The following is a 101,490-nucleotide window of genomic DNA, read 5'->3' on the forward strand; positions in this document are numbered from 1 at the left end:
AAAGACCCTGTTGATTTCCTAGAAGTTCTCAGAGAGCTGTTGCCCAGCCTGGCATTAAAATCCCCCAGATTTACTATCCTCAGTGACCTTATATTCTACATAAATAATGCCAAGAATACATTAGCATCCAATCCTCTACTCCACATGGAAACCATAGGTTTCACACAGACCATCTCTGGACCCACACACTCAGATAGGCACACACTGGATCTGATCTTCAGCCTAGAAGCAGACCCTGGGGACATAATCGACTGTCCGACCTTGTGGTCCAACCACCCTCCATCCAGATGAAGATCAGGGCCATCCCTCCATCTAACCCAGGTTAGGGACTGCCAAAGCTGTTTTACCACACCAACTTTTAAATCCTTTCCATTTTAACATCCCTGTAACAGGTTAGCAGTGTTTGCCTGAAACATTTGTCCTAGATCAGCAAATGTTAATATTGCTAGGAATGTTCAGGAGGTTCTGCTGACTCACTGAAGTGGGCAGCTTGTCGCCCCATTCCTTGTTATAAAAGAAGTGGGAGTGGCTGGAGAGAGAGAGAGAGGACCCAAGATGCCAGTTGAGCAGCCCCAGGGAACTCCAGGAGCAGCTAAACCTAGGAAGAAGTCTGAGATGAACTATGTTGTTTTATGGTTAATTTCTTTGTTAATAAAAATCAAACCCCAAGAAGAAGATGAATTTAGACTTTACATGTTTGAAAGTAGGATGGCAAAAGCTTCTGCTCACAATTCCTTTGTGGCAAAACCACCCACCCCCAGGACAGTGGGGATGTGTAACTGCCTTCACCAGAAGTGCCTCACACAGATCCATCTGGCCTCCCCTCTTCAACATTAACCCAAGACCACTGGGAAGTTGGTGAGATGCCATAGGCAGCACTGCCAATGATATGCCAATGTCAGTGCTCTCGACATGTCATTTTCCACAGTTGAGACCAGCATCACCACGGAGATGGCACCTACAAGAGGTCAGCTCCTGAATGGCAGCTGGCTCCCACTCAAACCTGGCAAGGCCCAAGTTGTGCTGGTTAGGAGGAGAAAAACATTCTTTTCTCTCTTTCAATCAAATGGATCCTTCCCCACCCTCCATTTGTCAGTGGTGCAAGGCTTCTGGGTCCTGTTCGACTCATCCCTTAGCTGAGATGCTCCACTGTGAAAACAGCCTTTCTCCACCTCCAGACTGCTAGAAAGTTCCACCTTTCCCTCCTGGATAAGGATCTGGCCACTGTGACACACGCATGTGATAACAGTTACCGCAATCTAGTCTGAAGGTAGCTGGAACTGAATGTGGATGAGATGCCATGAACACACCTCTTCTGTGCTCTAGTCCTCCGCTGCCCTCCCCAGTCCACTTCTATGGTCTGTTCAAGACTTTGCTCCTGGTCTTAGAAAGTTTAAGGATGCACCTGAGTCAGTGAGAACCTCATCATGTGGCTCATCTAGCCAGTTGCAATCCAGGCTTACAATACAACTTTAAAAGCCCCAGGTGAAGGAAGTGAAAGAAAGATAAAACATTCCGTACTGAAGGGCATTAGAATTACCTTCCAGAGGCAGTCAGGCCATCCTAATCTGACCTTGGGTAAGGCATGTTGCAAGACCTTCTTGTCTGACAAAGCATTTCCCCAATAAATGGCAGAATGACGATTTAAAAAAAAAAAAATTCCCCAAGAAGAACTGCCGTGCCCAAGAAGGGAAAAGAGCAGAAAACTTGCTGAAGTTCCCTAGAAAGGTGCAACTTTAACTTACCTGGGAAATGCATAAATATTATGGTAATGGACAGTATAAAAACCCTAAGATACGCCTCCAGTATGAAATAGAGCTATTTCAGTTTAGCTCAACCAATGCTCAATATGGGTTAGCTGTCAGTGTAAATCCAAACAAAGAGAGGCTAACAATGGATCAGCAACCAGGGTTAAGCCCTTGCTGAGGATAAACAGGTCAAAGGGGTTGGTGTGTCCTCTTTTTCAGGGCCTTTAAAAATCTCACCTGCATATGGCCATTTCATTGTTAATCTGGTCCTTAATTTTGCTCCTTCATTGAGAAATGACCTGTTATGTCTTCATCTTTTTCCCCCACCCTGAAATGAGGGTTTTGTATCAGAGTTACACAGAACAGCTGCTTGGACCATGGATAGGCCAGTTTACATTATGCTGGTTTTTCTTGAGAAAGTCACAGTTTAAACAAATGGTTGTGTCTATTTTAATCATTTTTGTCCTCTTTTGAAGTGTTTTTTCAAACATTAGCTTTTTTCCTTCGGAATCAAGTTTAGCTTTACAAATTAGTCTGCTCTGCCATGTCCCCTTTAAACACAGCTGTTACTACAATGTAAACAGTTTTAAAAATGTAGATAAACAGTTACAAGAGAAAGGACTTCAAGTGTTTTTAACACATGGGCAGCTTTTGCTTACTTGGTTTTCCGTGGTTTAAAATTAGAATTCAAAATACACTCTGTATTGCACAGATGTCAGCCCGTCAGTAATAACACTTACATAGCACTTTGCATTTTCAAAGGGCTGAACAGACATTAACTAATAATCCTCACAGCACCCCTGCAAAATAGGAGAGAATTATTATTTTATAGCTGGCAAAGCTGAGATACATAAGTTTAGTCTATGCAGGGAATGTTTGCAACTATTTCCCACCATCACCAACACAGTTACAGCCTCACAAGTGTTAGCAGTTTTGGGATCCTGATGATTATCCTTATTTATGTGTGTTGTGGTAGCACCTAGGAGCCCCAGTTATGGACCAGGACCCCATTTTGTGCTAGGGGCTGTACAAACACAGAAGAGAGGGGCCTTGCCCCAACAAGTTTACAATCTAAGCCTTAGTGGAGATGGGCCATCTGCTGCCATCCCCATTTTTAGTGCCATGCCATTCAGAACTGTTATGAACAAAGTTAGATACAAGGTAAAATTTTCCAAAGTGCCTAAGTGACATAGGAGCCCAAGTCCAATTTTCAAGAGTGACTTAGGCCTTCATTAAAGGTCAATGTGACTGAACCACTTACGGGTCAGATTTTTAAAGGTATTTAGGTGCCTATTGCGATTTTCAAAAGCCTGATTTCTATAGGTTTTAGGAATCCAGATGATTTTGAAAATCCCACTAGGTGCCTGAATACATTTAAAAATCTGGCCCTAAGTGCCTAAATCACTTTTAAAAATGGGATTTAAGCGCTTTTAAAAAATTTACCCACAATGCCTAAAATAGCAGCATCCTGTCTGTGGTAGGGCTCCCAACATCACTAACCCCAGTAGAACTAAACCTGTGCTATCACAAATGGGTGCTGTCTTCTAGTCTAGACTACACTGCCTGTCTTTAACAGAGCTGTTCTTCTGCAGCCTCTACAAAGTAACTAAATGCTTACGGAATTGTTGACATTGTCACAATTTTAAGAGAATATCAGTCACAGAGAGGCAAAATGGTCTCTGTTCTGACCTGAATCATTTTCAGAAAGAGAGAAAGGGCATGGGACCATGACAATTTAATAAATGTTTTCCTTTTAATGAATTAAGGATGACTGAAAAGCTTTGGTGAGGCAAAATAAAGTGACACTGTGGATAAGCTGTGCATTGTTATCTCTAATTGAAAATAAAATGTGTATTATGTTTATTTGCATTATATTTACATCAGAGAGGATGTCTACAGAGTAACTGAAAATAAAACGTGTAGCTATTTGCTCTTCTTTAGAACAGCTATTCTGATTTAGAGGTGCAGCATATAGCAATGCTTCTAGATAAGGTTACACAAGCGTTTTCAGTCTAAAGGCTAATTTTCAGATATAACTTTGTCAAACTGTTACATTTGGAGCTAAAATTTGGCAGGCTAGTTCTCAGTTCAAGAATGAATTGCTTTGAAAAGTCTGAGTAAAATTGGTTCAGCCTTTTTTCAAAAAGGAAGAGTGAAGCACAAAATACTTTCCGCCTTACAAAAATTATTTGTCACTTTTTTCTTTTTTTTTCTTTTTTTAAAGAACAATTACATTGCCTAAGTGGGAGATGGTAAAAACTTCAGATTTGACAAGGGCATCATCCTTAGAGAGTTGATGTACTTTTTAGTGATTTCAAGAAAATTAGTTTTGAGTTGTCAGATTAATAAGGGATTCTGAAACATCTGTTGTACATGCACACTATGTTTTGTTATAAGGTTTCACAGTGCCTAGCACAGGGGGCCCCCTGATCCAGGCTGGTGTCTTAGGCACTACCGTGATAAAAATAATAAATTATATCAATTTGCCAGTGTTCCAGTGGCCCTGCGCATGTAAATTCATACAAGCAAAAGGGAGATTTCAATTCAGTAGATGATCTCCCATCAGTTCGAGTTGTGCAAGTTTGCATAAGAAAGTTGAGTGAATTCAATTTTTTAATTAGGAGGCACATATAAAATATCACTAAGCTTGTAATTTTGACAGACAATGTTTATTTGTAAGCATTTTTAACAGATCTGTGTTTATTTAATTTATCATAGTTGCATGCAATTATGGGGAGGTCACACAATAGAGGGGTGAGACAACAATTATTTAATGACAGTAGACATAGAGATTCAAAAAGTTAAAGCTTTATAACTGTTAAACCACAAATTGTCAACATCACATGTCAAAATATACCAAGTAAATATCCTCAAATCAGACTCTAGTAAGTTCTCAAGCAGCATTTTTTTTCTTCGCTTATCTATACATTTTGATTACGATTGATGAAAGTATTTTTATCAGTTTATGTGTGTATGTTGAAATTGATGTTTACCAAACAAAATTGAATCCTTCCAAGCCTAATTATTCTATATACCTTTATTGTGTCTTCTCTTTAAATTAAACAGCCCCAATCTGTTCCCTCTCATTGACTGGATCTTCTTCCTGGACTTCTCCCTTGCACATTAGCCACCCTGTGTCCCTGCCCCTGGTCTCACCTCAAAAGTCCATAAACTAGCCAAGACTCACTCATTTCCTATTTTATTTACTGACATTTACAGATAAAAGTCTAATCCTTCCAAGTCTAAAGATCAAGAAAGGTGTATTTGAAGCCCTGCATCATCCTTCCCATATATCTGAAATTAGGAGCACTGCTTCTTCCATACATTATGTAAAGTTGCTTTTGCAGGAGCCCTTGTATTGCTGAGTGCATGTATTGTGCAGAAAGGCGCACTAAACTGTTGTCTAGAAAATAATGGAATTCTTTGTTTTATCTCTCTTAAAAAAAAAAAAAAAAGAACCTAGGCAATTCCATATAAAAGAGACGGGTATGATTAAGCAAACAAATGTCAGGAAATGCCAAAGTTAAGCTTGCCCATGCATCCTTATCTTGGCTCCACCAATGTCTATACATTACAAAAAAGGCTTTCATTACAAGATCACATACTTTCCCTCCCCCCCTCACCCTCGCACAGGACCCGTGCCTCATTCATTGCACATAATGAATAGTTGGTGAATAATGCATGGCTGCAGTGGATGGAGTTGAGATCTGGAGATCCCCTGCTTCATGCATGGCAGAAGTTGGATGGTGTGTAATGAACGAAGCGTGGATCCACAGGCCTCCTGCCCCATTCAGTGTGGGGTCTGGAAAATGAATAGTTTATGAGGCATGCAGCCAATCATTATTCCATTGAGAATATAAAAAAAATCTTAATGAATATAACATTAAGTTAATAAGTAAAGTAAGCATATTATACACTTAGACAATAATCAGCCCTTTAAAAGGCCAAGTTAAACAAGATACAATTAGAACTCCCAGAACGCCCATGTGTGGGTTGCTAAACCTAGTTGGAGGCCACATTAACTTTCACTACATGCTTATGTTTTACAAAAATAAGCCTTGCCTCACTGAGAAAATCAGCTATTAGGCATGGACCAGATAGCACTCCTGACCTGCATGAGGAGGGGAACCCCCACAGGCAGATCTTACCCCTCCCATAAAGAAGTAGGGGGATCATCCATCTTTATGGCATCTGCTCTCCCACCTTTCTAGGACCCCACAGTGAGCTTTCTGTGGGGTCAAGATCCACATGTGGAAGGGAGAGGGGCAGGAACTGGGTGGCCCTATAATGGTGAACAGGAAAAATGTGCATCATCCCTTCTCGGTCTTGCATCTATAGCTGTATTACTTCTTCCACAGAGCCCCCTCTGTGTGCAGAGCCATCTTTAAAGGTGGCTTCCAGGGGACAAGCTGCATAGTTGCAGGCGGGCTCCAGGGCTCACTCCAGAATGCCCTTTTACACCCATGGAACAATAGTAGACAAACAAATACAAGCTTCCTATTGTGATGAAGGTTCCCTGTCCCTCAACCGCAGTTTGTGGGTTTTACTGTAGCAGGGAGTGACTGGGCCCAGCATTACTTTTTATTTTTAATGGAAACACAAGCAGCCACCATATCCATCAGGTTACAGAGAGCCCCTGGTGAAGAATAAAACAAGAATTTTCATGTGTTAAGTTATACACCAGAGGGAGTCCCATGAATGTAATACAAACATCCTGATGGCTCTGAAGAAAAGTCAATTTAAAGTTGTCCATAAAGGCTACAGAGCTCAAACAGTGTGATCCATAGGTCACCACATAGCTCTTCGTGCATGCAGACTTAATTTACGGTTCGCTTTTCATCTACAGCCAAACACAGAAGCTATTGAAGATGAAGCCTCTCCTCACGTTTTTCTCCAGTATGTATCCTCATCTACGTCTAAATGAGCAGACATATGAAAATGATTTTATGCATGTGATATTTGAGCAAGTAGATTTGTATGAAACAATACATTTCTAACATTTGGAACTGGTTTAAAGCAATATTCTAGATTTCCCACTAGGTTTGCTTGTATATAGGATGCTGATTCCCCACTCTTACTTGAATATTGTAACTTTCATGACCTTCAATATGTGAATTTTAACATCAGCCTGTTTGATGAAAGGATTCCATTTAATAATTCACCTCCTATTTTCACCCATTTTATTTCCTTTCCCCAGCCTTCTGGAAATCTTACACTTTTCATATGCAGCTCTAGGTCTCCCCTCCTGCCTTTTCCTTCTCTCCACACTATCCAGTAATGTTCAACTTCTTGCTACACAAATGACATCCAGAAACTTGCCATATACGGTCAGCTTAATGACTTCAGCAGTTAGCTTCAAATCTGGGCTTTGAACCATAGCTGAGATGCAAAGGGTCAAATGCAGTTTCTAATGTTTTGGCTGGTCTTCATTTCTATTTTTTTTTTTAACAGACCTTCTCCCCCTCTTCCCCCCCCCAAATGGTCTGTGTTTTGGCTTTACAGTATACCAGACTATTTATAGAACTGGTCAAAGCATGTGGGAGAATCTTTTTTCATTAACATGATACAAAAAGGTACCACCCATCATTTAAGCTAACTCCGCTAATTAGAGGAAAGAGTAGTATTGTGTGAGCATTTGATAAATCTGACCATGGGGTAGGCTGCTGCTGCTCTTTGTCTGAAAAATTCAGAATCCATTAGGCTGATAGCCACTGTTCTTCTGAGGAAACTATGTCACTTGTGGACCTTCCTGTTTCCTTTCAACATTCTTAATGTGATAGTGGAAGAGGATATCCTAAGGTCAGACATTAAAATGTAAAGTTGGGAGGTGATGATTAAATGGGAACACAGTGAAAACTTCACTCTTCATTATTATAATATAGTCCAGCCTTTGCTGATATAACCATTTCCAGCAGATATTTAAGGTACTTGTGGAAATGATGAAAAGAAAAGACTTTCATTTATTATCTTAATTATAATTTTTGTGTTATTTTAATTTTTTCTTTATTTCCCAGAGACAAACACTAAATGCTCGGGTTTAAGTCTTACAAGCTTGTTTTAAAGGACAATATATTTTCAACTGTGCATTACACTTTGATCTTCTAGATATAATGGTTTCATAAAGTTATTATAGCAGTGGCTGCTACAGTTAAAATTTATAAACATTTTCCATTACGATCTCCTGGTTTCACACACTTATAACCTACTGAAAAAGTCACATCTGTGGCTGAAATGGTCCGTTCTTGGTTGCTGCTTGAAGACAATTACTTTTTTTCTTTTTATAAAATTTGAGCATGATCCTTTTGGGCCTTTTTCAGTTATGGGACAGGAGAGAACTGGCACACACATTTTTTCCCATTTTAAACATTTTACTACAGCAAAAATAGCTGAAAAATAGATCTTGAAATCATGGTCATAGTCCTGATTGCATGGATTGAAAGTAATTGCTTTCCTCTCCAGAGTGTGACAGCCATTTGAAAACTGTGCTCTGAGCGTGCATCGTAGAAAATGTCATAGTCCCTAGGGTCATATTTGAAGATATGTGATCGGTAAATTTGCAGGTAGGCCTTCATTCAGCAAGTTATGATTCCTATGGGACTACTCGTGCTTGAATTTAGGCTAGTGAAGAGGCAAATCCACACTCAGCTCCCAGTCTGAGAAACGGAGCTAATCACTGGGCTATGAGAACAAGGGACAGAAATCATCATGTCCAAGGCAGCAAAGTGAGAGCAGCACAGATCAAGTAGACTCCACAGCCCTATTGTGGAGGTAAGGATAGACAGATGTTGCAGCTTGCACAATGAAAACCACACATCAGGTAATGCAAGTCTAAGCCTCCAGCAACTATGTCAGCTCCAAATGATACATGAACTGCTTTCACTTCCTGCTCAGGTTCAAAATGTAGCAGCCCAATATATTAATTGTTTATATTGTTCAATGTAAACTACAGAATACACAGGAGGAGCCGCCCAGCAATGTTGCTGCTGGAACCTTAACAGTTGCATTTCCTGACATTTTGTGATTTCCACTGTGCATCTTTAGTGCAGCATCAACATAGGCCTTTCTCCCTCCATTTAATATTAGATTAGCTCTGACTCTCCTTATAATAACCCTCATAAATTAAACTGTCACATGATTTCCTTTCAATGAGCTTGAACGGATGCTGTTTACACAGGCCTAATGAAAGAGATTTAGCACAAAAATTGAGAGCTAACTCTCCAAATACATTACAGCTTTCCACAGTGTTTGTGTAGCAAACTTTCATCAACATCAATACCTGGTCAATCCCCCAAGGCGGTGAGTTGTTGTCTACTCCTGTCTGATACCAGGCCTTCATCTGGAATGAGAGTATAATGTAAATGGATGGAAAGTGCTGAGACCATAAGGATGCACCAGGATTACTCATGTGAGTAAGGGCTTCATGATCAGGCCCCACACTTCTATACCCCACGAGAACTGGAATGCTATTCCAATTCATTTCCAGCATTTGCTCTGAACACCAGGGAACAATTCGGTGAGTTTGTCCAGGAGGTTGCAAATGTACATTAAATAGTTCATTTTTGTACTCCAAACTTGGTATTTTCCCAGTTTCACCTCTCTTCCAACTAGATCAGGACCATTGCTTCTCTACACCATCCCAAGAAATCCCAAAGTTTGGATGTGATTCAGGTAAGCTCATGTGTGATTACATCACTGCAAATGAGGGTATGTCTACACTGTGGGCTCCAAGGCAATCGATCCCAGATGGCTTCTCTGGCTGACACCGGCAATCCACTTCCCCGAAAAGAGTACGGCTGTGTTGGCGGGAGGGCATCTCCCATTGATGCCACGCCATGAAGATGCCGCAGTACGTCAATGTAAGTATGTCAACGGGAGATACTCAAGTTACATTATGTAGCTTGTGTATTTCCTGTCGACTGCCAGCAGCAGTGTAGACCAGGCCAGGGACATATACTGGGAGGTGGGAGCACCTTCAGCTCCCATTACCAGGAGTCAAGGGCACCCAACATCTCCCAGGAAGTATTCAGCAACTCATAGGTTTGGGTTTTAAGGGTCTAAAGGACCTAATGAATTTTAAGAGTGGATCAGCACTGTGAATTGAAAGCAACAAATAGCAGATAGTTTTCTTCATTTTAACTGGCTGCATCCAATTTCTAAAGTACACTGAGCTTCCTTAGGTCCTAGTCCTGTTGCAGACCTGTGTGGGATGACAGGAGGATATTTTAAAGTGCACTTCAACTCTGAAAAGTAGCTTAGAAATGGCATTGTGTATTAATGATTACCAGATCAAATTTGCTCAGTTCACAATTGAAAAGCTGAGCAGTTTTTTGTTTTTTATATAGCTGCCAGCCCTGAAAACTCCCCATGGAATCTGAAGGTCAAGCTGGGTTATTTCCTTCTCACACATCATCATCAGCAGTAATAAAGATTCTGCAGACCAAACTGTGCCTCAGTTACACCTGTGCAACCCTAGTGTGTTCTGTGGAGTTGCCCAGATGTAACTAATTGTCTTCCACAGGGTTGCACAGGGATACTGTTAGAACTTAGTTAACATATCTGTCGATGATGTGTGAGAAGAAATAGAATCCAGTTCATGTCCTCTTAACTGTCTTGGTTCAGTAGTGCTGGCAGGAATAAATAGTGGTTCAAAAATTATTTTTGTTGTTGAAGCCAGCAAATCAGACCCTAAAATACACACAGGGAACAGATCTATTGAGTAAAGTAGGTGTCATTTTACATAGTTACTTCTCAGAGTAGAACTGCATTTTAAACTCCTCTCCCCACAGCAGGATGGTTGAAATAAATAGCTGGGCTGGAACAACCTGCCTCTCCTGCATAGGAGGGTTCAGGGAGTGTTTTGTTTCTTTGTGAAGGGTTCAGAGGCTCAGCCTTTCCTGTCAAAATACAGAACTGTATAGGGGGTCTGAACACCTCAGCCTCCCCAGTGGGATTTCAGGAGCAGGATCTACATGATTTCAAAAGCAAATGCTTTACATAACATCAAAGCAATTTTGCATGTGAGAAAGCAGGTGGCTGCCTACATTCAGAAAATAATTCCACAGGCTCTTTCAAATATGTAATGGCTTTGTCCTTTATATTGGCCTGATTCTCCTGCTACACCAGTGTAAATCAGGATTTAGTAACTCCATTGCCTTTCATGGAATAATACTGAAAAAGGTAGAATATACTTAAGTTTTCTTTGTAGTTTGTCTAGGGTTTTTTCCCTTCCCCATGTATTAATTTACATTGTGAATAATGCACATAGTTTCTTAAGGGTGAGCTTCTGTGCAACAGAACTCACAAACCAGAGGGAAGGGTAGTTACTGTGTCTTTAAGCCATCTCTGCACCCTCCCTCCAATCCTGGGCAAGAGTGACCCCCAGCATAAAGGAGCCAGCCCTGGGAGCCTGTCTAAGCAAGGGCCACCTTCCCAAGCACTGTGTGCTGCAGCTCCACTCCCTCCACACCCCTCTGGTCTCCAGCCTTGCCCCGTACACTTGGGCTTGCAAAGGGGTCCATGGGAGGCAGCCTCACAGCTGTCTCCACAGTTCCTGGACCAGAAAAATCCTCCCTTAAGCCATTTACAGGGCTTTTAAGGCTCCTTTATGCTGCTCCAGCCCTTTTACTGCGATAAAGGGGACAGGGGAGAAGTGAGGCTCTCATCCTTAAACCAGAAAAGAATCTGAGCCTGATTTTCTGCTCACTTCCACCTGTGTAACCTCATTGGCTTCACCAGAATTACTGCAAGTTTTCCACTACGGCAAGTTGTTGTGTTTGCCTGACAGTAGTGTCTAGATCAAGGCCCCACTGTGTGAGGCACTGTAGTGAGAGAGAGTTTCTTCCCTGAAGAATTTATACTCTGTAGGCTTGTTTACAGGCAAGACGCACAAAGGGTGTGAGGGAAAAGGGGCACAAAGAACTGAAACAACTTGCCTAAAGTCACACAGCATGATAGACCAGAGATAGACCCCAGTTCCCGATTCCAACTCCAGTGCCCTATCCACTAGACTAGACTGCCTGCTTCCATAAGCAAGGGAAGATTTAAGGCATCTATTGTCAATCCTTTCAGATCACAGCACTTTCTTAGATACCCATATATGTTTCCTCTTGCCCTCAGAGTTAACTATGAAAATCAGATGCATCTTAACAGGCTCAGTTTCTTTTATGTCTATTTTATATTCTGGTATTCCTTATGAAATTAGATAGATTTGATTTCTCCACCATATGTGCAGCATTATCTGTGTACTTATTTCTGTTTGTGTCTTTGTATATACACTGAACATGTGTGTGCTATAATTCACAGAACCCCATATTTACCTAATAATTGGTGCACTATGAACAATAGGCTACTAAATGGCTCAGTTCAGTAATAAACAGTTGCTGGGGATGTTGGCTGTCAAAGCTCCACAGGTTTCCTGTACTCTGCAGCTGGGGCACCTAATCCACATTCTTCAGGGAAATTTTTTAATTTCACTCATCTTTGGTGGCCATGTAAATAACCTATGCTTCACCCTTTCCACAGCAGAGTCCGTGGGCCCAGTTTAGAGATGGTGTGAGTTACATGGTGATGGTATAAATTATATGCTAGCCAGGGGGTAAGTCCATGTGAGTGTAAATTGGTGTAATTTATATGCCACTGGGGATAAAAGCCAGGTTTATAGAAGGAAAATCAGTGAACAGGGTGGAGTATGAAAGTGTGTAAGGTAAAGTAACCTGCTGCATACTTCTCACACCCTCCTGCTGACTGCTTGTACTATTACAAAGCCACCTCACGCTCCTAGCATATGAATGGCCAATTTATACCATAATTTTCATCACCTCTGAATCTGGCCCCTGACTTTGCCTAGTCTAACATAAAAATCAGTTTCTTGAAAATAATGTCAGGGAAACAACCCGACTAAGTATGCTCATAACCACCTCTCCATCCTTCAGAACAAAGCACTGGGCTCTTCCTTAACTGCCTTACAAAAGCCAGTGAGAATCATAAAACAAACAAACCCTAGGCAAAATTTTCTGCTGCTGCAAGTTCACCGACTCCAGCAGAGTGACAACAGCTAACTATTTAGCCTTACATCTTTATTTCTCTCTCTAAATGTTTACCAGTAGTATACCAGTGATATATTAGCTGAGGAAAAATTGAATATATAACTGATGCAGAAACTTGTAAGATTTGTTTGGCTCCTGAGAACTGCTGTAACAGACCAGGGAGGACCACATTTCAACGTACAGTCCAGTGTAACTATTTTTATTGTCACAAAGAAATAGAAAGCCTTAGAAGCCTTGTCCAAACTAGCATGTTTTAAGAAATCCCCTTCCTGCACTACCACTAACACAGCTCCACCAGTGGTAGCAAAGACAGGGCCTGGGCATTTCTACCGCCACATTGTCTAGCACTGCTTTGAGCAAGGTTAGACAACACAATGATAAAAAGGCCTGGTCCTGTTTACACCATTGTATCTGTCTATGGCATTCCTACCAGGGCTATCATTAGTGGATCTAATTAGTGCGATGGTGGTGGTGGTGGCAGCAGTGATAAGGTTCCTGACAAAAAATGCTAGTATAGATACAGCCATAGTCTGTTGCTACATAAATCTACAGTTTGATTGTACCTGGAAACTCTTCCAGACAAGATTAAGGGTATCCACATAGTGTGCACCTAATTCAAATGGAAAAGTGGGTCATTGATACAGACTAAGTGTTATGCTGCCCAAACAGCATTGGGGGGGTGTTATATTAGTTGCTGATAGTTCAGAGACATAGACAATGTTTTTATGGGGGGGGGAGGGGCTGAGTTAAAAAATAATAGCTGTTGAATACCAGTTTTACATTATCTAACTATTGTGTCAGGGACAGTCACCTGATAACTCACAGTTTATTCTCTTCAGCTCAGGGGTACAGTCCTCTGTTGATCTTGGCTGCTTGAAGTCCCTCTCTTTCCCCTCTCTCTTGGGAGCTGGGGTGAGTTAAAGGTTTCTTCTGCAGTAGGCTCTGGCTCCTTTCTTTCCTGGCTGGGGATGGCATAGCAAGCAGAGAGTCTCCTCTGGGCAATTATGTGTGCCTGGGTGAGACTCTCCTGTCTGTGCTTTTCCCACTCTTTCTGCAGCCAGGCTAGTCATTTCCTTCCTTCTCTCCGGAAGGCTACTGATCTTCTTTTTCTTCTCTCTCTCTGCATGAGTACTTCTCATCCCCTGTTTATCTAAGGAGTCCTGACAGGTCCAGCCAGGTCCTTTGGGGCAGACGCCCATAGACTCCTAATTGACTCTGTTCTTCTTTCGTCCCTCCTCCCCCATGAGTTCCATACGTTCTTTTCACAAAGGGAAGGGGAGGCCAGATGTCACGGAGCCCATCATACTTTGGCTGTTTTTTACAGCCTCTGACACTGATCCCATCATGCTTTGGGGTCACAGGGCCTCCACATCTTATTTGTAGTCCTTTCCTTTTCAGAGTCTCTGGGCACAAGACGAACCCAAGGGGTTACCTAAGCAAAATAATACAAGCACTTGTTTTCCAGTGTAATCAACAGATCAGATGTATGCTGTTCCCATTCTTCATTCTGCCACATTCTTGACTATTCCACAAAGAATGCAGTGACTATATACAACTAAGAGGCCAGCTAAGTGTTTCAGTTTGCCAGAGAGTATTGTGTGTGTGTTTTAATTCTGTAACGCTATGCTGGTCTCACGAAGTGAGTAGTGCCTGAGTGAAGTTAAAAAACAAAGCAAATATTTCCAGGGGGTAAAATGAAATCAATTAAAACATGGCTGATTAAAAAGGAGGAAACTACACTTCCAGTGAGGGGATCAACTTCTGCTGGTCATAGTATTGAGCTGTCTCTACCATTGCCTGTAACAGGAACCAACGGCCAGTTGCCTGATGCTGTTAGCATTTCTGAGACGCCTCACCAACCACAATTTAAGTCTTTCCCTGTGCATAGTTTTGGAAAACATTTCTAATTTGGATAAAATGGAGTAAGGGGCAGCTGTCAGTGAGGCAGGCTATAGGTCACAGCCTATAATGTACCATTTTGGCCCCCTCCTCTGTAATCTCAGTGGGTTACAACTCTGTATTAAAGAAGAAAGTATGTGAGGGAAACTACAAGGGAAATTACAGACATCTTTGGGCTGCATTTGGCTCATGAACCTCCCTCAGACTTCAGGCTAAATGAGTCAAGAACTAACACATAGACAAGTCATGGGGAGTAGCAGTACAACAGAACAGAAACAGTAAAGCCAAATAAACAAGACTAGCAGCACTTTCTATTCAGAATTGTGTTACTCATGTCAACAGGGAGCTTCCTATTATATTTACAACAATAATTTAATGAGAACATGTCACGTGGGGAAGGGAAACAGTCTGGGGAAAAACAATCATTTGGAAATTGAAGGCCCACTCCTGCTCCCCATGAAGATATTGACAAAACTATCAGGGCCAAAGTGAACCTTGACTTTTGCAAACAGTATGTCTGTTTACTGGAGCTGATCCCTATGGAAGTGTACTCATGCTCATGCTATTCCTGGGTAGAAGGAATCTGAGTAACATCGATGAGACAATAATTCCTCTTTACATAACTAGGACTCAGTTGTAGAACCCTTGCTCGTGCTGGGGAGCACCTGATTACACAAATAGCTGCACTGGCTGCACAAGTACTTTGTTTAGTTCTGGACCCCTCTCTACAGAAGGGATAGGGATAAAGTAGCAGCAGCCCAAAAGAAAAATTGATAGAAAGGTTAGAGGGCATGTCCTATAGGGAGAAACTATATAGATACTGTCCAACTTGGAAAAGAGGTGACAATAGGTGATGCAACTGTCATGGATAGATAGTGCAGGTGTTAAAAAAATTAGGAGGAAACATTATTCAAAAAGGAGGAAAACAAGGAGCAGTCATTTCAAAAGGGTAAAACTCAAAATAAAGGATTAGAAAATAGTCCTTTCAAGTGAGTTCTGTGAGGCAAAGGTGTCATATACTCGAGGAAGCCACTGAGGTTTCATAGTACTGTCACTGGATATGGCCACGGCAAAGTTAGACTTAACGCTTAGGGCCACAGTTTAAAGTAAATGCTGTTTTATTGTGGGGTGATGAATAGATTATCTGTGTGAATCTATGCAAGTGTTAACAAAAATTGTAACACTATTTTATGAGGTGTCATTGAAAAGAAATATAACATCAGATTACAGTGCAACTCTTTTGTTTGCTTTTCGGTGTAACATCCATCATTGAGGAAATAACTGAAGGATAAATTGTGCTCTGAGATATATCTATTGACTTCAATGCGTGTCGAGGAGGTGTATCTGAGGATTGAATTTAGCTTGTGATTAGAAATGGTACGGAGACCTGTGAACTGCAAATATTTTACATGTAATCTGGATTCCTGCTAGCCAGGGACTCACCCCTTAAACCTAAGGGCTAAATTACAGATCAGAATGCTGTTCTGAACACCATGCAAGGTCAAGGGCTATGGGGACTTGTCTATACATAATTGTTAATAATTTCCCTCCATAATGTGTTTAACCTTGTTAAAAATATTTCTTATTTTAAAACTTAAGTCACTTGTTGCTTATTTTCTAAAATACCACCATTTCCCCAAATTCTTTGAAGCTAGCACCCCTGGAAAACATGGAAAAACTTGGAAAAAAATACTTGCCTGCACCTTTAGGACTGATTCCTTTGTAATTCCATTAGCTTCAGTGAAGTTACAGAGCTGATTCAATAATGTCAATTATTGTTCATAGGACTTTCATCTTTTGGTGTGTTTTTGTTTGTTTGTTTGGGGTATTTTGTTTTGTTTTGTTTTTTCAAAATGTCTATGAAAATTTTCAATTTTTGGACAAAAAATGAAACCAAAACCTGAAATATTTTCAGTTTTTTGAAAACTGCTTTTAATAACAATTTTTGGTATTCATTAAAAATTTCATTTTCCAATTCCCCAATTTTTTTTTTTTACCATAATCAAATATTTTATTGAAAAGTGAAAACATTTACATTTTTTCCAATTTTCCATAAACACAAATCAGAAAATGTTGATCAAAATGAGTAATTCCTGCAATAATTTTCATTTTGGTCAAAAAGCCATTTTTCATTGTAAAAATGTTTGGATGAAAAAAAATTGACCACCTCTAGAAGTTACTGTGGATGAACACTAAGTGTAAGTAAGGAAGAATTGGGCTCTTGGGGCTAGAAAGAAATTTAGGCTTGGTGAAACTGAATATCACCATGCCTAACTTTTAGATGCCTAGAAAATCCCTGAGATTCCCAAAGCCTGAGTTTGGTGTCTAGGGCTCCCTATGAGGAGAGCTAGGTGTCTAGGGATTCACAAAAGCTAGCATGCTAGGTGGGTCTTCACTTAAGCTAGCCAATGGGAGATGCCAAGCTGAGGGATGTTTCCTAAGCCCCACCCCTTTCTTGGAAATAGACATCTAGGTCTAGGCTGCAGGGAGGTGCTTCTCTCTGCTTGAGATTCTCAGATGCAAACCCTCTCTTGGTGTTAGGTGCTTATGCCATGTTAGCAACAGCAGCCCCTCATTCAGAACTTTTAGCCCAGTGGTTATGGTACTCACCTGTGATGTGTGAGACCCCTGCTTCAAGTCCCCCCCTCCACTGAAGAGGAGAAAGGATTTGAACTGGGATCTGCCACCTCTTAGACAATTACGCTAACCACTGAGTGATTCTGATGTGGTTGAAGCTGTTCCATTGTGAAGTCATTGGAGCAGGGGGACTGGAGCCTGGGTCTTCCACCAGGCAACAAAGTCATTCTCTCTCTCTTTCTTACTCGCTCACTCACCGATTCTTTCATTATTTATCCATAGCAGAGCAGCTTTAAAAGGAGAGATTCCAGTTCAAACCTCTTAGGTTGAGGGGGGACTTGAAATGGAGGTTTGCCACATTCCTGGTGTGTACCCTAACCACTGGGCTAAAATTTATGAGAGAGGGTGTCCTCCCCCACCACCTGGCCATTTTGTGTAAGCTCAACTATACGAGCCTGATCCAGTAGGAAAGCTCTGAGCACGCCTGCTGGATTGGGCCCCGCAAGCCAGGTAGGCCTCTCTACCCCCAGTGTGTGCATTGCTCTAGGGCACGGGGTCCTGGATGCCTGGCGTGGTGCTTCACTGCACATGCTCAGAGGCAGAAACATAGATACCTAGGAAATTTTCACTGCAAAAACATAGGTGCGGAGCAAGTTTAGGCACCTTCAGGGCTTGGGGGCAGCTGAGCGGGGGTTTTGTGAATACCAGTGGGGCCTGATTCTAGGATTTAGGTGCCTAAGGTGGCAGTTAGACACCTAAGTCCTTTTGTGAATCTATCCTGTGGTCTGTACACGTCAGTCAGACTTACTGGAATAGTCTCAAAGGTGTATGAATGAAAATCATAGTCTGCCTCTACAAGAAATAGTCCAGTTAAGGTCTGGATTCCTCTCAGAGCATTTTCTAGCAATATTGATTACCATTTATCATTAGACAAGTCTTTCAGGCATTTTCCTGGCTGCTTAATAATGAACTAGTAGAAGACGTTTTCAGGATCACTGGCTCCCCTTTTGAGTTTCATGTAAATTGAATTTGGGAATCTCCTAGCCTCATTGATTTAGGAGTTATAATGCTGAACCTGTCACAAATAGCACACTCTTAGCCACTCAGTACTTCAGCGGAATTGCAGCACGTATGAATTATGACAGGACCTTGTGTGTCTGACCACTTCACTTGATTTTAGTGTGTAAAGGATTAGAGCTTATAAATATTTCATTTTTACATATGGGGAAAAAACAGGTGGTATAATCATATCATATGATGATGATGATGATAACACTCTATCGCATTCCACTAGCATCTCAAGAGGACGTTGAACAGCACTACCAAAGTTAGAAATTATTTAATCACCAGGTCCAGATAACTCGCATCCAAGCATCTAAAAGAGCTGGCTAAAGAGCTCACTGGACCATGAATGTTGATTTTCAGTAAGTTTTGGAACACTGGGAAAGTTCCAGAAGGCTGGAAGAAAGCTAATGCACCAGTTTTTAAAAATGATAAATGGGATGGCCCAGATAATTACAGGCCTGTCAATCTGACATCGATCCCAGGCAAGATAATGGAGTGGCAGATATGAGACGTGATTAACAAAGAATTAAAGGAGGGTAATACAATGAATGTCAATCAGTCTGTGTTTATGAAAAATAGATCTTTTTTTGAAGAGATTACAAGTTTGGTTGATAAAAGTAATAGTGTTGATGTAATATACTCAGCTTCTGTAAGGCATTTGACTTGGTACCACACAACATTTTGATCAAAAAACTAGAATGATATAAAATTAACATAGTACACATTAAATAGATTAAAAGCTGGTTAACTGATAGGTTACAAAATGTAATTATAAAGGGGAATCATCACCAAGAAGATCATTTTTTAGTGGGGGGTCCCACAGGGAATTTGTTCTTGGCCTTACACTGTTTAATATTTTTATCAATGACTTAGAGGAGAATATAAAATCACTACTGATAATGTTTTCAGATGACAAACACTGGGGGAGTGGTAAATAATGAAAAGAACAAGTCTTTGATACAGAGAGATCTGGATTGTTTGGTAAGCTGGGTGCAAGCAATCAATAGGAGTTTTAATACTAAATGTAAATATATACATTTAGGAATGAAGAATATAGGCCGTACTTACAGGGTAGGGGATTCTAGCTTGGGAAGACGTGACATTGAAAAAGATTTGAGGGTCATGGTGGATAATCAGCTGACCATGAGTTCCCAGTGAGACACTGTGGCCAAAGGGCTAATGCAATCCTGGGATGCAGAAACAGGGAAATCTCGAGCAGGAGTAGAGAGGTCATTTTACCTCTGTTTTTGGCACTCATGCAACCACTGCTGGAATACTCTGTCCAGTTCTGATGTCCACAATTCAAGAAGAACGTTGAAAAACTGGGGAGGGGTCAGAAAGAGCCATGAGAATGATTAAAGGATTAGAAAACCTGCCATATCCTGATAGGCTCAAGGAGCTCAGTCGATTTAGCTTTACAAAAAGATGGTTAGGGAGTGACTAGATCACAGTCTAGCGGTACCTACATGGGGAGAAATACTTAATAATGGGCTCTTCAATCTAGCAGAGATTGGCTGGATCCAATGGCTGGAAGCTGAAGCTAGACAAATTCAGCTGGGCAATAAGGTGCACATTTTTAACCAGGACTGTACTTAAGCATTGGAACAATTTACCAAAGGTCGTGGGGGATTCTTTCTCGCTGGCACCTATTAAATCAAGATTGGATGTTTTCTAAAAGCTATGCTCTAGGAATTATTTGGGGGAAGTTCTATGGCCTGTGTTATACAGCAGGTCAGACTAGATATTACAACAGTGCCTTCTGGCCTGGGAATCTCTGTTTGGGGGTTGTTCTTTGGGTTTTTTGAGTCAGTTTACTGTTTGGTCAGCTCTCCCAAAGGTGGGTATTTTGTAGCTCTACTTGGAAATCTATGGAATCTAGACATGTTAAAGATTTTATAGACCTGTGCATCTGAGCTCATTCTAGCTGGTATGAGTGCTTCTCACAGGTCAGCAGAAAGAGGCATGATCTCATGGCCTGAACACAGGACTCGGGGCCATAAACGCCTGAATTCTTAACTCTCTTTCTGACACTGATGCGTTCTGTGGATTTGGGCAAATCACACAGCGCTTAACTGCGAGCTCCCAAACATGCTCGCATAAGGAGGTATCGGATGCCTCTTTATTCCTCTGCTGAGATACACGCTGCAGGAGAGCATCTGCCACTGGGCTCCTTCACCCCCCTCCTACTCCTCCAATGCACTAGCCAGGACAAGCGGGAGGGGGGGAATAAGGACCAACTTGTGACTCTGAGTCATAGTTTGGTCCCTGTCCCTGTTCTTGGGGCAGCACAGCTACTTATTGCCCCTTACTCAGGGCAGATTGCAAGGTACTTGTCTAGCTCTTCACCTCTATGTGTCAGTCTCCCTGGCTGTAAAATACTTAATCTATTTACCCAAGCTCTGCGGAGGGAGGGACATAATCAAGGCTGCTATCTGGCCAGTATAGGGGTTGGTCTATCCCTAGCTGATTATGTTCAGGTTTCAGGATGAGAAAAAGCTGCTGATTTTAATTTTCAGCTGATTGTATAGCCTAGAACTTGGGATAAGGTCTTCGTGTTATATATATTAAAAATCAAGCCAGATCAATCTATACAAAATGTTGCACGGTGGTGAGTGACAATTTTTCATTGTTTTGTTTGTTGTATTGTTCAACTTCAGGTTTACTTTTCTTGCTTTTTAAAATGAGACGATGCCATTTTTGTCATGATCCGTATTTTCTTTTTCTACAGCTTCTCCAAGTTAATCAATTAAGGATTGCATTTGCTAAAATGTTTATCCCAGCAAATCCTCCCACTGCATAATACTGTTGATGTCCTCAGTGCAGGTTGAATACCAGAAGCCATTATTTGTCAGGGGAAATCTTTTGGTAGTCCAGAAATTCTAAGATTTGACAAGCCATCTTTGTATCAAGAATATTCTGGGTTTTCCTGACTTTAGTCATAGTCCCCTGGGTCTTTACAGATGCACAGTTTGCCTGGTTTCCTAACAGCTACTATGCAGTTAATCTAGTAGGCAGGGGCAGAAAACGTGACTGGGATATTCTTCCCCTAGCCCTTCCTGCTTATTTACTCACTACCATTAGAAAACTACGAGCCACTTAAAATCCAATTGTCTAAGAACACTTCTAATTTCAACCCAAAACAGAGGTACCTCCTCCCCACTGGGTTAAATGTACACTAGTTGATTCATGTGCTTTTATTCCTACAGAATTTAATAGCTGCAGCCAACTCCCTTTGCATGTTCCAGCCAAGAAAAGGAATCAAACAATCAATATAGAGTTACTCAACTGATAACGTAACAGGTGGCATTTGATTTCATTTTCCACTGCATGAGGAATCACTTGCAATAAAGCTTTAGAAGCACAGGGTTGCAGATGGTCACTTCTGGACCAAATCTGACATCATCAGCATTTGCTATTGTATCTCATTCATCTCTTGTCTTTGGAAATTCTATTAATCCTTGAAATACCACAGAAAGCACAAAAGATTCACGTTACATATCAATGAGTGTATTTCCTTAAGAAGGTACTTGGCATCCCTTGGAAGCATATGAATCATCGTCTCCTCTGGCTGCTGTATAACCACTTATTGTTTTATTGAACAAGAGAGTAAAAAGTCTCATAAAAGCCTGCATACTGTAACTGGCCAGGGTATAATTCAGACCTGCCCTTGTGTAGATTAATTGACGCATTTGGCCTTTTTGGAAAAAATGTCAACTGTTTTATGATAAATATAGCTTAGGCTGAGCTCTTGAACCATGAATGACTTTTATTATTATTTTTTGGGTTGAATTCCTTCTACTTTTTCTCTTTTTTTTGGCTTGTGAGGTTTTTGAGTGTAACAAGGGGAAAGGGAGTTAAGAGAACAGAAAAAACACATACCCGTTCCAATTCAGTAAGAGCAACTTCTCCATGTATAGTGCATAAAGCTTTATAAACGTAATCCTTAATCTCTATGCCTATATGTTTGTTTATGGTATTGCGTGCTTCCTCCTTCTGAAGAACACAGTCAACTCTCTTCAAATTCACATGCAGGAGATGTTCTTTACACCAAAAAGTTGATGATACTGGCTCTCTGATACTCCAGCACCCCTAGAATATTTTTTTGGAAAAGCCCAAAGTTGGTTTATTTCATGCAAATACACGCATCCCAGAGTTTGCCCCAGATTTTCTATGCAGCTCTGCCAGGGTCTGATCTGCTGCAACACCAGCAGTGAGGTGCTGAGTGTCCTTGACTCTCATTGATGTCCATGAGTCACATCCCAAGAGATGTTGAGAATCTGCAGCTTCCCCTGAAGTTAATGAGAATAGCAGGTGCTCAGAACTTCTCAAGGGGGTTGCAGGGAGAGAAGGGGGAAAGCCTTTTACAGGAGGCCCTGGAGGGAAGAAAACTCCAGGAGGTTCCCCCACATACAGTTTCCTAAAATTTCCTCCTTTCCACTGAAGAATCAGGAAGCCCTAGAGCCCCAACAGAACTCTAAGGTTCACATGGATCTCATGGATCTGCTGCAAGACCTATGCCTGCATATAGCCTACAGGGTCATCTGTCCCGCCCTTCTAACAGAGTCCCATGAGTGCTGGGTACCTTTTGCATGGATTCTGTACAGAATTTGAGGTGGAGCGAACAATGCCTCCAACCCACCTCATTTGTGGATCCCAGACAATAGAGGTATCTCTCAGTAGGAATCCAGGTAAGTGATGCCATCGGGTCAGGATTTGGGATAATGGGATTGAGGTGTTTAGGCACTTACAGATGCAGATAGGTGCTGACTGGTATTTACAATGGTGCCTGAGCAGGTTATAGTTTAGGTGCTTAAACATCTTTGAAAATTTGGTCCTCAGTTCCTTGTAGAGTTAGGTTCACCGATTTTTAAAATTCACATCTGTCTGTAGGCTTTCTTGGATAGCCCTACACCAAAAAGAAGTCCTACCCCCCACAAGAGCACTCCATAAATGAGATGACTGTATATATGTAAATAGTTATTCCATAGACAAGTGCAAGGGGCTAGTACTCAAGAAAATGTAGCCTCGCTTCTGAGCTTTGGAGGACCAATAAAACTCATGCATTGCAAATTGCTTTTTCTGTGCAGTTCTTTACATGGAACTGTGAACAGCACCTATTTTTCAGCCATGGTGAAAACTGCCCTGGGACTTGTATAGGCAGAACTTAGGTGTTTTTATCAGCAGGTTTTAGGATAAAAATACATGAATCCCATCTTCACTAGTGCTTACATTGTTGCTAGTACTGGTGTAGTTGCATCCTTGCTGGAGACTAGAAAGGCTCTGAGATCTGGACATTAAAATACGGATTTAAATTATATGATCATGGCTAAGGATACGATTTGATCCTGGAGCTCATGGATTCTGTCACTTTTACAGATCTCCGTGACTTCTTTGGCTTCAGCCCCCCGCGGTGGGACTCAGGCTTTGGCTTCAGTCCTGCCATGAACATACCCTGATTTTGTACATTTTTAGCATGACTGCTTCATGAATTTTGCCTAATTTTACCATGACAAAAATTGTATCCATACGCATGGTGCAGTTCCAGAGACTAGCTTCAAAGTTTTGAATTTATATGTACATATTGCAGCTAGGGCATTTCTAGATTCCTCATGTCTGAATCTCACACCAGTTTTACACTGGCAGAACTCCATGGATGTCAATGGAATTACTCTTGTTTTACACTAGTGTAACTGAAATTAGAATCAGGCCTAGAGTGTCTTTGGTTCCGGGTTTGTTGCAAAAGGTAACATGGTGTAAATCAAAGAGCGGTTATTCTTGGTTGCTGATTGGCTGAGCCATCCCCCTGTGATGCAAAGGACAGCCATGATGAACTTGAAGATCAGTTCTCCCACAGCAGTCCTGGACTAAATTTGGCTTTCCAAAGAACCTGTTTAATCCCACACTTCTCACTGGGGTTGCATAAGTACCATGGAGGGTAGATTTGGGTCAGCTGTATTTAGCTGGGACTGAAAGTCCAATTTCCCCAGGTTAATTTTTAAAGTTTATACATTTTCACATACTGAGAATCACTATCACTTTATGTAGTTATTGAGGCAGCAGGGAAGGGTGGAAGGAGGGGATTTTCCCCCATAGGCAAAAATACCACCAGTAGTCATTCTTTCTCTTTGAAAAGTAATATATTATGTGATTATACAGACCAAATTTCACTGCATGTCAGCTCAGCAATGTCAGCAGCAGACGCTTATGGCATTTTTACTCTTCAGTGGGTCTAGTTAGCACTCAATTCTACCTCGAGGTAAAAAGGATCATTTTAGGCCCTGATTCTGAAATCTGATGCATGTGGCTGAACATATGCACTGGTATAGCCTCAAAGTCAATAGGGCTCAGCACCAGTGCAGTGATCAGTCCATATGGTTCAGACTGCAGAATCAGTGCCTTATGTTGCAGTCCACCCAGTACGCATAGGCCTCATACATACACAGGAGGAGCTGCCTCCGAGACGTCCACTCTTCCATGGCAGTGTTGAGACTGGCACTGCCATGTCAACTTGGAAGTATTATACGTTTTATTTTGCACGTTGGACTCGCCTGCCAGCTAGGCCACCTGTAAATCTCTCCCTTCATTGGGGTGGATAGGTATGGAGTGATCTCTCATTACATCTTCAATGCTGCTGCTGCTGCTCCTCCTCACAGGATTCTCTCAAGTGGGGGGAGGGGAGGCGGGAATAGATGGTGATGGTCTTTGGAGCCACAGTGTTTTGGCCGGTGGAAGTGGGGAAATGGTGGAGGTGAGTGACCTTGAATCATAGAGCATATCACAGAGAAATCATAACTGGAATTAAGAACACTTATCAGCTGGCTGGAAGGGATGGAGAATCAGCGGCAGTTGAATGCAAAATGGTTGCTTTAGGGTTGTAACTACATGTCTCTGCCAAATTTAAAGGGCCAGCTTTGGAACAGCATATGAGATTCACACTGGGGGAAAGTTCCTCTAAAAAAAGATACACTACAGAGAGGCAGGAGGGAGCAGGTATTTAGTAAGGAAACTGTTGCTACATCAGCAGGCCCAGTCCTGTAGGTGCCAACTGCAGGGACCAAACAGAGTTTAATACAGTGGTCCCCAAACTTTTGGTTGGCAGTGTCGCTTCCCCCTTATCCAGTCCATAGGCCTCCAGAAGCTGGGGACACAAGTATATGGCTGAGGGCCAGGGCCAGGACTGCAGCTGAGGCAAGGAGCACGGCTGAGGCCTGGAGCGCAGCCAAAAGTGGGAACACAGCCAGGGGCCCGCAATGTGGCCAGGATCTGGAGGCCGAGGCCAAGGCCAGGGCCAAACCGAACTAGGGGTAGAGTGAGGCTGGGTGGTGCTCCCTCCCCACCCCACCTGGGGGCTGGCTCACGCCCTGCTGTGCCCCTCTGAATGTTCTTCCACACCCCCTAGATGGGCACGCCCCACAGGTTGGGGACCACTGGTTTAATAGATGCTTATTTGCTACATGGCAGACAAAAGCAACTGCAATCCTGCCCATTGGGAGGGAGATTACATCTTCATGCATGCAAAGAAAATCTCTGTAGGGGCTCTTGAATGTGGACAAGAGGTCCGAACACACAGGGATCTACATGTCCAAAAACTTGTGCAAGAACTGAGCAGTGAACTGCATCCAGTATTCCTCTCCCTGTACGTAGTAAGATCTGGTTCTAGGCTAGCGAAACTAATGCCTCAAAACTTGCTTTGTCTCACAGATCAAGATTCCACATGCCCTGCTCCCTCTTAGCTTCCTTGAGCAAAGCCCTATTATTCAGATGACCCACCTCATTTATATATACCAGTATAGTTTGCACACATAAATCTGAGTTTTTGCCTGTGCAAAAAATTAGGCACGATGGATTATATATGCAAAAACAGACACAAGATTCCAGACACAATTTTAGTGGCCTTTTCAATTCCACTGTCCCCCTCTTTCCCTGTCATCTGTTGCTGCAGTTGAGGTACAAAAAAGAGATGGGGCAGAGGTTTCTCTGTGAAGTCCCTTTTCGGTGGAATTTACTTCCTCCAGTCCAAAATAGGCTGAATATGCTGACTTCCAGGGCATGCTGCAAGGTTCATCGTCTCAGAACAGCTTCTGAAGTGGTGCCTATTGCTGGGGAGTTAATAGAGATTTATAGAGAAAGGGGGAATTTGGTTTATTTATGTGCTACTTGGTTACAACTCTTCTATATGCTGGGATTTCTGTTCTTTTCTTTGACTTATGTTCTTTTAAAGTCTGTGTTAGGTAGGCATCTCTTGTTACTGTTATTTTATAGATCTACAGAATAAATAAATACATTCATTTTTTACTCAAAGCTCTGGATTAGTAGCCTTAATGAAATAGTGCTAAATAAATTTTATTTGGCTACATACAGTGTATACTATAGGTTATGCTGGAACACTCACTAAAATATGACTTATTTGCTTAAACATTTTGTATTACTGTAAATTGTAAGCACAATGTCCTTTACATCAGGACCTCCCTTCTCTATATAATTAAAGTTGTTAATAGTAGGGTATCAGTACAAAAGATGCTGACTTCCTCAGTGATGGGTGCCCTCTACATGTATTGGGAGAATAAAAACACAGGGCCTGATCCTGAACTCTGGGGGCTTACCCTACTGAATAAGCGTTTGCAGGATTGGGAAGGCTTCTTTCTTAAACAGGAAAGAAGATACACAAACAAGATCTTTTTGTTTTTGTTTTTTTAAAAACACCCCACCACTCCATTGCAGAGCTGTAAAAATCACACATTCTGGCATGATAGTCATTTCTGCAGCCCTGGTGCCTCAAATTAAGAGTGCATTTTTATCATGGACATTTCATCTGCCCTTCATCTTACCCCTAATCTATCTTCCCTTTGCATCTTGTGAGCGTGCTGGTGTTGAAAGATAATAACAAAGCAGGAGTCATAAAGGAGGCACTGAGATATGAACTTAATGCTAGGGTTCAAGCCACATTTAGAAGTCCTACTTTCAAGCAAAAAAAGGCATCTCTTTTTAATACTCCCTAAATATTTCTCCTCGCACTTTAGTGAGACTGATTTTTATGAACAAGGATACAGTTTTCAAAAATTTCTAAGCACACAAACAGGCCTGTGGTTTTGAGCTTCTCATTTCATCTGTGTTTGCTGTGTCTGAAGTGACTTTTTTTTTTTTTTTTTTTTGCATTAATGCTGATATGTGAAAAATACATAAAAACCATATGGCCCACATCATGACCCAGGCTGTGAGCAGCTGCAGAGCCCAGGCAGAGTTTCAGATTCCAACCAGGCTCCACCACCGCTGCACAGCATGAGTCAGAGCCAGGTATGGGGTGAACTGCTGCAGCAGAGCGTGGGGAGTTACTCTGCAGCTGTCCTGCCCACGCTGTCCCCAGAGGCGGAGCGCATGACTCCCCCCTCCCACAGGTGACAGTGGGGATGCTGAGCAATAATCTCAATGAGAGGGGGGTGGCCTGTATCAATGTCCCAGTGCAGAGTAGATGGAAAGGGCAGACAAAGCCACAGCCAACCGACAGGCAGCTCCTTTGGGTGAAAAACAATGTCCTCCCAGAGCAATCTTCTGCAGAGGACACAGCCAAGCCGCCCCAGCCCCACTAGCTAATAATTTTCAGGGGCTCAGACTGAGCTGCCCTATACCTGGGTCTGTCTGCCCCCCCCCCGAAGGCTGCTTTACCTGGGGCCCTATGGGAAGTGGTGGAGGAGACAAGAAGCTCATTGCATGGGTTCCCCACCTCTCTTCTGTGCTGCATGGGACCAGACCCTGGCCTAGACAAGAAGCTGATCTACCACATCCCAATGACTGGTCAAGCCAGTCTGAGCTCCCCTCTGCAGGAGCACCACCTATAATTAAGGTTGCGCGACCTTTCCCATTATAAGCCCCTGCTTCCAGTTGTTTACAACTTGGCTAGACTTCAAACTGTTCAGGCTGAACTTTTCCATGCTGGGTGTCTGCCTCAGGCTGAATCTTTTGGGAAAATTTCAGCCAAAAATAGTACAGCTATTTCACATATGTTGTTTTTCACTGCTAAACAAAAATTCTTTTCTCTGGAAAGCTCCAGCACTCCCTTGCTTTGGAGCATGGATGTGAAAGTTGGCAGGAGAGTAGCCTTTATGTCAGGACCTTTTGTAGCTCCTGTAGAAATCCACCCAAATTTGGCCAAGTTACACTGCTTTAGAAAAATCTCAATTTGCACACGCTCCGTAGAGACTTTAGATTTTAACATGTAAAATCTCCATGTGTAAATGAGTGTGCTCGAGTCTCTCCCATATCCTAGTGCTGAGCAGATTGCACATGCACTATCGCCACAGAGCAACCAAGCCTGCTCCAGTCTGGTCTGACCCAGTATAACTGTCCTTAAGGAGCCGAGGAAGGGGCAAGAAAGGAAGAATCTGTATGGCTGGGCGAGGAGACTAGAAGCAGAACTGGGGGCAGACTGGGAGTGGAGAATACTGGGGTGGGGAGCTGGGTGGGGTGAGACTAGGATTTACTGGGCAAGAAGACTGGGACTGGAAGCAGGCTATAGGGACAAAACTGAACGTTATCTGTGATTGCTGCTCCCTGCTGCTCTAAGCTGGCGTGGGGCTGGGCACCAGAACTGAGAGCAGGGACTCCGTCTCTCCTGTGCCCTTAGTGACCCCCCTGCTGGCAGCCTGGCAGTGTGGAAGAGCAAACCATCTGACTCAAATGCTATGGGGACATGAGCCAGATCTAGGGCATTGAAGGGGAGGGCCAAGGGAGTGGAATGGGCCAAGGAGCCTGGGGAGCAGAGACTTGGACTGGAGGCTGGCAGGGGGCAGAAACTGGGACTGGCTGGGCACAAAGAGTAGGCCTAGGAGCTGAAGAGGGAAATAAGGGTGGGGAGACAGTGAGTCAGGACTAACTGAGATTAGCTGGGAAGCCATAGGGGTGGAACTGGGACTGGCAGGGCAAGGAGACAGGGAACCTATAAGGTAGGGGAAAGAAGGTGGGGAGAGAGGAGACAGATGTGACAAAGAGCTGGGACGTGGGGAGAGCACTGGGATGGGCTGGGCAAAGAGATTGGGACAAGGAGATTTCACACAAGGCACAGTCAACCTGTGGAACTCATTCACAGGGGATGTTGTGAAGGCAAAAAGTATAAGAAAAATTCAAAAAAGAATTAGCTAAGTTCATGGACGAAAGGTCCATCAATGGCAAATAGCCAAGATGGTCAGGGATGCAACGCCATGCTCTGGGTGTCCCTGAACCTCCGACTGCCAGAAGCTGGGACTGGATGACAGGGAATAGATCACACAATAAATCGTCCTGTTCTGTTCATTCCCTTTGAAGCACCTGGCATCAGCCAGTGCTGGAATACAGGATGCTGGGCTAGATAGACCATTGGTCTGACCCAGTTTTGCGGTTCTTATGTTCTTAAGGAGCTGGGGGAGGGGCAAGAGAGGAGGAATCTGTATGGCTGGGCAAGGAGACTAAAAGCAGGATCCGGGGAGCGGAGAATACGGGGATGGGGAGTCTGGTGAGGTGAGGCTAGGACTTACTGGACAAGCAAACTACGCCTGGGATCAGAAGACACTGGGACTGGCTAGATGAGAAGAATGAGACTGGGACAAGGAGCCAGTGGTGTGGGAGAAAGATGACTAGGATGGGGATAGGTTGGAAGGGACTGGGTTAGAAAGGTCAAACTGAGGGGGAATGGTAGGAAGAATTTGTGCACACAAGAGCACACTCTCCTCCAGATCCTGCCACGGAACCCAAGATCCCCAGGTCTCACCATTCCTCTGAGGTCAGCAAATATCTGACCAGCCCACTAGCAATGTAGCTCATCCCCCTCTAGTTCCGGTCCACACAGACTAGAGGATGACAACCTGCTCCTGCAATCAGTTACTCCATTAGCTCACGTGGCAGAGGTTTGTGGGTTGGATGTAAAATTTCCAACCCAGCTGATGACCCAGGTGGGTGTCAATATGCTGCCACATGATGGCATTTCTGTTTTTTCACTCTGCTTTTTTAAAAACCTAGGAAATTACACACAACAAATCTATGTTAAAACCACATCAAGGTTCCAAAGTCAAACACTCAAAAGACACGAAATGCCAGAATTAAAGTTGTCCATGCAACCTTAATTCAGCCCTCTTTTCTGATACAGCATTTCATTATATGATCAGATATTCTTTTTCCTGCTGTGCTCTGGGGGATGCATCAGGTTTGTATACTGAAGGAGACAGTTGTCTGCACAATCCCTATTTGTTGCAGAAGTTGAAGGTGTGTAGTAAATGAGGAGGACTGGATTCTATCCCTATCTCTGCCACTGAGTTCTTATGTGATGCTAAGCAAATGACTTAAACCAAACTGTTCACAAAGAGGTCACTAATTGCATGCCCCTTATTTTCTGAGTTCCTGACTTGAGATCCTGCAGTCTCTTTTGCAGAAGTGATGAGCACTCAGAGCTGCCACTGAAGTCAATAGAAGCTGTGCTTTGGATATATAAAGTGCTATATAATGCGGAGGACGCTGAAAAATCAGGTCCTAGATGTCTCAAATCGGGCACCCAAAATTAGTGGATACTTTGGACCATCATCTTTCTGTGCCTCAGTTTCCCATCAGTAAAAGGGGGATAATACCACTCCCCTCACCTCATGGGGGTGGTGTGAAGACAGATTGCTTCACAGACATTAATTACTCAGATACCGTAGTGAGGGGCACCATAGAAAAAGTCCATAAGGAAATTAATAATTCTGCCTTTAGTTCAGGGGTTGAATAGTGTGAACAGTACATAAAGCAAGGGACCATACATTGAACAATGTGGAGAAAACAAAATATTGAATAGCTGCTCATTAAGTGAGCTCTGTCCAGCCTGTACATTCAAGGAAGCCAGAGGTCCTGTGGAAAAAATAGTATGTGATCATGTAATTAGAGACTAATGCATATGCACAAGAAGTATGAATTAGGGTTGCAAAGGCAACCTTACCTCTGGTATTTCATAACTTTTGAGTGTTTGACTTTGCAACCTTACTAATGTTCTTTTAATGTAGTTGTTTGTGTAATATAAAAGAAGAGCTCGAGGCACAATGGGATACATAAGAGGGTAGTACAGTTTAATTCACCTATAATAGATCCCTGAAGGGTTCACATTTTGTCAAAAAAAAAAATCAAGATCCTTCTACCACTTTTCTCTTTCTGAAGTGATTTCTTCCTCATTCACATTATTTGAGTCATAGTTACTGAATGTCCACATCTCTTTTTATACAGTACTTTGGCTTTTTATGCTTCAGGCTGAATCAGGTTATTTTCCAAAGAAATGCTTGCCATTATGAATAAAAGTTTGCATCACCCCTTCCTTCACATCTTGCCTTTCCCCACAACTCGTTATAAACTCCAAGGGCCTGAATCTACATAGTGCTGCATCATTTGTAGTAATTTAAATCCATGCACAGTGGCAGATAACTTGACTGAATCAGAATGGTAGCATTTTACACCCTCCTTGCTCTGATGTCAATGACTACGTGGAGTGCAAAGCAGTGGAGAATTGAGCCCCAAATATTGGCTGGAGTTAATACAGGATGCAAAGCCAAATCCTGAAATCTTTATTTTTTTACACAGGAAATCCGTTAAAAATAAAAACCCGAAACCCCTATAGAATTCTAGTGTAATATCCAAAATGCTGCCACTTACTATAAAGTTGCTGCAGTGTTTTGAATAACTGTTGTATTTCTATAAGGGCCATGCCCCCAATCCATGTTCAAAACTACAATGCTCTCTGTTTTACTTCAGAAAAACCTAGTTTCACTCCACACCCTCCCAACTCAGTCAGGATTCCCTCATGTTCAGCCTTGATTTATAAAACTGTTGAATACATTCAATGTAACCCTTTCCTTGCTTCTCTCAATGACTATCACTCTTTACACCAATTTCAACTGACAGCCTCAGTCCGAAGTGGCTCAGAGCACACCCTGATAACATGGGTGGTCTGATCTGCTCAACCCTGAAGCTGACAGCTGAACTCAGCTTTAGATAGCAACAGACATAACAGGAGAAGAAAGGAAAGGTTAGATTTATTCTATATAACATTTTGCTAAATCAGCCATGGAAAAAAAGAGAGAGAGAGAGATCAGAAGGGACTGCTGGAGAGAAATTCTTGTTTTTATTCATGAACAAAGACATGTGTAGGTTAAAGCCAGAGATATGCATGTTACTTAGGGATGGCAGAGAGAGAAACTTTATTTTTATTGATACTATAAATGTTATAGTTTCCCTTCTAGTATAATAGGCGGAGTGCCTCATATTCCTCAGGAATAATTCACTTCCCTCATTGAGATACATGGCTCAGCCTTCGTTCTCATGGTTTATTCCCTCACAAACCAGATTATTGCCTTGTAAAACAGAGCATCCCCTCCCATTATCCCTTTAATGATAGAACAACAATTACTGCAAGCACAAAAAAACCCCGTCTTAGTCCAGCAGAGTTCAGTCTGAGAGCAACTGGCTCAGATCTGCTGTACTATTGAGGGAGGGATGCCTTTATTTGTATTACATTTGAGGATGAATCCCAATTATCTTTGCAGAACTTTAAATAAACGGAGATTTCAGCCGTCTGGTTAAAGAAAATAATGAGCTCCAGGTTATTTGTTCATGTGAGTGGGATTTAGGGAAATGTCCAGCTATGAACCAAATCCAAAAGGAAATACAGTCTTCCACCCAGGGCCACATTTACACCTTACGTGACCCTAGGCACAGCATCTTCATTGCCCCGCCTGCCTACAGCTGACTTCCATGTTTTCCACATGGGGGTGGGGGATGACAGGGAATAGAGGGGCTGGCTGGGCCAGCTCCATGTGGTGGTGGTGGTGGGTGGAAGAGAAGGGAGAGGAGCTGGGGTGACCCGCTCAGCCAGCTCTGGATGGGGAGCGGGGGAGGAAATATGCTCACCCCTGGGCTCTGGCTTCTGGGCTGGCCAGGGGACGGGGCCTCAGGGGGAAGAAAAGGAGCAGGGTGGTGGAGCCCCAGGAATGAGGAGGAGCAGCAGCAAGGGCAAGAGATGGAGCAAGAGTTCTGGCGCTTGTGCAGGGCCGCTAAATTGGCTGGATCCCCTGGGCATGGGCCCTATTGGCCTGTGTGGTAATCCACCACTGTTTTAGGTGCCCCTAGAACACCAGTGCCCCTCGGTACTGTAGCTAATTAGAAATCCAGCCCTGCCTCCACCTATGCAGTTTCTCCAGGAGAAGGCACCCTGAGTCAGAGCCTCGACTGGTGTAAATCTACATTTCTGCAGTTCCTTTTGAAGAGTGATGCCAGTTGATATCCCATGAGGATCTGGCCCCCTATTACTTGCAGTGAAATTAGATTTGCACTAAGTGGCTGCATATGAAAACGTATGAGCTACGTGTACATTATTGTACATAATGGACAGGACCAGTTTTCAAAGGAGCACAACAAAATTTGCTAATATCCTGTAAGGTTAAGGTTGACCATTTTGGTTGGATGTATTCCTGGAGGTTTCCTTACATGACAGTCTTTAATTAAAGATTAATATTTAATACCATTCTCACCTCCTACTCAATGACTGTCATTAGCCCTCAAGTACCCGGCTTTCATCCACCTCCCCCATTGTTCTCTATGCACTTGTATATCTATGTCTCCTATTTACTGTATCATTCTATCTTCGCATCTGACGAAGTGAGCCGAGTCTCACGAAAGCTTATGCCTACAAAAATTAAGTTTGTTAGTCTTTAAAGTGCCACAGAACACTCGTTTTTCCTGGAGGGTTGGCAACCCTATGTAAGGTGATCTTGTATCCTTTCATAAACTTGAGAGGAACATCTATGATGAACATCATCCTGTGATGCTGACATTTAACTTGAAAAAATGGTTATGTTCACCTGTTTAACTATTAGATAGAGCCTCATTGGAATAGGTAGAAGAAAATAACGCCTATTCATTAAGGCCTGTTCCAAAGCCCACTGAAATCAATGAGTTTTTCCACTGATTTGAGTGGGCTTGGGATGAGTGTAAGGGGACAGAGATTTCCTCTCCTAGTAACTCAGCCTGCAAAGGAAAGTTTTGAGAAAGAGCTCAAAGGTTCCCGCAGAGCAGATGAGTAGCAGCAAGGAGTCTGGAGCTCGGGCAGCACCAAGAGCAAGGCTAGTCATTGTGAGGGATAAAAGGAAAGTTGAGGCTCTCTGACAAAGCCAAATGGAGGCAGATCAGGAGAAGAAAGCAAACCACAAAAACCTTGACCTCACTGAGACACCAAGAACTTCCAGGTGGAAGAAAAGAACGGTCTAACAAACAAGCATTGCCTCCAAATTCTTCACAAAAAGGTACCTCAGTCACTATTGTGTAACTCAGGGATGTCAAACATCCGGCCCGTGCGCCGGATACAGCCCGCCAACCTTTTTGGTTTGGCCCCTGGCAGCAGCACGTGCTGCCACGACATCTGGCGGCGTTGTACTCTCTGGCGGCGTTGCACACTGCCATCAGAGGGTACGACACAGTGAGATGTCACGGCGTCATGCGCTGTCATGAGATCTGTGTACTCTGACGGCAGCACGTGGAGCACTGTGTGCACGAGACGCAGCACTCCAAAAGTGCCTAGTATTTCGATTTATGGTATGTATGGCCTACTTGAAGTACATTTAATTCAAATCTGGCCTGCCATAGCAAATGAGTTTGACACCCCTGGTGTAACTGAAAAGATTTCAAGGCAGTAAATCTAGTGTGAAATACTTGTCAGGAGGAGAGAGTGTGAAAGGAAAGGGCACATTTGCAAAGTGTTAGGGAGTGAGACAAAATTTAGCCAAATTACGCCTCTTCAGCAGCAAAGCAGTGGGACATTCCATTTCCTAGTTGAAAGAGAATCTTCGCCATTATCCAGGGGCTGTTCCAGAATCAGAAAGGACTGAGAAAGAGAAGGAAGAGAGGAAAACTCTCCAGAATCTCCTATTGCTGTCTGTGATCCGAGTCCTGTCAGTGAGGGAGGAAAAGCTATTCTTGAGAGACTGGAAAGGTTGAGGCTGGGTCTTTGTTCTGCAACATGAGAGAGATGGAAGATCTCTTAATACGTAGAGGATTTTCTTCCATATGTAGCTTCAGAAAACGTATGAAAGTTCTTTCTTAGGCAAAAGATTCATTTCCTATGTCAGTTCAAAGCCTGTTTTAGGTAACTCATCTGAGTAAGACTCTGATTTCCAGGGAGTGATTAGGAACATGCCCTCTCACAATTTTGATAGGCTCCCTTCCTCTGACCTCTCAACTGTGCGGTGAATTTTTGATAGAGTAATGACTCACAGAGTAAAAAGCTTGGTCTTCCTAGCACCTTAGCAAAAGTCTACTTAATGTTCAAAGATGGAAGGTTAACAGGCCAAATCTTGAAACTCTCACTGAGTTTGTATCAGTTCTCACTCAAGCCAGATTTCTATTGGGTCAGATCTTGATGCCTTTCCTCAGGAGTTTTGCCTGAGAAATGACAAAGTACAAATTATATATGGACTTCAAGAACTGGCCCACTAACAAACAATAAATACAATTATTAAGAAAGAACATGAATAAGGCAGTATACTGCCAATGAAAAGAAAACTAAACGAAACATCATCAAAATGAAATGCTCAGACTGACACTTGTAGCATCCACTTCTCAATCCAGTCTCATTGAATTAGGAGCAAGCAGCCAGCAGTGCTTATGAGATGTGTGAAAACCATTCATTCAAACATCAGGACCTAAAGCGAAGGAGCAATCACATGAGCAAATTCAGCCTCTTTGAGGAGTATTCTGTGCCATTCAGTAAATTATTCCCAGTCACTCCTAGATATTTGTACTGTCTTTGATCTATCCCCAACACACACATTCTCTTGTACGCTAACTGTAGAATGAAATGCACGCACCCAGCTCCCCTAGTGGTGCAATACAAGACACTTGCAAAGGAATTCCTCCATCCCATTCCTCATGCACTGGTCTCATTCTATACTTTATTAACCATGACTTTCTATCCACTAAAATTACTTCTGATCACAGACAATAATTATGCATCTCAAGATCACTTCCACACAATGTCACCAGCAAATAAACCCAGAATTGAACAATGTCTATTATTAGGCTGATTATGTGTATTCAACATTTATACAGTAGCATGGTGTGGTGCTTTACATAGACTGATTAGAAAGGAGGAGATTACAGTGGAGAGAGAAATATGGCTTAATTACACATTAACTAATTACAGTCCCACTCACACAAGTTAACAGAAGCCTGAAAATGGATGGGGACTCGGCTTCTCATTTCTTTTCCCTGCAGACCACAATGACTTGGCATTGAGAATTTGGAGGAGTCAAGAGAAGCCATACTATTTAGAATTAAAAATAATACATTTACAGCTGTACCTCACCTTCATAGAGAAGAAGAATGGTGTTTTGCATAAAGCACTGGGCTAGAACTCAGTAGACTTGGTTTAGTTTCAAACACTGACAGACTTCTTGTAGCAAGTTACTGCATCACTGTGTGTCCAGTTCCCCATCCTTATAATGGGAACAACAACACTTCCCTGCCTTATTTAAATGTTGTGAGAATGAATTAAATAATGTTTGTAAGGTTCTTGGAAACTATAATGGGGGAATGTATGTACATAGAGTACATTCAGATTTCTTACTTTTTGTTCCATAATTAAAACTTTATGTTGATTGTAAACAAACCCTTTTTTACTGTCACAAATAATGTTATCTAATGCGAAACTACACTATTTGGAATCACACATTATCCTTCTATCTAATGTTACACTTCACCTTTGCTAACACGTTGACATTATTAAAATATTATACTTTTCCAGTTTAGTTATAATGAGAAATGGGATTTTGTAAAATGGCATCAGGGAATTCCATATTTATTTTCTCTCAGCAATTCACTTGTCTTATTATCTGAGGTTGGAAATAAAAGACAACATTAGAAATGCCAAACAACCTGGGATCTGAAAAGCAAGCTATATGGATGTCTACCTTTTACATTAATCACGAATAATGAAGATTCTGCTGACAAATTTTGTTGACGGTGTGCATGATCAATCAGAATCCAATGATTCTCAGGGCTGTGATGGTTCTGCAGCAATAATACAGTAGAATCTCAGAGTTACAAACACCTCGGGAACGGAGGTTGTTCATAACTCTGAAATGTTCGTAACTGAACAAAACGTTATGGTTGTTCTTTCGGAAGTTTACAACTGAACATTAACTTACTACAGCTTTGAAACTACTATGCAGAAGAAAAATGCTTTTTTTTTTTTTTTAAAGTAGTTTATGTTTAAACACAGTATTGTATTGGCTTTTTTTCTTTTCTCTCTGCGGCTGCCTGATTACGTATTTCTGGTTCCAAATGAGGTGTGTAGTTGACTCATCCGTTCGTAACTCTGAGATTCTACTGTATTTTTTTCCCCAAGTAAACTAAGTACATCTGACTTGGAAGATACGTGGGGAGCAGAGCTATTAATTTTTCTGAGAATAAACAACACTTGTTGTCATGGAACTGAAGATCACGCAGATAACTGAGTCCCACAAACACAAGATGAAAGCTCTCACAAAGGCTTCAAGCATCCAGAGCTCATGTCCTGTGCTTTGACTCTTTTGCTTGCCATTGTGTTATTCCTGATGTCATGAGCAGAGAGGCAAGAGCCAATATTCTGAGAGTCCAGATATTCCACAGCAGGCACCACATTCCAATGTAAGATTCCTATTAAACCCCTTGCTTCCATAATTTTTAAAAGTGACTCCCCTTTCCCCCAGCTATGTTTGTGCAAATAAAAAGGAATAATCATCGAACTTAGAACATATAGTGTGATTTATGGTACATCTACCAAGTGTTTACAGATGTTAGACTAATGCACTGAGGGGTAGTGAGGATTCATTAGTTAACTATTATCATCCCCATTTTACAGACAAGGAAACTGACACAATGTTTCAGTGACTTGCTCACAGTCACATGCCAAGGCAGGGAACAGGGAGGAGCAAAGCAGGGGAGCCAGAGACTAGCAGAGACTGTGGTAGAGAAACAGAAATCAGGAGGCACTGGGATTTTCTTACTATTACACCAAGAAAATTCATGAGAGGGGAAAGCTTTTTGTTAAGGAACTCTTTTCTCTCTCCACCTCCCTGCCTCACCAGGTGAGCAGGGCTCTAGGGGTGGTGAGGTGACTGGGGCAGCATCGGGGAGGGAGAGCCATGCTCTGGGGATGGGGGGGGGGGCGACTGGGACAGGACAGAGGAGGGAGAGTCATGCTCTGGGGTTGGGTGAGTGACTGGGGCAGGATTGGGGCAGTACCCAAGGGGTGAGGCACAAAGGAGGCCTGGGCAGCGAGTCCAGCCACCGGCTCCACTCCTCAAGTGCCACGCACTTCAGGATCCCTCCCACAGGGTGCCGGCAGCTCTCTCTGCTGGATCCTGGCAGTTCCTCCTGAGTGTTCCTCCAGATCCAGAAGCAACTGCTCTTCCTAGTTCCCATCCTCCTGGCAGCTGAACGGAAGCCGATTGCAGATGGTTACTCAGGTAACCAGATTTTTGGTATCTGGTCAGTAGTACTGGTCAGCAGACACTGTCAGGTCCCCTTTTCTGGTAAAAAACCGACACTTGGCAACCCTAACTGCTGTTGCAATACGGAAAGTACGGGATCCCAGATGAATTCAAGAAGTGGTTCAGAAGACCATCTTGTGCTAAGAATGCTTCCACACTCTGAAAGAGTTTGAGCGCATCTGTTACATAGCAGGCCCCACAGGTCTATCATAGCTACCTTTTCCAGATGTGAAGGGACTATGGACTGCATATGTTGTTACACAACTACACTATATGTAAATCCACAGCATATACCACATACAGTAAGTGGAAGCAGAATAGAGCAAGAAGGTGCAATGCCAAAAGTGGCCTCCCAAAGGCAGCTGCCAAAGCGTATAATCTTCCTACAGGAAATGTATTGCACATAGACCAACATCATGTTCTGCAGTAGCATTCAATACATGAAATTGTGTGCTTTGGTAGCCCCCCCGCCCTGTGTATTATGGCTCAAAACCAGCTTTTCCCTCTGTGCAACAGGAGTCTAGGGGGCTGTACACTCACTGCATGACACAAAGCTCAGTTCTGTGGAGGCAGGGACATGGGCAGGGCAGAAGAATGTGCTTTTGTGAAGACATGCCTACCCAACTCCAAGAGGGCTATGGAGGATGCTTCAGCCATCACCATGTGCCAGTCTGAGAAGAGCAGCTCCATAGCCGTTCTGCAGCCTTGGAAGTAGATTCCTCCCCTCCCATGTGTATCTATCCAGGACTTGGCCTATCTACTCCTCTGAAAAATCAAAATGTCTGTTTTCAGAAGAGTGGTCTCTCTTTATGAGAAAATGTGTGCCTGCACTTTGTGCCCATGAACAAAGTGTGGACACAAATTGGGGGTTTGGCTGGGCAGAAACTCAGATTTCCACCATAATCCATTCCCTGAGTGCTAAAGCTTGTATGCACAAAAAGGAAAGGTAGGCCCAAGTGCCCCACAAATACTAAAAATATCTACTCTTGCTTCTTTCTTGCTCATTTCTACTTTCACTTGAGACTAGTACAAAACTCTGCTATTTTTAGCTTCTGAAAATAAGTTTTAAAAGGTGTTTTCTGTTGCCTAAAATTTAGGTAAAATTACTTCAGGTATTGACAGGCATTTAGCTCAGAGCTCATTGAAATGTTCGTGGGAAGTGTGTGTATTGGGGCCCAGCAGAGAGCCGTACAAGCTGATGCAAGCGGTACACTGGTTGCCACGATACCGTAAATGTTGATGTCTATTGATTGGCCCAAAGTCAAGCCTTATTTCAGTGCACCATGCACTCATATCTGGCTCCGGGCAGGGCAGCTTCATGGTAATTCAGTTACCTATTTTAGTTAGTAGACAGCGTTTCTGCTGTCGAAAAGCAGTTGTCTTTGCTTTTCTGACAGCACGCTTTTAAAATGTGTGCTCTCTCAAATTGACTGGATTTTACTTGTTCATGAAGAAAAGTGCTTTCCTACACTTCTGCATCTCACTTCTCCATAAACCATGAGTGGAAACTGCCTAAACTGCTGCTAAGTTCTGTCGTTTTAAGGATGGCATTGTCACAGAACTGTAACATAGACTTATAGACTCTAAGGTCAGAAGGGACCGATATGATCATCTAGTCTGACCTCCTGCACAATGCAGGCCACAAAACCTCACCCAGCCACTCCTGTAGTGGACCTGTAGCCTATGACTGAGTTATTAAAGTCCTCAAATCATGGTTTAAAGACTTTAAGATACTTGCTGGTGGATTCTCTGTGAGCCGTGCCCCATGCTACAGAGGAAGATGAAAACCCTTCAGAGCCTTTGCCAATCTGTCCTGGGGGAAAATTCCTTCCTGACCCTAAATATGGCGATCAGTTAAACCCTGAGCATGTGGGCAAGACTCACCAGCCAGACATCAGGAAAGAATTCTCTGTAATATCTCAGTACCAACCCCATCCAACATCTCTTCACAGGCCATTGGTATATCTACCACCAGTAGTCAAAGATCAGTCAATTGCCAAACTAGGCTGTCCCCATCATACCATCCATTCCATAAATGTATCAAGTTCAGTTCTGAAGCCAGCTAGATTTTTTTACCCCCACTGCTCCCCTTGGAAGGCTATTTGAGAACGTCAGTCCTCTGGTGGTTAGAAACCTGCGTCTATTTTCAAGTCTAAACTTCCTGATGACCAGTTTATATCCATTAGTTCTTGTGGCGCTAAACTTAAATAATTCCTCTCCCTCCCTGGTATTTATCCCTCTCATGTATTTATAGAGAGCAATCATATTTCCCCTCAACCTTATTTTGGTTAGGCTAAACAAGCCAAGCTCTTTGAGTCTCCTCTCATAAGGCAGGTTTTTCATTCTGCGGATCATCCTAGTAACCCTTCTCTGCACCTGTTCCAGTCTGAATTCATCTTTCTTAAACATGGGGGACCACACAGTATTCCAGATGAGGTCTCACTAGCACCTTGTATAATGATACTAAGGCCTCCCCATCTCTACTGGAAATACCTCGTCTGATTCATCCAAGAACCACATTAGTTTTTTTCACAGCCACATCACATTGGCGGCTCATAGTCATCCTGTGATCACCCAATACGCCCAGGTCCTTCTCCTCCGTCACTTCCAATGGATGCATCCCCAGCTTACAGCAGAAATTCTCATTATTAGTCCCTAAATGCATGACCTTGCACTTTCCACTATTAAATTTCATCCTATTTCTATTACTCCAGTTTACAAGGTCATCCAGGTCTTCCTGTATGATATCCCAATCCTTCTCTGTATTGGCAATACCTCCCAACTGTGTGTCATCTGCAAACTTTATTAGCATTCCCACTTTTTGTGCCAAGGTCAGTAATAAAAAGGTTAAATAAGATTATTCCCAAGACCGATGCCTGGGGAATTCCACTTGTAATCTCCCTCCAGCCTGACAATTCACCTTTCAGTATGACCCATTGTAGTCTCTCCTTTAACCAGTTCCTTATCCAACTTTCAGTTTTCATATTAATCCCCATCTTTTCCAATTTAACTAATAATTCCCCATGTGGAACTGTAACAAATGACTTACTGAAATCTAAGTAAATTAGAGCCACTGCATTCCCTTTGTCTAAAAAAATCTGTTATCTTCTCAAAAAAGATCAGGTTGGTCTAGCAGATCTACCTTTTGTAAAGCCATGTTATATTTTATCCCAATTACAGTTAACCTTGATGTCTTTAATTACCTTCTCTTTCAAAAAATTTTCCAAGACCTTGCATGCTATTGAGGTCAAACAGGCATGTAGTTACCCGGATCACATTTTTTCCCCTCTTTCTTAAAAATAGGAACTATGTTAGCAATTCTCCAGTCATACGGTACAGCCCCTTAGTTTACAGATTTACTAAAAATCCTTGCTAATGGGCTTGCAATTTCATGTGCTAGTTCCTTTAATATTCTTGGATGGAGATTATCTGGCCCCCCCACCCCGATTTAGTCCCATTAAGCTGTTCAAGTTTGGCTTCTACCTCGGATGTGGTAATTTCTACCTCCATATCTTCATTCCCATTAGCCTACCACTATCCACAAGATCATAATTAGCCTCATCAAAAACGGAGGCAAAATATTTGTTTAGATATTCAGCCATGCCTCGATTATCCTTAACCTCCACCCCATCCTTAGTGCTCCCACTTCTTCTTTCTTTGCTTTCTTCCTGTTTATATGGCTATAGAACCTTTTACTGTCAGTTTTAGTTCCCTTTGAAAGGTCCAACTCTACTTGGCTTTTGGCCTTTCTCACTTTATCTCTACATGTTCTGACCTCCAAGAGGTAGCTTTCCTTGATGATCCTTGCCATCTCCCACTCCTTGTAGGCTTTCTACTTTCTCTTAATCACCTGTCTGAGAGGCTTACTCAGTGGTCTACAACTCTTACCTATGATTTTTTTCCCTTTCCATGGGATTCAGGCTTCAGATAGTTCCTGCAACTTTGACTAGAAGTAATTTCAAGCCTCCTCCATCTTTAGATCCATGAGTTCTTCAGTGCAATCCACTTCCCCAACTAATTCCCTTAATTTTTATAAGTTAGCCCTTTTGAAGTCAAAGACTCTAGTCACAGATCTATTTTTATTTATCCTTCCATTTAGTTTGAACTCATTTAGCTCATGGTTGCTCAAACTAAGGTTGTCCCCTACAACCAGTTCTTTTATGAGGTCCTCACTACTCACCAATGTCAAATCTAAAATGGCATCCCATCTTGTTGGTTCAGTAACTATTTGAAGGAATCCGTCAGCTATCACATCCAGGAAAATCTGGGCCTTATTATTACTACTAGCACTGGTCCTCCAGTCTATATCTAGGAAGTTAAAGTCTCCCATAATCACATAGTTCCCAGTAGTATTTACTTCATTAAAAGCCTGAAAGAGGTCTCTATCCATGTCCAGATCAGATCCTGGTGGTCTGTAGCACACCCGAAGCACTATCCCAGGAGAAACTCTAGTAGTTTTCTTCCCCAATATGATTTTTACCCAGACAGACTCTGTCTTATCAATTCCATCACTTCTAATTTATTTACAGTCTACTTTATCATTGATATACAATGCTACTCCACCACCTTTGCCTTTATAATCTGTCTTTCCTAAACAGCACATACCCTTCAATACTTGTACACCAGTCATGACTACTATTCCACCATGTTTCTGTTATCCCTAGATCATCTGGTTTCACTTCCTCTACCAGTAGCTCTAGTTCCTCCATTTTGTTACCCAGGCTCCTTGCATTGGTATATAAACATCTTAATTTTTGCTGTTTGGCTTTGCTCACGTTCCTTACCTGATTTGGCACAGTCATTCTACTGCCAATGTCACCTATAAGACTGGTATCTACACTACCCTTCTGCTTTATGTCCATTCTGCTCCCCACTGCTGTGTGCTTTCTTACTTCATTCCCCCCCCCCCCCCCAATGCTAAAATTAGGCGTGGAGATTACCTGGGCATCTCCCAACCATCTCCCTAGTTTAAAGCTCTCTTTATCAGTTGTGCCAGCCTCTGTCCTAAAAATGCATTTCCCTCCCTACTCAGATGAAGTCCATCCCAAGAGAACAGTCCTCTATCCATGAATGCCTCCCAGTGACCATACATCCCAAAGCCCTACTTATAGTACCACTGCCTGAGTCATCTGTTGATCATCAGAATCTTGTCACCCCTTTGCTATCCTCCTCTACGGACAGGCGGAATCCCACTGAAGATCACCTGAGCCTCGGTTTCCTGAAGAGTCTTCCCCAGCCTGGCATAGTCTCCTTTGATACGTTCCAGCAAGAATCTAGCTATATCATTTGTACGCACATGAAGGACAATCAGTGGATTCTTTCCCACTCCCGTTAGGATCCTCTTCAGCCTCAGGTCCACATCCCGTATCTTAGCACCGAGGAAACAGCACACCCTTCTGTTCTCTGGATCAGCTCTGGTTACAGGCCTATCTGTTCTTCTCAGCAGGGAGCCCCCAATCACGTAGACCTGCCTTTTCCTGGTAATGGTGCGATTCTCCGGCCTATCCCCTGTTCTTTCTGGCTGCAAGTCATCTTGTCTACTATTCTCTTTTGCAATCCTCTGCAACTGTTCCTGTATCCTCCTGGTGCTCTTATTTGATGGTATCTCCATTGGCTCATCCACCTAGCTGCTTTTCTCTTCTTCCTTGCCCTCCCACCTTCAGTAACCATCTCCTGTGCCCCTTCTTCATTTTCCAACTTTGCAAACCTGTTTCTGAACTCTATTTCTCCTTCACTAGCCTGTCTTTTCTTCTGCCAGGTTCTCACTGCCACATGCTTCCACTGGCCACTTTCCTCACCCAGCATTCTCCCTTCAGAGTTCGTTGATCCTGCTTTCATCTGCAGGTCTGGGTTTTTCCCTTCAGCCTCCTCATTCCTTTGCTCCATCATCTGCTTGAACCCACTTCTAAACTCAACTATAAGTTTACTATAAGTGAGGCTACAAAGGTGTTAATGGTCCAACTTGTGGCTGGAGAGACAATTCAGTCTGCCCCTCACCCCCCGCCAAGATTTTCACCTGTGTGCAGCCCAGTGGGCCCCATGCATCCCTGCTCCCAATAGCAGCAGCACACTATAAGGTCGCTGGCAGAGTCTCCACCCAGAGTCAGGGGAGTAGTTGCTTATGAATCGGCTTATTTTAGCATGTCCTTTGTGTATTCTAAACATGGTGCATTAAAATATGGTACAGCAGTAACCCAAGAGCAAGGATGTGAGTAACTGCAATGGCTGCAATTAAGAAAAGTTGATGCGGAGAATAGAGCATTTCATACAAAGTCGGAAGAAGATTACTTGTTCATTGAAAGTGATGGACACCCACTTGTGTGATTGCAAGTGACACGTTTGGCTACCATCTCCGACTTGCCAGTACACATAATGATGTCAACACTGGGATTCTAGTGTGAGAAAAATCTTTTCCCCCTCAATATTCTCACTGAGAGGCGAGTTATTCTCTTTTTTTATTTTATTGCTTCTTAACCCCATTAAATGCCTTAATGGCTAAATCCTCCTAAATCCTAGAGAAATAAATCCAGATTCTAGAATCAGATCCTATTTCTATATGTGGCCCACAGAGGTGCCCAAAATTTAGCATCTGGCCCACAGCAATGAAAAGGTTGGACAACACTATATTGGCTGTGACATCTGCAATATAAAAATAAATGGCACTGGAATCATTACTACATCAGGAAGGCAGAAGAAATTATACAATAGAAACTAAAGAAAGCTTTTATCTCTTGAAAATTAATTTAGCTTTTTTTTTGTCCACCAGAAAAAGCCAATCTCTTTTAAATTATATGACCATATTGTATTGCTAGTCTTACAGTCAAGAATTTTTATTTTTTGGAAGTGACCGATATTTTAGGACTAGGTTGTTTGCCAGAGACCAAGAAAAAAAATACAACATGATTAAAATAAATGGCTACCTACCCTTTTTCACTTACTTAACCTGTTCTATAAAAGTTACAATGAGTTGGCAAGAAACTTGGGATTCATTTACTTTAATTTCTAGAATAGAAACATTCTTATCAACTTCGAGCACTGTTAAACATTATTCTGGCAGATCTGTAATACAATGAAAAGTATAAGAGTTTTGCAAGTCAATGGCATAATGTTGTTTAAAAGGATAAGATACATCATTTGTACATTAGACAAAATGGTTAACTATGTTAAACTTTGAAAATTTAAGTAGCTACATGTCCTGGTTGTCCCAATATTAGTATTTTCTTAATTGTCAGGTTATCTTAAATTTCCTTTCCATTAGTTTGACTTTGCTAGATCCTGCCGTTTTGTTCATGTGATTTCTTAAAAGCATATGGTTATGGGGCATAATCAGCAAATGAAAATGATCTTGTTCACTCAGGGTCTTGCTCACCACAAAAAATCCATAGCCTCCCTCAGCCCATGAATTATGGATGTCTGAGGTCTGTACTCCACCAAAAACTTGGCAAGACTACATTAAAACATTTTTTAAAGAAAATATGTTGAATGAAGCAAGCAGGAGGCCAGTGGAATTCAAATGGATTATTTAAGTCCACTCACAGTTCCTGCCATCTTGTTAGTCTCCTCCAGTTTTTCTCTCCAGATTCCTTCTCCAAGCACTTTCTAGTGTTCTCAAGTATGTATTGTGTTTACCCATTCCTTCTGTGGTGTTAGTCTCACAGTATGGCTGCTACTGAGAGCCAGTCAAGAGTTAAATTGTCATTTATATACATAGGAACAATGAAGCTGTCATACTATTTCAGACCATTGGGAATTCAATCCATTGTCCTAATCCTAGCAAGTACCTGATGCTTCAGAGAAAGGTGAACTCACTTTCTTACTCCTCGATTTATGGGCAATATCCTCATGCCCCTCCCCCACGGGTGTAATTCAGGAGTATTAATTCAAGAGTCTCAATTCATAAAAATGTTAATGTGTTCTGAGATTCTGATGGGATATGTTTTATATCTATATCTGAAGCAAGGCCCATTGAAGTCAGTAGGACCTGATTTAAGTTCGCCTGAATACAAGTAAAAATTGATTTAGCATGTGGGCCAAGTGCTGACATAGCATGGGCTATTAAGAAGATGCACTCGATTAGCATGTTCCCCAGATCCTTGGACACTGCCCTCCAGCCAACACAACCCACTTTTTGGGTTGTGTTCATCTCTTTATATAGTATCCCCATAACTCAGGCAATGGCATTAAAGCCCTTTCAGTCACTTCAGCCTCTTCTCCCAGCTGACTTTCTGCTCTAAGGATTCTGCAGAAGAGTTCATTTATCAGAGTTGCAAGCTCCCATTCAGGAATACAAGTCAACTTCCATATTTAAAGCAAAAAGTACTATAAACATTTTTTGACATAGGATTATAGGAAATCATTGCTTTATATTATAGTGAAGACAAAATGCTTTTCAGTGAATTGAACTTGCAATCTGTCAAGTCATTTAGCAGTAGTCTTTAAAGGAGAAATTAAGCCTCTGACTCAGGAGTCTTCATTTGCACATTAACAGTGAGAAATCCCTCTACTACCAAAACAGGCGAGCACCTGATACTCCAGTAGATGCACGTCAACAAAGCTGAAGTGTTGCTGAGTTCAACCAACAAACCACTCACAACTCCACTTGAAGGCTTCTACTCTTGGACAATCACAACTGAAAGGATCAATTATCACTGCCGTGTCCTATCATGTTCCAGAATGTACAGATCCTGCTTTTCAAAGCCACCACGCTGACATAATAGACAGTCCCTTTACTATCTCTCTTAGGAGCGGAGAGGTGACCTCTGCCAGATTAAAGCCTTGTTCCTTCCTAGTGACATCCCTCCTAATTAAAAAAAGAGGCCTTCCCACCTCTTTAAATCACTGCTTCCCCACCGCCCTACTTTTCTTATTTTGTCTTGCAGAGTTAATTGCTTATCATTTCACTCAGCTCAAGGATTTCTAGTTTTACTAGTTGTCAGCACGTTAGGTGCTAACCCTTGCAGAAATCTCCAAGCTGTGGGAATTGTGTCTGCTGCTACTTTGCACAATCCGGTGTCATGGGTCCTCCTCTTGCACAGTGCCACCCTCTGTCTCCCCAAGACATTGCTAGAGGCATGCAGTTATATTTAGGATGCTGATACCTTTAAAAAAAAGAAAAAAAGAGTGAGTCCTGTTAGTCTCAGTTGACAGCTACTATATAGTTAAAAGGACTCCGAGGGTTCCAGAAAGAATGCATTTCTCCATGTGTTTTCCAAGATTTGTTTTGAAAAGATGCCAGAGAGAATTCCGCAAAGCTAAGTGGAAGTAGCAAACATGATGGTGACATCCTAAGACCTGGCCTGCTACCAATGGGCTTATACAGTGCCAGAGTGATACTGCTCAGACGACTTTCTTTTTGTTAAATCACATTTTCCTTGTTCTTGATAGCAACTTGCTTATTAATACACGCTAAAGAAATACCTATGTCATGGAAACAGAAGCAATTGTTCTGATTTATACAAATGGGCTGACATTCCAGCATTAAGTAAATGAAAAGAAAAAAAACCAAAACCCTATGATATTTGCCATTTTAAAATCACCTCTAGGCATGCTATCCAACCAGACGTTACTACAGCCCAATTAACTTGATAAGAACAGGGACTACAGCTAAGTTTCAAAAGACACAAACCCTCTCCACTTCCCGCTCCTAAAAAAGAAAAAATAGGAGGGCAAGATTACGCAGTTGTTATCATTCTGGTGTCTATTAATGATCACCCCAGGTGTGTGGAAAAAAGCCCTCTCCACAAACTAGAAACTATTAATATAGAACAGTTTAGGGAGAACTGCTTAGAACAGATTAAAGGTGTCTTATAGTGAGTTCCCTGCTCCAAGACACTTTACAGTATTTTTTCCTCATATATTTCAGTATAATGTCTGCCAAAAATGCCTCTGAACAAAATTTCATTCATTTCATGAAGGAAAGGCTGAGAAGAGATGGTGATCCAATACTCACAATACCTTTAGTCCATCCTGGCCTTTGGAACAGAAAGTTCTGAGTTATAATCATGTCTGAATCTTTCCTATTCCACCAGAGATTACTGAGCTATATGTAATAGTTTGTTGTCTAAATTATATAAAATATCATCTGTCTCTATTGTTAACAGATTTAATGTCTTGATAGCCACCGTTTTTCAGGGCTCTGTTTTATTAGATGAGATCCAACAGTGGCATGTTTCAGATTTTTGCTACTTCTGTTCTGTTCCAGGGGCTGAACAATGGAATGAAGATGATAAAAAGTAAGTTATAAATGGAGGTGGGGGGAGAGAGAAAATTCTTAAATGTCTTCAAACTATGATGAATTCCTTTCTAGAGATGTGCAGATATCTTTAGAAAGACAATCAAGAAAAGCCAACATATCAGAAGAATGACAAGCCCTACTTGAGAAGCCAAGCATTAAGAAATATTAATGAAGTTATGCATTTCCCTGGTAAGATGTCACTTGCTGTGTATCCTGTTCCATTTTGGTCAATTAACTACCAGAAAACAAATGCCTCTTTGTACTTGAAAAGCAAAAAGAAAGGCAACAGGACAAAAACATGTCAGTTCTGAGGACAAACTTTAAATCATCTAGTGGGGAAAAATTAGAGGATTATAAGGCTGTTTTACTGAAGCCTATTCTCTGTCAATGATAACACTTCCTGGTTTAACACCCTCACTGATAGAGGATTACTTGCCTTAGTTCCGACATACATTAAACCCCATCATAATCATTTTGTAATCATAAGACTTAAATTATTGCTTCCCTTCCAAGAATGGTGTAATCAGGACTGTGGAGTGTTTCTGTGTAGAAAATCCTAGCAGTATAGATAATGTTAACATAAGGGGCTATTTTCAAATGAGACGAGGAAGATAGGCTCAAGGGGATATAAATGGAAATTACATGAAGATATCAGCCTGCATTTTCTTATATAGAGCATTCACTGAGGGCTTGTCTACACTAGAAAGATTTTGCTGGCATAGCTATACCAGTATGACTATGCTGGCAGAGCCCTCTAGTGTAGACACAGCTTATATAACAGAAATAATTCTTTTGCTAGTGTAGTTAATCCACCTCCTGAACAACAAACTATGCCGGCTGGTAGATTTGCATCTACACGTCGGCTTTTGCCAGCACAGCTATGTTGGTCAGTGGTGTGATATTTTTCCTCCATTCTCCTAGCTGCCATAGCTTTGCTGGCAAAACTTTGAGTGTAGACCAGGCCTGAATGGCCCACGAATGAAGGGTGCTGTTGCTACAATCATGTATAAGACATGAGTACAGAGGAAGGGGATACTGAGGCTTTGATTCTGAGCCTAAGTAGTCTTTTTTAGGACAACTTGAGTAAGGCGCATACATATCAAAGGTTTGTCTACACTGGAAAATTTTGCCCATTGTACCAGTATGTTTATACCAGTATAGATATACTTGTACAATTCCCCATATGGACATATTTATTCCAGAATAAAGTGTGGCTTTTTCAGTTTATCCTAAGCCCTATTCTAAAGTGCTTTAAATTTACTGCTTTAAATTTACACCTTAACTTTCCTATGTAGCCAAGTCCTTAGTGTGAAACTGCAACATGGAATATCGATTGTGTGTGCACACGGTCCTGTGCCAAAACACAGATTCAAAACAGGCCTATTTTTGCTGTGTATAGTATTTAAAAAAGAGCTAATAAGACTAGCCTGTGGTGAAACCATTGTCTAGCAAGAGGCCCCTATGTAAGAACATTTGTGTGTGAGAGAGAAGCCATCTTGCTACAGAATGATCTTTAGCTACATAAAGGCAGCAATTAGTCTGAAAAATGGAGAGTGGGCCAAGATCAGTTTTTGCAATGTGAAATTTTCTTTTATGGATTCTTCATCATGTCTTTGGAATTTAAAATGTATTATCACTCTGAAACGAGACTGATCCATTTTATCAGGGTGGTCTAGAGTGAAGAGCACACTTCACAGAAGTCATTTCCCTGCCTGCTGTCTATTCTTCAAGGACACCGTATTATCACAAGACAGTCCTTTTTCTATCTATCTGTTTGCACTGTTCCTCATTATTAACCGTACTTCCCAAGGTGCAGTAGTGCCTTCAGTAACCTTGGAAATCCTATTTCCAAATTCAAAAATGAAGTTTCTTCTCTGATCATTCTTACATCAGTTTCTTTCAAATGAAAGGCTTCCATTCATATTTACCCATTCTTTCCTCCTCTTTTGCCAGTTTTCAGTCCAATATGCCCATTGTCTTACTATTCCATGACTTCAGATCTTCGACATTTTAACCAACAGTGGAGAATTTTGTCAAATGCTTTCTGCAAAAACTAAGGCTATAATATCTTTCCCTCCTTGCTTGCCATAGCAGTAATTTCCTCAAAGAATTCCAACAAATTAGTTAGGCAAGATCTTCCATTCCTCAACTGATGTTAGCTGTCTTTAATCAAACTCTGCTTTTCCAAATGTTCCCTATTTGATCCCTTAAAATAGTTTCAGAGTCTTTCCCCATACTTATTGAAGTCAAATTGACAGGTCTGATTTTTCCTGGGGTCTACAAGCAGCAATCTTCTTTCCTAAACTGAGAAAATGATGAAAAATAAATCTTAGTTTCTATGCTCTCCTTCTTGTAGACCCCTGTCAGATTTTTTTATTTATTTATTTTTTTAAAAAGACACCATACAATTTTTTGGAGAGGCAAGAAATGAAAAAAAGGGGGGGGGGGGGGAAAGGGAAACCATTACAGAATACAGGCAGAGTGCTTCTCCAACTTGACAGGATATTTGGAAAATTTTGAACCTAATATTTTTAACAATGTCTATTTACACATCTGAATCTGCTTTTAATTTTCCTGCCACTGGCATGAAACTCCTACTGTACGTGCACTAGTGTATCACCTCAAAACCTCCCAACTTCCAAAGTCAAAGGGTTAAGATGTGAATATGAGTTACTTTATTATAAAACATTTATTTTAAGGTTATGTGGCTTTCCTTTTTAGGTTATGTCTGTCTATGCCACAAATGTGAACATACCAAGGTTTGGGAAAAAGAGGAGGGTATAAAATTTCCAAATCAATTAAGTCAAATTCAGACCTGGTGTAAGCAGATGCAACGTCATTGATTTCTGTGGAGTTGCACCCACTACCAGCAGGTCGGAATTTGGCTCACTGACATTTTTCTGCTTGTGTGAATATCACTAATATTCACTCAAAATAACAACGTCTTTGTTTGCCTAGAGGCGAGTATTGCATACAGTGGAACTGCTCCATAAGAGAAAGGTAGGAAGACAAGAGATTTTGCAAGGGGGGATCTGGAAAGGGTAGTGTGGGGGAGGATCAATGGACCTACCACTAGACTATCCCTTTCTGCTCCGAGGGAGCAGTCATGTACCCCACCCCTGAAAAATTCAGCATAGGGCCAGGGAGTATGGGAAAAATCCTACTAAGTCATGTGCTTCAGAACAGGGGGAAAATATAGGGAGATCAAAAGGATGTCGTCTGAAAGAAACTATAGGAAGTTTTGCCTCTTGTGAATGAGGATATTGAATATCACATGATATTTTATATATTGAAACAAATTTGGATTATATGCTTTGTGCATTCTTGAGATTCCTTTCTCTGCAGCTGATATGGTATTGAGTTATAAATGCAAACAGACTAGCAGACAAATTAAAGGACTACCAGTTTAGGAGCAGAAACAAAAAATTCCTTTTTTGTTCAGTTTCTCTGTAGAGTACACAGACATAAGATGGCTGCTGGCATCCTCTCATTTTTAAGATAGGTGGTTAAGATAGACTGTTTAAATATTATGTAAAGATCTTGTGTGTCACTTAAAGTTAGATTAGGTACTCAGGGGATTCTGTTAGGAGCATCCCTTATAAATAAAATAATATTTGTTTGAGAACTAAACCAAGAAATCAATAGGACTCTGAGTCTTTGCATTTTAATCTTGTAATAAAAATTGAACAAACAGACAAATATAGATGATTTGGGCTGTAGAGAACAATTCCCCATTCAGTAAACTACTTCTGTCCCTTTCTTCTTCCTGTTTTCTCCTTCTCACTTTATCATTTCCTTTCATTCTTATTCTCCCTTTTATTCTCTTTTTCCTCTTCCCTCACTCCTTTTTTCTCCTCCCCTCAAAATGCCTCAGCTGCTGTGACAAGGCATAGCTCTACTGAATCCACGATTTATACCATTTGAGGATACGGCCCTCAGCATTTTTGTGTAGGGGAGTGACGGATGGATACTTGGGGTCTGATTTTAAGAGATGTTGCGCATCCATTGATTTGGAATTGTGAGTACTAAGCAACCATGAAAATAAGGCCATTTGCTACTTCATGGCTCAGTCCTGCACACCTTTTTCTCAACTCCGCACTAAGGTTCATAGCAGATTGGCCAGAATAAGCCATGCAGAGTCAGGCTTTGAATGTGTTGTATTTTAATTGAAGTTGAAAGGCTCGGTGACTAAGAGACATACACCTTCAATAACCCCCCAAAAAGAAGGCGGGATATGGATTGAAGCTACAGAAGACAATTTCTAGATAATGGGCAGCATTGTAACGTGGTCTTCCACCAACAAAAATGACAGTTGATGAAAGGCCTGCCATTGACTTCCCTGGATTTTGTATAAGAGCACAACTTAAAGTGGATAGAAAGTTTCTGAAATTTTCAAAATTTCAACATGCATTTTTGCAAAAACCAATTTTTCTTCATCGCACCCCCCTCTTCCCCAGCTTATTAGCCAGTCAACTTTTTTGAAATTTTGAGTAAAAGAAGTTCATGAAAATTTTCATGAACAGTTTTCTACATTTTAAGCATCCCTCCCTTCATTGCAAGTTAAGAGTTCTATACATAAAAGCCTTCTTATAAGCACAGCTTTTGTCCAGCTGACCATGCAGATCAAGGCAGCATTTGCACCCACAAAGCACTTTATACAGGGAGTGGCTTTAAAAGTACTAGTCCTTTGTTTTGTGTGTTTGACAGATGATCTTTATTACATAAAGCTGCAACATTTCTGGCACTGTAGCCTTTGGAGGTTGGACTCCCACAAACACTTCCTGCCCACATTTATTCTGATGACATGCTACGGCAGGTATTCACAAGAAAGAGGTGCCTGAGCTGGGCTTTGATTGTTCGTACGATACTGAACGTCCTTCTCAATTCTGTGTTTGAAAATAGAGCAAAAATGCAAGTGTGAGCATAAGTGTCCAAGAAACAGTCAGCTGACACAGAAATATGGGGAGGTGGGTTAGTTAACATGCCTCCAGAAAATACCCACCCAGGCAATCTAAAACTGTAGCTCTGATCACTGCACACCACGCCGCAAGGAGCACCTTCTATTGGAGGCAGCTCTGGTTGTGGAAGTGCTGATCCACAGCACCTCGGGACAGGTGGCCCAGCAGATGTGGGAAGATATTGACACCAATGTTTTTTTCCTACCAAGCAGAAGAAGCTGATGGGGCCCTTGCAGATTGGCTTCCTCAGGAAGGAGGAACCAGTGCCACAGATGGTGGGTAATACTTTTAGGTGCAACTTGATTTATCTACACATATATAATAGTCCTGGAACAGAGTTGGTCCATCCTTCAGGAATCTCAGCCAAACACCAACGTCTGGTTCCAAAGGAGCAAGTTTTTCTGCTACTGCCACAGCTCCCCCTCCAGGGACCATTGCTTCTACACAGAACCTTTCATAACAAAAAAACCCGAACAAACCCCACATACACACCACCACAGCACGGCTTCCTGCCACTGAACATTTGCTCTTTCTCTGCTAGATCTACCTTGCAACCAGGGCTGTGAAAGGCCACTCAGGTAGCCATAGCTGCGCTAGCAGTACACTAGTTAGCTTGCTAAAAAGAGAAGTGAGGACACCATATGCAGACTTCAGCACAGCTGTACAAGCGTGCCTGACTCCCCTGGGCACGGACTTGTTTGTACAGCAGTGCTAAAGCCTGCTCTCTGGTATCCCAACCTCACTTCTATTTTTTAGTGCGCTAGCCAAAGTACCCCACCTCTCAAGGTCCTAGAGTCCAGGCTCCAAGCCAAGCCCAGAATTCTACACAGCAATGAAACAGCCTCGCAGTCTACGCCCCACGAGCCTGGGTCAGCTGGCACAGGCCAGCCATGAGTGTCCAGTTGCTGTGTAGACATACCATGAGGGTACACCTACACTGGAGCTGGAGGTGTAATTTCTATCTCCAGTAGAACTACCCATGCGTGTTCTGATCAAACTAATGTGCTTAAAAAACAAAACAAAACCCAAAAAGTGTAGGAGCAATGACACAAGCAGCTGGATGGGATAGCCATCCAAATGTGTATCTAGGGTTTCAGACAGTGTTGTGCTGGGAACAACCAATCCATGCCGCTATTGGCTTTTTAGTCCACTAGCTCCATCACAGCTAATAGGAGCAGGTCCACCTGAGCTAGAAGTTATTCCTCCCACTGCCTGTAGACATACCTTGAGTTATTTTAGTACTGTACTGGGGTGACATTTGCTCCAGTGACAAAGGCTAACGCAAGACCTATTTACTATTTTAATCCCTCTTACCTCTTCAAAGTATGGACTAAGTAGGATGTCAGATAGACACAGGCCTTGAGCTGGCCCTCTGCCCAGGGAGTGAATTGCATCACTTTTGAATAACTTCCAGAGGTGGGGAGGTGATGTCTCTTCCATGAGTGCGTGGATGCATATAGCTAAGGTTAGCTTTTATACAGATGTTGCTAAAGCAGTGAGACCTATGTGCTTGCTCCAGTCTCTCATATACCAAAAGGAATCTCATGTTTGAAAATATAGATGCTGTTACCTGAGCCTGGCTAATAACAAATTCTCTTGATTACTGAAACATTAACCGATGACAAGCTAGTCACACTGGCACTTGAAAGAGGACAGGTTTATTTGTATCAGATAGTTTGAAAGTGAATTGTGAATGGTCCCAGACACATTCAGCAATCAGATCATCCTTTATTTTTATTGTTTTGTTACTTTAGAGAAGTCAGATGCATTTTATTTTGGATAACCAGCAGCTTCTCATCACTGTGGCTGTAGATGGTTCTGGGAACAGAGGATACAGAGCAGGGAACCTGATAGTATAGCAGAGTTACTTCACTTTGACATGTAGGTCCTGAGACAGCTCGAACAATCCAAGTTACTTCCATTATTAAAGCTCAGCCAAACTTATAGACTGCTTCCGGATTTTCTCCAGAAACAATAAAAGAGACAGGAATGTTAATGTTTTGATGGGCCTTTAGAAGGCATTTTCTACCTCTATAATTTTATTATTGAGGTGTGTTAAGACCTACAGCAGCTTTTTTGATGCTGCATGCTAGACATTCAGAAATAGATTTCTGCCTGTCCCCATTTTGAGCACTCAGAACATACTCTATAGCTAAAAACCTCCAGATATCATTTTCAGCATTGAAGATCTACACGCATTCGTCATCAAATAGTGCTTTTCAGTGAGTTTAAATTGATCCAGATCATCTTCCACTTTGAAAATGCACCTCCATCAGAGATGTCACTCCTCCTTCAAATCTCTCTCAAAGCTCACTTCTTTTGGTTAGCCTTCCATCTCGGACTTGTAGCCCAACCCTCATTAGCCCACCCAGGCCCAGATTCATTCCTGTGTCTAACCTCTATTGAGCTCAGTGTGTGGGAATGGGGAGCAGAGGGGTGGGGGTCAAGGAATGAGTTATGTCTCTTTGATTCTCTGCCCAACCCCTGACCTGCACACAGGTTAGAGCAGCATGGGGCCTGCTCTACCTTGTACCAGTTGGCAATGGCCCCTGAAGGGTGATCTGGCTTTGTGGGGCTTCCAGAGTGAATCACCACCACCTGCCTGTAGTATATCCACATATGGGTTTGCAATCAGTCTCTGCCACCTTTGCACTGGAGCAATGAAACCTGTTGTATGACATGACATATTACATGAATTTTTAGGCTCCAAAGAGGAATTAACAATAAACTCGTCCTGCGAGCTTTCACTGTTGGTTCGATATCCACAGTATCAGAAGAGTGATTTCTCAATTATCAATGGTATAGCTGAATGGATTAAAACGTTTTATTAGCAAATGTTTAAGCACAAAACAATAAAGCGATAGTCAAGGTTCAAAAAGCACAGCAATACAGCATCCGGGGATGACACGCAGTGGGGGGGAATGGGGGCTGTAATAAAAGCTCAACCTACCTTTCAAGTAACTAATGCAGATCAGTGGCTACCTAGATCTAGGCTTTTTATCTCTGCAGATGTGCAAATTCACTGGTCCAAGCCCCTGAAGTCAACTGAGTTTTGACCCTGTATGCCAATAGGACGTTTGACCCCTTTCCAATCTTGGCTTAAGTCAAAAGTGAACATTAGACCTGAAAACTTATCTACATCTTACGTAAAGGCTTGTGTTGAGGACAATTCAGTACCAATAGAATACCTTGCTCAAGAAGTAGAAGAATGATGGTATGGGTTTTTCCAGTCAGAATGGAGATGCATTAGCAAAGGCTGTGGGGGGCAGGTCTCTCAGCACCTGCCCACACCATTTCTGGCATGAATCAGAGCATCTGATCCTTTCTTTTTCATAAATATAAAATGCAGGCAACATTTAAATACATAGTTAAAGTTACCTTGACATGTTCAAGTCGGTCATAAAATATTTGATGTTTAGAGGGGAAGAAAGGAATATTTGCTCTTTAGATAATATGTTCTTACTTTATGTCAAGAATAGAAGCTATTATTTTTAACAAAAGTTACATTTATAAATGGTCTTTCTAACATCAGGAAATAGGAATGTATGTACAATATTACATAAGCCATCCAATCAGGGACCACCAATTATACTATTTGATTTCCGAAACTGATCGAACACCGAGTAAATTTTCCATATTTGCAATGAATTTTTCATGAATGATCTGAAGACTACAATTACTGAGGAAATTTGGGAATCATTTTGAAGAATAAACAGTTACAAGAAAGTCATGATCTGTTCATGAATAATTCACACGTAGAAAGATCTCAGCTTCATCCAATAAATTATTCATTGTGAATTGCTCACACAGCTGTACTCTACACACTAGGGAAGTTCAGGTGTTTAATAATTTCACTTCATGCAGCATATTTTGTTACATGAGGGGGAAAAAAACCCAGTAATTCAGAGGATGCTCAATTTTTACACTATTTTGTTAAAAACAAAGAAACAGTGTTTGCCCTCTAGTTTCTGGCATTCTTGGGGAAATATACACAGTTCCTTTGTACAGTAAATTTCCCACTAGTGAAAATTAAAAAGAAAAAAAGAAAAGAAAAGAAAACCACACACAATGCAGAAATAGGGTGGCTATCCTTTCAAAATTAAAAAAAAAAAAAAGTCAGCTTCTACCAACAGTTACAACCCAGCCTTGAGAGAGCACAGTACAGGGAAATACTCGGTTATCTCAAAGACAACTATGCATTAACTTTTGGTAAAAATTGCTTTTTTAAGAAGCAACCACTGCAACTCCATCTGTTTTAGCTAACATAACTGTCCAAGTGACCCCAATTTCAACTTTATGAGGCTTATATTAATAGGGAATCTGAAGAAAACGAGATGGAGTTTAGCTTCATGTCACTACTCATTTTCAAGCTCTTTATCAAGTATCTCTTAAAAGTGTCCTGTATGCTTGAGATTTGAATGCATGTTTTTAAGTGATGGACTCGTCTGTAAAGGAACAGATCCACTTAATGTGCTCAGCTACAAACATGAGTCTATCGGTGCATATGAACTAACATGTCACAGCTTGATTGATGTTTTCCTATTACTCTGCCAAAGTACATTAAGTTAAGCCTCCTTTTCATCTCCACAAATAGTTGGGACTACACATGGCCCTCATTTGTAATCCTGAGGAACTGGTGCGACTAAACGTTTGGATAGGGTGCCATTACCTACTGATTGCCTGAAATAGATTAGGAAGGTTTATGCAAGGAATAGAGTTGCATGAATAAAGTAATAACAAAAAAGGAAGGGGCCCTGATTAGGGACTACCTGCGATAACAAACAATAAAAGTTTACTTTCTAAGTAGACTACAATATTTAGAGAGAGAAATATTTTTAAATAGCATGCTTGCCTCAAAGTTTAGTGTGTTGTTGAGGTTTATCTTGTGTGTGATATTTGGACAATGTACTCCACATATGGATATATAAATACACTGCCTGAAATCCTAGTCCCACTTAAGTCAATGGCAAAACTCCCATGACTCCAAAAGGGTCAGGATTTCATCCCCAATTGGTAGGAAAGAACACTGAAGTCCTGGTTTTCAGAGCATCCAAAGGTTGCATGCATAGGTACTTTTGCAACTGCATGATTAATCTGCGCATTCAGATATCTGATGAGCATGGACAACTGTGGTGATTGCATGCTCAAATTAGCCATACAACTGCAGATACATTTTTGGTATCTTGTCCTTGGTTTCTGCCGATTTTTTATAAGCAGGTCCTTAATGAACTGTTTAACTGGAGACAACCTAAAAAGAATGGTTTTCAAGCCTACTATGTAATGGATGATTTTTTGCTGTGTTAGGTTGAATGCACCTGTAATGCAGTAGTGCATTTCCAGTGGGAATATAATCTATTGTTCAGAAGTAGTAGCTAAATCATCCTTTTTTAATATTCCCAGTGGGCTGGTGGCAATTTTGAACCGAGGACACCAGTAATTTTGACAACGCACGATAGGCATAACCTCATAAACTAATGCCCCAGACCTGACTAATGCCAGCTTTCCTAGAGCACTTTTCATCCATAAATCTCAATGTATTTTCACAAAGCATCATCATCTCCATTTCAAAGAGCAGGAAACAGAGGCACAGCTGTGGAGTGGTTTACTCACCCTCACATAGGCAAAAATGCATTCTTCTGTGCCCTGCTCTGATGCTGACTTGCTAACTGCCAGCTCAGTGTTTTACCCACTGACCTGTCAGCCAGCCATTTGAAGGGAACCACTATGTGTCTGGGTGTGCAGTTATAACATCCTATTGCTAGCCATAGTTCTTGAATATTCCAAGACCAAATTTGGCCTGTTGAGACTGCCATATTTTGGGAGACAGTGCTCACACCCATTGATATTATTTTACCTCATACTAAAGATTTTTTAACTCTGCTATTTAAAGGGAACATTCGGTAGCACACTATGGGCTGGGCTACACTAGAAAGGTAACTCAGTTCCCCTGAGCAACATAGTTAGGCCGACCTAAGTTCAGTGAAGGCTGTGTAGACAGTGCTAGGTTGAAAGAATAATTCTTCTATCAACTTAACTATTTCCTCTTGGGGAGGTAGATTACCTATGCAGTAGCGTTTCAAGTGCAGACAAGCCCATATAGATGTGCTCTACCCTTGCATTTTACAAGTGTGAATTTGAGAGACTACATTATTCCTCCTCCCCTTCCCATTTCTGTGGGAGTTCAGCAATGCTGCGTCCTTTCACCGCTGTTTAATATCAGCACTGATTGGTTGATGGAGAAGATGGAGGATAAAATTGTCAGTGGGGTCAAGCCCCATTTTGTTTCAAGATCTCAAATACCCCAGTGGCATTACCTTGTTGGCTCAGTTTGGTGAATCATTGCAGCTGATGAGCGATGTGGTCAGGGCAAGCAACAGCACACATTTGTCTGGATATTAATCTAGACAAAAGTAAGTCTTTGGCCATTACCATCAGGCAGCCTCCAAGTCTGCATTACAATCAGCTTGGTATTAAAGTATCCAGATGGGACACCAAACAGATGGCAACTGTCAAATACTTGGAAAGTGTCATAAATAGCATTGGAGGATGCACAAAAGACATGGGTAACTGCCATGCAGCTGCCACCATGTTCTGGGCCTTTCAGTGGCCTCTGTGAAGACATGGTGACATCACGTTTACCCTGAAGCTGCAGATCTGGACAATGAGGAAGGTGAAGAGCAGTGGGATTGATGTTGTCAATTCTTGTCATCTTCATCAGCTGCTCCATATTAGGTGGCAGGACAAGATCAGCTGTGAGGATATTTATAGCTGAACCCAGCAGCCACCTCCACCAGCACTAGTTCTGTTTCAGCAGTTTTCTTGGTACAGACATAGTATTCGAATGGAAGACCAACAAATTGCACTAAGGAACACTGCTATGAAGTCAATAGGCTCCAAAAGTGTCTGTGGCTTGATAAAATGGGCATAGGCTGAATATCCAGTCAGAATATCCACCTTAATGACCTAGATAGAGATTGATACAATTAGTGCTGGATTGGCAAGGAAGTTGCTTCCCAGTGGGATTTACTTTGTCCATGATGTTTTCCCCTAAATTATATTGTAATAAAGGCAAGTGTGATGGTAGCTTTGTCAAGAATGCATCAAAGCTGCCCTTATCATAAGATGCAGAGGGTCTTTCCAAAGAGTAGTGTGGGATTTCACATGGATAAGTCAGCCTTCTGTATCCCAATGCTTTAGTCAACTTCTGGATCATCTGCTATGCCGCAACACATTCAGCTGTTCATTGAGTTTCATAACATTCCACAACCTCAGTGGAGTGAGCATAGGCTTTTATTTCATTGCTGGTTTCCCCCAATATCCTGCCAATGAATGACTGCACTCATATTCCCACAGAGAATGAGATGTATTGTATACTATGGACATCCTGGCAGTTTGTGAACTGATGCGGGAAATATTCTCTATCAAGCATTAGTGATTCTCAAGACTCATATCTGTAAGGTTTCTGATTCAGGCATTTGGTGAACGATTGTCCAGCCAAGTCTAGGTGATTAACTAGTAAAGACATGTTAAAAATATATTGATTTAACTATAGTTTTGTATTTACTTTTAGAGGATCCACAGATAAGCATCATGTTAGGGTCAATAAATGGCTTAAATTGAATACCAAAACTATACACAATAGGTGCCTCTCCTCTCCCTGCTATTTGATGTCAGGGAAAAACTGCTAGGAGGAAACAGCCAGAGACCCCACCCCAGCTGGTAGGATCAGTAGCAGCCAAAGTAGGAACCTCTGGAGGACTTTCAGGTAACTTTCTGCAGTTTAAGAGGACTGTCTCTGCCCTGTGCTGATTGGCTGTTTGCTTGACCAACCCTCCCACTCCTTCACAGTCTCTTCATCTCAGCTTCACTCCACACCTTAACTTCTTCTGCCCTGTCCCCCTCAACCCCTTTCCCATCCCTTTTCTTTCTGCTTAACTGATCTTCTCCTCACTAAACCCAACCAACCAACCTAAAATAAAAGTATGGAACTCACATGACACTTGCTGCCCTCACATTGTTCACTCTGCTTGTGTATTCTCCCGCTTCTTCCCACCCCGTGGGTGTCTATTAGATCGTAAGCTCTTCAGAGCAGGGACTGGCTGCTACTCTGTGTTTGTACAATACCTGGCACAATGGAGCTCGGCTCTTGGTTGGTCCTTAGGTACTAGTATAAAAACCACGGTTAATACAAGTAGTTTGAATAATTGAGTGCCTTTTGGGAAAACTACTCTTTGGAATCACACTGCACAGTAATACATGAACCAGGAAGACCAATGAAAGGATTAAGAGAGCAAGCAAATAATAGCAATGTTTCCAGAACATGGTTATAGTGAACTACAATATAGTTATGCTAGCCACAGATCACCAGAGTTCAACGGTGCTGTGGCCAGCCTCCTTCCCAGCCATCCCAGTATACATGCATGGGTGTGTTTGTACATTATTATTAGTGTTATTCCAGTGCCTAGGAATCCCAGTCATAGACCAGGACCCTATTGCACCAGGTGCTGTATAAACAGAAAAAAGAGACAGTCCCCACTCCATGCATATGTAACTCTTTTTATATACATATAGAGATATTAAAATCACACACACTATAATTCTCTTTGAAGTCTGTCACTTTTTAAAAGTTATTTGAGTAAGTTTGGTAACCTTATAATTGGGAGAGAGGCTTTATAGAAATAAAAATATTCTGCTGTTTATCCTTCAGAGAATGAAGCCAGTCTGCGAATACAGACACACACTTACTTCACACATTCTGGCATAAACAGAAACCACGCCAGGGTGCCTGGAGAGATCTTTTCTGCCTATTCATGGTAAAGAAGACCTAAAACCTGTTTCTATGGCTTCCTTTCTTGTGCGTTATCAGAACTTTTTTCATCACCAGTAAGCGAAAACAAATGATCAAGAGATGAACGACCCCTAGTTCCTCTGCATATTGTCTTTTTGGTATGTCAAGAGATTGTGCAGCAAGGCAAAGTAAGCTAATTATTTTCTTCTAATCAATCAACCTTTGTTAATGAAGTGTGACAAGCTTTATCTATCACTGCAGTTAAGATAAGGCCTGGGTTGTTTAACTGCAGCTGGTTTTTACTGCCAGTTTAATAGCCACAGCCACCCAAAAAAAGATTCAATTATTGATCAGTTGGCCATTATGCAGACACTAGAAAGAGAAGCAGGAACTCTCTTGGTGATAATAATTCTCCTTGTTAGGAAAGCAAGGACTGCATGCCACATGTGACCAACAGAACCTGCTGGAGAAAAGCATGAGCACATTCATAGAGGGAATAAATAAAATGAAATAACAAACTCTTAAAAGAGCTTAGTGTTTCATCCAGGACAGTTTTGATTCCTTTGAACAACATATATCAAACTCTCATATACTGGAACTGCTCAGTGGGCCATTTAGTCTAGTATCCTATCTTCTGCAATGACCAGTGTCCTATACTCCAAGGGAAGTTTAGTCCCCTCTTAATGTCTGTAATTCTCTGACCCCAACTGGTGTCCTGAAGGATGAACCTGACGATCACTGAAAGCCAAATCTTTAAAACCATCTCTAAATTGGCACCCACAATCTTGCATGCCCAAACCCTGCGTTTTCATAAGCAAAATGCATCTGCATGTACATACCAAGAGCCTGATTCAATCACTGCGTTACTCCACTCTAATGTATTTCAAAGGAATTACACATATAAACCTGGAGTAGTGTGTTGATGCATCAAGCCCTGTTGTTTGGTTATGCAATTTGTATATGCAAATATTGTATACACAAATACATTAATTTAATGTGCAAAATAAAATTATGGGTGCAAATTTAAGGAGTGAGTTGAGACCCCATTGAAAGTTTTTATCCTAGCTAATGTAGGTCCATCTGCTCTTCTTCACTGAAAAGTAGGGGACGAGAGAACTGGACAGTGTGAGGATTGGTAATGGGATAAAATGTCAAGACACAAATGTTAGGCTAGTGATCAAGGTACTGGACTGGAATTAAGTCAATCTGGATTCAATTCCTAGCTTTGCCACAGATTTCCTGTGCAACTTTGGCCAAGTTACTTAATATCTCAGTCATTCTGTTCCCCATTTGTAAAATAAGGATAAGTAATAGATCCCATCTTCCACCCTTTGTCTGTCTCATCTATGTAGATTGTAAACTCTTTGGGGCAGTGACTATTTTACTGTGTGTAAAATGCCTTGGGCAACAGGGCCCTGATCTTAGTTGGAGACTTTAGATACTATCATAATAGCCACTCTTATTTATTTCTAAGTCACTGGTTTAAACCCAGGCAAGCAGTAACTGACAGTCGCTACCATCTAATGGCTGTTTAAGTTCAGTTCCACATACACACACGTGCAACCACAAACAAAGAGAAGGGGGAGGGGAAATCAATGGGCATTTGGATTGAACTACCCACCCAAATTTTAATAAGGGCTCTGGCAGGAGCAGTCCTTCCACATCCCACCCAAGGGATTTCCTTTGTGGTCATAAGTTCATCACAGCTTCAGTTCAGAACCAGTATCCAGTGTTATGGGCTTCAGTAAGCCCAGTCCTTCCAACCTGTCTCGAAGGATTGAGGTCTTCCATGGACCAGGTTCCTGTCCATTTGCTGGATCAGGAAGAAGGCCCTGAATCAATTTAAAACCAGACTATTTATCCAAAAATTCTCTGTCTATTGCTCCCTGGATAATCCAGTTTGAATTAGTATATCTGAACCTCTCCAAGGGGTGGCTTTACATGTCCCTCCCAACAGAGGCAGTACATACAACACATGCACAATCACATTTTTAATACAATAGATCCCAAAAGATATTGAAACTAATTGAATAAGGTTTGACTTAATTCAGTACAGTTCATCTTAATTCTATAAGGTTTGACCAGGATATTGTTAGACTGTCCTACCCAGTCTTGTGCACAAGGAAGTGCTAGGTCCATATCCTTCCTTGTGGGGAGACCCTTCCCCCCGCCCAGCACACTTAGGAACATAGGAGTGAAAGGGACCTCATCGGTCATTGACATCAGTCCCCAGCTACAGCAGGCAACCCTGTCACTTGTACAGGACAGCTGAATTCATCTCCTGCCTCCAACACCACACGCTTTCTTCTGGTAGCTATATTTTCTCTGGCTACTCCTGCTGCCACCCAGTTCTCCATGACACTGCATAGCTATTTTTGTGTTGAAATGGAAACATTTAAATATGCTCTTTGATCACACTGTAGAAGCGGTAGGCCAACACATTTGGCTGTTGGCAGGTTGTGGGGCCTAACTATATTGGCCAGTTCAGTAAATAGCTTTTGTTTGTGTATGGGAACCCAGCTGTGCTAGCTCATTGTGCCATAGCGCATGCTGTATCTGAGTGGTGACAACAACAACCAAAAACACAAGATCATTTGAAGGCCCTGTAATTGAAATCAAAGCGGAAAAGACTGGGCTTTGAGCCCATACAAATCAGTGCCAAGCCATGCAGTCAGCAGAAAACTTCCTTGTAACTGATGGCATTTACAGACTTCCTAATTGGTTTGCAGAGCTGACAGCTGTTACTCCTGCAGAATTTGAAATCAGACCCGAGCTGTGCTGACTGAATAGTTTTGATCAGCTTTGCCTGACTTTGCCTTGATCCAGGTGGCAGCAGAGATTACTCTTCAAGTAGTGCTAAAGGGAAACAACCCAGGCTAACCAGCAAAATGCCATTCCACATTCATATTCGGCTCAGATTTTTGTTTTTAAGTGAATTGGATCAATGTTTCTATAATAGTGGCCTCATTATACACATATACACCACAGGGCAAGGAAGTTTCCATACATGCCTTCCCTCCCCCCTCTCCACCCCGCTTTAGAAAGAGAGAGTTTAGTATTGATTACGTGTGCCAGACAAATAGCCTTGGAAATTAACATCCTCTAGAACATTCTTGAGGAACATTCTCTGAGCAGAGTAGTCAGATTATTTATTTATGAATATGGAGATGTTTCAAATGCTGGCAGCAGCAAGAGGCTCATCTACAGTGTGACTCCCACCATTGCTAACATTGACCAGTGAGCAATCTTTGCAAAACTTCCCTAGTGTAGACAATGCCTTTATACCCACACAAGATGGTGTAAAAACAAACCAGCTAAGCTGCCCATAGCACTGCACCAACATGCCTTGAACTTGGCATGGAGTGACCACCATGAGGGGTGAGACTGAGAGGATAAGTCAGGCTCTATATCTGCTCAGTTTTTTGCCTAGCTGTCAGGGCAGCCAGTGAAGTGAATCAGTTTGTGATAGTGATTTTTGCAATGCAGCAGTGTGGCCATGTATTTATTTGGAATTGAACTGAGAGCACTAACTCAGCATGCTATTGTTAAAGAAAAGAAAAATCAAATGTAGGCCCTGGAAAATGCATAAAGAGGCCCCATCCTGCTCCTCTGAATTCAATTCAGTATCATAATGTACACAAAATACTATTTGACTTACTTTTCTGTGTTAAAAAGCTGTAAGTAAGAGGTTCCCATGAACATATATTGCTTTTGCATCATCTTATTCCCTTTTCAAATCACATTTTCCTTATATGATTTTAGCACGTACTAAAATGACAATGGGTTTCTTTACACAGCAGTGCCCAAATGCCAGACCCTTCAGCCAAGCCTGGCTCTGTAAGTGAAAATTGAACAAGGATCATCTTTTCATCCTATGTTTGTACAGTACCAAGTATAAGGGGACCCCGGCCTCTATGTGCTACCAAAACACTAATAAATTAGACAATAAATAATAACTATTAGAATAGCTGGCCTCACAAGACCTCGCACTCAATTCAATGGGGCATTGCTCTGTTTGGATATAGTACAGCATCATTTGAACACTAATCAGCTCCAACATTTTAGGAAATGACACCTCCAAAAGAGGAGAGTGGAAAAAGGAAGAGTGGCTAGGAGGAATGGAGAGAAAGGGGAATGGAAGCACACAGCCCTTTTCATGTGGGGAAGGGTAGACAACAGAGTCCCTCCCTGGCATGTGGATGGTGTCAGATGGCAGGGTTCCCTCACCCTGGATTGCCCCCCACAATGCAAGACTTTTGCTTTCCCCTAGGTAGGGGTAGGGAAACTTACCTCCCTGAGATCTTAGGCTTCTCCAATCCTTTCTTCCTTCCTTCTGTCTCTCTTAAGTTTCTTAACTGTCCTCAGCTGATGAGCTGAAGCACCTTGTTAATTGGTCAATCATCCAGTCCTTAACCAATTATCTCCTCAATTTGGCCAAGGCCAGATGCTTGCCAAGTGCACAGAGTGGTGAGTTATCCTTAGGTTACTCACACTTGTCACAGGGAAAAAGGGGGCATGGGGGAAGCAGAGAATGGTGGGGGCACACACAGCCCCAGGCATGGGAGAACAGGGGACATGGGCATGGTGGGAATTGAAATGGGGGGAGGGGGACAAAGAGGCCCTGGCATGGGGGAAGTGTGTGTGGGGAAAGAATGGAGGAGAAAATGGGGGACCCTGGTATCGGGGGGGGGGGGGGGAGGAATGAGGAGCACACAGAGGTCCTGGCATGAGGGAAGGGTGTCAGGTGGGGGTGTAGTGAGCCCCTGAAATAGAGGAAGATGGGAGGCTGGCACACAGGGAGTGTGTGGGAGGAAGTGCACAGGAATGCAAGGATCCCATGGAGTGGGCAATGAGCTCAGCATGCAGAAGCAACAAGTGTGCGACCATCTAGGAAGTAATAACCATAATAATAAAAATAAGCATTGGGAGGGCACACAAAGGGTCCAGGGATCTTTTAAACACACTTTATGCTCTTAGGCCAGGTCTACTCTACAGACCTATATTGGTATAACTATGTCACTCCCGGGTATGAAAAATCTACACCCCTAAGCAACATAGTTGTATCAGTCTAATCCCCCCATGCACACAGCGCTATATCAACAGGAGTTAAGGGGGTCCATGGTACATAGGGCCTTGTGTGGGATCTCTGCACTGGAGTGAATTTCACCCTGATGTTGCAGTCCAGACACGCCTCATCTGAGACTCAGAGTCTCTGTAAGTTCTACAGTCAAATGTGACTTGGCAAGAGGTCATACCCTATCTGGTCTCCTGCCTCCCTCGCAAATATTCTGCCCTGTCATTCAGGCCTCTCCCTTGCTTGTGCTATTGAGAAATTTGAAAGCAATTTGCCAAGAAGGAGCTCCAGTAAGACTGATCCTTCCAAGCAACCCCATTGGCAAAGACCTTTCAGCTACAGAAATCCTCTTACTGTCCATCTAGTCACATGAAAAATAACACAGAACCAAATCTTCCTGATGCATTTTCCACGCCCTTTTCACATTAGTTTGGGGTCAATGAACTTGTCCGATTCTATTGTTTCCTTTTTAAATGCTTGCTGTATAGTAACAATCCCTGTCTTGACTTGTTTCCTTTCTCGTGGAGCCTTTTCTATAATTAACAGCATTAAATCAAGAGAGCACTTGTTTAACATTTCAACACATTTCTTACTGAAATGATTCACTCAGCTAGCTTTCCTGGAAAAGGTACTTTCTGGATCTGTAATCCCCAAGGTATGTGTTTCATCTTCCAATATTGGGCCGCCATTGACACATGGAGAGAAAAATCTTATCTTATTTTATAATAAATACGCTGTCCAGAGAAAACAATGACTATTTGGCAACCATCTAATAAAGCTTTATGAGTAACTCCTCAATAGATAACAAGAAAAAAAATCCCAGGCACAAGAGGTAGGAATCTAAGAACTCACTTGCCAACACTTTATAACAAGTGCCAAATCTTTATTACTTTCTTGGGTAGTCATTGTAATAACATGAATCATGATGCATTCTTTTGTTATTCATATGGATAGCTCATGTAATCTCACAGAGTCCTCTGTTGATCCTACATTTTTTGGCTTTTCCCTTCCACTTACAGGTGTAAAACCTGTGAGCAATATGTGGCACATATTTTATATACAACAATTCCACATTCACATTTAAGTAGTTCCCATAAAAATCACTCCTTCATAGCTCTATAATCCAATCTTGATGGATCGTTTTTGTGATTTGGCATATGTGGGAGTGACAGCATGGATGAACAAAGAAGTACATTTTGTAGGAAAGCTATTTATCGTAGGCAAAATTTTCAAAAGCACCTAAGAGACTGAGGAACCTAAAACTCATTGTCAGAAGGGACTTAGGAGCCTGGGGGGTCCTTTGAGGCCCTCTGCTGGCGACCTCATGGTCCTACCACACCCAACTCCAGAAAAGGAGCAAACGTGGGTCCTCCAGGCCTGTCAAGAAAGGCTGCAAGGAAGCAGCCAATCCAGGTCAATTAAAAGGAGCTGTAGGGCCTGAGCAGGTCAGTTTCCTGGCTGGAACCAGAAGGAGAAAGACAAAGAGACTCTCCAGGCAATGAGGCCTGGGGGAGACCCTGAGCAAACAGGGACCATGACAAATATAACCCAAGGACTGTAACCTAAGGTAATGGGTGAAGATGATAGGATTGAGTGGAAAGTACCCCAGGGACTAGCAGCAGCAACTGTTAAGGGAAGCAGTACATGGCTGCTATTTATGTAGTCCCTGAGCTGGGACCCAGGCTTGGGTCCCCTGTGATGCTGTAAGATTGAAAGAACTCATCTGTATCATTTTGCTACCACTGTTCTACAACTGCAATAAAGCTTGTACAAAGTATGTCATGTAAAGCTTCAATGGAAAAGTTTTGATTTTCCAAGTATGACTATCATGTTTATATGTATGTATCATCTTTATATCTAAAGTTATGAATATTGGCTATGTATTTGATTCCAAATGTGTTTGTTCCTGGGTGACACTCACCAGATATGATTAATATTTAGCTAGCCAGTTATGGGTTGATGGCTCAATTAAGGACACTTCACTCTAACAATGGTCCATCGAAGAAATTCATCTTGCCCAGCAAGCCATTCCTGTGGATGCTTTAGAAAGAATATGGGCAAATGGCTGTGGTGAGTCATCAACATGTATATGTGATATACTCATGTGACCCTGGACTCCATCTTATACCTGTAACTTTCCACAAACTAAGGCTGTGAGCTGTGTTTGAAACAGAAAATTTCCAGGCATATGGCAAAGGGTATTAAAGACGTTGGAAACATCTCCATTTTTACCTCTTTCCTGCTCTGATTCTCTGGCCTGTGGATTTACAACTTAAAAAAGCATTTAAACTATGGATTGAGGACCTTCCAATCTTTTGGAAATTACCAGAGACATTCCAAGGCAGCACTGCTACAGACATGATATAAGAACAGTGCCATTATCGCATGTGATCTATTGATCATTTTAACTCTCTTCTGTTTTTCTCTTATTAATAAACTTTTATTACTAAAGGATGGGCAGGAGTGTGATTATTTGGGTAAGCGCTGAGTTATATATTGGCCTGGCTGTGTGGCTGATCGCTTGAGATTAGAAAAACCCTTTGAAGAAATTGGTTGTCAGTAACCGCTCATCGTAAAGTCTAGTGTCTGGGTGGTGAGAGAAGGGCTGGGATGCCTAACGAGACTGCATTTTTGACTTTTTGGTAAGCAGTATGGTGAGATAGACGTTTATTGGCTTGCTAGATCTAAGGATAGCATACCCACCAGTGTGGGTGGGTCTGCCTTATTTCTCAGCAGTTTCTCCTGTATCTGGCATCCTCACCTGGGACCCACTGAGGTGAGGTGACACCGCCCTCCCCCCCCCACACACACACACACTAGCAGGGTGGGCTAAGCCCCGTTAAGGAGATAAGGCTTGTTTAAAGACTTAAAGGAAGGGAAGGACTTAAACAGTCTCCAGGGAGACAGTCCTGGGGGCACTGCTCTGTACCTGGGCAGAACCAGACTTAAAGCCAGCCTAGAAGGGGCTGAGGCAGACTGCAAGCCAAATCCATGACCATCAGACACTTTTGAGTGGACCACAAAGGTCAAATGGGCTGAAGCTAAGCTGGGGCTGGAGCTGTGCCCCCTCCCCAAACCACCCCCCCTCAGCAGGGGGAGGGCGGCCGGGTCAGACTGCGGGATGCTGTGTACTCCGGGTGGCTGCTTGTGAAGCCACGGCTCCTTCCATCGCCAGCCAGCAGCCGCACAGGGTTGAGGTGAATGAGCCATATGGGAGAACGAGGAGGCGCTGGCATCTTCTGGGCTCAGTGAGTGAGGCAGCGGGAGCCTCTCCAGGCAGGGCAGATGGGGAGCTGCTGAGTGATCAGAGGACTGATTGGAGCTGGGCCACCCAGCCCACCAGGTAATCGGAGCTGCCAAGCACCTCTTGGCTGGGGCACCTGCAAGGATTGCCACCCATCCGGTTTTCACCCAGACAGCCTGTGTGTCCGGGTGCCATTTGACAAGCCCTGATACGTTTTCTTTTCTATCTGTGGCAACCCTGTGGAAGGGAAGAGGCAGCACAGCAGCAGCCACTGCCGCCTCCTCCAGGGCCAGGGCAGGGCAGGGTGGGGCCTGGGGAAGCCGCGGGGTCTCAGGAGTCCAGCCACCAGCCATTAGAAAGGTGGCAACAGGCACCTGCCCTCCTGTGGGGCACCAGAGCCCGGCCAGGAGAGGTGACAGGGCCAGGCCCCAGCTCCCCACTCTGGGAAGGAGGAGAGGCCTGAAAGAAGGCAGTGACTGATGGGGTGGTGCTGTGTCCCACACCAGCTGCCCTGCCACCATGACAGGGAGTGACACTGCCCCCCACATTGAGGATGAGGTGCAGGTATCCTCTCCAACTCCCCCAAATATGCCCTCCCCCTTGGCAGTGTCCTCTTTTGGGGAATTTGAAATATGGTAACCCAAACCTGGGAGGGGCAATTAGGGACGTGGTTCTATGCGTACAATAATTTTATCTGGTAAAACCAAAGTTCAAACTCTTTGTAAATTCAAAAATTAAAACAGTTGTTTCAAAGTGTTTTAATGCTAATATTTACATCTATGTGACATCTTATCGATGTGTTTTCCCAAAGACTCAGATGTAATTGATCACATCTTTCTTGGAGGTTATTTTTAGGTAACACCGTGATTTCATTTTTTATTTTTCATTTAATGCACTAAAAATATAAGCAATAGGTTCTGGGTTTATTACACAGCATTGTATGTGTTTGAACAGGGGCACCTGCAGGATGTGAAACGTTCCTCTGGCACCTGGACCTTGACCAAGACATTTGGAGCTTGACAAAAAATAATTGACTACCCTTGGTTTAGACTATGTGTGACTTAGCTGGAGGGCTAGACCACTGAAGACCCACCTGACAAGGCTAACAGCCAACAGGGGTTCAGTGAGCAGAGAGAGCACCCAAATGACAAGACATGCACATGAGAGGTGAGTGCGTGCCGTCACAGAGCCTAAGTCTCATTGAAAGTCAAGTCAACAATGGCATTTAGGCTCCTAAGGGCTAGATTGCAATGCCCTGCTCCCTAGTCAAATCCACAGTCCCAATAGTCAATGGGATTTAGACTCCCCAGTGCCAAAATCACTTCCAAAAATGAGCTTTTAGGCTCCTGAATCAGTCTGGCATTGCAATGTCTAAATACCTTTACAAATCTTGGCCTTAGGCACCTGACTGATGGGCCACAGGGAGGCACTTATCTCTGCTCAGGATTCCCACCTGTAATTAATCCTTCTCTGGGAGTTAGGCATTTAAGATAGGTCAGTCCATTCTTGTTAAAAAAAACAAAACAAAACAATGAGAGAGGCCCACTCACCTGGGGTGTGGGAGACATTCAGATTAGTAGGCCTCGTGAAATTAGGAGTGAATGCCTGGCCCCACTGAAAACAATGCAAATGTTGCCAGTGAATTAGAGACCAGAATTTCACCCTCCATCTTTTGAAGTGCATTCTCCTGACTGCCTAAACCACTCTTTTCTACAGTGCTCCCCCTCTCCTGCTGATCAAAGGAGTGAGAGCCAGGCTTGCTCCTGAGTCTGGGTCTCCTACATAAATTAATATTCCCAGGTCTTCTGTTGACAGCCAAGCCAGCAGGTAAGTCCTAATGCACTGACGAAGTGGGTTTCTGCCCACGAAAGCTTATGCCCAAATAAATTTGTTAGTCTTTAAGGTGCCAATGAACTCTTGTTGTTTTGCTGAAAACAGACTAACCTGGCTACCCCTCTGGAACTTCTAATGCACTGTTTTCTCACTGAATTCTGTCCCGGGGAGGTATCATTATTCTGCATGGGTTACTGCAGGGGTGTCAAACATCCGGCCCACGGGCTGGTTACGGCCCATCAACCTTTTTGGTCAGGCCCCTGGTGGCAGCACACGCTGCTGTGACATCTTGTGGAGTTGTACTCCCTGGCGGTGTTGCGCGCTGCCACCAGAGAGTACAACGCTGCGAGATCTCGCAGCAGCACGTGCTGTGATGAGATCTGTGTACTCTGGCGGTAGGGCGTGGAGCGCTGTGTGCACAAGACACAGCGTTCCAAAATTTGGGAGAGGGACAGTGTGGTTTTGGGGCATCGTGCAGTGCTATAATTCTTAATCATTGATCGATTCTTTTAATCGTAAAATAGTAGCTGTAGAAGTGAATTTATTGCAGTTTTTATATTGCTGATCTCTAGCAAATAAAATATAATACTACATAAAAATGATTGTGTCTAGTTTTTCGATTTATGGTATGTATGGCCCACGAAGTACATTTAATTCAAATCTGGCTCGCCATTGCAAATGAATTTGACACCCCTGGGTTACTGAATCTTTGTGGGAGTTGACCCTTCAAAGCCTTTGTTCGGTATTGGGTGTGTTTTTAGCAGCTGAGGCATTATTTTTCTGCACACACACCCTTCACCTGAAAGGCTTTCCCAGTTATCAGGATTTACACTACTGTGCTGTCTGGCATTTCTAGCCAGCTGTGGAATTTTCACAAGAAAGAAAATGTAAGAAAATGTTTAAAACAGAATGACATTAGCGACATGTGACCAATATATGTGCACATAGCAACAGAAAAAGCCACAGGTGGTGGTTTTCAAAGCAATTCAAGGGAGTTAGCTACACATCTTCCAATATAATTTGATGGAAGATATGCATCAAAATCCAGCTGTCTGTCTTGTCCATTCTGAAAAAAAGTCTGGTTATCTTAGCACTTGTTGTTTAGCCTGGAGATAGACCTGTCAGGCCTAGATGGCCTCGGCCCCTGGGTCCTGCCTCAGCATGATGGGAGGGACTAGGAGATCTCTGAAAGAACCCTTCCAGCCCTACGTTTCTATGATTTACACTGGTGTAAAGTGGTAGCAAAACGCTATGTAATCAGAGTAGCAGCATTTTGTACCCACTGGGTGCAGGTGTAAATGACTACACAAGGTGCAAAGCAGTGAAGAACTGGGCCTTTTGGTCTCTCTGGAGAGGAATGGAAAAAAACTAGGGGTTTCTGGGGTTTGTGTGGTTTTTGTGTGTATGATAGTTTTATTTGGGGAGTTAAGATTTATTTCTTTGTATTATTATCAAAAACCACCATACAGGGCAGCAAAGAGGATAAAAAGCCATATTGTAAAAACAAGGTGGTGTAAACAAACACATTAAATCCTTCTCCCTGAATACTTCTCGCACTTCACAGGATCAGGATCTTGAACAATTAAGGGATCAATCCTTCCCCCGTTTTTAATCAACCAGAGTATTGCCACTTATGTTAGAGGGTGCAGGATCAGGCCCCCATCTATTTCTTCAAAATTATGTGGTTCCTTTTTTGAGGTGATTATATTTTTGGTGTGATTAACACAACTAGACACTGGGATAACCATGAATATAAACCTAAATAAAGCCATTGAGGTGTCAACACGGTTATTTCCTCTTTACTCAGCAAACAGGGTATTAAAATGAAAGAGATTAATTTTGCTTACTAGTCACAGTGATCCAAAAATAGTAGCAGGTCTACAAGAGCTCAGATTCAACAGGCCTGAATTCCCAGCCTCCCAATACCTGCAACTGAGCAATTCTACTTGCACTAAAAAATAATCTCCCAAGAGGACCTAAGAACTTAAAATAAATGCTGTTTTATTTGCACTCATTAGGGATGTATCTGGATTCATTTACTAAGCTCTTAAGACTTCAAGTCTTTTGAACAGCATTCCCTCACAATTAAATAGGGAAAAGATTTGGGCAGCAGTCTGGCAGACAGACTGGAAGAGCACACTGATTTTTAATATACCATGTAACCTAACAGAAATACACAACATCATCTTGGGATGTATTTGGCCCAGACTAGAATGTACATATTTTCAGATCAGGACTCAGATGACTTTTGTAGTAGATATGGCCATAGCAATTCATGAAACTAAACACAGTGTAGTTGTCCCAGAATATACAAATGCAGAAATATGTAAACACATATGATTGATCAAAAAAAAACTACAGCATCTTCTGGTCTAAAGGAAACCAACTTTCTTGGTAACTACACAACACCGCATGGGAGCAAAAATTAATACATACCCTTGGGGAGCAGTTTCTACCAGCAGCTGAAAATCAGAAAATAGAAAAGTGCCCTTTAAGCCTCTTATAAATGAGTCGCCACAACAATTGTGCTTTCTAGATGAGAGAAGTGAATTTTCTTGCTGGCTGTATCAATTTAATTATTATTATGAGATTTGGCCTCCCTTTGTTGAGCATGTAAACATTCTTCACCATTGTGTTTGACTAGCAAAGATGTACATAGTCATACTGTTTGTGGCTCCTTTCTTTTCTGTGTTCACTGGACACTTTAAACTGTTTGTTAAAATAGATTAATCTAACTGCTGATCTTCATGCATCTGTTCTCTAACACTGGGGGATGGACTGTAGCTGGTCCATTCTTATATAAATGTACAGTGACAGGATGTTACAAGAGTGCTCTGTCTGTATATATGTAAATAGTTAATAGCAAATGTGCCAGTAGGTGGCAATTATTAATATACTGTATTACCAACTCTTGCAGTTTTATCACAAGTCTTGAAATATTTGATCTTTTACTTAAAGTCCCAGCTCTTGAGGTCAGGTGATTACATGAGAATCTCAGTTTTCATTTTAAAAAAGGCTTTCTAGTTCTCATGGTTATGGAGAAAAGCTTGAAAATGTGACCCAAATGCAGTGACTCTGAAAAAGATTTTGGGGTCATGGTAGATATTCAACTGAACATGAGCTCCCTGTGTGCCATTGTAGCCAAAAGAGCTAATGTGACCCTGGGATGCATAAACATGGGATCTCGAGTGGGAGCAGAGAGGTTATTTTATCACTATATTTTGCCACTGGTGCGTTCACTGCTGGAATACAGTGTCCAGTTCTGGTGCCCACAATTCACGAAGGATGTTGGTAAATTGGCGAGGGTTTACAGAAGAGCCCTGAGAAGGATTCAAGAACTAGAAAATATGCCTTATAGTGTCTGAACTCTGAGTCTATCTATTTAGCTTAATAAAGAGAAGGTTAAGGGGTGACTTAATTACAGTCTGTAAGTATCTACATGGGGAACAAATATTTAATAATGAACTCTTCAGTCTAGCAGAGAAAGATTTAACATGATCCAGTGGCTGGAAGTTGAAGCTAGACTGGAAATAAGGTGTAAATTTTTAACTGAAGATAATTAACCACTGGAACAATTTACCAAGGTTCCTGTGCATTTGCCATCACTGACAATTTTAAATAAAGATGGCATGTTTTTCTAAAATATATGCTCCGAGAATTATTTTGGGGAAGGTGTGTGGCCTTTGATATACAGGAGGTCAGACAAGGGCCTGATCTACACTAGAGAGCTTTTGTCAACCAAAGTCACTTCCTGGCAGACACAACTGCCCTGATTTTTCAAAATAAAACCACCTCGACAAGAGGTGTAGAGCTTTTTTTGCCCCACTTGCAGCGACAAAGCATCAGTGTAAACAACTCATTCGGTTATGTTGTGGTAAACGGCCTCCAAGAAGTGTCCCACAATGCCCTTCTGGACTGCTCTGGCCATCAGTTTGAACTCTGCTGCACTGCAGCCATCTGCCACTCCTCCTTTAAAGTCCAAGGAATTTTTAAAAATCCACTTCCTGTTTGGTTACCATGGAGAGTTCACATCATATCTGACCATGGCAGCTCCACACACCAAACTCTCTCCCACTTGGAGCACATCGGAGCTTCTAGATCTCATTGGCATTTGGGGAGAGTCAGCCATGCAATCCCAGCTCTGCTCCAGTCAAAGGAACTACCATACCTACGGGCAGATTTCTCATGCCATGGTGGAGAAGTGCTATGAATGGGACTTGCTGCAGTACTGAGCGAAAATCAAGGAGCTGTAGCAGCACTACCAGAAGGCCAGGTAGGCAAACCATTGCTCTGGTGCAGAGCCAAAGACCTACTGCTAAAAGGAGCTGGAAGTCATCCTCAGTGGTGACCCCCTCACTCCTCCAAGACACCCGTGGATACTTCCGTGGGCCCGGAGGCAGCGGACACCAGACTGAACCCCGATGAAGAAGTTGTGGACAAGGAGGTGGAGTTGGATGATGCTGCAGAGCCACGGACCGGGTTGTTTGGTGATGTGGGGAGTCAGGATCTCTTCCTGACCCTGGAGGGGCCCAGGCGGTCCCAGCCTTATAGCTATGGCATGCAGGATGCCAGAGAGAAGAGCTCTGATAAGTGTTTTTTTGCAGCAGATGCTGCTCATTTATAGGCAGTACAGCTATTCTTTGCTCTGCTAAATTATAGAGGTGGTTGAAGGGATAGAGATGCACAAGACTAGCTGTGTTTGCATGTGCTTCCCATTACACTGTTCAGCTACGCAACACAGCGAAGAAGTGTGTTAATGCATGCTGAGATTTCACAGGAATCCTCCAAAGAGAGCTCTAGGAAACTTTCCTGTAGGTGCTCGGCAATCCTCTGCCTGAGATTCTTTGGCAGAATGGCTTTGTTTCTTCCTCCATTGTAGGACACTTTCCCACACCAATTGGCAATAATCTGTGCAGGAACCAAAGTGTCACACAGGTGAGCAGCATAGGGACCCAGTTTGAACCTGCTCGCATGGAGGAGATGCACCCTAGCATCCCTGCTTACAACCAGGAGTGAAATATTGGCTTCTATGACCCCCTCCTGTTGAAAATGTTGACACAATTTGAAAATTTTGTCCCTATCCACCTGCGTTGATACCTGAAACAACCATCCCCCTTTTCTGCAGCTTCAGGAGCCCTACCCCACCTCCATGGACACAACTCTCCATGCCCTAGTTGATAGTCAAGCTCTGAGCTTGCCAGGGGACAGTGAGAAAGAGGTATATTGTAACATAATGCATACATGCAGTTACTTGGATCACAATAATGTTTCTATTCATTGTTTATTGTGCTTCTACAGATGTGCCCTTGATGCCAAAACATCCCACACCTGCAGAGTGCCTGTGGCTGATAAGAAAATGACCTCAGAGAAGCAAAGAGGAGATGTTCCAAGAACTCCTCCAGACCTCTGAGGCTGGAAAAAGAGAAAAAGAGAATGCTGTGTCCAAAAGTCAGAAAAGTGATAGGCAGAAGAGAAGGGAAAACCAGTATCGAGTACTAGCAGGTCATGAGTGCATGATCAAAGCTAGAGAGGAGCAAACAGAGCTGCTAAAGACAGAGCCCATGGGTGTTCACCCCCCCTTGCAGCCAATACAGAACTGCTTTCCATGGCCTCTGCAAACTCACCCCACACTCATTCCTACAAGACTCCCAGACTGTCTCAGTACCCCCTTCACTACACCCCTTCAGACAGCTATGAGAGCAATAGCTGGACATACACCTAGCTGTCATAGTTCTCACTGACCCTCACTGCTTTTTCTCCTCCAGCACGGTGTTGTGCGTGTGTAATGAATCGCTTTTATTTAATAAAGACATGCTGTGTGAAAAATAAGCACTTTTACTTGTGTTGCAAATGCTGGTTCCACCTCTCATTGATACATAGCTCAAACTGGATATCAGTCAGTGTGGCAGAGTGCTGTTTACACAGATACCTTACTGGCTCTTCAAGGCCTCCCTGATTCAAATGTTCTCCCCCACCCCACCCTCCATTGTGCCCCTCTAATAGCTCTGACATCTGGTTGCACAGATTCAGATGCAATGCGATCCACCTTTGTGCTCCACTCTGGGGGAAACTTATCACTTTTACATTCATGTATATTATGAAACACACAGCAGGCGGCAATAACCGTGGGAATATTGTCCTCATTTAGGTCTAACCTGCCACAAAGGCATTGCCAGCGTGCCTTTAATCTACCACATGTACATTCAGCTGTCATTCAGCACCTGCTCAACCTGTTATTGAAGCACTTCTTGCTGCTCTCCAGATTGCCCATATAAGGTTTCATGAGCCAGGGCAGTAAGGGGTAGGTTGGTCTTCCAGGATCACCATGGACATTTCAACAACCCCTATAGGAATCTTTTGGTCTGGAAAGAAAGTCCCTGCTTGCAGCTTTCTGTATAGGATAGTGTTCCTGAAGATGCCTGCGTCATGCACCTTCCCTAACCACCCGCGTTGATGTCGGTGAAATGCCCATGGTGCTCCACGAGCGCCTGCAGTACCATAAAGAAGTACCCCTTTCTATCGATGTACTCCATCATAAGATGATCCAGGGCCAAAGTTGGGCTATGTGTGACATCTATCGCTCCTCCACAGTAAGGGAATCCCATCGCTGCAAAGTCATTCACTATTTCACACACATTCCCTAGACTCACAGTCCTTTGTAGCAGAATGCGATTAATGGTCTTTCACACTTGTGATAACACAGCTCCAATGATGGACTTGCTGACTCCAAACTGAGTAGTGACCAACCAGTAGCAGTCTGGAGTTACCAGATTCCACACGGCAATCGCCACACAATTCTCCACTGAAAGGGCAGCTCTCATTCTGGTGTCCTTGAACAACAGGGCAGGGGCAAGCTCTGCACAGAGTTCCCTGAAGGTGGCTTTGTGCATTCAAAAGTTCTGCAGCCACTGCTCATCATCCCAGAGCTGCATAACGATGTAATCTCATCACTCAGTGCTTGTTTCATGCATTGAAAAGCGGCAATGCACTGTGTGCAGATGCTCCATGAATGCAAACAGTAATCTGGTATTGTGTGTTTGCATGGCACACAGCCGGTCAGGTGCCTCGGATTCCTGTTCCGATTGGGAGTTCATGATATACTGCATAACCAGCTGCGATGTGTTCAGAACACTGACAGCAAAAGTGGAGAGCAGTGCAGGATCCATCCCCTCAGACAGAGATGGCGGGCGCTCAGCAAACTCTGATGGGACCAATGAAAAAATGCCGCGAAATGCAGTTGGGAACCCTTGGAATGATAGGACAGAAATCATTGCATCATGGGACGTTGATCCCACACCCATGAAGTACTGCTATCCTCTCCGCTTGCCCACATCCCTTAATGGCACAAGGTGGTGAGTTGCACAGTGGGATAGCTTCCCACAGTGCACTACTCTCAATGTTGACACTAGAGCACAAAGTGTGGATGCACTTTGGCGACACAGTTGTTACCGACAGGTAAAGGGATCCCCTGATTACCAAGCACCACACTGAGAAAACAGTTTCTTAACTATTTACAAGTTTATTTGGGGCCAAGGGGATGTGGGGTTTTACGAGGGTAAAAAGAACAATACATATAACAAAACTATCTAATTTCCTTAACAGGGGGATTTAAGCCGATCAGAAGAAGAACAATAGACACACAGTACACTAACTAACGATTATATGAATTTCAAAATTATAATAAACTTAATAATACTAATACCTGAAAACTATAACAAGAGTACTATTTAAAATCTTACCACCACGAGGAACAGAGTCATGACGCCTGACCAATGGGGGACACAAGAAAAGCTCGGGTTCAAAACTCGGACTGGTTACACTCGACTCGACTCTCACCCAGCAGAGGACTCGGGGGCGGGAAGAGGTAGCAGCTCCAGGTGATCAGTCTGGTGGGCTGACAGCTCTTCTGCCAGACCCATTGAAATGCAGCAGTATTATACACTTGGGCTATGCTTTGTTCATGAGAGGTGTGCAATATTCGGAACAGCCGATGGCTGCCCTTTTTACTGAGAGATGTGCAGTATTTGGAATGGCCGATGGCTGCCCTTGGCTTTTTGCAACATCCCATTGTTTACCGTTTCAGACGTGCTATCTTAGGTGTGTCAGTAAAGGTCCCGATAAGGTCAGGCCTCGGGTTTACTGTAATTGCCGAGCGGGAGGGGGAAGGGGCGAGCTGGGGCGAGTGCCGGTCACTAGATGTGATACTGTTGCCACAACAATGAGTACCGTATGTACAGGCACAAGCACTATAATTATACTACTTTTTTGATCATCGTTGTAACTCGACAAAACTTTCTAGTGTAGACAAGACCTAGATGATCACTAGATTCTGGCCTTGGAATCTGTCTGTGTTATCTATAAGTATCACATCCTTTACCAGTTCAAACAGGCTGGGAATCCTACTCTGAATATGACTTTACAACTCTGGAGCAACATAAAGCCATTAATAATTTTGCAGTGCTAAAAACAGGTAAGAATTTTATATCTGCTGCCTACTTGCTTGGAACTTAAAGAAAGTTTGTTCACCATCTCGAGAGCTTTTCAGGAAGCCACACAAGTGGTGAGCAGCAATAAGGCTGATTTTACCCATATCTGTGTTCAGCTCATGCCTGCTGGAGCAAAACACGTGGTACATGAAAGAGCTCTTTGAAGTGATTTGATACTACACCACATTTGGTAGAGTGCACAGAATACCATCGCTTACAGCATATTAAGGAGTCAAAGGGGTACTTCCTAACGCCTATGGGGGTATCTGTAGAGATATGTTTATTATTCTGGTTTTTAAAATATTTGAAGGGAGTGGATGCATTTTGGTTCTGATGAAAAGGGAAGGATTAGTGGCACTGGCTTGAGACAAGAATACTATGGGCAAGTGCTATGTAAGTACTCATGCATCTTTGCCAATGGACCTCTAGCCTGTCTTGCATCGTGTCTGTCACGTCACTCTTGGGTTTCTCTGGGCAGATGCTACAAATAATGGAACAGTTTTGTGATGTTGGAAAATGCTCCCTAGGGCTCCAATGAGATGACCTGAATAAATTTTACTTTGGACACAAAGTAGATTTTTAATCCACGTCTCTGGAGTAAAATGCAAGTTTGCTAACCCATACAGCCATCTGTAACAGCCTTTGGCTTTACTAGACCAATTCACAGAGACACCACACACCCTCTTTTGCCCATGATGATGAAGCTGTTAAGACTGCCAGATAAATTGGCTGGGGGCAATTAGCAAGAAGGGAAAACATAAGAGAGGCAGTCCAAATAAAGAGAAAATCATCAGTGTTGATGGCATGAAGAGGGACATTGGAAAGACATGCTGCAGAAATTCCACATGATAAAGTGAATTGAGATCTCTCCCTAGACTGCAAATAGTTCTAAGAGTTATGGCTGAATTTAAGCTTTAATTAAAAAGCAAGTGTTTACCCTTTTTGGTTGCTATGATTTCCTTCTGCATGTGAACTGAAGCAGTGCTGCCTTCCTGAGTTTGCAGCCATGCAGGTAGAAGAAATTAGGGAGTGTTCCACACCAAAAGAGAACAGTGCATTGGTTAGGAGGAGGATTGGGAGGAGTCCAACGTGGCAAATAAGCAACAGGGGCTGTAAGTGTGTGACTGAATGAGGTAGGAGAAGAAGGGCTTATGCAGAAAGATGGCAGAACTAAAAGGAGGAGAGTGATTGTAGTGCATGTGGTCTCTGGAGCTTTTCCAGAGACCAACTCTAGCCTTGACATTGCCATCAGCGAGACTTGCATGTTTGTATAAGTAGTGCAGGAATCTTCCAGAGAGAAGAGTTTTGTTGTTCTGTTTTTTCATTTTCTCCCTCCCCAAAGGGTCCTGCTGCTCACACCCGAAAACCGATCTTTTTCCTGTTTTTTATTTATTTAAAACTCCAAGGCAGAAAACATCAAAAGACAAATTAAGTCTACTCAGCTGGAAGCATTTTCACATCCATGAGCTCATAAATAATTCTTAAATAATTGCCCCACATTTTAAAAAATAAATAAAGGTCTACAAAACACCACAGACTAAGGGATAGTTTATACAGGAAATAGATAAATTGTCATTTCTTCCTCTTGCTCTCATTGATGGCTACATTGTCCAGGTGTGCCATCATACATACTTATGGTCACAGATGGTTGGAACACCTGAATTACCACCATTCCAACCAGATCCCAGGTATAGTATGAGTAACATGCTTCTACCAGGCACTCACTGCCACCTTGATATGGTTGTGGGGTTGACAAGTCAACTGCTCCCTCTTTGTTCATCCTCTAATATAGATTGGCAATTTTAATAGGGTTTGTATGGATACACCCCATGAATGAAGCTTTGCATTAAACACCCACTTCCTTAGTAATGTGCATTTTGAAATGTGCTACCTCTAAGAATATTTCTGTATGTCTGCTAACAGGAGTCGGGGACAGGAAGACTGATACAGTGATCACCCTTGAACAATGTGCTCAGGAAGACTACATTTGGCTATTTTATAAGTTTGGGGTATGGAATTATACCTTCACTTGGTTTGAGGGGCCCAATCCAGCCACACTGAACTTGATGGAAGATTTGCCATTAAGCAATGGGGGTAGGATAAAGTCCTACATGAGTAGCTAATTGTTATTCTTACAAATATTCTCTCTGGGCACAATCCAACTTCAGCTGAAGTCAATAAAGACTCCCACTGACTTCAGTGGAAGATAGATTAGGCTTACTGTTGTTTGTGTAAAGTAATTTTAAAGGGTCAGGAGATAGATTAAAAAGAAACAACTGCATTAAGAAGAAGCTTAATTCAAAATATGGAAGTAGAAGAGAAGAGATGTTCTCTCACCCGGTGAGGGCAGTTCAAACCAGTCCTCACAAACGCTCCACCTATACAAACTAGCAAGGATAACGAAGTGTGGCTTTATGCTGAAAAGTGACTGTGGAAATGACATTGTGGAGTTCCATTTGTCTCAGTGATTTCTATCTACTCGTTTTACAAGCTAAAAAAAAAAAGTTGAGTCCAATTCTGATGTCACTGAAATCAGTTTTTCACTGGTGTAACTGCATTGACTTCAGTGGCTTTATTGCTGATTTACACCAATGTAAGAGATCAGAGGCAGGTGCTCTATTTCTAACTGCCAGAGCTGCAGATTCCATGTGGAATCTGAAGGCTTTGTGGGCTTTTTTCTACAGTAGCTTACATATCATCACCAGTAAAGAGTCTGCAACTAGCTTTTGGAAATTAGCGAACAGAATCTCTCTCATTCTCCCATGGCTATGTTGGCTCTAGTAGACTAACAGGAGTACAAAGGACTAAATTTAAGGGCCTGATTTTTAGATGTGCCTACGAGCTACAGCTCCTAGTAAATTTAACTGGAGCATTGAGTATATATCATCTCTGAACAGCAGGCCTTGATTCGTGTCACTAACATCAGCAGGTAACATTGAATATAACCCTGCTGTGCTGTTGAGTAAGGTGGTGCCATTTTTACAGTGTCACTTTTCAGAGTGTAACATTATTCATTGTAAATTACAACCATTACATCATTGGTACAAATTCTCATTGGTTAGTGGTCTTTCACTGTTGCCAATCAACTTTGCAAAGACTCCTTTTACAGATTAGCTCCATTCATAGGATATGCCTGTGACAACCTTAGGCCCCAAAGAGCATAAGTCCCCAACATTTCTGCAGGAGGTTAGGCTTTGAGGGCTTTGGTTTTTCGGTATTGTCCTTGTTCATTTTCTATGCAGTGAGTAGAGAGCCCCTTATCTACTACATACACTAGCAACAGGAAAGTTAACATTTATTTTGTTCCTAAACTTATTAGAGAACGTCATTTTACATCTAGTGATTTTAAAAAAATACTATCAAACTGAGATCAATCAAATCCATCTTTCCAGAGGATGGGTAAAACGAAACAGAGAGGATGGCTTTTTGCGGATAATTCAAGAAAGGGAAAAAGCCCTCTTAAGCCATTCACTTCCCAGGCAGGTTAACAGGCCTTAGCCCAGCAGGCTTTGACCATCAGTGAACTACTCTTTTTCCTAAAACCAAGCCTCCCTGCTGGGCAGGAATTCAATATACAATCAGAGGTCAATGTGAATGCCATCGTGCTAAAGGCAGACAGCTTTCATTCACAAAACAAGCTACTTAAACAACAGCAGCAAGAAAAAGGAAGTAGCACAGATGGAAAATGTGTGAAGATTTCTTATTAGGTCAGAGCTGATTTACAGCACAATAGTTGCAAAAGGGCTGGATTGAATATCGGCATAATATAGTCTTAAAGCAGTTACTGAAGTGTGAAGCAAGAAACGAATGAAGATATTTTTGCCTGTTTCTAAGCTTAATGACAAAATTGCACAAATAAGATGAGAAACTACAGCTGCAAAGAACACCGGTGCTGCTGCAGCGGTTGACTGTTGCAGTTTACAGAATAAACATTTGGGATCTATCCGGCTAATCATGATATATTTTTCATGTAATCATCTGTTTATGCTTTTTTGGCTTATGTTTCTAGTAACTGGGCTTTATGCCAAGGGGCTGGGGTATGGACTCCACAAACACACACCCAACCTCATGAGACTGCAATGAGCCCCTCTGCAGCTGCTGCTCAACTAGAGAAGAGGCTACGGTTCTTCCTTCATGTCCCCTACCCAGGTTTTTTTATTCAGCAGCACCTCCCCAGTCACCCAAGAGAAATCCCTCTGTGCTCAGAATGGAGGACGTATCCAGAGTCCCCCTATGTAACACATTCACCCACACTTACCCTCTTTCAGAGAAACAAGGTGAGGTTTAAATGGTGAGAGGGGCCTTGCATGAGCCGTCAGAATCTGAGTGAATTTCACCCATAGAGAACTAAGCAGAATGCTGTGCTCAGACCCTGCAGGGCTCTGAGAGTGAGAGAGCCAGGGGCACACATGGTGTTCTCACCCATCTTGCCATTGGATGGTAAGGATCCATGGCAGGACAGAAGCATCCTGGAGATGAATGCATGGCTGTGCAGATGGTGTCAACAGGAGAGCTTTGGCATCCTTGGCCATGGTATGCTTTTCCATGAAGGATGACTCCCGGGAAGAGATGGGGTCCAACTGATGAAGAAAGGGAAGAGCTTCTTGGGACCTAACTCACCAGCATAGTGAGGTCCAAAGGAGACAGGTGACAAAGCCCTCAGGTAAGTATAAAAAGGTGACCTTGACAGAGGGCAGGAAGCTGAGATGGGGGGGAAGAGAATGGAAAATTACAATAGGTTTTCAGGAACAACAAGAAGAAAAACAGCAGGGGAATTGTGCACAAATGCAAGGATTATGGGGATTAAACAGGAAGAAATGGAATTCTTAGTACACTAGTAAAATTATAATGTAACTGGAATCACAGAGACTTGGTGGGATACATTTTATTACTGGAATATTGCTATAGCAAGGTATCACTTGTTCTGGACGCACAGGCATGGTAAAAACGTAGGACATGTTGCATTGAACATCAAGATTGTATATACTTGTTCTGAGGTCCAGAAGGAGGTGAGAGAGAGATCAGTTGAAAATCTCTGGGTGAAGATAAAAAGGGGTGATATCATGGTACGGATCTAATGCAGACCACCAAATCAGGAGGCAGAGATGGTTGAGGCATTTCTAGAACAACAAATAACCAAACCACAAGACGTGGTAGAAAGGAGGGACTTTAACTGCCTAGATATCTGTTGGAAAAACATGGCAAAACACAAAAAAATCCAAGAAGCTGTTGTAATGTGATGGGGGAGAACTTCTTGTTTCAGATGGTAGAGGAAGTAACCAGAGTGGCAGCCATTTTAGACTTGATTCTGGAGAGCACAGGGAGGAATTAGTTGTGAATCTAAAGGTGGAAGGCAACTTGGGTGATCATGAAATAAAGTCATGATTCTAAGGAAAGGGAGAAATGAGAGCAGCAGAATAAGGACAGTGGACTTCAAAAAAGTACACTTTAACTAACTTAGCGAACTGGGTCCCATGTGAAGAAAACCCAAGGGAAAAAGGAGTACAGGAGCTAGCAGTTTCATAAAGAAACAGTGTTAAAGGCATGACAGCAAACTATCCTGATGCAAGGAAAGATAGGAAGAATAGTAAGAGGGCAATATGGTTGCAACAGGAGCACTTTAACAACCTGAAAAATCAAAAAGGAATCCTACTAAAAATGGAAACATGGACAAATTGCTATGGATGAGTACAAAAGAATAGTACAAGCATGTAGGGACAAAATCAGAAAGGCTAAGGCACAAAATCATTTACACATAGTAAGGGACATAGAAGGCAATAAGGAAAGGTTCAACAAATACATCAGGAGCAAGAGAAAGAGGAAGGAAAGTGTAGGTCCACTACTTAGAGGAGAAGGAAGGCTAACAACAGATGACACCAAGAAGGCTGAGGTTTAATGTCTATTATGCTTCAGTCTTCCTTAAAAAATGTAATTGTGACTAGATGCTTAACACAATATATATTAACAACAAAGGGGAAGGAATACAAGTGCAACTAGGGAAAGAACAGGTTAAAGAATATTTAGGTAAATTAGATGTATTCAAGTCAGCAGAGCCTTACAAAATTCACCCTAAATTGGGTATTTAAGATTGCGTCAGCTAGTTCCTTAGGTCCATTGGTGATTATCTTTGAGAAGTCATGGAGGACAGGTGAGGTCCCAGAGTACTGGAGAAGGACAAACATAGTACCTATCTTTAAAAAGAGGACCCAGGGAATTATAGACCAGTCAGCCTAACGTCCATACTTGGAAAGATACTGGAACAAATTATTAAACAATATATTCGTAAGCACCAGAGGCTAATAGGGTGATATGTAATAGCCAACATGGATTTGTCAAGAACACATCATGCCAGATCCATCTAATTTCCTTCTTTAATAGGGTTACTGGCCTAGTGGATAGGGGGAAAGGGGAAGATGTGATTTATCTTGATTTTAGTAAGGCTTTTGATACAGTCCCATGACATTCTCATAAGCAAACTGAGGAAATGTAGTCTAGATCAGTGGGTCTCAACCTTTCCAGACTTCAGGAGTCTGATTTGTCTTGCATACCCCCAAGTTTCACCTCACTTAAAAACTACAAAATCAGACATAAAAATACGAGTGCCACAGCACACTATTACTGAAATTGCTTACTTTCTCATTTTTACTGTATAATTATAAAATAAATCTATTGGAATGTAAATATTGTACCTACATTTCAGTGTATATCACATAGAGCAGTATAAACAAGTCATTGTCTGAATGAAATTTTACTTTGTACTGACTTCATTAGTGCTTTTTATGTAGCCTGTTATAAAATTAGAGCAAATATTTAGATAAGTTGATGTACCCCCTGGAAGACCTGTTGTGCCCCCAAGGGTACGCAAACCCCTGTTTGAGAACCACTGGTCTAGATGAAATTACTATAAAGTGAGTGTACAACTGGTTGAAAAACTGTGCTCAAAGAGTAGTTAACAATGATTTGCTGTCAAACTGGGGGGACATATCTAGATGGTGTCCCACAGGGGTTTGTCCTTTGTCTGGTACTATTCAGGATTTTCAAGAGTGACTTGAAAAATGGAATGGACAGTGAATTTATAAAGTTTGTGTGTGACACCAAGCTGGGAGGGGTTGTAAGCACATTGGAGTACAGGCTCAGAATTCAAAAAGACCTTGACAAATTAGAGAATTGTTCTGAAATCAACAAGATGAAATTCAATAAAGACAAGTGCAAAGTAGTACACTCAAGAAGGGAAAAAAATCAAATGCGCAACTACAAACTGGAGAATAACTGGCTAGGCAGTAGTACAGCAGAAAAGTATTTGAGAGTTATAGCAGATCATTGAACGTAATTCATACATAATAATTGAACATGAGCTAACAATGTAATGCAGTTGCACAAAAGACTAATGTCATTCTGGGGTGTATTAACAGGAGTGGTGTATGTAAGACATAGGAGATAATTGTTCCACTCTACTGAGCAATGATGAGAATTCAGCTGGAGTATTGTGTCCAGTTTTGGACATCACACTTTAAGAAAGGTGTGGATAAACTGGAGAAAGTCCAGAGGAGAGCAACAAAAATGATAAAAAGTTTAGAAAACCTGACCCATGAGGAAAGGTTAAAAAAACTGGGCATGTTTAGTCTTGTGAAAAGAAGACTTTGGGGAGACTGATGACAGTCTTCAAATATGTTAAGAGCAGTTATAAGAGGATAGTGATCAATTGTTCTCCTTGTCCATTGAAAGTAAACAAGTAGTAATCAGTTTAATCTCATGCAAATGAGATTTAGATTAAATATTAGGAAAATCTTTCTAATTATAAGGCTAGTTAAGTACTGAAATAAGTTACCAGGGGAGGTTGTGGAATCCCTGTCACTGGAGGTTTTTAAGAACATGTTAGATGAACATCTGTCACGGATGGTTTAGATATACTTGGTCCTGTCTCAATTCACAGGGATGGATGAGGTGACCTCTGGAGGTCCCTTCTAGTCCAACATTTCTATGATTCTGTGAAATACTATTTTTAAGAACCATGCAATTAAAGAGTGTCATGTAACATCTGCACAGTCACTCAGGCCTTGTCTAGGTGAGCCATGTCTAGCCAAAGGCTTCTGCCAGCACAGCTGTGATAGTTAGGGAGGACTACTCTTCACATCCATGACCAACATGGCTATGTCTACACTATAGACACTGGTATATTTTAGGATTTGGAAGGTGTCAACTAATACACACAGTGCTTAATTTTTCCCAGGGCTGAGCCCAGGCACCTCTAGACTTGGCAGCTCATAGTCCCACCACCTCTGGGCTTGCTGCATCAGTTATGAAAGTAAAAAAGTTGCTTGAGCCCTGGCACCTCTTTCCTTACAAATTAAGCACTGACTACACATTAACATCCTAATATTAACAAGACAGTGTACCTTTTGCATGTGTTAATCTAGTCAATTTAGCCCTTACTTGATCAGAATAACATGTTAAAGGCACACTGCTTTGTCTTCACCAGCATGTTAGCAAAGCAGCTACCATGTATTCCAAATCCTAGTCCAAACAAGCCATTAGAGTGAAGGTTCCATGTTCCACCTTTAACAGGCATTTCGTGATTGTTAATTCTTTAGCCAGACAGCCTCAGTGATCTCTTCCATTAACAGAGTACATCAGTGTATCAATCACCAGTGTGTAGCCCTTCAGAGAGGTACCAATGGCAGTGACAAGGGCCAGGTTCAATGTGTCAAGGGGGCCTTTTCTAAGATAAAATGATGACTCAAGCCCCTACCCAGAGTTGTATCCCTATTCCTGGCTCTGGGAAATTAAAATATAACCTCCTTGGTCACCTTATTAGTTGTTTTTGGGAATATAGAACCACAAATACCTTTTATTTGGGGAAAAAACAAACAAAAGAAGCACCATAAACCATGTATATTTACCTATGAGAAAGTAAACAAAATCCAATGTGTCAGAAGTATGGGCAACAACACAGTCCCAAGTATTAATTGCCTGGTTTGTTGAAGTCCAGAGCTATTAGTCACAAACCAATCCTCACCCACAGGTACAATTAGAGTCAGGAATGTAAGGGGTTGGCTTGCCTCTGCCTGTCCATTGAAATCTACAGCAATTGGTTCTACTCTAATTTGCAGCTACCTGTTCCAGTTCCATGGCTGGTTCAACTGAGCCTCATTATGACTTCAGCTCCGCACCACCACTGTCACTGATCAGGTCTGATCTATTCCAATCCCACAGAATCACTCCATACAGCATTCAGAATCTAAAATGTGGGTACCCAGAGCAAGTTAGGAGACTTGGACAGAGGCCCTGTTCCCTGTGATAGTGCTTCTGGTGTCTAGAACAGAACCTTTACCTTCTTTTGTTGAACCTGAAGCCCATTCCCATTCCAGAGTCCATTGCCTGTAAACTCAGGGTGACCCACTTTCTCCAGGGTATATCTTGCACAACTCATGAGTTGCTCTCTCATGACTACAGTCAAAGCACCAATCCATTTATACAATCAGAACACAGACAAATACCAAATAAAGTCACAAAACAGCTATGGAACTGTAAGTAAGCAACATTATAGTTCATGTTAACAGGCTAGCCAGAGCTGGCTCCCCCCACCTACCTCCATTTCCCTTGTAGTGGGAGTAGATTTCCATCCCTCTAAGCCCTCTAGCTCTGAGCCAAGACGTACACTTATTTCCCAAAGTATGTAATAAGAGTGATATAACTAGAGACCATTTCTTTGTTTGTCTGTGAGTCATCACCAGTACTCAAGAGCTTGTTATAGTAGAAGATTTATATGTGCTGCTTTGGAGATAACTCCAGAGAAGTCTGTTTTCTAATGTTCCATAAACAGACATCAGATAGAATAGAAGCAAACAGGTCCTGTTCATTGGCTGTCTGATTATGTCTCTATCATCAGAGTGTCCCATGTTCTACCTAATCATGCACTAATGTCTAGGATTTCTTTCTTCAGGGTTCACTTAGCTCTACTGCTGTCCTCTAGCTGCAGCGAAGAACTCTCTCTGCACTGCACTTTGTTAAGGAGCTACCTCTGAATCATCTCCTGTTGCAAAGTCCTCTGCCACGGTTTTCACATTGAGGTCCTCAGTCTGCATCATCTCTTGCCATAAAGTCTTCTTTATGGTATGGAATTCTCAATAGAGAGGAACCAGTAATATACAGGACTCCTAAGCAGAGTCCTTTTTGCTAGAGACGCACTCGCTATAAAGTAGGAACCATTTCCCCATCTCATCTTAGTTCATTTCTGCTACTCAACCTGTTCTGAGTTTGTGTAAAGTTATGATGATTCCCAAAGTGTCAGTGGAGGAATTCTGGGTAGAACTTTTATGCAAATGAAGCTCTCTCTGTAGCTGCAGTTTCTTGAGTTCACCAACATATGGCAGCACAGATCCTTCCTATCTGGAGTTCTGGGTATATACCGGTAGATTATGCAGATAAAGCAGATATATAGCCATTCTTCCCCCATTTCACCCATAGATGGAAGCAGAGAGCTCCTTACCCTCAAGAACTTCAGGCCACAGGGCTTACACCTGTTTAAGAACCCTCACCCCGACCACACACACAAAAAAAGAGAAACTGCTCAGACACATTCTAATACCAGTTTTACAAGTCATTTGGGAGAATGTGCTTCATTTCAAGTGTTCATTTCCCATTCTGAAGGCATCTAGGGCAGGAACTAGCTTCTTTGTTACATGCCTATACAGCGCATAGCACAAAGGACCCCAATCTGGGAGTCTGAATATGCTGCTGGATGTTGAAGGAGGAAGCAATCTGTGCCAGGCCTATACCTGAATTTATTTAACCTGTTGTGCTGGAATACGCCCCTGTGCTCATACCCTATTTTAATAATCTTTGTATAAGATACGCCTTGTAAGGTATCATTCCAAAACTCATAATTTGCTGGTCAGTATTGTCCTGATAAAATATGTATGGCAACATTGCCTGAAGTTATAAAATTTCCCTTTATGATGTTCAAAACTCACGTAGCACCAAACTGGCCAAACAGACTTGTTTTGAACAAAGGAGTACGTACTTGCCGTAATTTGCATGTAAGCAATGAACAGAGTCATCAAGGAGGAAGGGAAAACAAAGAAAGCAAAAATAGGTTAAAAAAAAGAGCCAGCATGAAATATCCTTCCATATAGACTTTTTAATCTCTTGGTTTTCACCTGGAAGTAAGGGAGGACGTAGCTAAATATCTGGGGCATGATATAGTAATTCACTACTAAAATGATTTAATTTATGGTAAATGTTTGGTACTTCAGGAATCTTGGAATTGGACATTTCCATTAGCTAAAGCTCTTGGCTTGAAAAATGAATACAGCACATTCCATTTTAGAGAGAATTTCATACAAAAGTGAACCACAAACTAAGAGCCTGATCCAAAGTCATTGAAGCCAATGAAAAGACTCCTCGTGACTTCTGTGGAGTTTTGGAGAAGCTCTGAAGCAGGCAGCGGCGTTCAGCAGGGATAAAATTTCCTTCACTAGTTAGATGGAGTAGACAGACTATGAAGGCACAGCATCTGGTGCACTCTCCTTTGTAATATTTTCAGTTTGCAGCCAGACCATCTCAAGGCATTCTCTCATTAGACTTTAACTTCTTCTTAACTGTCTGCAGAGCTTGCCAAGCCAATTCGATCTAATAAAAGCACTTCTCTTATTAGAGCACATTTTGCTCACAACTTGGGTAAGTGATCTCTAGGGAAAATATAGGTGCTGCTTAACATAGTGATGACGATTCAGTAGGTATCATGGTCCCCGGTGAGTGAGTACTGAACCCATGTCGCAGCCTGGTGTGAGAGGTCACTGTGCTGCTGGGCATGCCATCTATCAAATGAAACAATTTTAAGACCCTGGGATCACTTGTAGTCGTTCAAATCCCCTGACACTTATTGTAGGAGTACTGTGAGACCCTCAGTGTTCAAGCACATTCCCACTTGGGCAGTTGCATTCCACCTGTTTGCAAAGCACTTTGAGATCCATCTGGATGAAAGTTACTATGTTGATTTTAAGGCTAGAAGGAATTACTATGATCAGTGGTCTGATTTGCAGAATGCAGGCCCTAGAATTTCACCAAATGGTTCCTGTATCAAGACCATAACTTTTGGTTGAGCTAAAACATGTCTTTTAGAAAGACATCGGATCTTGCTATGTAAGATCATGTTCTAGTGATCAATGTGCTCTTATTTTTAATGCACAAAAGTTAACAAGCTAATTCCTCATAAATGAATATGAGGGAAGTGTAGAACAACATTGCAAAGATGGACTTTCCAAAGCTGTATTCGAAGGTGAACTCAGCAAAGCTGTCAGCCAACCTGCTTGTGGATCACAACAAGATACTAAAGAGCAATGTTGGAAGCAAAGCTGTCATGCAAAAATAAGTTTATGGTAAGGCTGGTTCAAAAGTGAGAGAGAGTCCTCCTCCATGCTATCTCTGCCATCCTCTTATCCTTATGCTCCACCTCTGTTTCCTTCCCTTCCATTTCCTGCATTTCACACCACTAATGCAATACATCTGAATTAGCAATTAAGCTAAAATGACTAGAATCTCAGTCTCTGAAGTACTCTGGGCCAGTATTTCCACAATCCTGGAATTTAATAAGGCTTTGCTGCTAAGGGGAGAGCAGAGAATAACATGGCAAGTGGCTGCAAGAGTGGAGTACAGTGTGTTTGTCTGGTTGCTAGGTCCAGGAAGGAAATTCAGGGTGGAACAGTTTCTCCATTCCTTATGTCCCAATGGCATAATGTTTTGGTCTGGAAGAATACTGTGCATACCTAGCATCTGCTCATTACAGTAGCATTAGCAATGCAAACTCAACTCAATTATGGTCACACTGCAACCAACTGTGACCATAATTGCTGTTATGTGTGACCCCATTACTACACACTGTGGCCAAGAAGTAAGATGAGGAACAAGCTGACAAGTTTAATATTGATAGGCAGCCCACCATAGGAGGAGGTTTCCCGGCTCATAAGCCTTTGTAAGAAAATTTTCATTCTGTTTAAGGCTGGTTACACAGTATGATCCCTCTCCCTTTAGAGAGGCTTGTTACCAGATTTGCCTGTCACCTTGGGGTTCGTTCATTTCTTAGGGTTACTTTCCTGGAAGGGGGTGTGTGATTCTATTAATGTACTGCTTGCGTTACTTGTGTGTTCATATGGCTACCAGTCCCCTCCCAATGGAACTATCCTGAAGGACCTAAGGTTTTCAGGGCTGGGTTCCTCCAGCCCCAGATTCAAATAAACCCCCCACATATAGACACACACATTCCAGATTAACTGAGTGTGTCTGAGTGGACCAGGCTATCAGCACTCTCAGCTGACCCCTTATATGTCCTTGAACTCAGCAGGCTGGGTGACACAGCACTTTCAGCAGCCACCCTTATATGCCCCCTTGCACTGCACCAGAATAGAGCGCACTTCTGAGCAGGCTGGGTCCAAACAGCACTTTCAACTGTCCCCCTTATATGCCCCTGGACTCCACAGGCTAGGCAGAGCAGCATTTCTCAGCTGCCCCTCAGCACTCTACAATTTTCTAGTAGTAACTCCCTTGATGAGCAAACCCTATAGGATTTTTGGGCATTCCAGGGATCTTTGGCTTAGGTAAAAGAAGCGTTGCTGCAGAGCAAGATAGGGAAGCCAAGAACACAACGGAGTAAATGAAGTTTGGAGAGAGAGACTGGCAACCAGCTTGATTATAACAGTTAGTTTATTGCCAGGTATATAAAACTTATGATACTAATAGTAATACCATACAAGGAGAGAAAAACAACCAAACGCTTATAATACTACACAATTACCGTTGTTGTATTGGAGAGAGCTAGCCCAGGTTTGATTACAAAAGTAGAAAGTTATACCTGGACTGAAAAAGAGGGAGAGTGAGAGAGTTTGGGGAAGAAGAGGGGGCTATCACCACTCCATGCGGCTCAAAAGTTCCCAGGAGACAGGCTGTTCAGCTTAGGGTCCGGAGTGCTTGAGACAGGCAGAGCCCCCAACATAATCAGTCAGGAAAAGGGGAAGTCCCAGTGAAGCTGATGCAGCATTTGGATCCAGGCATCAGAACCAGAGATTTGAACTTGGGTAGGGGTTTTTGTAAGGAAGAAACAATGGTTCAAGGAAGAACACCAGGTTTGTTTATGGGTAAACAATGACTCAAGGGAGTATCCCAGAGTGGTTTTCTTTATGCTGGACAATAGGAGCTGATCATTCCTGGCTATGGGCAGTGTTCCTTCCAGGGAGCTCACAATGCAATCAGGCAGATACAGTGTTTTGGATGTCAATAACTAGAATGGTCTGATAACTGCGGAATTGGGTGTGTGCAGGGGTGGTTCATTAACATCAGGAGCAGAGATCTCCCATCACGCAGTGCTTCCCTGCTTTGCTAATCCCAGAGTTCAGTGCGGTTCCTGCTTTGGAGCTTGGTTCTCCATTCGGTATGCTAATTCTTGTTCCATCTTCGATGTAGATGAGGCTTCTGTTCTCCATTCGATGTGCTAATCAAGATGCCTCCTTTTTACATCTTTGATGTAGATGAGGCTAGGGGAGTTGCCTTAATCCTATCACCCTTGTTTGGAAGGGTTTAGGTGTGTCTCCCATTGCCTTTTCCTTGCTTTTGGTTTCTGGTTCAAGCAGAGGCTGGGTGAGCCAGAGAGAGTAGGGGTTTTGCACCCTGGTTCTCCAAGAATACAGAGCTGACAGGTAACAGGCTATTGCACAAGCCCTTCCCTAAAAGTACAGAGCCCTGGTCTCCATTTTGGAAATTCCGAGTCCAATGAGTGGTGACAGTTATGGTCAAATGCAAGTACACCAGACTGCTGGAGATCAAACTGCTCACTGGGGCTGGAGAGCCAGCAATAATTCCCAAAGCCATTCGTTGTAGGCCCCAGGAGTACCCAGCATTGAGGCACTTTGCTACCACCTGCCCGGGGTGGGGCTCACTCAGCCTTGGCATGCCCTCTTGCATTGGTGTGGCATCTTCAGCTCCAGCAGCTCCAGTAGGCTGCCTGCCTCTGGTGCCAGGCCATCTGGGGTTCAGCCCTTTGGCCAGTTCAGTTCAGTTCAGTTCAGCTGGCTAAGTTCAAATGAAACGGAACAACTCTTCTGCCCCTGGGGCTTCCAAAATCTTCTTTCACGAGCCCTATCTCAAGGCTTCCATTGCAGGAGCCTATGCTGCCCCTACAATGTGCGCCCCCCATTGTCTCTGTTACATTAACCTTGGGCTTGTCAGCCACAGAGACCTCTCTCCTCTCCAGAGTGAGTGAATGAGTCTCCCTCTCTCAGCTAAACTTCTTCAATCTACTTATTATGGCTTAGCTCCACCCCCTCGAGCCAATTAGCAACTCACCTGCCCAGGTGCAAAGCATGACTAACTGGACACATTCACTAGCCTTGCTATGATGGGGATGAAGCCCCTCACACCGCCCTTAGCGTGAGGAAGCCATATCTGTATCTGCCAGGAGTCAACTCCTTGCCTCTCCCAGCCACATGCAACACAAGCCTTCTCTCCCTCCCTGCCTCAGCCCACCCGGGCTTTGCTGTCCCTCATGCACGCCAGTGATAGGACTCCAACCCCCAAGTCCTCCGAACAGCTTCCTGGAGTGTCCAGACCCTTTTTCACTGGACACTCACAGAATTACCAGACCTGCTGTTCCTAAAGGAACTGTACACCACATTTTGCTAGTTACACCTTGGACCCCAGCTCTGCTTAACACACAGCACTTAGATATGTTTATAATGAAAATGAAAATAAGTTTGTTTACCAAATAACAGAGATTCAAATGATAGCAAACAACTGTATTGGGAACAAAGGGTGACATATAAAATAAAATCAGAACACACATCCTAGAACTTAAACTTGACTAATAAGATGCCTTCCTGAACAATAAGGTACTGCTTACCCAAAGTCCTTCTCACAGCGCTTTTCAGCAAGATGGTGGAGACCCTCCTTTCATGAGAGCAAGCCTGCTGATAGCTTGTCTGCCCCAGAAGAAAGATGCCAAGCCGTACTTCTGCACCCCTACATATATTAAACCAGTCCTTTCTTCTTTACCTGTAAATAGGGTTCCCCCCCCCACGTCCACTGTTCACCTCTTCCTGTTAATTTATTCTCTTGAAGCACCCTACAATCTCTTGCTTAGCATTTGACGCAGGAGGCAAACTGACTTCCATTGCAAGATACACAATGCATAATGGTCAACTGGGAGCTAAGTGTCTCCCATCTCCTGTCTGGTGGGACCTACCATAAGGCATGCAACCTCTCGGTGAGCTGGCTTTAACTAGAAGGCCTTAAGAACATAATTTCCAATATATATATATATATACATAAGTATATATATATACATACATACATACACACACAAATCTCCTTACGTATTATCCACACATACGTTGCTCAAAGATTATGATGCCAAGTGTGACACAGGCTTTCAGTAGCAACCTTACATGACATTCTCTGGTGAACCAGACCACCTGCAGGGGATCCCGGTAACCCTTACACATCCCAGTGTCCTCTGCCAGTTTGCATCAAGTCATCCTTGGGTCACATAAATTAAACAGTTCCCAGGGACTGGAGGTTCAGCAATAATTTCCAACTGCCATTCATTATAGGGCCAAGACCTTTCTGCTCTTTTAAAGCCCTGTTATAGTGCACAAACACAGGCATGCTGTTGTCTCATATTGGGGCTGCTCAAGGAAATTCAGGTACCTAAAGTGGAAAATATTTCTAAAGTACCTCTTTATGTCTCCTATGGGAGTTCAGTTTCTCCCTCTCCCTTTTAAATATCACCATGGAATAGAGTGAAGCCCTTACGTGTCTGAGGGACACACAAAAGGGTTGGGGTAGATGGGGATTTCTGCTCATCAATAGCTACTTTTTCTTTTCTTTCTTTTTTTTTTTTTTTTAATTCCCTTTGTTCTCAGACTCAGGAAGTTCTAAATTCTTCTGCTCAGGATCTGTCTAAACCAGAGTTGAAAATAGAGACCATGGCCCTTGTGATTAGAACATCATCAGTCTTTCACTTGAAAGAAACAGTTACTGGGAAAATCCAGGCGACAGTTGGGGGCAGATTTCGGTGGATTTGTCTTTAATGTGTGGGGAAAGGAATGGTCTCATTTATAGAATGGTAACTGGTATTAGCTGATGTCTGGAAATGTCAAACCTATTAACATGAAATACTAAACTCATGTGAAATAAGCACTATAATGGCCCAGCTAGTAAACTCCTTGAATGCGTTTTGGACCATATTGCATGCTAGGATTTAAACAAACAAAAAAAAAAGTGCTTGGTACTCAACAATAGTGCCCTCTTAACAGCTGACCTTTTGTGTTTTCCGAAGTCCTTAAGCCTGCAGTTTTCAGAGTTGCTGTCTCCATGGATTTATGAGGTGTTTCCAATATTACTACTTTCCCACCACCCTCTCCTCTTCTGTACCCCTTGCCCTTATATCTGAGGTACTTTAAAGTCACATATTTCCACATCTGGGTGATGAAAACTAGAGACACATGACTTCTGGACTCAAAGACTGCATCATGACTATCTCCCCATGGCCTTAGTACCCAAGTATCCTGTTAACGTGCCCAGGAGATGGTTGATATCAAATGGAGAAGGCAGGCAGGCAATGCAAAGCAAGGAAAAGAGTCCAAGGAAAGGTTACAGACAACCAGGTGTAAAGGCATCTCTCACCATGTTTTGGTTCTGACTGACTGCTGAGCTTTCAATATATTTTGATAAGAAACAGGGCCTTTTCGTTCCAGGAGGGATTGGTTGGGAGCTGCAGTACACAAAGCAGGAATTTAAACGCTGTTAACTCACAGACTGTGATATACTGGTAGCAATGATACATGATAGCCCCCTCCCTGAAGCCCTTGTTAATTTAAGCCACCCACAGGGAATGCATTCACATAAAAAAACCCCAAACCCTATAGATTTCTTGTCACTAAATACTTTGGTTAATTGTAAAAACTGTCTGGCTAGGACGCTGCCCTTTAGGAAACATTCCATCTAGCCCTTCACAGAAAGCGCAGCAGCACAATGCACACTGGATTTTTCTCATGTGCTTGGTTTTTGAAACACCATGAAACAGGCAGGCAAAACAAACAAGCCAATCAAAAAGCATAAGAGAGATGACGACTATCCTGCAGACATTTAAACCCTTAACTTTACAATGATGAACAATCCCACTGAAGGTACGAGTAAAGTGACTTCTGTGAGTGTTGGCAGGCCTAGGCCCAAAGAGATCACCTTTCACTCATTTATGATTCATCACATGTAACATTTTTTTAAAATAGCTTTGATGGTGTCACAGAGTGATTGCAATCCCCAATGGTCCGTTATTATACAGTACACCTGAATAGGCATTTTGGGAATCTACTCTAGTGATCAGAGCAGTGAGCTGGGAGTCAGGGATTCTCTTTTCAAAGATTTACTGTTTGGCTGATCTTGGTGAGCTCATTAACTGCTCTGGGCCTCAGCTTCCTCATCTGTAAAATGGATAACCCCATCTTTTCACAATGTATGCGGCTTTTGTTTCTTTTCCCTTCCTCCTCCCCCTCACAAGTTCCAGTGTTTCAGAACTGGGCTATCAATGGAAATCTCACAAATTGAAGGGAATCTTATATGCTACTATTTTAAGATGTGTCCAGGCTGAGCATATGGCAAGTCATTACCTCTCTCATATTGTGCTTGCCTCTTCATGTGTGTAGGAGTCTTCCCGTATTTCCTGACACAAACTAATTCAAATGAATATTACAAATGATCATTTTCATCATTCCTTCCTTCCCACTCCTCATCAAATGTGGGGAAGCCTAGCTGGAAAATCTCTATTGATCCATACTGAAATCCTGGTTAAGATACATTATCTTTAAGCAGCTTCCTTGCTCTTGCCGCACCCTATTCACAAACATATTTCATACACCACACCTTTCAAAATCCAACGTTTCCCAAGATAGCTTCCGGGGACACTCATCGCTATCATTAGTTCACCTCGGCAGCAGAGGTCCATTGCGACAATCCCCTATGGCTTCTACCAATGGCTTTGTTCCATTCGCATCTGATGCTAGCAGATGAGCCATTTGTTGCAACCAGGTTAGCCATGGGCGACTGAATAGTCTCTTCCAGTTAGGGGTGGCCGATGACCAGAGCATATGTTCAGGGTGCACTTAATCACTCTGTGGGCTGGGACAGAGCTGTCCATGAGAGCCACATGTCCAAATAGTGAGGACTGACGACCGTAGATGATGTCTTTGAGGCTGGGGAGTTGAGTTCTGGAGGCAACTTCACTGTTTCTGACAAACATTGAACCAGTTTCTGAGTAATAGTTGCCTTTGACAGCGCACGTGGAATACCTCCAGACACCAGATACCATCTTTAAGTAGAGTCCAGGTTTTGCAACCGTACAGAAGAATGGGCATGATACATGATTAGTAAAGCCAGACTTTGGTGCCATCAGGCAGTTTTTGCTGGCGCCAAGCCTTCTGGAAGGATTGCATTGCAGAGGCCGCAAATCCTGTTCTCCGCATGATGTTGGGCTGGTACCATCCACTGGAAGACTGCTTACAGCCCAAGTAAATTAATCCTTCGACGGCGTCAACTGTGTTTCCATTTCCTGTTATGCCGGACATCCCGTTCCAGGGACACTGCCAGCTGCAGACTGACTGCCATTTCTGGTCACTGTTGCAGTTTATGGCTTGACCAGGAAAGGTGTAGGCAATGGAAGCCTCTAGACACCAGCAGCCACGGCCTTTTTGAAGACCAGAGGTTTAATGGGCATTCACAGCTTTTAGGGGCTTGTTTACTTACACTGGAAAAAATGCAACAGGTACGTGTAGCTTTAATAAGTATAAATACAGTGGATCATGGCAGAAACTCATGGAACAGTAAAATGCTCCCCCTTTACTATTCATCAGCAGGGTGATAAGCACAAGACACCACTGCTCCTCGTGTCAATATGGAATTGCAGCCAAAGGAAGTTTCTGATGCCAGTGTCTGGAGTTATTATAGACCATAATAATCACATTCAGGACTCCGATAGCATGTAAAG

General features: G+C 42.5%; 1 long non-coding RNA gene across 1 annotated transcript; it reads right to left on the bottom strand.

The window, feature by feature from the left end:
• Positions 1–6,315: 6,315 nt before the first annotated feature.
• LOC137163638 (uncharacterized) lies at positions 6,316–67,166 on the bottom strand. The gene is made up of 3 exons (XR_010922747.1): positions 67,115–67,166; positions 9,025–9,084; positions 6,316–6,664 (listed from the first exon to the last, which is right to left on the bottom strand). It is a non-coding gene; the product is annotated as an uncharacterized lncRNA (long non-coding RNA).
• Between the last annotated feature and the right edge of the window lie 34,324 nt (positions 67,167–101,490).

This window comes from Emydura macquarii, unplaced genomic scaffold, assembly GCF_026122565.2.
Source record: "Emydura macquarii macquarii isolate MOO-44397 ecotype Brisbane River unplaced genomic scaffold, CSIRO-AGI_Emac_v2 contig_2636, whole genome shotgun sequence".
Taxonomy (NCBI): domain Eukaryota; kingdom Metazoa; phylum Chordata; order Testudines; family Chelidae; genus Emydura; species Emydura macquarii.